At 48.4% G+C, this 144179-nt stretch overlaps 2 protein-coding genes and 1 long non-coding RNA gene across 3 annotated transcripts; 1 reads left to right on the plus strand and 2 right to left on the minus strand.

Annotated features, from left to right (window-relative positions):
- Positions 1 to 21844: 21844 nt before the first annotated feature.
- Positions 21845 to 116605, minus strand: LOC140417999 (uncharacterized). Its single transcript, XM_072501429.1, is given in 5 exon segments — positions 21845 to 23400; positions 23403 to 24279; positions 113375 to 113389; positions 113698 to 115260; positions 116137 to 116605. Coding segments are annotated over 4 exon segments (2313 nt in total). The 5' UTR covers positions 114949 to 115260; positions 116137 to 116605; the 3' UTR covers positions 21845 to 23230.
- Positions 57886 to 67812, minus strand: LOC140420273 (uncharacterized). The gene is made up of 2 exons (XR_011946257.1): positions 67601 to 67812; positions 57886 to 59432 (listed from the first exon to the last, which is right to left on the minus strand). It is a non-coding gene; the product is annotated as an uncharacterized lncRNA (long non-coding RNA).
- LOC140420269 (uncharacterized) lies at positions 67842 to 74183 on the plus strand. The gene is made up of 2 exons (XM_072504307.1): positions 67842 to 68069; positions 72897 to 74183. Exon 2 carries the CDS (start codon positions 73247 to 73249, stop codon positions 73943 to 73945), a length of 699 nt encoding a protein of 232 aa, XP_072360408.1. The 5' UTR covers positions 67842 to 68069; positions 72897 to 73246; the 3' UTR covers positions 73946 to 74183.
- Positions 116606 to 144179: the final 27574 nt, after the last annotated feature.

Genomic DNA, 144179 nt, shown 5'->3' on the forward strand with positions numbered 1-144179 from the left:
TCCAGGAGCTGGGAGTGGTGCCGATCATGCGTGCCACCCAGGCTGACACCGCACGGGTGGCGTCCGCGGTGGAGGCAATGGGTGCGATGGTGTCAGACATGGGGAACGGTTTGCGAGGCCTGGGGCCTTCCGTGCAGGCGGCGTCTGTGGCCCAGGAAATGGTTGCCCTCTCACAGGAGGCCATGAGCCAGTGCCAGCGCCAGATGGCAGAGGCGCTCAACGCCATTGCCCAGTCTCAGCAGGCCATGGCCCAGTCTCTGCAGGCCATGGCCCAGTCTCAGCAGGCCATGGCCCAGTCTCAGCAGGCCATGGCCCAGTCTCTGCAGGCCATCGCTGAGGGCATCGGCGCCAGTGGCCATGTGCGAGCCGGCGTCGTACTGTCACAGACAGGGTTTGCCAACCCCCTGGGCTCCATGGCTGCAAACCTGCAGACCCCTGTCGATACCAGCACGGGCCTCCAGGACTGGCAGCGCCAGATGTCGGGGGGGCGTCGGATGGCCAGTCCGTTCGCATCCCCCACCCATGTAGAGGCCTGGGGGCCATCGGGCACCCCGAGGGAGGAGGAGGTGGTGTGGTCCGTCCCGGCTCCCTCTGTAGGGGAGGTCCCGGTACACCGCAACACCTCGGACTCCCCCCCTTCCGTCCCAGGTGCATCGGGTGGGCAACGGGCAGGACAGGCTGGCAGCTCGCCATCCCAGTCGCCCGGGCCGCAGCCTGGCCCATCTAGGCCAGGACGCCCCAGGAAACGGCCGCCAAAGGGATCCAGTGTCAGAGGGCAGGAATCACAGGAGTCCACCTCCAGTTCTGCTGTACCGTCTGGGGAACCACGTAGACGTAGTCAAAGGGCCCGTAAGGCCAAACAATTAGACACTGAGTAAGTTGGCACGGGTGCAGGGCACAGATGAGTTTTAGGGGCTAGGGCACATGCATGAACTCCTTTGGTTATTAAAGTCAATGTTACACCTACCAAAGCTGCCTTTGTGCTCTGTCCAAAGTGTGCGGGTGTGTCATGTACGTTGAGCGCAAGTGTGTGTGTGAGGGGTGGTCTTGCCTCAGCCCCAGGTGAGTCTCCCCCCTTCCCCCTGGGCCGCCATCAACATCCCCCGGGCAGAGGACGGGACCGTGCGCTGCAGTGTCACAGCCGCATGCAGGGATGGTCCGGGTGGATGGTGGTACTGTGGCCATGGGTCAGACATAGTCCAATGATGTAGAGCCAGGAGGTCATCGCAGGGCGGGTTGTCATCATCCTCCATGGCCTGCGATAGACACGCGTCCACCCGCAACTGTGTGAGCCCGGCCCGTTGTGCCGCAGGTGGATCGGCAATGGGGGGGCGTGTTGTGCATGCGGGGGGTGGGTGGGGTTGGGGAGGGGGGTGAGGGTGCTGGGTGGGTGGATGGGTGGGGGGTGTGGGTGGTCGGCTGTTGCCATGGTGTGCGGTCTGTGGCCATACTACCCGATTCCCACGCCCATCTAGTCAGTGAAGCGGGCGTCTATCAGTCTGTCCCGTGCCCGCTGGGCCAGCTGGTAACGGTGGACAGCCACCCGCCTGTGTCTACCCCGTCTGCCCTGACCATTGCCCCCATCCCCCTCATCTGGGGAGGACTGCGCCTCTTCCTGCTGCTCCTCCACTCCGCCCTCCTCTGCCTGCGGCACATCGCCCCTCTGCTGGGCTATGTTGTGCAGGACGCAGCACACCACTATGATGCGGCCGACCCTATCTGACCGATACTGGAGGGCGCCCCCAGAGAGGTCCAGGCACCTGAAACGCATCTTCAGCACGCCAAAGCACCTCTCGATCACTCCCCTTGTCGCTACATGGGCATCATTGTAGCGGTTCTCCGCATCATTGCGTGGACTCCGTATAGGCGTCATCAGCCACAATCGCAATGGGTAGCCCTTGTCGCCCAGCAACCAGCCCCTCAGCCGGGGATGGTGTCCCTCGTACATGCTGGGGATGGATGACCGTGACAACACGAATGAGTCGTGTACACTGCCTGGGTGACGGGCGCAGACGTGCAGGATCATCATGCGGTGGTTGCAGACCACCTGTACGTTCATCGAATAGGTCCCCTTCCTATTAGTGAACACGGCCCTGTTATCTGCAGGTGGCCGCATGGCGACGTGCGTCCCATCGATCGCGCCCTGGACCATGGGGAACCCGGCCACGGCAGAGAAGCCCACGGCCCGGGCATCTTGGCTGGCCCGGTCCACGGGGAAGCGGATGTAGCGGTGCGCCATGGCATATAGGGCATCTGTCACTGCCCGGATGCACCGATGTCTGCGATATGACGGCCTGGTGGGGGGAGGGGAACGACGAGATGTCATCATTGCCCATATCCCCTCCTCCCCCCAGCCAGGTGGCATGGACCGCATGGGTCCAACTGTTGGACGCTGGCACCTGGCCAGGTGGACCAACTCACTTGCCCTCCCATCCCCCTCCTCGGCACAGACCCCCCCCTAACCCCCAACCTCCACCCCACACGGACCCCCCCCCAACCTCCACCCCAGCACGGACCCCCCCCCAACCTCCACCCCGGCATGGACCCCCCCCAACCTCCACCCCAGCACGGACCCCCCCCCAACCTCCACCCCGGCACGGACCCCCCCCCCAACCTCCACCCCAGCACGGACCCCCCCCCAACCTCCACCCCAGCACGGACCCCCCCGCCCAACCTCCACCCCAGCACGGACCCCCCCCCCCAACCTCCACCCCGGCACGGACCCCCCCCAACCTCCACCCCGGCACGGCACGGACCCCCCCCAACCTCCACCCCGGCACGGACCCCCCCCAACCTCCACCCCAGCACGGACCCCCCCCAACCTCCACCCCGGCACGGCACGGACCCCCCCAACCTCCACCCCGGCACGGCACGGACCCCCCCCCCAACCTCCACCCAGGCACGGACCCCCCCCCAACCTCCACCCCGGCACGGACCCCCCCCATCCTCCTCCCCGGCACGGACCCCCTCCCGGCACTCCCCCGGAGCCCAGCCTAATCTAACCACCCCCCCCCCCCCCCCGCCGCACACACACACACACAACCCGAGACACACCTCTCCTCACGCATTCAGACTGCGGCCACGCCATCGCTTGCCCAGAGCCAACCCCCCTGGCCGTCACTCACCTCCACGCTGGTCGGCGTGAGCCTGGAGCACCGGGTCACGCCGATGAAAAGGAGGTTTAATTCACGTCGACGTGAACGGTCATCACGTCGACGGGACTTCGGCCCATCCGGAAGGGAGAATATCGGCAGGCCGAAAATCGGCTGCCTTGCGCAGACCCGTGACATTCTCCGCGGCAGCGGCGCCATTAACGCCCCGCCGACCTTTCTCCCTTCGGAGACTTCGGCGGGGGCGGGATTCACGGCGGCCAACGGCCATTCTCCGACCCTCTGGGGGGTCGGAGAATGACGCCCCTAGTTTCTATGGAATATTCCTTGCTCTCATTCCCCAATACCTCATCTCCAATACCTATTCCCCATACCTAGTCTCCAGGGAGCGGACTCGGAGGGACGGAGTGTCGGAGCTGTGAGGACAAAAACCTTATCTCGGGGATTCACAGCCGAGTCTCCAGGGAGCGGACACGGAGGGGCAGGGTATCGGAGCAGTGACTGTAGGAAGAATGAGCTGGCTAACCACTGCACCCTGGTACAGGAGGCCATCCAAGTGGGGGGAGGAAGTGGTAGTTGTCGGTGATTCTATAATTAAGGGAAGTGATAACGTCCTTTGGAAGCAGGACCAAAAATCCCACATGGTATGTTGCCTGCCCGGTGCCAGGGTGAGGGGCATCTCGAACCGGCTTGAAAGGATATTGGAGAGGGAGGGGGAGGATCCAGTTGCTGTGGTCCACATTGGGACAAACAACATCGCCAAGACTCGGAAATAGGACCTGTTTGGGAATATCAGGAACGAGGAACAAAATTAAAGAACAGGTCCTCAAAGGATGTAATCTCTGGATTATTACACGAGTCACGTGCAAATTTGGCACAGGGATGAGAAAATTACGGAAGTAAACACATAGCTAAAGGAGTGGTGCGGGAAAGAGGGGTTCCAGGGGCACTTCCACCAGTATTGGGACAGGAGGGATCTGTACCGTTGGGACAGTCCCCACCTGAACCGATCTAGGACCAGTGTCCTCGTGGAAAGGATAAATAGGGAGGTCAGAAGGACTTTAAACTAATAAATGGAGGGGGAGGGGAAGGCCTCAGGGGAACTCAATACAGTTCCAAAAACAAGTAGCAGGACGGTCTGGACTGGGTACCAAATATACCGGTTATAAAGTTTACAGGAGGGGCGGAGAATATGGCAGAGGGAGTGGAGTAGCCTGATTAGAAATACTATCACCTCAATGGTGAGGATTGGAGTTGTTAATTGTCACGTGTACCGAGATACAGTGAAAAGTATTGTTCTGTGTACAGTTCAGACAGATCATTCCATACATGAGAACAATACATAGGGCAAACATAAATACACAAGGCGCCTTCTCCTCCTCCAAAATAGCCCCGTAAACCGCCAATACTACCCCTTCCCCAACCCCCCTGTCGTCAGCACCTCCTCCAGCAATGTGGAAGCTGGCTCTACTGGGAAACTCTGTATCTCCTTTCTGGCAAAGTCTCAAATCTGCATATATCTAAATATTTCCCCTTGCTCCAGCCCATACTTCGCTCCCAGCTCCTTCAATCCCGCAAAACGACCCCCAAGAAATAAATCTTTTAGTGTCCTAATTACTTTCCAATCCCATCTCCGAAAATTTCCAATCCCACTTCGCTGGCTCAAATCTATGGTTATCCTCTCCTTTCTTAAGGAGAAAGTCAACATAGCTTTATTACAGGAAACTCATCTGGATGACACTTTAAATTGAGGCGGGATTGGGAGGGGCAGGTTTTTTTCATCTTCTTTTCATCCAGTAGCAGGGATGTGGCAATCCTTATTAATAAAAATATCCGACTTCCGGGTGCGGCTATGCAGAGCTAGGTCGCATATTCGGCAGCTCCTGCTTGGAACGGACTTTTGGGCTCTTTTACAGGGCCCCCACGGCATTTGTTTGACATTTCCCGGTGTGGGAAGAAGGCGGCAATATTCCCCCGACAGTGTCCCCCAGGAAGGGTATGTCTCTTGGTTGCCAGACACACGCAGAAACAGTGAAAGATTTGGCTGCAACTACAGGATAAACAGGGCCTCTTCCAGCATGCAGGCGGGGGAAGGGCAAGCTTAAAGCTGCAAGCTGACCTGAGGGCCTGTATCAAAGGTGAATTCTAGCAGCAGAGGGAACAACTGTGAAAAGACCTCATCAAGGCCACTGAAGGGACTTCCGGTTGCGGTGATGCCTAGCTAGCCGCACGCTTCGGCGGCTCCAGCTCCGACGGACCTTCGGGCTCTTTTAAGAGCCTCAACGGGGAATTTTTCGACGACGCAACCCGGTGTGGGGCGTATGAGAAGGGAGTCCCCCCCAAACGAAGGAGGAAAAAACCGGCGGCGGCGGCTGCAGCGCGAGGAATCGTCGACCAAAGGGTCAGAAAGAGAGAAGTACAAGATGGCGGCGGAGAAAGCGCAGGCGACATGGGGGCCTGAGCATGAAATTGTGAGACGGTGCGTGGAGCTGCTGAAGAGGGAGGTGCTGACCCCGTTGCTACAGGCAATTGAGGGGCTCAAGGAGACATTAAAGACCCAGGAGACAGAGCTCCGTGTGGTGGAGCAGAAGGTGACAGATATTGAGGACGAGATCCTGGGCCTGGCGGTTAAGACACAGACGCACGAGGCACTTCATAAAAAGTGTACTGAAAGGATCGAAGCCCTAGAAAATGGAGCGCGAAGGAAGAACCTTCGGATACTGGGTCTCCCTGAGGGTGTGGAAGGAGTGGACTGTGGAGCGTACGCAAGTACGATGCTGAGCTCACTGATGGGTGCTGAGGCCCCTACGGGCCCCTTGGAGGTGGAGTGGGCAAATCGGATTCCGACGAGAAGACCAAAAGCGGGAGAACCACCCAGGGCGATAATCGTGCGATTTTACCGCCTTAAGGATAGAGAAGAGGTCCTGAGATGGGCTAAAAAGGTGCGGAGTAGCAGATGGGAGAATGCAGTGGTACGGGTATACCAGGATTGGAGTGCGGAGGTGGCGAGAAGGAGGGCGAGCTTCAACCGAGCCAAAGAGGTGTTGCATAAAAGGAAGGTGAAGTTCGGGATGCTGCAGCCGGCAAGACTATGGGTCACGTATCAGGAGAGACAGCATTATTTCGAGACGGCGGAGGAAGCATGGACCTTCATCAAAGAAGAGAAATTGGATCGGAACTGAGGGACTGATGCTGCAGGAAATGTTATTGTTAATGTTACGGTGGAAGTTAATTGAGAAGTAAACAGGGAAGGGGGGAGACATTGGGGAAATGTGGGCGCCGGTGAGGGGGGAAAGACGGGACATAGTTGGAGAATGGGGAAGGGGAGGGGGAGGGGAAAGGGAGCTGCGCCATAAGAGGCGGGTCAGGTAAAGGGATGTTCCCGCACCAGAAAGAATAAGGCGGGAAGACAGGCGCAAGGCGGATGGGAGTTCCCCACATGGGGGGGGTCGAGGAGTGAGCAGGAGTAGCCGGGGTCAGTTGAAGTCAGCTGACTTACGGAAGTAATATGGGGGGAGCAATCAAGCTAGAAAGAGATCTAGCGGGGAGGGGAGGAGGGAGGGAGAAGGGGGGGGGGGGGACAACTGGGTTGCTGCTGCGGAAATCCAAAAGGAAATGGCTAAAGAGTGGGTGGGCGGGGATGGTGTGCGACGCTGGGGGAGCGAGCGGGAGCGCGGAGGCGGGATATGGGACTGGCCTAGAGAAGGTAATGGCTAGTCGACACGGGAGGGGGGCAGGTAGCCCCCTAGTGAGGCTGATCACGTGGAACGTGAGAGGCCTGAACGGACCGATAAAAAGGGCCCGAGTGCTCGCGCATTTGAAAGGACTAAGGGCAGACGTGGTTATGCTCCAAGAGACGCACCTAAAGGTGGCGGACCAAGTTAGGCTAAGGAAAGGATGGGTGGGACAGGTGTTCCACTCAGGACTGGACGCAAAGAATAGAGGGGTGGCCATTTTGGTGGGGAAACAGGTCGCATTTGAAGCAAAGAACATCGTAGCAGATAGCGGAGGTAGATATGTAATGGTGAGTGGCAGGCTGGAGGGAATGGAGGTCGTGTTGGTTAACGTGTATGCCCCAAACTGGGACGATGCGGGATTTATGAGACGGATGCTGGGGCGTATACCGGACCTGGAGGTAGGAAACTTGATTTTAGGAGGGGACTTTAATACGGTGCTGGACCCGGGGCTAGATAGATCCAGCTCAAGGACCGGAAGAAGGCCGGCAGCGGCCAAGGTACTTAAGGGGTTTATGGACCAAATGGGGGGAGTGGATCCATGGCGATTTCTTAGACCTAGGGCTAGGGAGTATTCCTTCTTCTCCCATGTCCATAAAGTGTACTCCCGGATAGATTTTTTTGTTTTGGGAAGGTCGTTGATCTCTAGGGTGGAAGAAGCTGAGTACTCAGCCATAGCGGTTTCGGATCATGCCCCACATTGGGTGGACCTGGAATTAGGAGAGGAAAGGGAGCAGAGAACACTCTGGCGATTAGATGTGGGACTGATGGCGGATGAGGGAGTGTGTGCAAGAGTGCGGGGGTGTATTGAGAGATACCTGGAGGTCAATGACGACGGCGAGGTCCCTGTGGGAGTGGTATGGGAAGCACTAAAAGCGGTGGTCAGAGGAGAGCTGATCTCCATTGGGGCCCACAAAAGGAAAACAGAGGCCAAGGAAAGGGAAAGATTACTGGGGGAGATTTTAAGGGTGGATAGGGAATTTGCAGAGACCCCGGAGGAGGAATTGTACAGGGAGAGGAGACGACTCCAGACGGAATTTGACCTTCTGACCACCAGAAAGGCGGAGGTACTGTGGAGGAAGGCACAGGGGAGGAGGTATGAATATGGGGAAAAGGCGAGTCGCCTGTTGGCTCATCAATTGCGAAAGAGGGCAGCAGCGAGGGAAATAGGAGGAATTAGAGACGAAAGGGGAGACACGGTGCGAAGGGCAGGAAAGATAAATGAGGTGTTCAAGACCTTCTATGAGGAACTGTATAGGTCTCAACCCCCAGAGGGAGAGGAGGGGATGCGGCAGTTCCTGGACCAATTGAGGTTCCCGAAAGTGGAGGAGCGGGGGGTGGTAGGCCTGGGGGCACCGATTGGGGTGGACGAGGTTATTAAGGGACTGGGAAGCATGCAAGCAGGGAAGGCCCCAGGACCAGACGGGTTCCCGGTGGAGTATTACAGAAAATATGTGGACTTGTTGGCCCCGTTGATGGTGAGGACGTTCAATGAGGCCAGGAAAGGGGGGACTCTACCCCCGACGATGTCGGAGGCGACGATATCGTTAATTTTGAAGAGGGATAAAGATCCGTTGCAGTGCGGGTCCTATAGACCCATTTCATTGTTGAACGTGGACGCCAAATTGTTGGCAAAGGTACTGGCATCGAGGATAGAGGACTGTGTCCCGGGGGTGGTGCACGAAGACCAGACAGGGTTCGTAAAAGGGAGACAACTGAATGTTAACGTGCGACGACTATTAGGGGTGATAATGATGCCCCCAGTGGAGGGGGAGGCAGAGATAGTGGCGGCAATGGACGCAGAGAAGGCATTTGATAGGGTGGAGTGGGAGTATTTATGGGAAGTGTTAAGGAGGTTTGGGTTTGGGAACGGGTTTATTAGCTGGGTTAGACTTCTTTATGGGGCTCCAACGGCAAGCGTAGTTACAGGTCGACATAGATCGGAGTATTTCCGACTATATAGGGGAACAAGACAGGGATGCCCGCTGTCTCCATTGTTGTTCGCGTTGGCAATTGAACCTCTGGCCATGGCGTTGAGAGACTCCAGGAAATGGAGAGGGGTGATTAGAGGGGGAGAAGAACACCGAGTCTCGTTATATGCGGATGACCTATTGTTATACGTGTCGGACCCAGCGGGGGGAATGATAGAGGTTATGCGAATTTTGAGGGGGTTCGGGGATTTCTCGGGGTATAGGCTAAACATGGGGAAGAGTGAATTATTTGTGATACATCCAGGGGACCAGAGTAGAGAGATAGAAGGCTTGCCTCTAAGGAAAGTGGAAAGAAACTTCCGATACCTGGGGATTCAGATCGCTAGGAGCTGGGGAACCTTGCACAGACTTAATCTGACACGGTTGGTAGAACAAATGGAGGAGGACTTCAAGAGGTGGGACATGCAGCCTCTATCGCTGGCGGGCAGGGTGCAAGCAATTAAGATGATGGTCCTCCCGAGGTTCTTATTTGTATTTCAATGTCTCCCTATACTAATCACTAAGACCTTTTTTAATAAAATAGACAGGAGCATCACGAGCTTCGTGTGGGCAGGGAAAGTTCCGAGAGTAAGGAGGGGGTTCCTTCAGCGTAGTAGGGACAGAGGAGGATTGGCACTACCGAACTTGGGCGATTACTATTGGGCCGCCAATGTGGCAATGATACGTAAATGGATGATGGAGGGTGAGGGAGCGGCGTGGGAAAGACTGGAGAGAAAGTCCTGTAAAGGGACGAGTTTAGAGGCGCTGGTGACGGCGCCGCTACCGATCTCACCTAAAAAGTTTACCACGAACCCGGTGGTGGCGGCAACATTGAATATCTGGGGACAGTGGAGGCGACAGAGAGGGGTGCGGGGAGCCCTGGTGGGGTCCCCAATCAGGAACAACCATAGGTTCGCCCCAGGAAGAATGGATGGAGGATTTCAGAGCTGGTTCCAGTTGGGAATTAGGAGGGTGGGAGATTTATTTATAGATGGGACTTTTGCGAGCTTGGGAGCATTGGAGGAAAAGTATAAGTTGCCCCGGGGAAATTTCTTGAGATATATGCAGGTGAGGGCATTTACTAGACAACAGGTGAGGGAATTTCCATTGCTCCCGACACAGGGGATACAGGACAGGGTGCTTTCAGGGGTGTGGGTCGGAGAGGGCAAGGTGTCAGAGATTTACCGAGAGATGAGGGAAGAGGGGGAGGAGTCGGTGGGCGAACTAAAAGGAAAGTGGGAAGAAGAACTAGGGGAGGAGATAGAGGAGGGTATGTGGGCTGATGCCCTAAGCAGGGTAAATTCCTCTTCCTCATGCGCCAGGCTTAGCCTGATTCAATTTAAGGTGCTACATAGAGCACACATAACGGGAGCAAGATTGAGCAGGTTCTTTGGAGTGGAGGACAAATGTGGGAGGTGTGGCGGGAGCCCGGCAAACCACGCACATATGTTTTGGGCATGCCCGGCACTGGAAGGGTATTGGAAGGGAGTGACGGGAGTGATTTCGCGGGTGGTGAAGGCCCGGGTCAAACCAGGCTGGGGGTTAGCTCTATTTGGAGTTGCGGAAGAGTCGGGAGTGCAGGAGGCGAAAGAGGCCGACGTTGTGGCCTTTGCGTCCCTAGTAGCCCGGCGCAGGATCCTACTCATGTGGAAGGAGGCGAAACCCCCCGGACTGGAGGCCTGGGTAAATGATATGGCGGGGTTCATTAAACTGGAGCAGATAAAGTTTGCCCTGAGAGGATCGGCTCAAGGGTTCACCAGGCGGTGGCAGCCATTTCTCGACTACCTAGGGGAACGTTAGAGGGAAGACAGATGACCAGCAGCAGCAACCCAGGGGGAGGGGGGGTTTAGTTTAGGTCAAAGATAAAGGGGTTTTGTTACTTGTGTATTGTTTAAAATTTCTGTATTGTTATTGTTGCGTTTGCTTTGTAAGAGGGGAAAAATTGTTGTTTGGGAAAAAATTTTCAATAAAACATTTATAAAAAAAAAAAAAAAAAAAAAAAAAAATTAATAAAAATATCCCTTTTAAGATTGAAACCTGCACCAAGGACAAAGGAGGTAGATATGCGATCATTAGAGGTTCGGTGCATGGCGATATTGTTTCAATAATGAATGTTTATGGATCCCCGAATTACTCCCCGGAGTTCATTACTAAGGCCTTTGTGGATTTTGCAGAGTTAGCTTCAACTAACTCTTTTGTGGTTGGTGACTTCAACTGTCCCTTAAATCCGCTGGTAGATAAGCTCCCGGTTACCAAGACCCCGCCCCCCCCCCTGCCACAAGCCAGGGCATTGGCCTTTACTTGTGAGGAGGTGGGTTATGTGGATGTTTGGAGAACTTTGCACCTGAGGGGAGGAGATTTTACCTTCTTTCCAGCCCTAATCAATGTCATACTAGAATCAACAACATTTTTATGTCAAGGGCGATCCTACACCTGGTGTGCTCTTGCACCGTCGTGTCCATCGATTGTGGACCATCCCCCTGTTACTCTGGAATTCTACTTGTGGGTTCACCCCCAGGTCGAGAATGTGGAGGTTTGCTGCCTCTCTGATAAGAGATACTTCATTTACTAAGCATTGTAAGAACGAGTTTGAGTTCTTCCTTTGGGTTAACCCGACCCCTGGTATTCCCCCCTCCATTTCATGGGAGACATGTAAAGTTTATGCTCGGATGCTGAAGAACCAGCAATGTCTGGGGGTTTGTTTCACGAAGGCCGAGCAGAATTAAAAGGAGATCTCGAATAAGCTATTGCTGAAGGAGGTTAATGATTGATGCAGCAGGTCGAGAAAGTTTTGCGAGGCAGACGTTGTACTAGTTTGGGAATAAACCGAGCAAATACATGACCTGTTTGACAAAGAAAAAGGCCGACATTGGAACAATTCCCTCTGTGCGGCTTGGGGGGGGGGGGGGGGGGGAAGGGTTGTGAGGACAGAGGAGATAAACAGGGATCTGGGGAATTCTATGCAGGATTATAAAGTCTCTGAAGTCTGGTGAAGTGTTGCTGGATATGGAGCATTTATTCACTTCCCTGAAGCTTACGGAGGCCTCAGAAAGCCAGCCTGAGCCTCTTAATGCTCCCCTTTCTCGGGAAGCGGTCTCAAAGTCCATGAAGGAGCTCAGTTGGGTAAAGCACCAGGAGCGGATGGCTGTGGGTGTGAGTTTGATAGGGGGCTTGAGGATTTGTTGTTGGACCCATTGATGGGTATGTATTGTCACTCTTTTGACTCAGCCGATGCTGTCATCGACTCTTTGGGAGGCTACTATCTCTTTGATTCTGAAGGATCCAGAGGAGTGTGCCTCTTGTTGGCCAATATCTGTTTTGAATCTTGACTTCAAATTACGATCTAAAGTTTTGGCGCGAAGGCATCCTTCCAACAATTGTGCGGCGGCGGGGGGGAGCCTGGGTTTTCCAGTAACAATGTTGGACGGTTGCTGAATGTGATTCAGGCTTTTCAGAAATACACAGTGGGTGGGCTGGTGATCTCCTTCGATGCAGAGAAAGCTTTCGATCAAGTCGAATTATCTGGTGCATCCGATTCGAGGCTTCGGAATGGGTGAGGATTATATCGAGTGGATTCAATTGTTAGATTAAAGGTAAAGTCGCCAAGGTCCCAGATGACCATAGGCTGCTTTCCCCATTGAGAGGTATATCTGACTGGTAGTGATTTAACCTGAGGATCAACACAATTCAGGCACGATACAAGGTTGAGAAGCTGGTGCCTTCATGAATAACCTCAGCCGGGAATTGAAGCCTCCCTCTGCATCATGAACCAGCTGTCCAAACAACTTGAGCTAAACCGGCCCCTGTTATATTATAGGCTGGTCAGGGGCAGGACTCATGGATGGTTTATAGTTGTTGTGTCTTTAAGAGAGAGACAGACCTGGGCCAAGCTTTCCAGAGTCTACACCCTCCCTGGATTCACTTCCTTTCCCTTCAGTTGCTGCAAGTGACCAATTGAAGGTCAGAATGAGAAAATAAATGGAAAGGGGGACAAAAGAAAGTGTTTTACTCGCAGATGTTGGAGACAGTGTTGTGTTGGGTGTTCCGCTATACAGACGAACCAACACGGTTGCAGATGGTACAACTTTGTTTTATTACTATCAATAACAACATCTGTAAACTTATGACGGTGGTTCGTTCTTTACCCTTTAACCTGTGGACCCAGCCCTAACACTATCTTAAAGAGGCACTCAGCACATGGTGTATGTCTGAGTGGCTTGCTGTGAGCTCTGTGCCCTGAGCTGTCTCCTGCTGGAATGAGCGGGAACTGTGGTGTTCCCCGTTTTATAGTGCGTGCTCTTGCTTGTGATTGGCTGTGATGTTGCGTGTGTGTTGATTGGTCCGTTGATCTGTCCATCAGTGTGTATGTGTGTTTGCGCCATGATGTTTATCTGAATATCATGACATCCCTCCTTTTTTACAAGAATATGTGCCTATGTGGTAATAAATATAGATGTGTACTGAGTGCAGCTGAATGTGTGTGTGCAACATCTACAACATGTACATGAGGCTAAACTATATACATAGGAAGGTGTCAGGTGCAACATAGCAACGAGGTTGTACCATAAACAAAACAAGCGTAATCATCAAACATCAAAAACGAACACCTGTAACGACAAAAAGAGAAACATATTAACATTGTGGCATAATACGTCAGTGAGTTCAATGTTCAAACAGGCTCATAAGTCTAGCCTCGTAGGTGGTCGACAAATTCGGGTTGACCGCCTCAAGGGTGGGTCAGGATCCACCGGCTGAGGAATGGGCCTGGCCACAGGTGACAGAGGAATGGGCATGGTGGCAGGAAGTTCCACGAAGTCGACATCAGGAACAACAGGAGGGCGTGGCACCGGTGTATGATCACGTAGCGAACGCGGAAGCAGGCGAATGGAGCCATCAGGCATGTAAACCAGGAATGAGCAGGGAGCCACGCGGCAGAGAACTTCGGCACTTGCTGACCAGCCACCCTCTGGTAGGTGGATGCGGACGTTGTCTCCAGGCGCCAAGGCAGGAAGATCAGTTGCCCGAGTGTCATGTGCCACCTTCTGCTGAGCACGCTGCTGTCGCATCCTTTGCAGTACTGGAGCATGGTCGGGTGTAGGAACAAGAATGGATGGCACAGTGGTCCTGAGGGCACGACCCATCAACAGGTCTCTCTCTTAAAGACATTGACATCCTTTGGTTTATTTCCCAATGTTCACAATTAAACGGCTGGTTTCCCCAAGCGAGGGCTGATATTTAAGAGGACAGTAAATTAATATATGATGTCAAGTGTTGTTATATGGCATAAATTAGGTATATTGTTTATGACTCTGTAATAAAGTATGTTTATTATTATTTCCAGTGTAATATATACTGTGGCTGTGTTATATAGTTCCAGTCATGATGACACAGAACGAGTGCGTTCAGCAACTGGAGTCCATGCTGACTCTGTAGACAATCCAGTCAGTTCCATTCCCCCTTGATATCCCCAATCCACTGCAAGTTTATTTACTTAAAATACCAATTTCATATTAAAGTCGTAAATCCACTCCACTGCCATCACCCTTGTATAAAACGAATTCCAGGTTACGACCACTCAATATCTAAATAAATTCTTCCTTAGATTCTTCTGTTAACTCTAATCAGTAAATATGCTTATATGTATATGTTGAAGTGAGTTCCCAGTTGTTAGAGGTGAAAATATTCACACGCAGGCCTTTATGAATGAGTAAAGAAGCCGTTTATTATATCAGAGCTCTGGGAGAAAGATCTGAAAGCTCCCCAGCTTGGCAGCACTCTTTCTCACTTGAGCTAAGGTTCGCATTGGGTTAACATACAGATTCAAGGGGTGGAATTAGTTGCATTCTCATTAACATATCAATCAACTCTATTCACGTCACAATTCATTACATGCAGTCAATCAATTTTCTTGGCATCCCAGTTATCACATATATGGTTAAAGTGGGTGTTGTCTTACCCGCCCCTAACTTCATGCAAAAGTCACTCAAGACTCAACATAAAGATATCTGTCTGCAGCTGGAGACCTTGAGCTATTGTGTGAAGTTGTTATCAGTGGCTGTTAACATACTCCCTAGAAATACCCATGTCTAGTTCCCATGAAGTAGCCTACACAGCTTGCAACCCATTGTTCAGGAATGTGGCTAGTTTAGACATTTTGTGTCTTTAGTATTGCTATCTTAGCTAACAGCCATTTTGTGTCCCTTCTGATATTAGTAAACATTGTGTATACACTGGGCGCGATTCTCCGCTCCCGCGCCGGTTGGGAGAACCGCCTGGGTCGCCACATTTCCCGCGACGCCGGTCTGACGCCCTCCCGCAATTCTCCCAAGCGGCGAGAACGGCCCCGTCGAGTTCCGCGCGGCGCAGACCGGAGAATCGCCCGTGACACCCAAAATGGTGATTCTCCAGCACCCCTGCTATTCTCAGGCCCGGATGGGCCGAGCGGCATGCCCAAAACGACGGGTTACCCCTGGCGCCGTCCACACCTGGGGCAAAATTCTCCCGAAGCGGGGCGATGTCCGCCGACTGGCGCCCAAAACGGCGCCAATCAGACGGGCATCGCGCCACCCCAAAGGTGCGGAATGCTCAGCATCTTTGGGGGCCGAGCCCCAACATTGAGGGGCTAGGCTGACGCTGGAAGAATTTCCGCCCTGCCAGCTGGCGGAAACGGGCATTGTTGCCCCGCCAGCTGGCGCGGAAATGACATCTCGGCGCGGCGCATGCGCGGGAGCATCAGCGGCCGCTGACAGTTTCCCACGCATGCGCAGTGGAGGGAGTCTCTTCCGCCTCCGCCATGGTGGTGACCGTGGCTGAGGCGGAAGGGAAAGAGTGCCCCCACGGCACAGGCCCACCCGCGGATCGGTGGGCCCCGATCGCGGGCCAGGCCACCGTGGGGGCACCCCCTGGGGCCAGATCGCCCCGCGCCCTCCCCAGGACCCCGGAGCCCGCCCCCGCCGAATATCCGGTACAGGAGACTTCGGCAACCGGCGGGGGCGGGATTCACGGCAGCCCCCGGCGATGGGTCAGAGAATGACACCCCTGGTCACTGCCGGCAGGAACAGCGCGGGAACGTTGGGGGGGGGGGCGGCCTGCGGGGGGGCGAGGGGTATCCTGCACCCGGGGGGGGGGGGGGGCCTCAAATGGGGTCTGGCCCGCGATCGTCGGGCCGGACTCTCTGAAGGAGGACCTCCTTTCTTCCGCAGCCCCGCAAGATCCGTCTGACATCTTCTTGCAGGGCGGACTCAGCGAGGACGGCACCACGCATGCATGGGTTGGCGCCGGCCAACCCACGCATGCGCGGGTGACGCCAGTTATGCGGCACCGGCTGCGTCATGTATGCGGCGCCGCCTTTACGCGGCACCAAGGCCTGGCGCGTGTAAATGACGTGGCTCCGCTCCTAGCCCATTATCGGGCCCTGGATCGGTCGGGATAGGGGCAGTTTCGCGCAGTCGGGAACCTCGACTGCGTTCCCGACGCCGCAAACACTCTGCCTCCATTTCGGAGAATCGCGCCCAAGGACTATTCCTACAATATGCCTCTTCTGAACAGGCATCTAAGCCAATGAGTACCTTTTGTCTCAGCAGAACTATTCAAAAGTAATATCGGAGCAAAAATGTAGTTACAGAGCCAACTATAATTTATATCATAGTCCAGTATCAGAAAATGTCCCCCAACAATTCCTCCTTTTGGTCCTGGAAGAAGTTTACTGAATCCCAGATGATCACAATGATTCGATGAGGGCAGCAGGATGGGTTTTAATACGGCCTTTGGGGCATGTAACCTCCCTGATGTTCCATACGTACACCGTGCCTGTGATTCAAAGATCACCCCTCAAATGAACCCATGTATGTCACGTTTAATGCCTTGATATCAATCATGCCTGCCTCCCTGACTAACTCTGCTGTCTGTAATTAAAATATATTATTCATACTAGTTTGCAAGTTAGCTCATCTTACACTCCCACACTCTCTGCCACCAACTTTCACTCTGAAGTAGTTCCTCGTGTGTTTTTTTTTTCAAAGCATGGATTTTTTTCATTAACTGGTAGTAAAGCTTAACTGATTGACTGATCTTGAGTCTTCGTTCCCTCAGAGTTTCTGCAAGGTGTGGGACCATCTCTGGCTCTTTATAATCCTAACTCAAATAATCCTTGCTAGGCCGTAGCTAGGTGGACCTAAGGAGAACAAGTTATAGCGATAGGAGGTTATGGTGGTGGAGGCGCAATATTTTCCTTTCCCTCCGTAAGCTTAAAATGCATGGGGACAGGTGTAATCTCTAAGGCACAACCATGAGTTCTGATTAACCCACATTCGTCCAACTCTCCCTGTCCTACCGGGTCGGGGCACACTTTAATGTCCCCTTTCTGTTTACACCCCGTGAGGGAGGTCCCATATATTATTCCTGCGTATAGCAGAGGTCTCGGTGAAAAGTACCTGAGGGAGGTGTTAGCCCGTACTATTCCAGTGTTCTCCAGTTGGTTGAGAGGGAATGGCCCTGAGTCCGGTGTGATGATAGGGATCATCAGGACCATCTCTAGCCCCGTTATCTCGTCCATTTTGCAGTCGAGGATCGCTGAGTATACTCTGGTTACTCTCTTCAGAGTACAGTTGTCCAGCGTCCCTTGTCATTTGGCTAGCTTAGCCAGTTGAGGGCTGTCTATTCAAGCTGCCCCTGTCAGAGCCTTCCAGCTGTCTCTGTTTCTCGGTCGATTAGTTTATTAATTATTGTTGATTGTCTTAGTGTGTCCCCCAAACACTGTTGTCCTATTCAATTGTATATCCAGGCCATCTTCTCTCAAGCTGGGTAGACCTTTCTCTGGTTTCTCTAATATTCCTTTCCTTATTCCTTTAACTTGTTCCACCTTTGCATTTATCCCTTGTATGTCTAGTGACTTTACCATAGAAGTTTCTGTGTTAAGTCAAGTCACTGCATCATTGATTATGCCTCTTCTTACCCTGTGTAGGTTGTCATGCCCTCAAAATCTAGTGGCACCCGTATCATTGGCAGCCTGCTTCATAACAACCTTACTTAAAACACAATGCCTATTTATTTCATATTATAACCAATACCTGAACCTGCGAGAAGTACAGTGACAATTTGTATACGCATCGGCTGTCTTTCCCCGAGTGTACCTGCAGCCACGCATTAAAATAAGTTCTACCATTGTTTCAGTCTCTGGCTGCTGGGATCAATATTACGTCAATAAAATTATATAAAGCACCATAGTTCATATAGCTATGTTCATCCTGTGTCCGTTGTGAAATCAATGATTTCCTGCGCTCTTATCTGCTCGTAGTTGTTCTGAGATCTCAAGAGTCATCACGAGTCCCCACAACCTCCGCTGTCGTTCCAGCCTTTTTTGGATGTTTAATCTGAAAATTTAAAGGAAAAGTGTCCTGGCCATCACCAGGTGTTAGGTGTTGTCCGTATTAAGCTTGTTCCTGTATGGGCCGAACACGTCTGTTATCCAGGGGTTAGTAGTTCTCATATTTTACAATCTTTTCATATCTATTTTCCTCGTGGTTGCGCGCCTGTTTCTGTTGGGCTTGAACCCGACCCTGACGTGCTTGTGCCTGTTTAGTTAGCCAGTTTGCTATAACCCAACTATCTCAAATTCCTGAAGCTACTGCAAATCGTGTTCCACTTGCAGTTGCTTGTAAAGTAAAACACAAAAGATCCATTCTGCTTGGGAGAGAGTGGGTTAGCTAATCTGAATATATCTGACAATTCAAAACTTAAAATTTGTAAGTTCCAATTAAAAATACATAGTCAGCTGTTTTTTTAAATTGCTTTATCAGAGTTACAAAGCCAGAGCTGAGTGTGGACAGGGGCAAACCCTGAATCCAGCTCCTCGCCTGCTCCAAAAACCAATTCAAATTGAATCCAATTCATGGTCCCCGCAAGAGTGACATACCAAATCCAGGCATTAAAAAGCACGGGTCAATTCTCTGCTGGTTTGAAGAGGGGTGGAGTAAGAGTTCTCTGCCAGACGTCATTTTGTCACCACCCTTCTTTTGTTTAAACAAGAAACATGAACATGGACATATTTTGTTTACCCATCTGTCCTTTACACTTAATTCTGCAATCTCAGAATTAAAACATCTGCGTTGTGTCAGGGAAGTTTTAACGCTGGACTAATCCAACACCGGATTGGTCAAATGTATTTCAACTATCCTAACTTCCAATGAACACCATAAAACTAATATTTTCTTATTCTTACACACGTGATTTTATATCCTGATTAAAATTCTTTGTGTATCAAAATTACCCTTAAAATGTCAATGCTAACTTTTGAAAAGAAAAATTTGTTAATTACACTCAAACTATGATCTTTAAATCACAATGTCAGATGACTCACAAATACCACCACACTCACAAAGGAAACCTAGCACTTCAGTGCTTTAACCAAAATTAGTTCGGTAAAAATCCTTATGGTTCCTATTCTAAAGTTCCAAATTATAAACTCAAGGTTACTTCTCAGAAGATAAATCTTAGCAGAGATATATGAACATTCATAAACCAAACACACACATTATCACAGCTCGCAAATATCATAGTTAACTGTTAGCCCTTTCTCATGGCTACAGATTCTTGAAGAGACAGCAATTTCACAATCACTTAATTAAAATACTGAACAAGATCCTCCATTCTCCTACATCATAAAACTTTATCTATGTTATTCCATTTAAGTCAATGTCCACTAATTGATTTTATAGGCATTAGCTATTCTTAGAGACATATATGTTTTTACAGATCAACACCTTGCTGTTAAATTTTGTACGGAACCTAAGGGGGCGGAGAACTTGGAACGATGCCATTTGCGTCTTTTACGTGATCTAAAACTTTATTTATTCTGTCCTTTCATTTCACTCAAATTTCTTTCTTGTTCTGTAAACTGATTTCAATTTTCAATGTTCGCTATTTAACCAGTGTTTGAAAGAAATCTTACAAGTTTTTTAAAAACTCAAATGAATTGAATTACTGCTGAATTTATCTGGACGGCTTGAATGGCTTAATCTCAAACGGAAATCCCATCTTGCAAATTTGAAACGATCTGAAGTTCTTCTCGACAAGAGCCCATTTGTTAAGTTTCTAACCATAATCTTGTATTTACATTACTCCCCTTTTTTTGTTTTGGGAGGTGATTTGTCATTCTCAGATATTTCTGAACAAAAAGCTTATTGAGCTTTTCAGCCCCCCCCTTTTTTGTTTACTATGCCACAGTCTGTCTTATTGAAATCCACCCGGCTTCCACATTTTATCAATTGGGTTACAATGCTTCTGGATGAGCAAAAGGGACATTGTACCTTCCCTCTTCATTCCTCAATGACCACGAGGTCTGACCTTTTGGATTTAACTTCATTTTATTTAATTTATTTTCCCTTTTGACATGTCTAAACTTTAGTTAATTTAAAATGTCCATCCCCAGGGAGCCTGTTTCTTTCCCGTCTCCTTGAGCCATTCCAGGAATGCTGCATGATCTTTTGGGCTAATTGAGTTAGATTTCCCGAATTCTGTCTTATGCCAGCAACTGTGACTGTGGTGTCCTGATTTCCCGCAATGTTTACAGTTCCCTTTCTTTACCCTACAGTCCTTAGCCATAATTGTAACAGTTTCCTGTGATTCTTTTGCCGGTTTGTACAATCTGTACTGCCTCTATCTTTTCTCGCTTTATTTCTATGCTTAAAATGATTTGGTGTGAATGTGGGAGAGTGAGAGCTCAATTCCTTTAATTTCGCCTGTTTTTCTAACGGTGTGAAGGCTTTATATCTGTTGTTTACATTATTAGCGTAACGCTGCACGGGGACGCACTTCATTTCTGTCATTTGCTCTTCTAACTGGTGAACTAAGATGACTCCTGCCTTATTTTTTTTGCCGGATCTCGCTTTTGTTTATCCCACCAGTTTCTTTGTTCTACGGGGGCTGCATCGGGATCTCACCCATCTCTGATCATTGTTTTTTTGTATCAGAGTATTTTGCCTTGTGCCTCTCTTTTCCATGATGTGTTAACCGTGTCGTATCTATCAATCGCGTATCCGGTGTACTAGGCAACTGTGCTCAGAGGCTTTTACCTATCATGCACTCCCGTAGGGTGGCGGTCCTGGCTTGTCACGGTGTCACGGCAAATTCCGCGACCGCGAACACTCAACAGTCTGTGCGTCCCGGTTTCCCAAATAACTCTGGCCTTCATGTGAGAGGCCCAAATAAAATCTGACAAAATGCGAGCCATTCGAACCGTGGCATTACAAAATCGAATGGCACTTGACTATGTGTTAGCCGAAAAAGGTGGCACCTGCGCCCTGATTGGTGCGGAGTGTTGAACTTTCATTCCAGATAATTCAAAAGAAGTTAAAGATCTGGCAGCACACATTCAAGAAGTCAGAAAGCTTGACACACCCTCAGATATCTCTATCTGGGAGAAACATTGCGGGTGGTTGGGAGCCACAGGAATGTCCATAGTACAGGGAATATTTTTCTTTTGTGTAGCAGGATTCATCATCTACGTAACATTCCTGTTGATCAAATGCGTTAGCCAACTATTCATGAAATGCAGGGCCCCACCAATCAGAATGATTCACATTAATCCCACTGCACCACCAGTTAATGAAATGGAACTAAAATATCATTCTTGAACCATGACTAACCTATCAATTATTTGACTTAATTACTAGTGTATTGCTAAAAGATTAATACTGAATCAGCAGAATCAAATTCAATTAATTGATTACTTGTTATTGAATAATAATAATTTTTAAAGAATTTTTGCTGCAATGCTTGAAATGCAAAGCTTGCCCGCTCTATTGTTGAAGGCTGTTTTCAAACAAGGAAACCATCAAAGACAATATGAATGAGTTCCTCTTTGCGCTTTTCCTATCCTATCGTATTTCTCCTTCCTTTTGTTTTATTATGACACATCTCACTTAATCTTTCGATCTATCAAAGGGAGGACTGAAGGAAACCAGCTATTTCTGATAGGTAAAAGGATCACTGATTTAGCCATTTCGTTTTAAATACAACCCAGTTTAAAAACCATTTTAAATGGTTTCTCTACTAAACCACAGAGTTTAATCAGTTTCATTAAAATTAAAAAAAAACACATAGCTTACAGAGAAATCTGCAAAGCATACAGAATTCATTTGAAACATTTGCAGTCTAACTAGAAGCAAACGCATCATTTCTACTGAAGGTCAAAATGAGCACCATAGTTAACATGAATCTACCATTGTTCAAAATATGAATAGTATAACAGTCAGCAAATACCTGATAAGTGTTACATTCCCACACACAGAAAACACCCAAAGGTGCAACAGTCAGACCTATGTTACATATTGATGATTTACAACTAATCATCCAATCAAATATATTGGGAACTCACCCAAACCAATCAGCATGTGACAGGGGTAGGAACAGATGGACTCAGATTTATAACATTTTCCTTCAAGGTAGGGGGCCTGGCAGACATTTTCCATTCTAGAATCACTCTATACTATTTGCCCAGCTGTCTACTATCTTTATTTCGTATTTTCATATTTCTACTCTAACTCTAAGTCTGCGCAAGCTGTTTTGCTTTGAGCAAGAAAACATTATTGTATTTTGAAAGTTCAGATCGTTTGTAATGCACATCATAAAACATCTAATCGGGTGGGGGGGGGGGCTCTATAGTAGTTGCTTCATAGCTCCAGGGACCCAGGTTTGATTCCCGGCTTGGGTCACTGATTGTACCGAGTTTGCACTTGCCGTGACTGCGTAGATTTCCTCCGGGTGCTCCGGTTTCCTCCCACAGTCCAACGATGTGCAGGTCAGGTGGATTGGCTATGCTAAATTGCCCTTAGTGTCCAAAAAAGGTTGGATGGGGTTACTGGGATAGGATGAGGGTGTGGGTAGTAGGTAGGGTGCTCTTTCCAAGGGCCAGTGCAGACTCGATGGGCCGAATGGCCTCCTTCTGCAATGTAAATTCTATTAAAATAGCAATTGACACGTTTCTGTCCTATATTAGTTATAGTTCCCTTAAATGTCCACTAACTCCTGGGAAACCAGCCCTCGAATTATTAACATTAGGAAAGAGACCATCCTTTTAGCCAGACAAATAAATGTGTAAAGAGGGAGTGAAGGATGTCAGAATGGGCGACATGGTAACACCGTGATTAGCACTGTTGCTTCACAGCTCCAGGGTCCCAGGTATGATAGCCAGGCTTAGGTCACTGTCTGTGCGGAGTCTGCACGTTCTCCCTGTATCTGTGCGAGTTTCTCCGGATGCACCGGTTTTTTCCCACAGTCCAAAGATGTGCAGGTTGATAAATTGCCCCTAGTGTCCAAAAAGGTGAGGTGGGGTTATGGGGATAGGGTGGAGGTGTGGGTTTAAGTGGGGTGCCCTTTCCAAGGGTCGGTGCAGACTCGATGGGCCGAATGGCCTCCTTCAGCACTGTAAATTATATGAATGAACATGGTTGATCCTGGATGTGATTAACATCAACATCGACAGCTGAATCTGACCCCGTGTAATCATCTGTGAACTCTTTGGTGTGACTGCTGGTGGGATAACTGAGAGAATCCCTTCCCACACACAGTGCAGGTGAACGGTCTCTCCCCAGTGTGAACTCGTTGGTGCGTCTGCAGGATTGATAATCGAGTGAATCCCTTCCCACACACAGTGCAGGTGAATGGCCTCTCCCCAGTGTGAATGCGCTGGTGTTGCAGCAGGCGGGATGACTGAATGAAATTCTTCCCACACACAGAGCATCTGAACGGCTTCTCACCGGTGTGACGTCGCTGATGAATCAGCAGGTTAGATGACTGAGTGAATCTCTTCCCACATTGAGAGCAGGTGAATGGTCTCTCCCCAGTGTGAACTCGCTGGTGTGCCCGCAGATCGGGTGACTGAGTGAATCGCTTTCCACACTCAGTGCAGGTGAACGGCTTCTCCCCAGTGTGAACTCGCTGATGTCTCTGCAGATTGGGTAACTGAGTGAATCCCTTCCCACACACAGTGCAGGCGAACGGCCTCTCCCCAGTGTGAAGTCGCTGGTGTGTCTTCAGACTGAGTAACTGAATGAATTCCTTCCCACACTCAGTGCAGGCGAACGGCCTCTCCCCAGTGTGAAGTTGCTGGTGTCTCTGCAGATTGGGTAAGTGAGAGAATCTCTTCCCACACTGAGTGCAGGTAAATGGCTTCTCCCCAGTGTGAACTCGCTGGTGTGTCTGCAGATTGGGTAACTGAGTGAACCCCTTCCCACACTGAGAGCAGGTGAACGGCCTCTCCCCGGTGTGAACTCGCTGGTGTGTCCGCAGGTAGGATAACAGAGCGAATCCCTTCCCACACTGAGGGCAGGTGAATGGCCTCTCCCCAGTGTGACTGCGTCGATGAGCTTCCAGTGCAGATGGAGTCCTGAATCCCTTCCCACAGTCCCCACATTTCCAGAGTTTCTTCATGTTTTGGGTGTCCTCGTGTTTCTCCAGGTTTGACGATCAGTTGAAGCCTCGTCCACACACAGAAGTCGTGTATGTTCTCTCCCCGCTGTGAATGGTATGATGTTTTTTCTGGCTGTGTAACTGGTTAAAGCTCTTTCCAGTCAGTGGTCTTGAACACTCTCATTCGCTGTGTGTGTGTCTGGGTGCTTTTCCAGTCACACTGATGTTTAAAATCTTTTGAAGCCGTCAGAACAGAGAAACATTTTCTTTTCTAGATTTAACAGCTTATGATATTCTAGTCCCAGCGAATGGAGCGAGTCCACCAGATCTTGATGTGACGTTTGGTTTGAGATTTCAGTCTGTAGATTCTAACCTTCTGATATCCTATAAAAGATGTTAACAAAAGACATCACTGTCAATCCAGGACAGAAATTCAGAACAGACAATTCTAGTTTCTCTGGAACATTCTTTCCTCACTCGTTCCCCAAATGTTGTAATTCTCCATACCACACACTCTCCCTCTATTCTCACTCTGCTGTGTCTAATATTCATCCTCCCAATTCTCCTGAGGGGCTGATTCATGAGGGATCCAGGCTCACTGTTGAAGAAGTGAAAATCTTCATCCAAGCGTCTTTTGATTAGATAAAAGGGGGGGGGGGATCTAATAATAATCTTTATTAGTGTCACAAATTGGTTTACATTAACACTGCAATGGAGTTACTGTGAAAATCCCCTAGTCGCCACACTCCGGCGCCAGTTCGGGTACATTGAGGGAGAATTCAGAATGTCCAATTCACAAAACAAGTGTCTTTTGGGAATTATGGGAGGAAACCGAGACAACCAGAGGAAACCCAGGTCGACACTGGAAGAAAGTGCAGACTCCACAGTGACCCAAGCCAAGAATTGAACCCAGGTCCCTAGCACTGTGAAGCAACAGTGCTAACCACTGTGCTACCGTGCCACCCTGAGGAAGGATTTAATTTTGGTAGCGAGTGGTTAAGAATTTTCTGCCTACGATGGAGGTGGAAGTGGAGACGAATATTGATTTAAAAATAAAATTGGACCAGTATTTGAAGGAAATTAACTTGCAGGGGAACGGGGAAATAGCGGGGGGATGGAACTGACTGGTTTGTTGTACAGTCGATATGGACTCGAGTTACTGAATGGATTTCTTCTGTGCTGTAATGACTCCATGACTGGAAATATATAACATAGCTACAGTACTATATTATGCAACTAGAAATAATAAGAAATGTATTTTATTGCAGAACCATAAATAGTATATCTATTATGTACCATATAACACTAAACATATCTCTGGCCTATATTAATTTGCTGTCCCCTTAAATGTCAGCCATCTCCTGGGGAAACCAGACCTTTAATTGTGAACATTGGGAAAGAGACATTTTAGTCAGACAAATAAATGTGTCAAGCTGAGGGAGCAAAGGATGTCAATGGGAGCAAAGGGGCTGTTTAGCACAGGGCTAAATCGCTGGCTTTGAAAGCAGACCAAGGCAGGCCAGCAGCACGGTTCAATTCCTGTAACTGCCTCCCCGAACAGGCGTCGGAATGTGGCGACTAGGGGCTTTTCACAGTAACTTCATTTGAAGCCTACTTGTGACAATAAGCGATTTTCATTTCATTGCAATGTCTTTAAGAGAGAGAGACCTGGGCCAAGCTTTGCAGAGTCTGCACCCTCCCTGGATTCACTTCCTTTCCCTTCAGTTGCTGCAAGTGACCAACTGAAGGTGAGAATAAGAAAAGGGGGAAACATTGATTTCCTCCCAGATGTTTTGGAGGAGGAAGTTTTGGAGCTTTTGGTTTGTTAACAATTCGACAATGCAACAGGACAAAGCTGAATACAGAACAATCAGCAAGAAAACAAAGCCGCCATCGACCCCCCTCCCAGCGGTAGACCCCCATCGGTGGGAACGGACCCAACGTGCTTGTGGGAAAGTATGGGTGTGGAAGCAGTACATGCATGTCAGCAAGAGCAGGCGTGTGTGAAGGAGGATCTGAGTGAATGCTGCATGTGCCGGTCTGTGAGAGTGTGTGTGAGAGAATGAGCAGCACCGACCATCAGGAAAGGACACACCGACACCGAGAGAGACCCCTCCCCTCCCCGGAGGGGCACAGTTCAGCCCCAAAAGGCGGTTCCATTGCCCAAGAGACCAAGGCAGAGGACAGGGTAAACACACAAAGCACAATAGTCACGATGCAAAAACACATCAGCTGCACCAAAGACAAAAAGCTCCAAACAATCAATAAAACAAAGCCGCCAGCAGGCGAGCCCGCGCGTGCGCACTCCCCCGCGCCCCCCCCCCCCCCCCGCACATTCTTCCACATCCGCGGAAAGGCCCCAAACATATCTCCGGGTTCCAGTGCGCGGGCCCAGCGCGCAGACACGGGAAGGCCCAGATGCGCAGACACGGGAAGGCCCGGCGCGCGGACACGAGAGCCCCCACCCCCACCAATTATTCCCCCTCCCTCCACACCTGCCCCAGACAAGGTTTCCAGGCAACCGGCTCCGGCCAGAGCGAGAAGCCGCTCGGTGATCTCCCCCCTCGATCCAAGATTGCGCATGTCCAAGGAAGGGAGACTGCGCATGTGCGGGGTAGAGCCCACCCCCTAACCTTCAGGCTGAGGTATTGACCAATGGGTCGAATTTGAGGACCGGAAGTACTCTGGTCCACCAGCCAATCACAGCGCGTGTTTTTGTGAATGAAGATTGAGCTTTGCACGGACTGAAATCGACTCCTGTCTCCAATATCTGCGAGTAAAACACTTTATTTTCTCCCCCTTTCCATTTCTTTTCTCATTCTGACCTTCAATTGGTCACTTGCAGCAACTGAAGGGAAAGGAAGTGAATCCAGGGAGGGTGCAGACTCTGCAAAGCTTGGCCCAGGTCTCTCTCTCTTAAAGACATTTACATCCTTTGCTCCCTTAACTTGACACATTTATTCGTCTGGCTAAAAGGATGGTCTCTTTCCTAAGGTTCACAATTGAACGGCTGGTTTCTCCAGGCAATGGCTGACATTTAAGGAGACAGTAAATTAATACCGGACAGAGACATGTCTCGTGTTCTATGGTACAGATTAGATATGTTATTTATGGTTCTGTAATAAAGTACATTTATTATTATTTCTAGCCCTGTAATATTGTACTGTAGTTATGTTATATATTTCCAGTCATCTCTTCCCTCAGAGGGTTGTTAGTCTCTGGATTTATTTTCAACAGGGACCAGTGGGGTGTGGGGCTCATTGAACATATTCACGGATGAGTTGGACAGATTTTTAATAAGTTGTTATTTTTAAATAATTTTTTAAACAATGAATGCAACAGAGTAACAGAAAAAATGCTGCAAAATGGGCACAGAACGGAACAAGAGACATTGCCAACAAGCAACACATTGCAGAATTAATTTGGAACAGGGTATTTGAAGGACCAGAGCCTCGAGATGAAATGCCAGATCAATTGAACAACCAGTTAACAGGTTAAAATAGTGAGTGTGGAAAGAGAGTAAGATTATATAAAAACAGAGGATAACAATTCAGTTTGTAAAATATTACAAACAGACTAACAGCATATACAAATTAAAATGAATAACACAACATAGATGACATAGAACTCCTATAGCGCAGAAGGCCATTCACCCCTCAGGTCTGCAGTGAGCCTCAGAAAGAACACTTCACTGAAGCCCACTTCCCATCCTATCCTCATAACCCGGTGCATTGATCATGGTCAAGCCACCTAACCTAAACATCTTGGACACAAAGGGGCAATTTAGCGTGACCAATCCACTTTAGCTGCACATCTTTGGAAAGTGGGAGGAAACTGGAGCAACCGGAGGAAACCCACAAAGACACAAGGAGAATGTGCAAACTACACACAGACAGCCACCCAAGGCTGGAATTGAACCTGGGTCCCTGGCGCTGAGGTAGCAGCATTAACCACTGTGCCCTACTCCCGGCCTAAGTTAAATTGAATTCACTCATGGCAAGTCAGTCAAATTGGAGCGTATGTATTTGAGATAGGAGTCCCATACTTTACCCAATGCATCAGACTCGGAATGAATTATAGACATTAAATATTGCATGGAGATGCATTCCATAATCAGCCTATGCCAGTTTTGGATCGAGGGAGACCTGACTGGTCTGCTTCTGTATTGAGCCAGATGAATGTTGGGCCCATCCTAACCCAGTCCCTTATGAACCTAAGACGAGAGGCCAATTGATGAAGCCTGATTTTCGGGAGACCATCTCCTCCCTTCGCTCCTGGTGATTGGAGCTTAACAAACTTGAGGCAAGGTTTCTTTTTGTTCCAGGTAGAGTCATAGATGTTTACAGCTTGGAAACAGGCCCTTCGGCCCAGCTTGTCCATGCCGGCCAGTTTCTATCACTAAGCTAGCCCCACTTGCCAGCATTCGGCCCATATCCCTCTATACCCACCCTGCCCATGTAACTGTCTAACTGCTTTTTAAAGGACAAAATTGTACCCGCCTCTCCCACTGCCTCTGGCAGCCGTTCCAGATGCTCACCACCCTCTGTGTGAAGAAACTTCCCCACTGGTCTCTTTTGTATCTCTCTGCTCTCACCTTAAACCTATGCCCTCTAGTTCTAGACTCCTCTACCTTAGGGAAAAGATGTCGACTATATACCTTCTCTGTGCTCATTATTTTATTGACTTCTATAATATCACACCTAACCCTCCTACGCTCCAGGTAAAAAAGTCCCAGCCTATCCAGCTTCTCCTTATAACTTAGAACATCAAGTCCTGGCAGCAACCTCGTAAATCTCTTCTGCACTCTTTCTAGTTTAACAATATCCTTCCTATAATAGGCTGACCAGAACTGTTCCTCATCATCCAGATGAGTTTTCTGCACTAAGGTTATGTCGACTTTCTCCTTAAGAAAGGAGAGGATATTTTTCCTTCTGATAGGATGATGGATGCCCCGTACATTCCCTGGGAAAATTTGCAGATTAACTGCCGCCATTAGTTAGGCGACAGAGAGACAGGAACAGATTTTCACATCACAATCGGGTGTGCACCATTACCCCCTTCCTCCAATTCACTTTACACCAGAAGCACCAAAGTTTCCCCAAACTGCTCCTTTCCCGGATAAAAGCCCCGTCTGTACCAGAGTAGGATAAAGTCAACAACACATAAACCCTCCCATAATAACAAAAATACAAAAGAATCACCACCACAATAGATCCAAGGGGACATACCTCAATAAGACTGAGGATTGGAGGATTAACCCCACGGCCAGACTGTTATTACCCTCAGGATATCTTCTCCAAAATGAGGAAAAGAAAAGAAGGGCCAACAAGGGAATGGGGATCGAAGGTCCCTCCCGCATTTTAGACCCACCCATGAAGACCTGCATCCACCACCACCCACCCTTCGGCAATGGCACCACGCGGTTCTGCCATGATTAACGCTCGGATAATAGTTGAAAGACACGGCCCTAGATAAGATAATACGAGTTACTGTAACACTCAAGGAGAAGACATTTAATCGGCGCTCACAGAATAACAACTCCCTTCAATAGGATAAAAGATAATAAATTCAGACAACAACACCATAACAGGGAAAGAGTTCAGATTAGAGCCTGAGTTAGTCTGAGCTGCAAATCATCGCTCCAATCCTTGTCCTTCATGGATTGAACGCAGGCCAAGGCAGTAGTTGGATTATTGAAAGACTTGCCGGAGTTGTCGGATATAATTTTCAGGGTCACAGGATAAAGCGACATAATTCACTCCCACAGCCTTGAGTTCCCTTCAAACTTAATCAAAGCCTCGATGTTTCGTTTGTGTGGCTGCCGGAAAGTCCTGGAAGAAGGAAATCCTCACTCCCTCATGGAGCCAGGTCCCACCTCACCGTCCCCGTCTCCAGGATCTTCTGCCGATCTTTCAAGTTGTGGAAGTGAATGACTACAGTCCTGGGATGAAAAATATCCCTCGCCCTCAAAGACAGGATCTGATGGCCATTCTAATTTGAAACACCCAGTCTTCACATTCAGCTGGAGAAAACGTGGCAGCCGGTCCTCGAAGAACCTCACAGGAGCCTCACCCTCCACACCTTCTGGCTGGCCGACAACTAGATGTTCTTTCTCTGACCCTCGGTTCTCCAAGTCCTCCAGGAGTCCCCAGCATCACTCGGCTGGTTTTCCAAGGATTCAATTCTTAGCTTGCTGAGAAGGCATCTTGCTCAACGTTCAGGTGTCTCTCCTCTGGATCATTGAGTCCCTTCATGGTGTTTGCAGCTCGGCCTCATGAGCTGACAGATATTGAGTCAGCTCACTCAGCCTCTGGTCAATAACACGGAGAGCCGGTCCTCTTTCAACACCAAAGATGTGGCTGTCGGGATAATGGATACATTGGTGATCATCTTTCAAAATTCAATAGATTCTGGAATGGTTCCTGCAGGTTGGAAGGTGGGAAATGTATCCCCACTATTTAAGGAGAGAGAGAAAACGGGAACCACAGACCCAGTAGCCTGACATCAGTCGGAGGGAAAATGCTACAATCTATTATAAAGGATGTGATAACATACGAATTAGGAGCAGGAGTAGGCCACTCGGCCCCTCGAGCCTGCTCCACCATTCAATAAGTTCACGGCTGATCTGATTGAAACCTCAACTCCACATTCCTGAAACCCCCCGATAACCTTTCATCCCCTTGCTTATCAAGAATCTGTCCAGCTCTGCCATAAAAATATTCAAAGACTCTGCTTCCACTGCCTTTTGAGGAAGAGAGTTCCAAAGACTCACGACTCTCCGAGAAAAAAGTTCTCCTCTGCCTTAAATGGACAATGATGTGGAGATGCCGGCGTTGGACTGGGGTGAGCACAGTACGAAGTCTTACAACACCAGGTTAAAGTCCAACAGGTTTGTTTTGATGTCACTAGCTTTCGGAGCGCTGCTCCTTCCTCAGGTGAATGAAGAGGTATGTTCCAGAAACATAGATATAGACAAATTCAAAGATGCCAAACAATGCTTGGAATGCGACCATTAGCAGGTGATTAAATCTTTACAGATCCAGAGATGGGGGTAACCCCAGGTTAAAGAGATGTGAATTGTATCAAGCCAGGACAGTTGGGAGGATTTCGCAGGCCAGATGGTGGGGGATGAATGTAATGCGACATGAATCCCATGTCCCGGTTGAGGCCGCACTCATGTGTGCGGAACTTGGCTATAAGTTTCTGCTCGGCGATTCTGCGTTGTCGCGCGTCCTGAAGGCCGCCTTGGAGAACGCTTACCCGGAGATCAGAGACTGAATGCCCTTGACTGCTGAAGTGTTCCCCGACTGGAAGGGAACATTCCTGCCTGGTGATTGTTGCGCGATGTCCATTCATTCGTTGTTGCAGAGTCTGCATGGTCTCGCCAATGTACCGCGCTTTGGGACATCCTTTCCTGCAGCGTATGAGGTAGACAACGTTGGCCGGGTCGCACGAGTATGTACCGCGTACCTGGTGGGTGGTGTTCTCACGTGTAATAGTGGTATCCTTGTCGATGATCTGGCACGTCTTGCAGAGAATGCCATGGCAGGGTTGTGTGGTGTCGTGGTCACTGTTCTGAAGACTGGGTAGTTTGCTGCAAACAATGGTTTGTTTGAGGTTGCGCGGTTGTTTGAAGGCAAGTAGTGGTGGTGTGGGCATGACCTTGGCAAGATGTTCATCGTCATCAATGACGTGTTGAAGGCTGTGAAGAAGATGACGTAGTTTCTCCGCTCCGGGGAAGTACTGGATGACAAAGGGTATTCTGTCGGTTGTGTCCCATGTTTGTCTTCTGAGGAGGTCGGCGCGGTTTTTCGCTGTGGCGCGTTGGAACTGTTGATCGATGAGTCGAGTGCCATATTCCGTTCGTACGAGGGCATCTTTCAACGTCTGTAGATGTCTGTTACGCTCCTCCTCGTCTGAGCAGATCCTGTGTATACAGAGAGCTTGTCCATAGGGGATGGCTTCTTTAATGTGTTTAGGGTGGAAGCTGGAGAAGTGGAGCATCATGAGGTAAAGCAAAGTGCTGAGGTGACCGTCCTTGATGGAGACGAGTGTGTCCAAGAATGCAACTGATTTTGGAGAGTAGTCCATGGTGAGTCTGATGGTTGGATGGAACTTATTAATGTTATCGTGTAGTCGTTTCAGTGATTCTTCGCCGTGGGTCCAAAGGAAAAGAATGTCATCAATGTATCTGGTGTATAACGTCGGTTGAGGTCCTGTGCGGTGAGTAGGTCCTGTTCAAACTTGTGCATGAAGATGTTGGCGTATTGGGGTGCGAATTTGGTCCCCATGGCTGTTCCGTGCGTCTGGATGAAGAACTTATTGTCGAAGGTGAAGACGTTGTGATCCAGAATGAAGCGGATGAGTTGCAGAATTGCGTCTGGAGATTGGCAGTTGTCGGTGTTGAGTACTGAGGCTGTTGCAGCAATGCCGTCGTCATGGGGGATGCTGGTGTAGAGTGCCGAGACGTCCATTGTGACGGGGAATGTTCCTGGTTCAACTGGTCCATGGTTGCTGAGTTTCTGTAGGAAGTCCGTCGTGTCACGACAGAAGCTGGGCGTACCTTGTACGATGTGTTTCAAGATGCCCTCGATGTAGCCAAGAGAGTAAATGGACAAGTTATTACTTTTAAAGTGACCCCAAGATTCTCCCACAAAGGGAAATATCCTTTCCACATCCACCCTGTCAAAGCCCCTCAGGATCTTATACGGTTCAATCAAGTTACCTAAACTCCATCGGACACAAGCCCAGCCTGTCCAATCATTCCTCATAAGACCAGCCTCCAATTCCAGGTATGAGTCCAGTAAACCTTTTCTGAACTGCTTCCAACACATTTACATCATTCCTTAAATGAGAGCAATACTGCACACAAGTGCTCCAGATGTGGTCTCACCAATGTCCTGTATAACTGAAGCATAACCTCCCTACTTTTGTATTCAATTCCCCTCACAATAAACAATAACAGTCTATTAGCTTTCCTACTTACTTGCTGTGCCTGTATACTCACCTTTTGTGATTCATGCTCTTGGACACCCAGATCCCTCTGAATCTCAGAGCTCTGCAATCTCTCACCATTTCGATCATAAGCTTTTTAAATTCTTTCTACCAAGATGGACAATTTCACATTTTTCCCTTATTATACACCGTTTGGCAGATTTTTTTCCCACTCATTTAATCTATCTAAATCACTTTAGTCTCCTTATGCCCCCTTCACAATTTACTTTCCTACCTATCTTTGTACCATTGGAACATAGGAGCAGGAGTTGGCCATTCAGCCCATCGAGCCTGCTCCACCATTCAATACGATCATGGCTGATCATCCACTTCAATGCCTTTTCCCCCACACTATCTCCATATCCCTTGTGTTATTGGGATTTAGAAATCTGTCAGTCTCTGCTTTAAACACACTCAATGACTGAGCTCCCACAGTCCTCTGGGGCAGCCGTCAGAGATCATTTGTTTTCCAGCTTGGGGAGATGAGGTCATTGCTGGGTGCAACCGAGGAAGGCAGAAAGACATTTTTAAAATCTTTAAAGAGCAGTTTTTGGTGAAAGAATTGGAGAGATGGGTTGAAATCTGGGTCCATAATTCTCCCACAGTGAGACAGATTGAGAGCTGTATCTTTCTTTTCCTGTTGTTTAAGGGGAGATTGAGTAGTAATGTTTAAATGGGTAATTGTCAGCTGTTGTTTTGGGTGTGAAGTTAAAATGTTTAATATTGTAGCCACAATAAAGTTTTATTTTAAAAATAACCAAGCCCTATTCCTTCATGCAATCACTCCTGGACGAATCATTCATTCCGCACAGTCACACAAATAAACTGAAATATTGGGGTTTTGGTCCAGTATCTCAGCCACTGTTGGGGTCTGGTCTGGGATCGGAATAGTGACCGATGTAACAATTGGTTGGAGGCCCATTTCCCAGTCAGTCCTTCAGCGCCTTCCTGCCTCCCTATTACTGCGACACACTGTGACAGTTTCCCAACTTGAGACACAGGCCCCATTATTCTCAGCTAAATTGAGCCTCAGCTCCATCGCCTGACTGTCATTGACACGAGATATAGACAGAAAGGTTCCAGAGGAGCCAGTGGAAAGTCAAAACGTGTGGCTCTAAAACACCTCAACAATTGTCAGTCAAATTCATTTATTATTTATACTGGGTCTTTAGGTATTAGATTTAGGCACTGGAGGTAAAGGATTGGATTGGATTTGTTTATTGTCACGTGTACCGAGGTACAGTGAAAAGTATTTTTCTGTGAGCAGCTCAACAGATCATTAAGTACATGAAAATAAAAGAAAAGAAAATACATAATAGGGCAACAAGGTACACAATGTAACTACATAAACACCAGCATCGGGTGAAGCATACAGGGGTGCAGTGTTAATCAGATCAGTCCACAAGTGGGTAGTTTAGGAGTCTGGTAACAGCGGGGAAGAAGCTGGTTTTGAACTGTTCTTGCGTGCTCTCAAACTTTTGTATCTGCTGTCCGATGGAAGAGTGAGTACGGGTGGAGGGTTTTAAAGTATAACTTTTTCTTTCTAACTAGTGTCTGCCTTGGCTCAGTGGGCAGCACTATCACCTCTGAGTCAGACGTTTAATTCCCAGTTAGGGTCCTGTGGACAAAAGCCAGTTCCAACATTCCTCGTCCCAGCATTGAGGGAGTGCTGCCCTGTCACAACAGCTTTCTTTCAAATAAGATGTTAAACTGAGGCCCTGTCTACCCCTCTCAGGTGGGTGTAAAAGTTCCCACAGCCACTATTTTGAAGAAGAGCAGGGGAGTTAGCCCCGGTGTCCCGGTCAATATTTATCCCTCAGTCAACATCACTAAAAACAGATCATCTGCTCATTATCACATTGCTGTGTGTGGGATCTTGCTGTGTGTAAATTGTGTTTCCTACATTACAACAGTGACTGCACTTCAAAAGCACTTCTTTGGCTGTAAACCACTTTGGGACGTCCTGTGGGTGTGAAAGGCACAATAGAAATGCAAACTGAAGATTTCTGTTATCTGATCTTGTTATCTGGAATGTAATTGATGTCAGCCACCCCCAACTTACCATTTAATAAATTCACTTTGGTTCAGACAAGACTTTAACCAATTGAGGCACATTCAGAATCCTCTGGATAGTAAATTTTAAAAGTTTATTGAATGAAAAATATTTACTGAACAGCTTTAAGACATTGACTTTTACAACTTCGTGTGGGTGATCAGTCTGTAGAAGCGTAACCCTCTCTGGCTCCTTCTCTGACAGTAATTCTTGTGGAATTCAGCCTCGGGAGTCTGGCTCCTTCTTTTATAGTAATTTCCTTGGAATTCGACCTCGGGAATCTTCGGTACTTGGCCAGCAAGGAAGACCTTCAGAACCTCTACTTTTATCCCCAAAGTGACCATTAACTCACGTCAGAGTTGGGCCTGTTGTAACATGATCATTCGTCAATTTGGTCACTAGATTAATTTAATTGGATCCCCAATTACTGACACCACATTCTCTCATTAACTTAGACAGGAATAGAATAGAACTATTACATACTATCCCTTTATCTGATTCTATACAATCCCTTATTCATACAGTTTCAAATGTTGAGGCTAATCTGATCTTAAAGGCCTCTCTCACCAGAACATTTGTCTTTATTTCATATTCTTTACATACACAGCAGTTAAGCTTTGACATTATTACAGCAAATAAAACTTTGTCTTTCACTATAACCACTGATTCATGATGGCTTCATTACTTGCAATTCGATGAAGGCTCCCGAGGTATTAGTGCTACTGGCTGGTAGCTAATTAATACAGTAATCTAATTCATACACTTGGTTAATACAAGATACACTGGTTTAAAAAGACAGTTTGTGGAAGGCAATATCTTTCTTTTTTACTTATCTTGATCAGGTTGAATAATAAGCTTATTCTTGAGCCAGACTTGGGTAGAATATGATAGCCCGCTATTTATCAAAATATGATAAACGATTTCTGCTAGCTCTGCAGTTTAGAAACATTTGGGTTTGTACAATCTTAATTTATAAAAGAACAATTCAGCCATTGCAATATTATCGATTACATTGTTTCGTGAATTATAAATTATATTGAATAATCAACTGTTTGGTGACTGGCTTCTAATATGAAATCAATAAGTGATTAACAAAGAAATGTTACATAATCTGTGTAAGAAGCTAGATGTTATAGTTTAAAATGGCTTCCTTGACCTTGTTACTTATAACCATGAATATGGTGCAAAAGTGATGGAATTATAAAATTAAATGGATTTCCCAGTCCTACCTACAGTTTTGTACATTACAACAATGACTACATTTAGCACTACACTCATTATGCTTCACCCGATGTTTATGTATTTACATTGTGTATTAATTGTATGTCCTATGCTTTTCTTGTATGGAACAATCTGCCTGGACTGTACGCAAAACAGTACTTTTCACTGTACCTCAGTACACCTAACAATATATCTAAATCTAAAATCTAAATCTTTTGGAGGGGCTGTGATACTATACAAAAGGATTTAAAAAAAATATTTTCCTCAAACTTGGTGCCCTCATCAAAATGATTGATGAAGATTTAAATGTTGTTTTCCGATTAAGGGGCAATTTAGCGTAGCCGACTCCACACATCTTTGGGTAGACATGGGTAGAATGTGCAAACTCCACACGGACAGTGACCCAGGGCTGGGATTCGAACCCGGGTCCTCAGCGCCGTAGTCCCAGTGCTAACCACTGCGCCACCGTGCTGCCCCGATTGAGCTTTAAGTTTGAGTAAAATTTTGATTCTCTTCGAAATTCTCAATGAAAATCCAAACACACAATATCCTGATCACAGGCAAGTTGTTGTGATCAGGAGTGCTCAGAAAAGGGCGCAAGAAACAGATTCTACTATTTCTTTCAAAAGGGAATTGGGCTAGTCCTTGAAAAGAAAAGAACATTTCTTGACAATGAGATTAATTAATTGGCTCTTTCACAGATCTGGCATTAGCACGATCGGCCGAATGGTCTCCCTCTGTGTGACCTGAGCTTCGTGTGCTGTTAACATGGGTGGGAATAGTGGTAAAGGGACCTGGGTGTGAATGGACCCGGGCGTCCTGTCAATAAGTCACCGAAGGATAACCTGCAGGTGCAGCAAGTTATTAGGAAGGTTAATGGGATGTTGGCCTTTATCAGAAGAGGATTTGAGTACGGGAGGAGTGAAGACTTGCTTCAATAATATAGAACCTTGGTTAGACCACAGCTGGAGTACTGTGTGCAGTTGTACTCCCCTGACCTTAGGAAAGGTATTATTGCCACAGAGGGAGGGTAATGAAGATTCACCAGACTTGTTCTGAGCAAGATCGGACTGTCCTATGAAGAGAGATTGGGGAACCTGGGCCTCTTTTCTCCAGAATTTTGAAGAATGAGAGGGGATTTCATTGAAACTTACAAAACCCATAAAGAAATAGACAGGAATAGACAGGGTAGGTGCAGGTGAGATGCTTCCCCTGGTTGGGGAGTCTGGAACCAGGGGACCCAATTTCAAAATAAGGAGGAAGCCACTTAGGACCGGTCTCGGAGGTGACATACTCAGAGGGTTGTGAATCTTTGGAATTCTCTACCCCGGAGAGCTGTGGGAGCTGTCATTGAGTGTGTTTAAAGCAGAGACTGACAGATTTCTAAATACCAATAACACAAATGGATATGGGGATAGTGTGGGGGGAAAGGCATTGAAGTGGATGATCAGCCATGATCGTACTGAATATTGGAGCAGGCTCGATGGGCTGAATGGCCAACTCCTCCTCCTACGTTCCAATGATATAAAGATAGGTAGGAAAGTAAATTGTGAAGGGGACATAAGGAGGTTAAAAAGGTATATGTTAAACGAGTGGAATAAAATCTGCCAAATGGAGAATAACGTGGGAAAATGTTTTGTCCATGTTGGCCAGAAGAATAAAAAATCTTATTATCTAAATGGTGAGAGATTGCAGAGCTCTGAGACTCAGAGGGATCTGGGTGTCCAAGAGCATAAATCACAAAAGGCGAGTATACAGGTACAGCAAGTAATTAGGAAAGCTAATAGACTGTTATTGTTTATTGTGAGGGGAATTGAATACAAAAGTAGGGAGGTTATGCTTCAGTTATACAGGACACTGGTGAGACCACATCTGGAGCACTGTGTACAGTATTGCTCTCATTTAAGGAATGATGTAAATGTGTTGGAAGCAGTTCAGAGAAGGTTTATTGGACTCATACCTGGAATTGGAGTCTGGTCTTATGAGGAATGATTGGACAGGCTGGGCTTGTGTCCGATGGAGTTTAATTGAACCGTATAAGATCCTGAGGGGCCTTGTCAGGGTGGATGTGGAAAGAATGTTTCATTTTGTGGGAGAATCTAGAAATTGGAGTCACCCTAAAAGTAATAACTTGCCCACTTAAGGCAGAGGAGAACATTTTCTTTCCCGAGGGTCGCGAGTCTTTGGAACTCTCTTCCTCAAAGGGCAATGGAAACAGAGTCTGTGAATATTTTTAAGGCAGAGCTAGCTAGATTCTTGCCAAGAAGGTGAAAGGTTATCGGTGGGTCAGCGGGAATGTGGTTTTGAGGTTACAATCAGATGAGCTGAGAACTTACTGAATGGTGGAGCAGTCTCGAGCGGCCGAGTGGCCTACTCCTGCTCCTAATTTGTATGTTATTACATCCTTTATAATAGATTGTAGCATTTTCCATCCTGCTGATGTCAGGCTAATGGGTCTGTGGTTCCCCGTTTTCACTCTCCCTCCTTACATTGTGGGGTTACATTTACCACCTTCCAATCTGCAGGAACCATTCCAGAATCTATAGAATTGTGAAAGATGATCACCAATGTATCCACTATCTCTACAGCCGCCTCTTTCAACACTCTGGGATGTAGAGCAGCAGCTTTTGGGGATTTATTAACTTTCAACCACATTAATTTCTCCAGTACTGCTTTTTCACTAATACTAATCTCTTTCATTCCCTCGTGCTCACTGGTCCCTTGGTTCTCTCATGTTTTTAGGACAGTTTCTGTATCTTCCTCCGTGAAGACAGACACACATTGTTTAGTTTCTCTGCCATTTCCTTATTCCCCATTATAAACTCTCCTGTCTCTGCCTGGAATGGACCTACATTGGTCTTTGCTAATCTTTTCCTTTTCACATTCCTATTGGAGCTTTTCCAGTCGGTTTTTATGTTTCTCGCCAGTTTGCTCTCATTCTATTTCCTTTTGATCAGTTTATTGATCCTTCTTTGCTAAAACAAATTCTCAAACCTAAATTTACACTTATTTTGGCCACTTTATGAGCCTCTTCCTTTGATCTAATGGATTTTTAATATTTCTTGTACGCCACAGTTGCATCAATTTTCCTGTCTCAGATTCCCTGAGAGAGAAAGAGAAGAGAGAACGAAAGGCAGCCCTGGATGTAATTGAAGCAGGAACAATAAGAGCAGAATCCATCACGGTAATCAATTGTGAAACTTGTTGGTGTCTCAGCAGGGACGAGGAAACACAGAAACCCTTCCCACACTGAGAGCAGGTGAACGGCCTCTCCCCAGTGTGAACTCTCTGGTGTGTCTGCAGGCTGGACAACTGAGTGAATTCCTTCCCACACACAGAGCAGGTGAACGGCTTCTCCCCAGCATGAACAAACTTGTGTCTCCGCAGGTTGCATAAGTGAGTGAATCCCTTCCCACATGGAGAGCAGGTGAATGGTCTCTCCCCAGTGTGAACTCGCTGATGTATCCGCAGGTTGATTAACTGAGTGAATCCTTTCCCACACTGAGTGCAGGTGAACGGCCTCTCCCCAGTGTGAATTCGCTGATGTAAATTCAGATGAGATAACTGAGTGAATCCCTTCTCACAGTGAGAGCAGGTGAATGGTCTCTCCCCAGTGTGAATGCGTCGATGAATCTCCAGCGCAGATGGGGTTCTGCATACCTTCCCACAGTCCCCACATTTCCACTGTTTCTCCATATTTTGGGTCTCCTCGAGTCTCTCCAGGTTGGACTATCAGTTGAAGCTTTGACCACACACAGAACACGTGTACGGTCTCTCCCCGCTGTGAATGGTGTGATGTTTTTTCAGGCTGTGTAACTGGTTAAAGCTCTTTCCACAGTCAGTGCTCTGGAACACTCTCACTCGGGTGTGTGTCTCGGGGCTTTTCCAGTCACACTGGTGTTTAAAATCTTTTGAAGCCAACAAGTTGGGTAGACATGACTCCTTCTAGATAATGGCTGATGAATCGAATGACTGTCAGATCTAGACGTGATGTTTGAGATTTCTGTCTGTAAATCCTATCCTTTTAACAGCCTGTAAAAGGAGTTTACAAAAGACATCACTGTCAGTACAGGATAGAAATTCAGAACAGACAATTCTAGTTTCTCTGGAACATTCTTTTCTCTCTTGTTCCCCCAAAAGCTGTAATTCTCCATCCCACACACTCTCCCTCCATTCTCACTCTGCTGTATGTAATATTCACCCTCCCAATTCTCCTGATGGTGCTGATTCAGGCTGATTGACAGATCCGTGCTCACTGCTTCCTGTCCTGGACACGGAGATCATAACAAACAGGAGCTGCAGTCGGCCATTCAGCCCATCGAGCCTGCTCAACCATTCAATGGGATCATTGGCCGATCTACCTCAGCACCATTTCCCCACACTATCCCCCATATCCCTTGATATGTTCAATATTGAGAAACCTGTCAATCTCTGTCTTGAAAATACTTGATGACTGAGGCTCCACAATCCTCTGGGGTAGAGATTTCCAAAGCTTCACTACATTGTCTTTAAATTCATTGACGATCCCAGCCCTGTGTCACTGTCCATGTGGAGTCTGCACATTCTCCCGTGTCTGCGTGGGTCTCACCTCCACAACCTTAAATGATGTGCAGGGTCGGTGAATTGGCCATGCTAAATTGCCACTTATTTGGGGGAAAAGGAATTGGGTACTCTGAATTTTTTTTAAAAATAAATTAATTTACGGGATTTGGGTGTCACTGGTTAGGCCAGTATTTGTCGCCCATCCCTAGTTGCCCTTCAGATTGTGGTGGTGAGTGGCCTCCTTGCACACCCACTGTGCTGTTAGGGAGGGAGTTCCAGGATGTTGCCCCAGCGACAGTGAAGGAACGGCAATATATTTCCAAGTCGGTCTGGTGAGTGACTTGGAAGGGAACCTCCAGGTGGTGGGGTTCCCAGGTATCTGCTGCTCTTGTCCTTCTAGATGTAGTGGTCGCTTTGCTGAGCACCTTCGGTCTGTGCACATTCAGGACCCTGACCTTCCCGTTGCTTGCCATTTTATTTATTTATTTATTTATATAAATTTGGAGTACCCAATTCATTTTTTCCAATTAAAGGACAATTTTATCGTGCCAATCCTCCTACACTGCACATCTTTGGGTTGTAGGGGCAAACGCCAAGCAGACACGGAGAAAATGTGCATACTCCACGTGGACAGTGACCCAGAGCCGGGCTCGAATCTGGGACCTCGGCGCCGTAAGGCAGCAGTGATTAACCACTGTGCCACCGTGTTGTCCCTGCTTGCCATTTTAACACAAGACCCTGCTCCCATGCCTACACTTGGCTTGTTGCAATGTTGCAGTGACGCTCAACACAAACTGGAGGAACAGGATATCATCTTCCGGTTAGGAACGCTACAGCCTTTCGGTCTCAACATCAAATTCAACAACTTCAGATGATGAGCTCTACCCCACCTTAACCCCTTTGTTTTCTTTCTGTTTCATTTGAACTGTCTATTACCTTTTATTTATTTCTTGTCTTTCTTCATATATATATATATATATGCCCCTCACTCTTTCCCTCTATCTTATCCCCCCTTTCTTTACCTTTTGTCCTCTTTGCTTCCCCCTTCACCCCTTCTTCTCATTTTACCTCTCTCCCAACCATGCCCCCCACATCTACATCTGTCACAGCTTACCCTCTGACTTTAGTTTCTCTGCTGTTTGGTCTTTCACACCTTTTATTCTCTCTGGGGACTGCCATTATAATCTTTATTTTATTAATAACCTTTATTGTCACAAGTAGAATTACATTAACACTGCAATTAAGTTGCTGTGAAAAACCACTAGTCGCCACATTCCAGCACGTGTTCGGGTACACAGAGGGAGAATTCAGAATGTCCAAATTACCTAATAGCACATCTTTTGGGAATTTTGGGAAGGAACCGGAGCACCCGGAGACAATCCACACAGACACAGGGAGAACGTGCAGACTCCGCACACCGACCCAAGCCAGGAATTGAACCTGGGACCCTGGCGCTGTGAAACCACAGTGCTAACAACTGTGCTACTGTGCTGCCCATTAGCACTCTTTTTCCTTTGTTTCTGTGGTTCCGACTCATCTTTCTTTCCCTCGCCCGACAGTATAAATATCTCCCACTTTCTATCCTTTTTACCTTTGACAAAGGGTCACCTGGACTGGAAAATAGTCGCTCTTTTCTCTCCTTACAGATGCTGCCAGACTGGCTGAGATTTTCCAGCATTTTCTCTTCTGGAAATATATAATGTAGCTCTACAGTACTATATTACACAACTAGAAATAATAATAAATGTGCTTTATTACAGAACCAATAATATATCTAATCTGTACAATATAACACTACACATATTTCAATCCAACATTAATTTACTGTCCCCTTAAATGTCAGCCATCTCCTGGGGAAACCAGCCCTTTAATTGTGAACACCAGGAAAGCGACCATCAGGGGCAGCAAGGTAGCACAGTGGTCAGGCCAGTTGCTTCACAGCTCTAGGATCCCAGGTTCGATTCCCGGCTTGGTTCACTGTCTGTGCGGAGTCAGCACGTTCTCCCCGTGTCTGCGTGGGTTTCCTCCGGGTGCTCTGGTTTCCTCCGACAGTGCAAAGATGTGCAAGTTAGGTGGATTGGCCATGTTAAATTGCCCTTAGTGTCCAAAAAGTTTAGGTGAGGTTACTGGGTTACGGGGATGGGGTGGGCTTAAGTGGGGTGGTCTTTCCAAGTGTTGCGAAAATGTTTCTCTCTTTATTTGGCTCTGAATATGGCGGTCAATATGGTCACCTTTCTTAATTCTAATTACATTTTGCTCTAGAGTCGCCAGGTATCTTTCGATACCGCCACAAGGTTCAAACCGAATACTGATCAAAGGCTCGATACACCAGTTAGTTAGTTCAAAGTCAAATGCTTATTCATTTACACACACAGTTAAATATACTCATGCACAAATACTACAGACTAAACTATCACTACTGCTAAAGCCTATACTTAGCTTCGGGCGCCCACTCAGTCAGAGGAACAATGGCCGTTGTTCGGTTCTGAGGCTGCTGGGGTCGAAGTGGTGAAGGAGAACAGCTAAGGTCGTCTGACTGGTAGCGTGCGTTGACCTTGGACTTACTTGTTCTGGTGCAGCTGTTGGGCAGGTCTCTCCTCGGTGAGAGCTGGAGCCAAGAGAACAATTCTCTCTTGGGGGCTCCTTCTTATACCTAAAGGGGCTTCGCGCTCTTTTGGCTGGGCCTTGAACTTGGCCCCAATCAATTGGGCCGTTTCTTGATCATTCATATTGATCTCGTCCAATAAAAGAGTGGGTGCCCTGATGGCTGGGCGTGTCCTAGGTGGCCGTTGGCCTGCTTTATTCTGGTCTCCTCTAGTGCCGGGGTGTCTGCCTTAGTATCGGTTACTCAAATGTTCCTCTTTTGTTCCCGGAGATGGGCCATTAGTATGCTAATGGGCCTACAGTTTCGGTCTTGTCTGGGAGCTGCGGCTCCAATCAACAGACAAACCCTGAACCTGCTTGTTTTCTCAGTATTGTCCATTTTCCCTGCAATCTTTGCAAAGTGTCCATTTTGTAATCGGGAAGTGGCCATCCCAGATGGCTACACAAGGGCCGGTGCAGACTCAATGGGCCAATTGGCCTCCTTCTGCACTGTAAATTCTATGAATCCTTTTAGCCAGACAAATAAATGTGTCAAGCTGAGGGAGCAAAGGATGTCAATGTCTTTAAGTGGGCCTACAGTTTCGGTCTTGTCTGGGAGCTGCGGCTCCAATCAACAGACAACCCCTGAACCTGCTTGTTTTCTCAGTATTGTCCATTTTCCCTGCAATCTTTGCAAAGTGTCTTTAAGAGACACTTAAATGTCTCTCTTAAATGTCTTTAAGAGAGAGAGACCTGGGCCAAGATTTCCAGAGTCTGCACCCTCCCTGGATTCACTTCCTTTCCCTTCAGTTGTTGCAGTGACCAATGGAAGGTCAGAATGAGAAAAGAAATGAAAAGGGGGAGAAAAGAAAGTATTTTACTCATAGATGTTGGAGACATGAGGAAGCTTCAGTCTGTGTGAAGCTCAAACTTCATTAACACAACATCCGCGGTTTGATTGTCTGGAGGACCAGAATCCTTCCGGTCCTCCAAGTCTTCCCATTGGTTGCTGGCTGAAAGAAATAAGCAACGATGTCACGTGGTCATGGATGCCCTTTTGACGTCAATGGGAATAACCGTCACTGCGCATGTGCATATTTTCCCCTCCTTTGGACATGCGCAGTTCCTGTCCCCCCCCCCCCCCCCCCCCCCACTCGTACCCCGGTGGATAGAGCGGTTTCCCCGGCGCGGGGGACTATGGGAGATTCTGTTGCCAGTACCCATCCGGAGCCCAGTCTCCAAACCCCTGGGACTGGGATAAAAGTGGGGGTTGGGGGCAGTGACCCCATTCCAGTCAAAGTACATGTCACTGGGTTCGATTGTGACGTCCCCCTTAGAAAACAGTTTGTTAACTTCAGACACCTGGGTGACATATTGGGGAGGGCAATAGCTGAGAGAGAAACTGAACCCGAGAGTCAGCACCTTCAGGGGAGGAGAATTGGGGAAAAGCAGGAGGAGGATAGTGGGATGAATTAGTGTTACAATCAACAGGGAGGGAGTGTGTGGAGGCAGAGACAGAGAGCAGTATTTTCTGTCACATGATCATGAGCTTGGACAATGTTATCAAATCATTTGTGAAACCTGGATTTACAATGTCCCTGTGAAACACCTTGGGCTATTTAATTACATTAAATGTGCTGTATAAATGCAGATTAATCTGCTCTTGAAGGCTGTCACTTGAGCTCCTCCACTGCCCAGAACACCAAGTCCCCGATCATGAACAGTCTGATTAACCAGCTTATTCACACAGATCAGACCAGCCCAGCCCACCCATTCTCAGTGAATCTGCTTTCCTCAGGCTCCCTTGTAACGCTATCCCTGCTCTCACTGCGCTGAGCTCAAGTGCCAACAAAGCATTTTTGTCTTCAGATTTTTACTGTGAGAGGTTAAACCTATCAGGAGATGATGAATAGGCCAGATCACTGCTCTCTTCAAAATACAAGGCTGAGGGACTAATGGAGGGCTGTAAATTATGAAAGATTTTGATACACATGGAGAATGTTTTCACTTGTAAGGCTCCGAGCAAAACTAGAGGCTATCAATGTGAGATAATCTCATCAGGAATTCAGGAGAAACTTCTTCCCCAGAGAGTGGTGGGAATGTGGAACTCGCTACCACAGGGATTGGTGGAGGTGAATAACATCGATATATTTATGAGGAAGCTGGATGAACACAAGGGAGAAATGAGCAGACGGATACACTGATCGAGTCAGATGGGAAAGCATGAGAGGGGGATCAAGTGAAGTCTAAACACTGGCATGGATTGGTTGGGCTGTTTCTATGTTGTATATTCAATGTAATTTAGCCTGGTATTGCCTTTAACTCTCACATAGTCGATTCCGGGTTAAAGAGAAACAGTTTCACTCCCAGAAAAACATTTCAGCTCGTTGTTTCCAGCTATTGTCCAATCAGTGCCTCTTGTCAGCCACGTGTCCGTGTGAGGAGTCAACTACAAAGATCTCATGTAATTTGTACCAATATATCTTTCAAGAGCAAATTGTTTTTTCAAATAGACTGGATTATATAAATGTATTAGGTTTTAATCAATTCTTTAAAGTGCTTGATTATCAGACAGTCTTATTCAAATCTGAGAGTTTGTTTATACAAGACAAAGTAGGCACATGATCAGCACCCCATTCACCATCTCCACCATTGATACACAGAGGCAACAGTGTGTAGCATCTACAAGTGGCACAGCAGCACAGTGGTTAGCACCATTGCTGACATGACCAGGGACCGAGGTTTGATTCACGGCTTGGGTCATTGTCTGTGAGTAGTCTGCACATTCTCGTTGTGTCTGCGTGGGTTTTCTCCGGGTGCTCTGGTTTCTTCCCACAAATCCTGAAAAATGTGCTGTTAGGTGAATTGGACATTCCGAATTCTCCCTCAGTGTACCGAACAGGCGCCGGTGGGTGGCAACAAGGGGATTTTCACAGTAACTTCATTGCAGTGTTAATGTAAGCCTACTTGTGACAATAATAATAAGATTATCATAATAAAGAATATTATTACAATCTCCCAACATTTCTTTTCCAAGGGGCCTCTGTGGAGTTGAGGTTTCAATCAGATCAGCCGGGAACTTATTGCATGGTGGGGCAGGCTCGAGGGGCCGAGTGGCCTACTCCTGTTCCTAATTTGTGTTTTGTCACATCCTTCATAATAGATTGTAGCATTTTCCCTCCTACTGATGTCAGGCTAATGGGTCTGTGGTTCCCCGTTTTCTCTCTCCCTCCTTTAATAGTGGGGTTACATTTACCACCTTCCAATCTGCAGGAACCATTCCAGAATCTATAGAATTTTGAAAGATGATCACCAATGTATCCACTATCTCTACAGCCGCCTCTTTCAACACTCTGGGATGTAGAGCATCAGCTTTTGGGGATTTATTCACTTTCAACCACGTTAATTTCTCCAGTGCTATTTTTTCACTAATACTAATCTCCTTCAGTTCCTCGTGCTCACTAGTCCCTTGGTTCTCTGGTGTTTTTAGGACAATTTCTGTATCTTCCTCCGTGAAGACAGACACACATTGTTTAGTTTCTCTGCCATTTCCTTATTCCCCATTATAAACTCTCCTGTCTATGCCTGGAATGGACCCACATTGGTCTTTGCTAATCTTTTCCTTTTCACATTCCTATAGGAGCTTTTCCAGTTCTCCCCAATTTGCTCTCATATTCTATTTTTGCTTTATCAGTTTCTTGGTCCTCCTTTGCTGAATTCTAAAACAAGTTCCCAATCCTCAGGCTCATATTGTCTCCTCCATTGATCTAATGGAATCGTTAACTTTTCTTGTTAGCCACGATAGCTTCATTTTTGCTTCTCAAAGGAATCTATATTTTATGTAAATAAAATGTGAGTGGTTGCCTGTCTATTGTCTATCGTCATACAAAGAACAACAAAGAACAAAGGACAGTACAGCACAGGAACAGGCCCTTCGGCCCACCAAGCCTGCTTGGATCATAATGCCTGTCTAAACTAAAACTTTTTATTATAATAAAGAATATTATTACCATCTCCCAACATTTATTTTCTAAAGGGCTTCTGTGGAGTTGAGGTTTCAGGGTCTGTATCCATCTATTCCCATTCTATTCGTCAAGATGCCTCTTAAACGTCACTATCGTACCTGCTTCCACCACCTCCTCCGGCAGCGAGTTCCAGGCACTCACCACCCTCGGTGTAAAAAACGTCCCTCGCACATCTCCTCTAAACTTTGCCCCTTGCACCTTAAACTAGGTCACCTGGTAATTGACTTTTCCAACCTGGCAAAAAGCTTCTGACTATCTACTCTCTCCATGCCGCTCATAATTTTGTGAACATTTATCAGGTCGTCCCTCAACCTCTGTCGCTTGAGAGAAAACAATCTGAATTTATCCAGCCTCTCCTCATAGCTAATACCCTCCAGGCCAGGCAACATCCTGGTAAACCTCCTCTGTACTCTCTCCAAAGCCTCCACATCCTTTTGGTAATGTGGTGACCAGAATTGTCAGCAATATTCCACGTGTGGCCTGACTAAGGTTCTGTAAAGCTGCAGCATGACTTGCCAATTTTTATACTCAATGCCCCGACCAATGAAGACAAGCATGCCGTCTGCCGCCTTAGCTCCTTATCCACCTGCGTTGCCACTTTCAGTGATATGTTTATTGCAATTTCCCAATCTACCACAGACAACTTGCCCCTCAGACCATGAAAGTTACTTTCTGCGAGAAACACACAGATAAATTAGGCAAAAGAACCATGTAACCACTATCGTCCATCTTCATGGCAACATGGCTGCTTTGGGAACTAAATATCTTCCAACGTGCAAACACCTTTTCATTCTGTGCCCCTCGTCAAACTTGGAACCAGGTAATCGCAACGAGGCTCAAAAATGGTCAGCCCACCGGAGGCAGAGGTGTTCGACTGGCCAGTCCAGCAGAAAGAAACCCTCCAATCATCACCATTCACCAGATGTCAGAATGAACAAAATGCAGTCCTGGATGTCAGTGAGAGCAGAAACAATACAACGGAGCAAACATCTGTAATTTGTGAACTTGTTGGAGTAACAACAGGTGCGATGAATCACAAAACCTCTCCCCACATTGAGAGCAGATGAATGGTCTCTCCCCAGAATTAACTCGCTACTGTCTCCATCGTTGCGACGGATCATTGAATGTCTCCCCTGCTCAGAGCAGGTGAATGGCTTCTTCCAGGTGTGAACGCGCTAGTGTTCCTGCAGGGTGTATGGCTATCTGAATCCCTTCTCACACTGAGAGCAGGTGAACGGTCTCTCCCCAGTGTGAACTCGCTGGTGTGCCAGCAGGTTCGATGAAGTAGTGAATCCCTTCTCACACTGAAAGCAGGTGAACGGCCGCTCCCCAGTGTGAACTCGCTGGTGTCTCTGCAGGTCGGATGATTGAGTGAATCCCTTCTCACACTGAGAGCAGGTGAACGGTCTCTCCCCAGTGTGAACTCGCTGGTGTGCCAGCAGGTTCGATGAAGTAGTGAATCCCTTCTCACACTGAGAGCACGTGAACGGCCTCTCCCCACTATGAACTCGCTGATGTATCCGCAGGTTGGATAACTGAGTGAATCCCTTTTCACACTGAGAGCAAGTGAACGGCCTCTCCCCAGTGTGAACTCGCCGGTGTCTCCGCAGGCCCGACGAAGTAGTGAATCCCTTCTCACACTGAGAGCAGGTGAACGGCCTCTCCCCAGTGTGAACTCGCTGATGTATCCGCAGGGTGGATAAATCACCAAATCCCTTCCCACACTGAGAGCAGGTGAACGGCCTCTCGCCAGTGTGAACTTGCTGGTGTGTCCGCAGGGCGGATAACTGATTGAATCCCTTCTCACACTGAGAGCAGGTGAACGGCCTCTCCCCAGTGTGACTGCGCTGATGAGCTTCCAGTGCAGATGGAACCCGGAATCCCATCCCACAGTCCCCACATTTCCACCGTTTATCCATGTTTTGGTTCTCCTCGTGTCTCTCTAGGTTTGTCGATCAGTTGAAGCCTCGTCCACACACAGAACACGTGAAACGTCTCTCCCACTGTGAATGGTGTGATGTTTTTTCAGGCTGCGTAACTGCTTAAAGTTCTTTCCACAGTCAGTGCTCTGGAACACTCTCACTCGGGTGTGTCTCTCTCGGTGCTTTTCCAGTCAGAATGATGTTTTGAAGCCGACAGAAAAGGCATTTCTCCTTCTAGATACAAAGTCCGGTGATATTCCGTTCCAAGGAATTGAGAGACTCAGTCAGATTGAGACGTGACGTTTGAGATTTCTGTCTGTAATTCCTCCTCTTCTCATATCCTGTAAAAACAATTTATAAAAGTTACTTTTCTTCTCCTCATTTTGGAGAAGGTATCCTGAGGGTAACGACAGTCTGGCCGTGGGGTTAATCCTCCGGGTCCTCAGTCTTATTGAGGAATGTCCCCTTGGGTCTATTGTGGTGGTGATTCTTTTGTATTTGTGTTATTATGGGAGGGTTTATGTGTTGTTGACTTTATCCTACTCTGGGACAGACGGGGCTTTTATCTGGGAAAGGAGCAGTTTGGGGAGACTTTGTTGCCTCTGGTGTAAAGTGAGTTGGAGGAGGGGGTAATGGCGCACGCCCGATTGTGGTGTGAAAATCTGTTCCTGTCTCTCTGTCGCCTAACTAATGGCGGCAGTTAATCTGCAAATTTTCTCAGGGAATGTACAGGGCATCCATCACCCCATCAGAAGGAAAAAGATCCTCTCCTTTCTTAAGGAGAAAGTCGACATAGCTTTATTACAGGAAAATGACAGATTAACTTACTTACCTTGCAGGTCAGCTGTTGAGTTCGGGAGTGAGAGCTGGGACCTTAGAATCAGCGCGGGAATTTGAAAAAGCGCGGGAGCTGCGAGGCAGAGGGGACCGTTTAAAAGGTCGCTGCCTGTGGTGAGGTAAGTACAGATTAACTTACTTACCTTGCAGGTCAGCTGTTTAGTTCGGGAGTGAGAGCTGGGACCTTAGAATCAGCGCGGGAATTTGAAAAAGCGCGGGAGCTGCGAGGCAGAGGGGACCGTTTAAAAGGTCGCTGCCTGTGGTGAGGTAAGTACTGATTAACAACTTACTTACTTTGCAGGCCAAGTCGATTTCAGCAGGAGCGGAGCAGGCTAGTCCATTTCAGCGGGGGCAGTGCGGAAGTGATTTCTGGGAGGTAAGTTTCTCCTTTAAATTTTTTTTTTAAAATTCTAGTGTTTAAGGTGGGAACAGGAAGTCGACTCGTGGACTTCTGGGAAGACCCTCACCAATAAATTCTGGTGAGGGTACCAATAAACCAGCCCTTAAGATGCAACTGAGGCCCTGTTTGCACCTCTCGGGTGGATGGAAAAGTTCCCACAGTCACTATTTTGAAGAAGAGCAGGGGAGTTATCCCCGGTGACCCGGTCAATATTTATCCCTCAATCAACATCACTAAAAATACATCATCTGCTCATTATCACATTGCTGTGTGTGGGAACTTGCTGTGTGTAAATTGGCTGCTGAATTTCCTACATTAAAACATTGACTACACTTCAGAAATATTTCATTGGCTGTAAAGTACTTTCGGACGCCCTCTGGTTGTGAAAGGTGCTATAGAAAGGCAAGTTTTTAAATTGAAGATTTCTGTTATCTCATCTTGTTATCTGGAATTTAATTGATTTCAGCCATCCCCAACTTAGCATTTAATAAATTCACTGGTTCAGACAAGATTTTAACCAATTAAGACAAAGGCAGATTTTTCTGGACAGTAAATTTACTGAATAACCTCAAGACATTGACTTTTACAACTTCATGCGGGTGATCAGTCTGTCGAAGTGTAACCCTCTCCGACTCCTTCTTTGACAGTAATTCTTGTGGAATTCAGCCTCGGGAGTCTGGCTCCTTCTTTGACAGTAATTTCCTTGGAACTCGGCCTCGGGAATCTGCAGTACTTGGCCAGCAAGGAAGAAGTTTGAAACCTCTACTTTTATCCCCAAAGTGACCATTATCTCACGTCAGAGTTGTGCCTGTTGTAACATAACAATTTGTCAATTTGGTCACTAGATTCATTAATTGGATCCCCAATTACTGACACCACCTTCTCTCATTATCTCAGACAGGAATACAATAGAACTGTTTCATACTATCCCTTTATCTGATTCTATACAATCCCTTATTCATAGTTTCAAATGTTGAGGCTAATCAGAACTTAAAGGTCTCTCTTGCCAGTACATTTATCCTCATTGCACTTTCTTTATGCACAGCAATTAAGCTTTTACACTTTTACAGCAAATGAAAATCAGGGCACGATCTAACAGCCATGATGCGCAAGGCGCAAATCCAAGTGCGGCAGTTAGATCGCAGGAAAGTCGGAAATCGGGCACCGCACCAAGCACCAATCGGTTTCCGATCTAACCGGCCTATTCCCATTGGCGAGATCTGGATACAATTAAGGCCAATCTCCATCCCATTAACGGGAAGGTCCCCCTATCTAAAGGCCTCCCTTGATTTAAGCCAGTCGGTCAAATGGACGCCAATTAGTATTGGCCCACACAGACATGGGCCAGGCGTCACGGTACCTGAGGGGTTCCCAGGCCATTGAAGGCCCCTGAGTGGTTAGGGCAGGGTGGCCTCCCGGCCCAGCCCCTGGAACGTGTGCACCTTGACACCGCAAACCTGGGTATTTCACACTCTGCCCACTCACTAAGATCATTCATAAAGACTGAGTCTTGATTTTGTGCAACATCCATGTCTTTCTCTCCATTTCAAATCCTCTGTGAAAATCCAAACACAGTGGGCGCGATTCTCCACTCCCACGCCGGTTGGGAGAATCGCCTGGGCCGCCGAAATTTCCGGGGACGCCGGTCTGACGCCCTCCCGCGATTCTCCCAAGCGGCGGGAACGGGCCGGTCGAGGTTCGCGGGCCACAGGCCGGAGAATCGCCGGAGATACCCAAAATGGCGATTCTCCGGCACCCCCACTATTCTGAGGCCCGGATGGGCCGAGCGGCCAGGCCAAAACGGCGGGTTCCCCCCAGCGCCGTCCACACCTGGTCGCTACAGTCGTGGGCGGTGCGTGAACGCTGGGGGGGGCGAGGGGGGATCCTGCACCGGGCTTCACCTTGAATGAGGGGTGGCCCGCGATCGGTGCCCACCGATCGTCGGGCCGTCCTCTCTGAAGGAGGACCTCCTTCCTTCCGCTGCCCCGCAAGATCCGTCCCCCATCTTCTTGCGGGGCGGATTTGGACAGGACGGCAACCATGCATGCGCGGGTTGGCGCCGTTATGTCCGTTATGCGGCGCCGCTTTTACGCGGGCGACAAGGCCTGGCGCGGGTAGATGACGTGGCCCCGATACTGGCCCATTGTCAGGGCCTGAATCGGTCGGGACCGGGGCCGATCCGCGCCGTCGTGAACCTCGATGGCGTTCACGACGGCGCGGCCACTTCGGCGTGGGGGTGGAGAATCCCGCCCAGTGTATCGTGAAATTATTAGATTTAAAACAGAACGAGTTGTTGGGAGTCACTGCCTGACAATGAAATGAAAATCGCTTATTGTCACAAGTAGGCTTCAATGAAGTTACTGTGAAAAGCCCCTAGTCGCCACATTCCGGCGCCTGTTCGGGGAGGCTGGTACGGGAATTGAACCGTGCTGGCTGGCCTGCATTGGTCTGCTTTCAAAGCCAGCGATTTAGCCCTGTGCTAAACAGCCCCTTGCACAATGGTGCAGGAAGTAAATTCAACAGCAACTTTCAAAAGGAAACTGGACAGATTCTGTAGGAAAAGAAACTTGCAGAGCGATGGGACTAATTAGATAGTTCACTCAAAGAGCTAGCATGGGAATGATGGGCAGGATGGCCTCTTTCTGTGCTCACTGAAACTCGTTTACATTTGAAGAAAGTGGGAAATACCTGGAAGCCACTTCCTACGATGCGGGTAGAAGCAGAGATGATGGAATGTTTCCCAAAGAAAATTGGATGGGCTTTTAAGGGAAATAAACTGACAGTGATACAGGGATAGAACAGGGCAATGGTTTGATCTGCAGAGATGTACTGGTTTAGCACAAGGCTAAATCGCTGGCTTTGAAAGCAGACCAAGGCAGGCCAGCAGCATGGTTTAATTACCGTACCAGCCTCCCCGAACAGGTGCCGGAATGTGGCGACTAGGGGCTTTTCACAGTAACTTCATTTGAAGCCTACTTGTACAATAAGCGATTTTCATTTTTCATTTCATTACAAGTTGTGAATCTTTGGAATTTTCTACCCCATAGGGCTGTGGATGCTCAGTCATTGAGTGTTTATCAAGCAGAGACTGACAGATTTCTAAATACCAATAACACAAAGGGATATGGGGATAGTGTGGGGGAAAAGGCATTGAAGTGGATGATCAGCCATGATCGTACTGAATATTGGAGCAGGCTCGACGGGCTGAATGGCCAACTCCTGCTCCTATGTTCCAATGATACAAAGATAGGTAGGAAAGCAAATTGTGAAGAGGACATAAGGAGGTTAAAAAGGTATATGTTAAATGAGTGGAATAAGATGAATAATGTGGGAAAATGTGTAATTGTCCATGTTGGCCTGAAGAATAATAAAGCTTATTATCTAAATGGTGAGAGGTTGCTGAGCTCTGAGATTCAGAGGGATCTGGGTGTCCAAGAGCATGAATCACAAAAGGCGAGTATACAGGTACAGCAAGTAATTAGGAAAGCTAATAGAATGTTATTGTTTATTGTGAGGGGAATTGAATACAAAAGTAGGGAGGTTATGCTTCAGTTATACAGGACATTGGTGAGACCACATCTGGAGCACTGTGTACAGTATTGCTCTCATTTAAGAAATGATGTAAATGTGTTGGAAGCAGTTCAGAGAAGGTTTACTGGACTCATACCTGGAATTGGAGGCTGGTCTTATGAGGAATGATTGGACACGATGGGCTTGTGTCCGATGGAGTTTAGGTGTCGTGATTGAACTGTATAAGATCCTGAGGGGCCTTGACAGAGTGGATGTGAAAGGATGTTTCCTCTTGTGGGAGAATCTAGAAATTGGAGTCAATTTAAAAGTAATAACTTGCCCATTTAAGGCAGAGGACAACTTTTTTCTCAGAGGGTTGGGAGTCTTTGGAACTCTCTTCCTCAAAGGGCAGTGGAAGCAGAGTCTTTGAATATTGTGAAGGCAGAGCTGGATAGATTCTTGAAAAGCAAGGGGGTGAAAGTTTATCAGGGGTAGGTGGAAATAAGACCACACTAAGACCATAAGGAATAGGAGTTGGCCATTCGGCCCTTCCAGCCTGCACCTTTCAATAGAATCATGGCTGAAACCAACATTCCTCACGTGCCCTTTACCCGTAATCCTCGGTTCACTGACTGATCAAGAATCTCTCTCATCCGGGAAGCAGGGTGGCACAGTGTTTAGCATTGCTGCCTCACGGCGCGGAGGTCCCAGGTTCGATCCCGGCTCTGGGTCACTGTACGTGTGGGGTTTGCACATTCTCCCTGAGTCTGTGTGGGTTTCGCCCCCACAACCCAATAGATGTGCAGGGTAGGTGGATTGGCCACGCTAAATTGCCCCTTAATTGGAAAAAATGAATTGGGAACCCTAAATTTACATTTATAAACAAGAATCTATCTCAGCCTTAATATCTTCAGATTTTCTGAATGTGCTGTTATTACTTCCTAATAATTTATTCCAACATTTTTTTCAACAATAAATGTTAGGCTAATCGTCCAATATTGTCTCATTTTTTGCCTCCCTCCCATTCTGAATCGGGGGTTGTCACATTGGCAGTTTTCCAATCCTCTGGTACCTCTCCAGAATCCAAGGATTTTGGGAAAATTACAATCAATGCACCCACTATCTCTGCAGACATTTCTTTTCGGATCCTAGGATGCAGCCATCCAGGGGACTTATCTTGTCCCCATTAGTTTGTCCAAGACAACTTCTCCAGTGATGGTATTTAATTACTTCCTCCGTATTCTTTAGTATTAAAGGGATATTCGAAGTATCTTGGTGCAAAATATCTGTTTAATTCCTCTGCTATTTCCTTGTTCCCATAACTGACACCGCAGCATGGAGGCACAGTGGTTAGCACGGTTGCTTCACAGCTCCAGGGACCTGGGTTCAATTCCCGGCTTGGGTCACTGTCTGTGCGGAGTCTGCCCGTTCTCCCCAAAACTGCGTGGTTTCCTCCGGTTCCCTCCCACAAGTCCCAAAAGACTTTGTAAGGTGAATTGGGCATTCTGAATTCTCCCTCTGTGTACCCGAACAGGCCGGAGTGTGGCGACTAGCGGATATTCACAGTAACTTCATTGCAGTGATATTGTAAGCTTACTTGTGACAATAATAAAGATTATAATAATAAAGAATATTATTACTATCTCCCCAGATTTATTTTCTAAGGAGCCTCTGTGGAGTTGAGGATTCAATCAGATCAGCCGTGAACGTATTGAATGGTGGAGCAGTCTCGAGGGGCCGAGTGGCCTACTCCTGCTCCTAATTCATATGTTATCACATCCTTTATAATTGATTGTAGCATTTTTCCTCCTACTGATGTCAGGCTAATGGGTCTGTGGTTCCCGTTTTCTCTCTCCCTCCTTAAATATTGGGGTTACATTTACCACTTTCCAATCTGCAGGAACCATTCCAGAATCTATATAATAGTGAAAGGTGATCACCAATGTATCCACTATCTCTACAGCTGCCTCTTTCAACACTCTGGGATGTAGAGCAGCAGCTCTTGGGGATTTATTAACTTTCAACCACATTAATTTCTCCAGTGCTGCTTTTTCACTAATACTAATCTCTTGCAGTTCCTCGTGCTCACTGGTCCCTTGGTTCTCTCGTGTTTTTGGGACAATTTCTGTATCTTCCTCTGTGAAGACAGACACACATTGTTTAGTTTCTCTGCCATTTCCTCATTCCCCATTATAAACTCTCCTGTCTCTGCATGGAATGGACCCACATTGGTCTTTGCGAATCTTTTCCTTTTCACATTCCTATAGGAGCTTTTCCAGTTCTCCCCAGTTTGCTCTCATATTCTATTTCTCTTTATTAGTTTCTTGGTCCTTTGCTGAATTCTAAAACAAGTTCCCAATCCTCAGGCTCACTACAAAACTGTCTCCTCCATTGATCTAATGGAATCTTTAACTTTTCTTGTTAGCCACGATAGCTTCACTTTTGCTGTTTAATTTTTGCTTCTTAAAGGAATCTATATTTTATGTAAATAAAATGCTAGTGGTTGCCTGTCTGTCTATTGTCTGTCTTCATACATAGAACAACAAAGAACAAAGGACAGTACAGGAACAGGCCCTTCGGCCCACCAAGCCTGCTTGGATCATGATGTCTGTCTAAACTAAAACCTTCTGTGCTTCCAGGGTCTGTATCCGTCTCTTCCCATCCTATTCATGGATTCGCCAAGATGCCTCTTAAACGTCACTATCGTACCTGCTTCCACCACCTCCTCCGGCAGCGAGTTCCAGGCACTCACCACCCTCTGTGTAAAAAAACCTTCCCTCGCACATCTCCTCTGAACTTTGCCCTCGCACCTTAAACCTATGTCACCTGGTAATTGACTTTTCCAACCTGGGAAAAAGCTTCTGACTATCCACACCACTCAGAATTTTCTATACTTTTATCAGGTCTTCCCTCAACCTCCGTCGCTCGAGTGAAAACAATCATAATTTATCCAACCTCTCCTCATAGCTAATACCCTCCAGGCCAGACAACATCCTGGTAAACCTCCTCTGTGCTCTCTCCAAAGCCTCCACATCCTTTTGGTAATGTGGTGACCAGAATTGGAGGCAATATTCCACGTGTGGCCTAACTAAGGTTCTGTACAGCTGCAGCATGACTTGCCAATTTTTATACTCAATGCCCCGCCCAATGAAGACAAGCATGCCGTCTGCATTCTTAGCTCCTTATCCACCTGCGTTGCCACTTTCAGTGATATGTTTATTGTAATTTCCCAATCTACCACAGACAACTTGTCCCTCATACCATGACAGTTTCCTTCTGCGAGAAACACCCAGATAAATTAGGCAAAAGAACCCTGTAACCACCATAGCCCATCTTCATGGCAACATGGCTGCTTTGGGAACAAAATATTTCCAACGTGCAAACACCTTTTCATTCTGTGCTCCTCGTCAAACTTGGAACCAGGTAATCGCAACGAAGCTCAAAAATGGTCAGCCCACCGGAGGCAGAGGTGTTAGACCGGCCAGTCCAGCAGAAAGAAACCCTCCAATCATCACCATTCACCAGATGTCAGAATGAACAAAATGCAGTCCTGGATGTCAGTGAGAGCAGAAACAATAACGGAGCCAACATCTGTAATTTATTGTGAACTTGTTGGAGTCACAACAGGTGTGATGAATCACAAAACCCCTCCCCACATTGAGAGCAGATGAATGGTCTCTCCCCAGCATTAACTCTCTAGTGTCTCCGTAGTTGGGATGGATCATTGAATGTCTCCCCTGCTCAGAGCAGGTGAATGGCTTCTTCCAGGTGTGGACTCGCTAGTGTTCCTGCAGGATGTATGGATATCTGAATCCCTTCTCTCACTAAGAGCAGGTTAACGCCTTCTCCCCAGTGTGTACTCGCTGGTGTGACTGCAGGTGCGATAACTGAGTGAATCGCTTCCCACACTGAGAACAGGTTAACGCCTTCTCCCCTGTGTGAACTCGCTGGTGTCTCTGCAGGTGGGATAACCGAGTAAATCCCTTTGCACATTGATGGCAGGTGAACGGCCTCTCCTCATTGTGAACTCGCAGGTGTGTCAGCAGGTCCGATGATTGAGTGAATCCCTTTTCACACTGAAAGCAGGTGAACGGCCTCTCCCCAGTGTGAACTCGCTGATGTCTCCGCAGGGTGGATGAATCTCCAAATCCCTTCTCACATTGAGAGCAGGTGAACAGTCTCTCCCCAATGTGAACTCGCTGGTGTGTCAGCAGGCTGGATAACCGAGTAAATCCCTTTTCACATTGATGGCAGGTGAACGGCCTCTCCTCAGTGTGAACTCGCTGGTGTGTCAGCAGGTCTGATGATTGAGTGAATCCCTTCTCACACTGAGAGGAGATGAATGGCCTCTCCCCAGTGTGAAGTCGCTGGTGAATCTGCAGGCTCGATGAAGTAGTGAATCCTTTTTCACATTGATGGCAGGTGAACGGCCTCTCCTCAGTGTGAACTTGCTGATGTCTCCGCAGGTCCGATGATTGAGTGAATCCCTTCTCACACTGAAAGCAGGTGAACGGCCTGTCCCCAGTGTGAACTCGCTGGTGTCTCCGCAGGGTGGATGAATCTCCAAATCCCTTCTCACACTGAGAGCAGATGAATGGCCTCTCCTCAGTGTGAACTTGCTGGTGTCTCTGCAGGGCGAATAACCGAATGAATCCCTTCTCACACACAGAGCAGGTGAACGGCCTCTCCCCAGTGTGACTGCGCCGATGAACTTCCAGCTGAGATGGAACCCTGAATCCCTTCCCACAATCGACACATTTCCACCGTTTCTCTAGGGTGGGGGTCTCCTCGTGTCTCTCCAGGTTTGTCGATCAGTTGAAGCCTCGTCCACACACAGAACACGTGTAACGTCTCTCCCGCTGTAAATGGTGCAATGTGTTTTCAGGCTGTGTAACTGGTTAAAGCTCTTTCCACAGTCAGTGCTCTGGAACACTCTCACTCGGGCGTGTGTGTCTCTGTGCTTTTCCAGTCACACTGATGTTTTGAAGCCGACAGAAAAGATAAACATTTCTCCTTCTCGATTCAAAGTCCGGTGATATTCAGTTCCAAGGAATTGAGAGACTCAGTCAGATTGAGACGTGACGTTTGAGATTTCAGTCTGTAATTCCTCCTCTTCTAATATCCTGTAAAAACAATTTACAAAAGTTACTTTTCTTCTCCTCATTTTGGAGAAGGTATCCTGAGGGTAACGACAGTCTGGCCGTGGGGTTAATCCTCCGGGTCCTCAGTCTTATTGAGAAATGTCTCCTTGGATCTATTGTGGTCGTGATTCTTTTGTATTTTTGTTATTATGGGAGGGTTTATGTGTTGTTGACTTTATCCTACTCTGGTACAGACGGGGCTTTTATCTGTGAAAGGAGCAGTTTGAGAAGACTTTGGTAAAGTGAGTTGGAGGAGGGGGTAATGGCGCACGCCCGATTGTGGTGTGAAAATCTGTTCCTGTTCTCTCTGTCGCCTAACTAATGGCGGCAGTTAATCTGCAAATTTTCTCAGGGAATGTACGGGGCATCCATCACCCTATCAGAAGGAAAAAGATCCTCTCATTTCATTAGGAGAAAGTCGATATTGTTTTATTACTGGAAATCCATCTGGATTATGAGGAACACTTTAAATTGAGGTGGGATTGGATGGAGCAGTTTTTTTCACCTCTTTTTCATCCAGTAACAGACTTGTGGCAATGCTTATTATACACTATCCAAGCAGTCAGGGTAACTCTGCCGATTACAATGTGCATGTCAATTTCCTTTATGCCGGTCCCCCCATCTCCCGTCCCTCCCCTCCGACCCCTTCACTCGTCGTTTCTGGGTTCTTTCCTGGGCCCTTCACTGTACAATGGGAGTGCTGTTATTTACAAGTGGACGGTGCCCTCTCTTCCCCCCCATTGATGGGCCTCCCCCCTTCCACCCCGCGCACTCCCTGTCCTGTTTTAAACCTTCCCTTGGGGGTTCCTCTTCTTGTGTTTTTGTTCTCGGCTCTCTGGTCTCTGTGTCAGTTGGTTTCTGGCCTCTCCCTCCTTTTCCCAGTAGCCTCACCCCCCCCATCCCTTTTCCTGCCTGCTCCCTGTGATCCCGTTGGCTCCCGTACACCCACCTCCCTCCCCAGTGTTCCATTGGCCGCTGGCTTCAAACAGGTCCTGGAACAAGTTGGTGATTGGCCTCCACACTTTGTGGGAACCATCCTCTGACCCTCGGACGGTGAGCTTGATCTTCTCCAGGTGGAGAAATTCTGATAGGTCTGCCAGCCAGTCTGAGCTGTGGGTGGTGCTGCTGATCGCCAGCCGAGCAGGATTCTCCAGCAGCCGATTAGAGAAGCAAAGGCAAGGGCGTCCACCCTCTTCCCCATGAATAGTTCTGTCTGGTCCGATACCCCGAAGACTGCCATTTGTGGGCACGGCTCCACCCTCATAACCATGGACATTGCATCTAAATAGGCTGTGCAGAATTCGACTAGCCTGGGGCATACCCAGATACCCAGAACATGTGGGCATGGTTTGCCGGGCCCCGCTGGCACCATTCACATTTGTCCTCCATCTCCGAGAAGAACCTGCTCATTCGGGTTCTTGTCAGGTGCGCTCTGTGCACAACATTCAGCTGCATGAAGCTTAGCCTTGCGGAGGAGAAGGTGTTGTTGGTCCCGTTCAGTGCTTCGCTCCAGAGTCCCCACCCTATTTCCGTCCCTCGCTCTTCCTCCCATTTTTCCTGGGTTTGGTCAAGTAAGGAGCGTATCCTTATTAAGAGTTGTCCGTACAGGTCCCCACAGTTTCCCTTCCCCAGACTGTCTGCGTCCAGTAACCCCTCTTGCATTGTACTTCTCAGGGTTTCTGGGTGTGCTGGTGTCTCCTTGCAGAGAAAGTTTTTGATCTGGAGCTCATCCCTGTTTGGTAGGTCCAGTCTCTCCGCCAGCTCCTCTAAGGTCGCTAGTCTATTTCCCGTGTAAAAGTCCCTAACCATCAGTGTTCCCCCATCCTGTCTCCACCTCTTGAAGGTGGTGTGGAGAATGGCTGGTACAAACCGATGGTTGCTGCAGATGGGGGCCATGATGGACACATCGGTCAGACTGAAATGCTGCCACATCTGGTTCCAGGTTCTCAGGGTGGCTGCCACCACTGGACTGGTGCTGGCGGGGATGGGAGTGTTGCCGTGGCGAGGGCCCGGAGGATCATTCCTGTATGTGAGGACTCGTCCATCATCAACCATTCCATGTCAGGGTCCTTTACCCATCTCCCCACTCTTTCGGCCGTGGCTGCCCAGTGATAGTATTGCAAGTTCGGGAGGGGGAGGCCTCCCATGTTTCTTCTCCATTGTAGTACTGTTTTAGGGATTTTGGAATTCTTGCCCCTCCGCACAAACACCATAATCACCTTATCTATTGAATGGAAAAAGGCCTTGGGGATGTAGATCGGTAAGGATCGAAACAGGAAGAGGAACCTGGGCAGTACGTTCACCTTGATCATCTGCATCCTCCCCGCCAGGGAAAGCAGGAATCCATCCCATCTCTGTGGGTCGTTTTTGACTTCCTCCGCCAGACTGGTCAGCTTCCACTTGTGGATCCGTGTCCACTCGTGGGAAACCTGGATCTCCAGGTAGCGGGATTTGTTTTGGGCTATTTTAACTGGGAGGCCCTCCAGCTCTGCCCCTCCCCCTCACCGGGAAATCTTTGTTTTTGCCCAGGTTGAGTTTGTAGCCCAAGAAGATTCCGAACTCTCTCCGGGGAGGAGGGGGGTCTCGGAGGTGTACAGTCCCCTGTCGAAGGCCTCAAATGCTTGGTTGACCTTTTTTGGTTGGGTTACAGGACGGCTATGGTTGGGCGGCACGGTAGCACAGTGGTCAGCATTTTTGCTTCACAGCGCCAGGGTCCCAGGTTCGATTCCCGGTTTGGGTCACTGTCTGTGTGGAGTCTGCACGTTCTCGCATGTCTGCGCGGGTTTCCTCCCACAAGTCCCGAAAGGCATACTGTTAGTTAATTTGGACATTCTGAATTCTCCCTCCGTGTACCCGAAGTGTGGCGACTAGGGGATTTTCACAGTAACTTCATTGCAGTGTTAATGTAAGTCTACATGTGACAATAATAAAGATTATTATACCAGTCTGCCTCTGTTATCCTTTACCTGGGCTATTTCCCTCGTGGCTGCCTTCTTTCTCAGCTGGTGATCCAGCAGGCGGCTAGCCCTCTCTGTGCTCATAAAAGGTCCCCCGTGCCTGGCGGAGTTGGTCACTGCCTTCCTGGTGGGGAGCAGGTCAAAGTTCTTTTGCAGCTTCTTCCTCTCCAGCAGAAGCTCTATGGTCAGGGCCTCGGAGTATCGTCTGTCAACCTCCAGAATGGAGTCGATCAGTTGCTGCCTAACCGCTCTCTCTCCCCTGTCTCTACGAGCCTTTTGGTGATTATTTCTCCCCGAATCACAGCCTTCAGTGCCTCCCAGAATGTGGAAGGTGAGACTTCCCCGTTCTGGTTGTTAGTGATGTACTTGCCGATGGCCGGTGATGTTTTCTGGCAGGAGACCTTGTCGGCCAAGAGGGTCGTGTCCAATCTCCATGTGGGGCATTGGGCTTGGCCCGTCTCCAACCTCACATCCATGTAATGTGGAGCGTGGTCTGAGATTACAATCATGGATTATTCCGCTCTGACTATTTCTGGAAGCACCGATTTCCCCACAACAAAGAAGCCGATGTGAGTGTAGACCTTGTGTACTGGTGAGAAGAACGGGAATTCCTTCTCATCCGGGTGTAAGAATTACCAGGGATCCACTGCCCCCGTCTGCTCCATGAACCGCCAGGGGTCCACTGCCCCCGTCTGCTCCATGAACCGCCAGGGATCCACTGCCCCGTCTGCTCCATGAACCGCCAGGGATCCACTGCCCCGTCTGCTCCATGAACCGCCAGGGATCCACTGCCCCCATCTGCTCCATGAACCGCCAGGGATCCACTGCCCCCATCTGCTCCATGAACCGCCAGGGATCCACTGCCCCGTCTGCTCCATGAACCGCCAGGGATCCACTGCCCCGTCTGCTCCATGAACCGCCAGGGATCCACTGCCCCCGCCTACTCCATGAACCGCCAGGGATCCACTGCCCCGTCTGCTCCATGAACCGCCAGGGATCCACTGCCCCATGAACGTTCCGAGTTCCCTCGCCATGCCTGTCATTTTCCCTGTTCTGGGATTGATCTGTCAGTCAATGGATCCTGTGAACAGTTGTGAAGTTCCCCCTCTCATGATCAGACCGTATCCCCTCTCTTCCATCTCCCCCCCCCCCCCACCCCACCGTATCCCCCCTCTTCTATTCTCCCACCCACCCCACCGTATTCCCCCCTATCTGCCCCCCCCCACCCCACTGTATCCCCCCTCTATCTGCTCCCCCCCCTCCCAGATGCTCTCTTCCCAGTGGGAGATGTGCCGCAGTCCCGCTCTCTCCCGTACTTCCCGGCACTAGCTTTCCCGCTGGTGTGTGCCCCCCCCCCCAGGATCGATCTGACCCCCTCCTACGCCCGCTCTGCTTGTGCCCCTGCTGTCTCCTCCTCACCATCTCCTGCGCTCTGCTGCCCTCGCCTCCTCCCTCCTATGAGCTGGCTCCCCTGTTCATTGCGAGGTGACGCAGTCGGAGTGACCTGTGAGCCCTGTCGATCTCTGGCGGTTTGGGGAAGCTGTCCCTCCCAATCAGGTTGCCCAGCGTTTGGGCCACGTATTCGATTGGGTCCCTGCCCTCAATCCCCTCTGGCAGACCCACTATCTGAATGTTCTGTCTCCTTGACCGATTCTACTGGTCCTCGATCTTTTCCAGCTCTCGAACTGTGCTCCCCTGGGCTTCCAGTTTCCTCCACATGCCATTGAGCATCTTCTGCATGGCGGCTAGCACCTCCGCCAGCTTGACCGTCACCCTTATCTCAGCCTTAATGTCATCCTTCATTGCGTTAAGTTCCTTGGTTAGGAACATCCTCCATCCATCGCCTGGTCGGGGGGAGGGGGGGGGGGGCTTGTTTTCTGGGTCGCCGGTCTCCCTCTCTCGGGAAGACTGGAGACCCCTCGCCTCGTGGGGCCGCCGACCCGCTTGCTCGCCGCTCCTGTCCCTTGCTGCAGTTTCTGTGACCCTGCAGCCTTTCGAGCTGTTGCTTTCTGGCATTTTGTTGTCCGCACTATTGTTGAGGGTGAGGGGATGTTTAAGTCTGATTTTGCGGCTAAATTCGGCCGACACTGCCTATTTTTCTGTTGTATGGAGGAGAGCCACCTGATGTGTGACTACTCAGCATATCCCCGTCACAAGTTCCCTTTCTTTTGAATGTTGACTTGAAACTGCGATCTTATGTTTTGGCGATAAGGCTGGAGGACATCCTTCCGACAATCATGCGGGAGGACCAGACTGGGTTTATACGGGGAAGATTTTCCAGTAACAATGTTGGAAGGTTGCCGAATGTGATTCAGACTTTTCAGAAATATGCATTGGATGGGCTGGTGATCTCCTTCGATGCAGAGAAAGCTTTTGCTCGAGTTGAGTGGAATTATCTGGTGTATCCGCTGCGAGGCTTCGGGTTGGGTGAGGATTATATTGAGTGGATTCAATTGTTATATCACAGACTGGTAGCAGCGGTGTTCACCAATGGTTTAAGGGTGTCGAAGTTTCAGCTTCAGAGAGGAACTAGACAGGGCTGCCCTCTGTCCCCCTTGCTGTTTGCGTTGGTCACTGAGCCCTTGCCAGAGGCTATTAGATCGGATCCTCTGATATCGGGCCTGGAGGGTGGGGTGAGGCAGCACAAATCACTGTGTGTGCAGAGGACGGGCTGCAGTTTGTGTTGAACCCCAGTGTTTCAGTCCTGGAGTAGTGGATAGATTTTAAAAAAGTATTTTCATTCAGATTTTAACATTTACAACACATAACATTACAAAGTAAAACCAACACAAAACCCCTAAACCCACCCCAACTCCCGAACCAACCTCTCCACCTCACTCCCTTCCCTCCCCGCTAGCAGTTGACGATAACCAGCTCCTTGAAATGATAGAACATAGAATCCCTACAGTGCAGAAGGAGGCCATTCGGCCCATCGAGTCTGCACCAGCTCTTTGAAAGAGCACCCCATGTCTCCACCCTATCCCTGTAACCTGTTAACCCCACCTACCCTTTAATGTAAGCCGACAAAGGCTCCATCTCCCTGCCCCTACCCCACGCCTACTCTGCGATCGCCGCCCAATAACAGTATAACAGGTTCAGCAGGGCCAAGCCCCCTGATTGTTGCCCTCTCTGATTCACCGTCTTCCTAATCCTTGCCAACTTATCTGCCCATACAAACGATTAAACCAACCAATCCACCCCCATAAAGAACAATTTCAGCAAAAAGACCATTAGGCACGGAGATAAAAATAAAAACCACAGCAAAATGTTCATCTTAAACAGCTGTACCCGATTGTGGATAGATGTAGTGACTTCTCTGGTGAGAAGATGAATTTTACTGAGTCAGAGGCCATGCTGGTGGGAGGAGGGGGGTGTTGAAGGGTAAGCCTCCTCCTCTTGCTAAGTTCCCTTTCAGATGCCCCCCCTTGGGATTTAAATGTCTGGGAATGTCGATGTCCCCCTCTTTCAGACAGCTATAAGGGACTAATTTTCCACAGCTGATAGTGACTATTAGGTGGGACCTTGCCCAGTGGTCGGCTCTTCCGATTTCATGGTGAGGGAAGATCGCCTTCATTAAAATGAATGTGTTGTCCAGACTGTTTTACCCTCTGCAGAAGTGGCCTATACTGCTGTCGACCAGAGTCATTAAGGAAATTAATGAAATGATTAGTACATTTATCTGGAACAAAAATAAACTTCACCTCAAGTTTGTTAAGCTCCAATCACCAGGAGCTAAGGGAGGTTTGTGTCTCCCAAATATCAGGCTTTATCAATTGGCCTCTCATCTTAGGTTCATCCGGAATTTGGTTAGGATAGACCCAAGATTCATCAGGCTCGATATGGAAGCAGACCAGCCAGTTATCCCTCTATCCAAAACTGGCATAGACTGATTACGGAATGTATCCCATTGCAATTTTTAATGTCTGTACTTCATTCTAAGTCTGATGCATCTGTTAAATTATGAGACCCCTATCTCAAATACATGTGCTCCAATTTGACTGGCTTGCTCCTCCAGGGCTTTCAATTCAACTGAGCCCAGAGTAGGGCACAGTGAGGCACAGTGGTTAGCACTAGGTTTGATTCCTTGAGTAGCTGTCAGCGTGGAGATGCACATTCTTCCTATGTCTGCATGGGTGCTCTGGTTTCCTCTCACAGTCCAAAGATGTGCAGTTAAGTGGCTTGGTCATGCTAAATTGCCCCTTAGTGTCTAAAGGTGTTAGGTTAGGTGGGTTGACGATGATCAATGCACTAGATTATGGGAATATTGTGGGGTGTATGCCTCAGGGAGTGCTTTTTCTGAGGGTCAGTGCAGACTTGAAGAAGAACCTTCTGCACTATCGAGATTCTGTGTCATCTATGTTATTTTAATTTGACTATGCTGTTAGTCTGTTTTGTAATATTTTGGGGTATGCGCCCTGCATTGTTATTCTTCTGTTTTTATATAATCTTACCCTCTTTCCCCACTCACTATGTTAACCTGTTAACTGGTTGTTCAATGAATCCGGCATTTCATATAGCAGCTCTGGTCCCTAAAATATCCTGCTACAAATTAATTTTGCAATGTGTTGCTTGTATTTATGCGGCAGTATCAGTTGTGCTACACTATCCCCATTTTCCATCAATATTTCTGTTCGTCTGTTGCATTCATTATTTTAAAAATGGTTTAAAAATATATATATATATAAAAAATCTGTCCAACTCATCCTTGAATATATTCAGTGACTCCGACTCCACTGGTCCCTGTGAGAGAGAAGTCCAGAGACTAACAACCCTCTGAGGGAAGAGATGACTGGAAATATATAAATAGCGACAGTACAATATAACACAACCAGAAATAACAATAAATGTATTTTATTACAGAACCATAAATAATATATCTAATCTGTACCATTTAAAAGTACCAGACATATCTCTGTCTGATATTAATTTACTGTCTCTTAAATGTCAGCCATCTCCAGGGGAAATCAGCCCTTTAATTGTGAACATTGGGAAAGAAATCACCCTTTTATCCAGACAAATAAATGTGTCAAGCTGAGGGAGCAAAGGATGTCAATGTGTTTAAGAGAGAAAGAGAGAGAGACCTGGGCCAAGCTTTGCAGAGTCTGCACCCTCCCTGGATTCACTTCCTTTCCCTTCAGTTGCTGCAAGTGACGCATTGAAGGTGAGAATGAGAAAAGAAAATGTTTTACTCACAGATGTTGGCGACAGGAAAGGTTTTTCCTTCACTTCCGCTGTGACATCACAATGGCGCCCTTCCTGAATCAACCAATAGGAATTACTCTATTCCACGTTATCGTCATCGGGTTCCAGTGCGCAGGCCCGGCGCTCCCCGCCCCCACCCGTTGCTTCGCCCACCCCCTGAACAAGGGAGAAAAAAACCGACAACAGAACCTCCTCGAAACAAGGTTTCCAGGCAACCGGCTGACGGCCAGAGCAAGATGTCAATCGGTGATCGCCTCCTGCCCACGACTGCGCATGTCCAAGGGAGGGGGAACTGCGCATGTGCGAAGGATAGCCCGCCTCCTGACCTTTTTCCTGAGCTATTGACCAATGGAAAGAAAGAGTTGGAGGACCGGAAGGACTCTTGTCCTCCAGCTAATCAGCGCGGGCTTTGTGTAACTGCTGGATTGAACTTCACAAGTTCTTCCTGTCTCCAACATCTGTGAGTAAAACACTTTCTTTTCTCGTTCTCACCTTCAATTGGTGACTTGCAGCAACTGAAGGGAAAGGAAGTGAATCCAGGGAGGGTGCAGACTCTGCAAAGCTTGGCCCAGGTCTCTCTCTCTCTCTTAAAGACATTGACATCTTTTGCTCCCTCAGCTTCACACATTTATTTGTCTGGCTGAAAGGATGGTCACAAGGAACAGAAATAATGCTCCACACCCGCCAACACATCACCAGACTGCTCAGACTTGTATAATCCTGCATAGAATTCCCGAAATTCTTGTTTATTTCCTCCGTCTTCATGGCCCTTTTCCTTCCACCAAGCCACACAGAGAAAATCGCTCCAAAGTTGGCCTTTGTATTTGCTCAAGAACTTCACACGTCTGGAGGGGGAAATACCAGGGGCCAAGTTAAAGAAAAGGAAGAACTCAAACTCTTCCTTAAAATGTGTAGTAAATGAAGTACCTCTTGTCAGGAAGGCACCAAACCTCCACTTTCTCGAGTAAAAGTTCCAGTGGGGGTGGGGGGTGGAGGGTGGTGTGGGGGTAGTGAGGGGTGGGGGTGGGGGGGATGTGAAAATGAAAATATTCCCTGTGGTGCAGGAGAACACCGTAGAATCGTCCTCGGCACAAAAAAGTCATTGATTCTAGTACGGCATTGCTGTGGGACTGGAAAGAAGGTTAAATCTCCACCACTCGGGTGCAAAGTCCTCCAAACATCCACATAACCCACCTCCTCACAAGCTGAGGCCAACACCCTAGCTTGAAGTGAGGGGAGGGGGAGGGGTGGGGGGGTTGGTTACTGGGAGCTTATCTACCAGAGGATTTAAGTGGCAGTTGAAGTCGCCAAATGTGAGTTGAAGCCACCTCTGCAAAATTCACAAAAGCCTTCGTAATTAATTCCGGGAGCAATTTGGGGTCCATAAACATTCATTATTGAAACAACATCTCCATGCATCGAACCTCGAATGGTCACATATCTACGTTCTTTATCCTCCGTGCAGGTTTCAACTTTGAAAAGGATATTTTTATTAATAAAGATTGCCACATCCCTGCTACTTGATGAAAAAAGAGGCCAAAAAAAACCTGCCTCACCCAATTCCGCCTCAATTTAAAGTACTCCTCATCACAGAATCCCTACAGTGCAGAAGGAGGCCATTCGGCCCATCAATTCTGAACCTGCCTTTGAAAGAGCACTCTACTTAAGCCCATGCCTCCAGTCTATCCGAATCACCTAGTATTCCTACCCAATCTTTTTCAACACAAAGGGGCAATTTAGCATGGCCAATCCACCTAATCTGCACATCTTTTGGACTGTGGGAGGAAACCGGAGATCCCAGAGGAAACCCACAATGACACTGGGAGAATGTGCAAACTCCACACAGCCAGTCACCTGAGTCCGGAATTGAACCTGGGTCCTTGGAGCTGTGAGGCAGCAGTGCTAGCCACCGTGTCGACCCCAATTGAGTTTAATCTAGATGCGTTTCGTGGAATAAAGCTATGTTGACTTTCTCCTTAAGAAAGGAGGCAATCATTTTCCTTCTGATAGGGTGATGGATGCCCCGTACAATCCCTGAGAAAATTTGCAGATTAACTGCCGCCATTAGTTTGGCAACAGAGAGAACAGGAACAGACTTTCACGCCACAATCGGGCGTGCTCCATTACCCCCCTCTCCAACCCACTTTACACCACAGGCACCAAAGTCTCCCCAAACTGCTCCTTTCACAGCCCCGTCTGTACCAGAGTAGGATAAAGTCAACAACACATAAACCCTCCCATAATAACAAAATACAAAAGAATCACCACCACAGTAGATCCAAGGGGATATTCCTCAATAAGACTGAGGACCCTGAGGATTAACCCCACAGCCAAACTGTTGTTACCCTCAGGATACCTTCTCCAAATTGAGGAGAAGAAAATAAGGCCCAACAAGGAAATGGGGATCGAATGTCCTTCCCGCATTTTAGACCCACCCATGAAAACCTGCATCCACCACCACCCACCCTTTGGCAATGGCGCCACTCGGTTCTGCCATGATTAACGCTCGGATAATAGAAGAAAGATGATGGATAATAAGCACACGGCACATCTACCATAACTGAGATAAGATAATACGAGTCCCTGGAACACTCGAGGAGAAGAAGACATTCAATCGGCGCTCACAGAATAACAACTCCCTTCAACAGGATAAAAGATAACAAATTCAGACAACAACACCATGATAGGGAAAGAGTTTAGATTAGAGCCTGAGTTAGCCTGAGCTGCAAATCATCCTCACCCTGAAAAGTGTGAGGTTGTCCATTTTGGAAGGACAAATATGAATGCGGAATACAGGGTTAACGGTAGAGTTCTTGGCATTGTGGAGGAGCAGAGAGACCTTGGGGTCTATGTTCATACATCTTTGAAAGTTGCCACTCAAGTGGATAGAGCTGTGAAGAAGGCCTATGGTGTGCTCGCGTTCATTAACAGAGGGATTGAATTTAAGAGCCATGAGGTAATGATGCAGCTGTACAAAACCTTGGTAAGGCCACATTTGGAGTACTGTGTACAGTTCTGGTCGCCTCATTTTAGGAAGGATGTGGAAGCTCTGGAAAAGGTGCAAAGAAGATTTACCAGGATGTTGCCTGGAATGGAGAGTAGGTCTTACGAGGAAAGGTTGAGGGTGCTAGGCCTTTTCTCATTAGAGCGGAGAAGGATGAGGGGCGACTTGATAGAGGTTTATAAGATGATCAGGGGAATAGATAGAGTAGACAGTCAGAGACTTTTTCCCCAGGTGGAACACACCATTACAAGGGGACATAAATTTAAGGTGAAAGGTGGAAGATATAGGAGGGATATCAGAGGTAGGTTCTTTACCCAGAGAGTAGTGGGGGCATGGAATGCACTGCCTGTGGAAGTAGTTGAGTCGGAAACATTAGGGACCTTCAAGCAGCTGTTGGATAGGTACATGGATTACGGGAAAATGATATAGTGTAGATTTATTTGTTCTTAAGGGCAGCACGGTAGCATTGTGGATAGCACAATTGCTTCACAGATCCATGGTCCCAGGTTCGATTCCAGCTTGGGTCATTGTCTGTGCGGAGTCTGCACGTCCTCCCCGTGTCTGCGTGGGTTTCCTCCGGGTGCTCCGGTTTCCTCCCACAGTCCAAAGATGTGCGGGTTAGGTGAATTGGCCAATGATAAATTGCCCTTAATGTCCAAATTGCCCTTGGTGGTGGGTGGAGGTGTTGAGTTTGGGTAGGGTGCTCTTTCCAAGAGCTGGTGCAGACTCAAGGGGCCGAATGGCCTCCTTCTGCACTGTAAATTCAATGATAATCTATGATTAATCTAGGACAAAGGTTCGGCACAACATCGTGGGCCGAAGGGCCTGTTCTGTGCTGTATTTTCTATGTTCTATGTTCTATCGCTCCAAATCCTTGCCATTCTGGATTTAATGAAGGCCAAGGCAGTAGTCGGATTATTGAAAGACTTGACGGAGTTGTCGGATACAATTTTCAGTGTCACAGGATAAAGCGACATAATTCACTCCCGCAGCCTTGAGTTCCCTTCAAACTTCATCGAAGCCTCGATTCTTCGTTTGTGTGGCTGCCGAAAAGTCCTGGAAGAAGGAAATCCTCACTCCCTCATGGAGCCAGGTCCCACCTCACCTTACCCGTCTCCAGGACCTTCTGGTTATCTTTCAAGTTGTGGAAGTGAATGATTACAGGCCTGGGATGAAAACTATCCCTCAGCCTCAAAGACAGGATCCGATGCCCATTCTCATTGGAATCGCCCAGGCTTCACATCCAACTTGAGAAACGTGGCAGCCGGTCCTCGAAGAACCTAACGTGAGCCTCACCCTCCACACCTTCTGGCAGGCCGACGACTCGGATGTTATTTCGCTGACCCTGGGTTCTCCACGTTCCGGGACTACTGCCACTGGCCAGTTTTCCAAGGATTGAATTCTTGCCTCCGTCGAGGAGGCACCTTGCTCAACTTTTAGGATTCTTTCCTCGGGATCATCGAGCCTCTTCATGGTGTTTTGAAGCTCGGCCTCATGAGCTCACAGATATTGAGTCAGCACACTCAGCCTCTGGTCAGTAACACGGCTGATAGTAATAATAATAATCTTTATTGTCACAAGTAGGCTTACATTAACACTGTAATGACATTACTGTGAAAATCCCCTAGTCGCCACACTCCGGCACCTGTTCGGGTACACAGAGGGCAGAATTCAGAATGTCCAAATTACCAAACAGCACGTCTTTCGTGATTTGCTGGAGTAAACCGGAGCACCCAGAGGAAACCCACGCTGACACAGGGAGAACATGCAGACTCCGCACAGACAGTGACCCAAGCCGGGAATCGAACCCGGATCCTTGGCACTGTGAAGCAACAGTGCTAACCACTGTGCTACATTGCCTCAGTCATCAAGTATTTTCAGGAACAACATTGATACGTTTTTAGATATTGAAGATATCGAGGGATATGGGGATTAGTGTGGGAAAATGGTGCTGATTAGATCGGCCAATGAGCTCATTGAATGGTTGCGCAGGTTTGATGGGCCGAATAGCCGACTGCAGCTTGTATTTGTTATGGCCTCTGTGTCCAGGACAGGAAGCAGTGAGCATGGATCTGTCAATCAGCCTGAATCAGCACCTTCAGGAGAATTGGGAGGGTGAATATTAGATACAGCAGAGTGAGAATGGAGGGAGAGTGTGTGGGATGGAGATTTACAGCTTTTGAGGAATGAGAGAGGAAAGAATGTTCTCTAGGAACAAGAATTGTCTGTTCTGAATTTCTATCCTGTACTGACAGTGATGTCTTTTGTAAATTGCTTTTACAGGATATTAGAAGAGGAGGAATTACAGACAGAAATCACAAATATCACGTCTCAATCTGACTGAGTCTCTCAATTCCTTGGAACTGAATATCACCAGACTTAGAATCTAGAAGGAGAAATGTTTGTCTTTTCTGTCGGCTTCAAAAGATTTTAACCATCAGTGTGACTGGAAAAGCACCGAGACACACACACCCGAGTGAGAGTGTTCCAGAGCTCCGACTGTGGAAAGAGCTTTAACCAGTTACACAGCCTGAAAAAACATCACACCATTCACAGCGGGGAGAGACCGTACACTGTGTGGACGAGGCTTCAACTGAGAGTCAAACGTGGAGAAACACGAGGACACCCAAAACATGGAGAAACCGTGGAAATGTGGGGACTGTGGGAAGGGATTCAGGACTCCATCTGCACTGGAATCTCATCGACGCGTTCACACTGGGGAGAAGCCATTCACCTGCTCTCAGTGTGAGAAGGGATTCACTCAATTATCCCACCTGCGAAGACATCGACGCATTCACAGTGGGGAGAGGCCGTTCACCTGCTCTCAGTGTGGGAAGGGATTCACTCGGTTATCCTGCCTGCGGCCACACCAGCGAGTTCACACTGGGGAGAGGCCGTTCACCTGCTCTCAGTGTGAGAAGGGATTCACTACTTCATCGAGCCTGCTGATACATCAGCGAATTCACACTGGGGTGAGGCCATTCACCTGCTCTCAGTGTGAGAAGGGATTCACTATTTCATCGAGGCTGCTGACACACCAGCGAGTTCACACCGGGGAGAGGCCGTTCACCTGCTCTCAGTGTGAGAAAGGATTCACTACTTCACCGAGCCTGCGGAAACACCAGCGAGTTCACACTGGGGAGAGACCGTTCACCTGCTCTCAGTGTGAGAAGGGATTCACTACTTCATCGAGGCTGCTGACACACCAGCGAGTTCACACCGGGGAGAGGCCGTTCACCTGCTCTCAGTGTGAGAAGGGATTCACTACTTCATCGAGCCTGCAGAGACACCAGCGAGTTCACACAGTGCAGAAGGCATTAACCTGCTCTTAGTGAGAGAAGGGATTCAGATATCCATACACCCTGCGGGAACCCTCGCGAGTTCACACCTGGAAACTGCTCTGAGCAGGGGAGACATTCGATGATCCTTCCCAACTCCGGAGACACTAGCGAGTTAATGCTGGGGAGAGACCATTCATCTGCTCTCAATGTGGGGAGGAGGGGATTGTGATTCATCACACCTGTTGTGCCTCGGACAAGTTCACAATAAATTACAGATGTTGGCTCCGTTGTTATGGTTTCTGCTCTCACTGACATCCAGGACTGCATTTTGTTCATTCTGACATCTGGTGAATGGTGATGATTGGAGGGTTTCTTTCTGCTGGACTGGCCGGTCTAACACCGCTGCCTCCGGTGGGCTGACCATTTTTGAGGCTAGTTGCGATTACCTGGTTCCAGGTTGGCGAGGAGCACAGAATGAAAAGGTGTTTGCACATTGTAAGATATTTAGTTCCCAAAGCTGCCACGTTGCCATTAAGATGAGCTATGGTGGTTACATGGGGCGGGATTCTCCGACCCCCCCGCCGGGTCGGAGAATCGCGGTACCGGAGATTCGGCGGGGGCGGGAATTGTGCCGCGCCGGTTGGCGGGCCCCTCCCGGCGATTCTCCGGCCCACGATGGGCTGATGTCCCGCTGCTGTAATGCTGGTCCTGCCGGCGTGAATTAAACCACCTCCCTTACCGGCGGGATCAGGCGGCGCGAGCGGGCTCCGGGGTCCTGGGGGGAGGCGTGGGGGGTTCTGGCCCGGGGGTTGCCCCCATGGTGGCCTGGCCCGAGATCGGGGCCCACCAATCTGTGGGCGGGCCTGTGCTGTGGGGGCACTCTTTCCCCTCCGCGTCGGCCATAGCCTCCGCAATGGCCGACAGGGAGGTGAACCCCCTCCCCCCCCCCCCCCCACGCATGCGCGGAGATGACGTCAGCTGCCGCTCCCGCGCATACGCCAAAGGCCTTCCACGCCAGCCGGCGGGACGGCAACTACTCTGGCGCGGGCCTGGCCCCTAAAGGTGCGGAGGAAGCACCTTTGGGGCGGCCCGACGCCGGAGTGGTTCACGCCACTCCATCCCGCCGGGACCCCCCGCCCCGCCGGGTAGGGAAGAGTCCCGCCCATGGTTCTTTTGTCTAATTTATCTGGGTGTTTCTCGCAGAAGCAAACTGTCATGGTATGAGGGGCAAGTTGTCTGTGATAGATTGGAAAATTACAATAAATATATCACTGAAAGTGGCAACGCAGGTGGATAAGGAGCTAAGAAGGCAGACGGCATGCTTGTCTTCATTGGCCGGGGCATTGAGTATAAAAATTGGCAAGTCATGCTGCAGCTGTACAGAACCTTAGTTAGGCCACACGTGGAATATTGCCTCCAATTCTGGTCACCACATTACCAAAAGGATATGGAGGCTTTGGAGAGAGTACAGAGGAGGTTTACCAGGATGTTGCCTGGCCTGGAGGGTATTAGCTGTCAGGAGAGGTTGGATAAACTCGGATTGTTTTCAGTAGAGTAGTTTTCAGAGGTTAAGGAACGACCTGATAAAAGTTTACAAAATTATGAGTGGCATGGACAGAGTGGATAGTCAGAAGCTTTTTCCCAGGTTGGAAAAGTCAATTACCAGGTGCCAGAGGTTTAGGTGTGAGGGGCAAAGTTTCGAGGAGATGTGTGAGGGAAGTTTTTTTACACAGAGGGTGGTGAGTGCCTGGAACTCGCTGCTGGAGGAGGTGGTGGAAGCAGGTACGATAGTGACGTTTAAGAGACATCTTGACGAATACATGAATAGGATGGGAATAGACGGATACAGACCCTGGAAGCACAGAAGGTTTTATTTTAGACAGACATTATGATCCGAGCAGGCTTGGTGGGCCGAAGGGCCTGTTCCTGTGCTGTACTGTCCTTTGTTCTTTGTTGTTCTTTGTATGACGATAGACAATAGACAGGCAACTACTCACATTTTATTTACATAGTGAAGCTGTCGTGGCTAACAAGAAATGTTAAAGATTCTAGTAGATCAATGGACGAGACTCATAAAGAGGCCCAAATAGAAGTGAGCCTGAGGATTGGGAACTTGTTTTAGAATTCAGCAAAGAGGACCAAGAACATTACATTAACACTGATAAAGAGAAAATAGAATATGAGAGCAAACTGGGGAGAACTGGAAAAGCTCCTATAGGAATGTGAAAAGAAAAAGATTAGCAAAGACCAATGTGGGTCCATTCCAGGCAGAGACAGGAGAGTTTATAATGGGGAATAAGGAAATGGCAGAGAAACTAAACAATGTGTGTCTGTCTTCACGGAGGAAGATACAGAAATTGTCCCAAAAACACGAGAGAACCAAGGGGACTACTGAGCACGAGGAACTGAAAGAGATTAGTATTAGTGAAAAAGCAGTACTGGAGAGAATAATGGGATTGAAAGTTAATAAATCCCCAAAAGCTGATGCTCCACATCCCAGAGTGTTGAAAGAAGTGGCTGTAGAGATAGAGGATACATTGGTGATCATCTTTCAAAATTCTATAAATTCTGGAATGGTTCCTGCAGGTTGGAAGGTGGTAAATGTAACCCCAATATTTAAGGAGGGAGAGAGAAAACGGGGAACCACAGACCCATTAGCCTGACATCAGTAGGAGGGAAAATGCTACAATCTATTATAAAGGATGTGATAACATACAAATTAGGAACAGGAGTAGGCCACTCGGCCCCTCGAGCCTGCTCCACCATTCAATAAGTTCCCGGCTGATCTGATTGTAACCTCAACTCCACAGAGGCCCCTTAGAAAATCAATCTTGGGAGAGCCTCATAATACTTTTTATTCATAGAATTTACAGTACAGAAGGAGGCCATTCGGCCCATCGAGTCTGCACCGCTCTTTGAAAGAGCACCCTAACCACGCCCACATCTCCACCCTATCCCCATAAGGGCAATTTTGAACACTAAGGGCAATTTAGCATGGCCAATCCCCTTACAAAGAGCACCCTACTCAAGCCTACGTACCTATCCTGTCCCCGTAACCCAGTAACCCCCACTTAACCTTTTTGAACAGTAAGGGCAATTTAGCATGGCCAATCCACCTAACCCGCACATCTTTGGACTGTGGGAGGAACCCGGAGCACCCGGAGGAAACCCACGCACACACGGGGAGAACGTGCAGACTCCGCACAGACAGTGAACCAAGCCAGGAATCGAACTTGGGACCCAAGCTGTGAAGCAATTGTGCTATCCACAATGCTACCGTGCTGCCCTTAATCTTTATTATTTTCACAAGTAGGCTTACATTAACACTGCAATGAAGTTACTGTGAAAATCCGCTAGTTGCCACACTCCGGCACCTGTTCAGGTACACAGAGGGAGAATTCAGAATGTCCAATTCACCTAGCATGCACGTCTTTTGGGACTTGTGGGAGGAAACCGGAGCACCCGGAGGAAACCCACACAGACATGGAGAGAACGTGCAGACACCGCACAGACAGTGACCCAAGCCGGGAATTGAACCCAGGTCCCTGGAGCTGTGAAGCAACAGTACTAACCACTGTGCCTCCATGCCGCTGTGTCAGTTATGGGGAACAAGGAAATGGCAGAGGAGTTTTTTTTTAAAATGTTTTTATTCTCCATTTTCACATTTTCCTTCAAAATTTACACCCCACCCACAGACAGTAAATGGTAACAAATACAAAATCAATCCCCTTAACAATAACAACGATCCCATCCTCCCACCACCCCAAACAACAGCCCACCTGTCAATACATGCATCCAATAAAACAAACCCTCCCACGGTGGAAACAAAAAACAAAGGAGAAAAAGAAAAAGGAGTCCGTGACCGCCCATGGTCACCATTAACCTATCCCCCCTATACTCAACGCCATCCAACCTCTGAAAGAGTACCGTACATAATACCCAAGAGGTGTAAACACCCCCCTCCAACTCCTCCCATCCACTGCCTCCTGTAAAACTCCTCCCCCCAACCTCGGTTCCTTCCCCCCAACTTTCCTCCCCGGCTAGACCACTCGGACCCTGTTCTGCCAGGCTCCGATGGCCGCAGCCCCTCCCCCCACCTCACTCCCGTTCACTGGCCGGCTTAAACAGGCCAGCTTGGAGGCCCCCGCCCGGGTCCCTTTCCCACTTGCCCGGCCCTAGGGAAGCCCAGAAATCCCCTTTTAGCACACAAACCCCGCATATCCACCTACACCCAAAAGAGCCCTCATTTTGAATGAAAGTCCCATCACTTCCCTTGTCCAAATATATACAACATTGGGTTCTTTAGCCCCTACACCTGCGCACAGTGAAACAAAAAAGGAGAAAATACAGTCATGAGGTCACATCGGCACATGGCCATTTCTCAGTTCTGCCACAGTCCTTCTGCCTTCGCAAACTCCTCCGCTGCTTCCGCCGTTCCAAAATAAAAGTCCTTGAGCTTGTAAGTCACCCTCAGCTTCGCTGGATTATACAATGCTGCACTGCACCTAATGTACAGTGCCCTCTTCACCCGGTTGAAGGCAGCCCGCCTCCCCGCCAGCTCCACCGTAAAGTCCTGGTATACACGTATACCAGCTCCAGCCCACTGCACCACCCGCTTCTGCTTGGCCCAGCTCAGGACCTTCTTCTTCACCCTGTACCTACGGAAGCACAGAGTCACTGCCCTTGGCGGCTCACTCGCCTTTGGTATAGGCCTCCACGACTGATGAGCCTGATCCAGTTCATATCGGGAGGGATCCTCCCCCTCCCCCAATAGTTTCGCCAGCATCGCGGCAAAATACTCAGTCGGCCTCGGTCCTTCAACTCCTTCGGGGAGCCCCACAATCCTCAAATTCTTTCGCCTGGATCTGTTTTCCAGGTCTTCCATTTTTCCTCGCAGATCCTTGTTAATGTACATCACCTTCCGCATCTCCTTCCCCATCGAGGTAAGTTGATCACCGTGCTGCAATAATGTCTCCTCCACTTCCTTCAGCGCCTCTCCTTGCCCCCACACCTCCACTACTGCGCTCGCCACCGCCATCGTCACTGGGGAAATCAACTCCTCCACCAGCACACTCATCACCTCCCTCATCTTCCTCATTGTCTCAATGTATTTTGTAAACTGCCTTTCGAATTCCACAGCCATCACCTTAGTTATTTATTCAGCCGTAAGCAATGCGGCCTCCCCTGGTGCTCCAGCCTCCATTTTCCTTGGTGACACTTCCACTTCCCGACCTTCAGCTGTTTTTTTTAACGGCCGAATTGTTTGCTCACCCTCGACATTTTTCTTCACTGTGCCTCCCCTGTGCCTTCGCCCTGCTTTTGCCGCCTCCGTGGACTCTGGCACCGGGCTTAAAGCCACGAAAATGCCGTTCCCGAACGGGAGCCCTCCATTGTACGGCTGCCTCCCGCCCGCCGTCACCAGAAGCCCAGCATGGCAAAGGAGTTAAACAGATATTTTGCATCAGCTTTTATGGTGGAAGATAAATCGAATATCCCATTAATACTAAAGAATACGGAGGGAGCAATTAAATACCATCACTTGAGAAGTTGTATTGGACAAACTAATGGGGATAAGATAAGTCCCCTGGATGACTGCAGCCTAGGATCCTAAAAGAAATGTCTACAGAGATAGTGGATGCATTGATTGTAATTTTCCAAAAATCTTTGGATTCTGGAGAAGTACCAGACGATTGGAAAACTGCCAATGTGACAACCCCCGCTGATTCAGAATGGGAGGGAGGAAAACAACGAGATACTATAGGACGATTAGCCTAACATTTATTATTGAAAAAAATGTTGGAATCAATTATTAGGCAATAATAGCAGCACATTGAGAAAATCATAATCTAATCAAGCAGAGTCAGCATGGCTTTGTGAAAGGGAACCGTGTCTGACTAATTTATCAGAGTGTTTCGAGGAAGTCTCAAGCAGAGTGGATAGAGGGGGACCAGTAGATGTGTTGTATTTAAACTTCCAGAAGGCCTTTGACAAGGTACCTCCCAAAACATTAAGTCATGAGATAGGAACCCATGGAGTTGGAGGTTGTATATTGACATGGATAGAGAATTGGCTAATGAGCAGGAAACGGCAAGTGGGGATAAGGGGTTCTTTTTCAGGTTAGTGACCTGTAACCAGTGGGGTTCCACAGGGATCAGTCCTGGGATCGCAACTGTGTACAATTTATATTAATGACTTGGGGGAAGGAAGTGAACGTACTGTGCCCAAATTTGCAAACAACAGAAAAATAGGTGGAAAGGCAAGTTGCGAGGGGGATATAAACAGTTTGCAAAGAGATATTGAGAGGTTGAGCAAGTGGACAAAAAGTTGCCACATGGAGCATAATGTGGGAAAACGTGAAGTTCATTTTGGAAGGGAGAACAAAAGAACAGTATTATTTAAATGGAGAAAAACTGCAGAAAGCTGCAACACAAAGGGACTTGGGGGGAACTTGTGCACGAAACACAGACAGGTGCTGCAGGTAATCATAGAATCATAGAATTTACAGTGCAGAAGGAGGCCATTCGGCCCATCGAGTCTGCACCGGCTCTTGGAAAGAGCACCCTACCCAAGGTCAACACCTCCACCCAATCCCCATAACCCAGTAACCCTACCCAACACTAAGGGCAATTTTGGACACTAAGGGCAATTTATCATGGCCAATCCACCTAACCTGCACATCTTTGGACTGTGGGATGAAACCGGAGGACCCGGAGGAAACCCACGCACACACGGGGAGGATGTGCAGACTTCGCACAGACAGTGACCCAAGCCAGAATCGAACCTGGGACCCTGGAGCTGTGAAGCAATTGTGCTATCCACAATGCTACCGTGCTGCCCACAAATCAGGAAGGCTAATGGAATGTTGGCCCTGATTCCAAGGGGGTTGGAGTATAAGAGTCGGGAAGTCTTGCTGCAGCTGTACAAGGTGCTGGTGAGACCACATCTGGAGAACTGAGAGCAGTTTTGATCCCCTTATGTCAGGAAATATATTATTTCATTGGTGGAGGTTTAGAGAAGGTTCAGTAGGATGATGCCAGGTATGGAGGTGTCTAAGGAGCAAAGGTTAAACAGGTTGGGACTCTACTCATTGGGATTTAGAACAATGGGAGGTGATCTCATTGAAACATACAGGATTCTTAAGGAGCTTCACAGGGTAAATGCTGAGAGGATGTTTCCCTTCATGGGAGAATCTAGGACCAGAGGGCAGAGTCCCAGAATAAAAAGGAGCCAAATTAAGACTGAGATGAGGAGGAAATTCTTCTGAGAGTCTTTGGAACAGTGAGAGTTGAGGGGACAGAGTCCTTGTGTATATTTAAGGCTGAGATAGATTTTTGATCAGTGAGGGAACGGAGGATGACACGGAAAGGGCAGGAAGGTGAACGTGTGAAATGGCAGATCAGCTGTGATCCTATGGAAAGATGGATCAGGCTGGAAGGGCCAAATGGCTTACTCCTGTTCCTATTCCGTATGGTCTTATTCCCGCCTACCCTCCCGATAACCTTTCACCCCCATTCTTTTCAAGAATCTATCCAGCCTGCCTTCAAAATATTCAAAGTCTCTGCTTCCACTGTCCTTTGAGGAAGAGAGTTCTAAAGACTCAAAACCCTCTGCCTTAAATGGGCAAGTTATTACTTTTAAAATGACTCCAATTTCTAGATCCTCCCACAAGAGGAAACATCCTTTCCATATCCACCCTGTCGAGGCCCCTCAGGATCTTATACAGTTCAATCAAGTCACCTAAACTCCATCGGATACAAGCCCAGCCTGTCCAGTCATTCCTCATAAGACCAGCCTCCAATTCCAGGTATGAGTCCAGTAAACCTTCTCTGAACTGCTTCCAACACATTGACACCATACCTTAAATGAAAGCAATGCTGTACACAGTGCTCCAGATGTGGTCTCACCAATGTCCTGTACAACTGAAGCATAACCTCCCTACTTTTGTATTCAATTCCCTCACAATAAACAATAACATTCTATTAGCTTTCCTAATTACTTGCTGTATCTGCTACTCGCCTTTTGTGATTCATGCTCTTGGACACCCAGATCTCATGTTCTCCATTTGACAGATCTTATTCCACTCATTTAACATTTACCTTTTTAACCTCCTTATGTCTTCTTCACAATTTACTTTCCTGCTTATCTTTGTATCATTGGAACATAGGAACAGGAGTTGGCCATTCAGCCCATCGAGCCTGCTCCACCATTCAATATGATCATGGCAGATCATCCACTTCAATGTCTTTTTCCCCCACACTATCCCCATATCCCTTTGTGTTATTGGTACTTTGACTGAGCTCCCACAGCCCTCTGAGGTAGAGAATTCCAAAGATTTACAACTTGTAGATCTCTGTAGATCAAGCCCCGTTCTATCCCCGTATCCCTGTCAGTTTATTTCCCTCAAAAGCCCATCCAATTTCCCTTTGGCAACATCCCAACATCTCTGCTTCTACCCGCGTCGTAGGAAGTGGCTTCCAGGTATTTCCCAATTTCTTCAAATGCAAACGAGTCTCAGAGAGCACAGAAAGAGGCCATCCCACCCATCATTCCCATGCTAGCTCTTTGAGTGAACTATCTAATTAGTCCCATCGCCCGGCAAGTTTCTTTTCCCACAGAATCTGTCCAATTCCCTTTTGAAAGTTACAGTTGAATTTACTTCCTGCACCTTTGTCAGGCAGTGAATCCCAACAGCTCGTTCGGTTTTAAATCTAATAATTTCACGATACGCTGTGTTTAGATTTACACGGGGGATTTGAAATGGAGAGAAGGACATGGTTGTTACACAAAATCAAGACTCAGTCTTTATGTGTGATTTTCAGGAATGGGCAAGAAATACCCAGGTTTGCGTGCCAAGGACGCGGGAACCCTTTCGGTACCGTGACTCCTGGTCCATGTCTGTGTGGGCCAATACTAATCGGCGTCCATGTGACCACTCACTGGGGAGGTGCTTAAATCAAGCGAGGCCTTTAGATAAGGGGTCCTTCCCATTAATGGGATGGAGATTGGCCTTAATTGTATCCAGATTCACCAATGGGAATAGGCTGGTTAGATCGGAAACCGATTGGCGCTTGGTGCCCAGTTTCGGACTCTCCTGTGATCTAACTCGCGCACTTGGATTCGCGCCTTGCGCATCGTGGCCATTAGATCGTGCCCTGATTCTTACTTGCTGTAAAAATGTCAAAGGTTAATTGCTGTGTATAAAGAAAGTGCAATGAGGATAAATGTACTGGCAAGAGAGACCTTCAAACTCTGATTAGCCTCAACATTTGAAACTGTCTGAATAAGGGATTGTATAGAATCAGATAAAGGGATAGTATGAAACAGTTCTATTGTATTCCTGTCTGAGATAATGAGAGAAGGTGTCAGTAATTGGGGATCCAAATAAATTAATCTAGTGACCAAATTGACCAATGGCCATGTTACAACAGGCCCAACTCTGACTTGAGGTAATGGTCACTTTGGGGATAAAAGTAGAGGTTACGAAGGTCTTCCTTGCTGGCCAAGTACTGAAGACACCCAAGGCCAAGTTCCAAGGAAATTACTGTCAAAGAAGGAGCCAGACTCCCGAGGCTGAATTCCACAAGAATTACTGTCAAAGAAGGAGCCAGAGAGGGTTACGCTTCTACAGACTGATCACCCACATGAAGTTGTAAAAGTCAATGTCTTGAAGTTATTCAGTAAACCTTTTTCATTTAATAAACTTATTTTAAAATTTACTATCCAGAGAATTCTGCCTTTGTCTTAATTGGTTAAAGTCTTGTCTGAACCAAAGTGAATTTATTAAATGGTAAGTTGGGGGTGGCTCAAATCAATTGAGTTCCAGATAACAACATCAGATAACATAAACCTTCAATTTAAAAACTTGCATTCCTAGAGCACCTTTCACAACCACAGGACGTCCCAAAGTGCTTTACAGCCAATGAAGTACTTTTGGAGTGTAGTCACTGTTTTAATGTCGGAAACGCGGCAGCCAATTTACACACAGCAAGATCCCACACACAGCAAGGTGATAATGAGCAGATGATCTGTTTTTAGTGATGTTGATTGAGGGTTAAATATTGACCAGGACACCGGGGATAACTCCCCTGCTCTTCTTCAAAATAGTGACTGTGGGAACTTTTACATCCACCTGAGAGGGGCAGACGGGGCCTCAGTTTAACACCTTATTTGAAAGAAGGCAGTTCTGACAGTGTAGCAATCCCTCAGTGCTGGGACGAGGAATGTTGGATGTGATTTTTGTCCTCAGGTTCCTGGACTGGGATTTGAACCCACAACCTTCTGACTGCGAGGTGAGAGAGCTGCCCACTGAGTCACAGGTCACGCTACATACAATACAAAGTTAGAAAGGAAAGTTACCCTTTAAAACCCCCACCCTTTGCCTCCAGTGCCTAAATCTAATAATAAAAACCCCAGTATCAATAACATGTTTGACTGACAAAGGTTGAAGCGTTGATTTCGAGACACAAGTTTTAACTTCCCATTTGAGCCTCAGGCACTTTTCTGTGTCTATTGCTCATGTCAATGACAGGCAGGAGACAGAGCTGTGGGCTGAATTGGATTGGATTGGATTTGTTTATTGTCACGTGTACCGAGGTACAGTGAAAAGTTCATTAAGATCATTAAGTACATGGGAAGAAAAGGGAATAAAAGAAAATACATAATAGGGCAACACAAGGTATACAATGTAACTACATAAGCACCGGCATCGGATGAAGCATACAGGGTGTAGTGTTAATGAGGTCAGTCCATAAGAGGGTCATTTAGGCATCTGGTAACAGCGGGAAAGAAGCTGTTTTTGAGTCTGTTCGTGCGTGTTCTCAGACTTCTGTATCTCCTGCACAATTTAGCTAAGAATAACGGGGCCTGCGCACCAGTTGGGAAACTGCCATGGGTGTCGCACTAATAGAGACAGGAAGGTGCTGGAGGACTGACTGGGAAATGGTCCTCCAACCGATTGTTCGATCGGTCACTCAGAGCTAAAGAGAAACCGTCTCTTTAAATACATATACAGGGAAGAGGCTGCAATGAAATCTGTCCCTTTTAACCTGCACAAAAGCAGGAGGCTCAGATTCACAGGCTGCAGGAGGAGGCCATTCAGCCCATCGTGTCCCTGCTATCTCTTTGAAAGGTTTCTCTGATTCATCCAACTGCTCTGCTCTTTCCCGACAGCCCTGCAAATTCTTCCCTTTCAAGTATTTACTCTTTGGAAACAATTGAATCTGCTTTCAGACAGATCAGAACAACTCACTGTGTCAAAAAATAAAATAAAATCTCATCTCTCCCTCTGGCTCCTTTGCCAATTACCTCAGAGGGACTCACTTTCTGTTAAAGAGCCTGTCAACCCCTCCCACCCACTTTCCTTAAAGTCCATCAATCTAATGAAAAGTTCAGAAAAATCAAATATTTTTACTGATGAAAGTTTATTAATGAAACAGAACATGGTTAAGAAAACAGAAAATGATTTAAGGATCAAAGACAACCAGAGTAAAAGGATGTTCACAATATTCTGGATACAAATAGTTTCTCTTGAAACCATCTGTAGCCTGTTCCCTGCCCTCTTTTAAAAAAAAAAAATCTTTTTATTGGCATTTTCAATATTGTATACATTGCCTTTCGTTGTCATTTATTGTACAGTCACAAAGGTTTCTTCTTAGGTTTCTCTATTTGCAGTCTGTCGCCGTCTGGCTCAGCATACAATCCTCCTTATCCACCCCCGCCCCCCAGATCCCCTCTTCCCCCGCCCCCCACACCCAGCTCCTCTCTCTTTCCTCCCCCCATTCTTCACTGCTGCCTCCCATTCTTTCTTGCTGGGTTTTGCTCCCTCACCTTGCACCCCACCCCACCCCACCCTGGCCCTCCCTCGCTTTTCTCTTTCTGTCTTGTCCTGGCTATTTATCCCTGGCTATTGGCTGTTTATTTATTCATGTGTTGGCCACAAACAGGTCTCGGAACAGTTGGGACCAGTGGGCAGCACGGTAGCATTGTGGATAGCACAATTGCTTCACAGCTCCAGGGTCCCAGGTTCGATTCCGGCTTGGGTCACTGTCTGTGCGGAGTCTGCACATCCTCCCCGTGTGTGCGTGGGTTTTCTCCGGGTGCTCCGGTTTCCTCCCACAGTCCAAAGATGTGCAGGTTAGGTGGATTGGCCATGATAAATTGCCCTTAGTGTCCAGAATTGCCCTTAGTGTTGGGTGGGGTTACTGGATTATGGTGGAGGTGTTGACCTTGGGTAGGGTGCACTTTCCAAGAGCCGGTGCAGACTCGATGGGCCGAATGGCCTCCTTCTGCACTGTAAATTCTATGTAAAGGGTGAATGGCTCCCATGTTTTGTGGACGCCCTCTTCCAACCCACGGATGGTGAATTTGATTTTATCCCTTTGGAGAAATTCCGATAGGTCGGACAGCCAGTCTGCAGCTTTGGGTGGTGCTGCTGACCGCCAGCCGAACAGGATTCTATGGCGGGCGATCAGGGAGGCAAAGGCAAGGCCGTCCACCCTCCGCCGCATGAAGAAATCTGGCTGGTCTGATACTCCGAAGACCACCACTTTCGGGCATGGCTCCACCCTCATCCCCACCACTTTGGACATTGCCTCGAAGTAGGCTATCCAGTACCCAACAAGTCTGGGGCAAGACCAGAACATGTGGGTGTGGTTGGTAGGACCTCCTTGGCACCGATCAAATCTATCCTCCACCTCTGGGAAGAACCTGCTCATTCAGGTTCTGGTCAAGTGGGCTCTATGTACCACTTTTAGCTGCGTTACGTTGAGCCTCGCGCATGTGGAGAGAGAGTTGACCCTGTGCAGTGCTTCGCTCCAGAATCCCCACCCTATTTAACACCCCCCCCACCCCCCCCTTTTTAAACCCCCCCATCCCATTTCCTCCTTGTATCAAGTTCGGTGTTGGTCCTCTCTGGCAGTCGTTCGTGCATGTCACTACAGTTCCCTCTGCCTCAGATGTCTGCATCCAGTAACTCTTCTAATCGTGGTTCCCTGCCCTCTTTGTGGAATACCTCCGCTCAGTCCACAAGCATGACCCTGACCTTACGCTTGCTGCCATTAGAATTCACCACCTTGCTCTCAGGCTAACATTTCTGTCCTCGGCCTGCTACAATGTTCCAGAGAAGCCCAACACAAGCTGGACGAACAGCCCCTCACCTTCCCATGAGGCACTTTGCAGCCTTCTGGACTCAATATTGAGTTCAACAACTTCACACCCTGAACTCTCTCCTCCATTTTAATTTGATTTTTTGCCGAGTGCCAGTCTGCACCTTGTTTTCATGTTATTTTGCTTCCAGCCAGAGCTGTCCTTTATTCTGCCATTCCTCTAGACCAATACTTTGTTTCTTTACCACAACCATTACCTCTCCCTTTGCATTTTGTTTCAGGACATTTTTGTCATTTAATCTCGCCCACCCTCTAACCAATCCCTGACTTTCCCTTTTGTTCTACCTGACCCTCCCCCTTTCTCACCAGCATTAAACCCATCACATTTCTCCCTCTCTTTAGTTCTGAAGTCGAGTTACATTGGACATGAAACGTTAACTCTGGGTGTGATCTACCAGCTGTACTTTGGGTTCTGGTCAAGGGGGCTCTATGTACCACTTTTAGCTGCGTTAGGTTGAGCCTCGCGCATGTGGAGGTAGAGTTGACCCTGTGCAGTGCTTCGCTTCAGAATCCCCACCCTATTTAAAACCCAGAACAGGAACGCCGTGCGGCCAGTAGATGCTGGGAGAGGCTTCCCCCAGGCTTCCCGACAGGCGATATGCCTCATGAGATCTAACTGGATCTCGCAAGGCGTCGCGATCAGGATCTCGCCCACAATGGGCGGGATCGAGCCTCGCACACTTATCTGGGTTTAAAACCCAGGATCTATCAGCTCCCAGCATCGACCGGCGTCACCAGGGAAACCCCAGCCAGGCGCTGTTCAGTACTGGTCCACACAGACATGGAAGGCCTGAAAATGGAGGACCTCACAGCAGGGGTCCTCACTTCGGAGGGTGTAGGATAACACCAAGTGTGTGGGGAGTCTCGGTGCTCGTGGGTGGGGGTGTGGGGACTTTCAAGCACAGATCGGGGCATCTCTTCTTTTTTTCTTAAATAAATTTAAAGTATCCAAATCAATTTTGTTTTCCAATTAAGGGGCAATTTAGCGTGGCCAATCCACCTACCTTGCACATCCTTGGGTTGTGGGGTGAGACTCCTGTAGACACGTGGAGAATGTGCAAACTACACGGCCAGTGACCCGGGACAGGGATCGAACCAGGGTCCTGAGCAGCTTGAGGCAGCAGTGCTAACCATTGCACCACTTACTCAGGGCCACCCTTTCCAAACGGTGGGCCGAGCTGTGCGAAGCCGGTCTGACCGGCGAGTTCAGCTCCCCAGTGATGAAGATAATTCTCAGTGTGGGCCTGACCAGGGAGAAATTCCCCAGGGCCCAAAAAAGTGACTAAATGTGGTTAAATAGCGGCGGAGAACTCGCCGACAGAGTCGGGGAGAAACCCACAACAAACCAGCCACAAATAACACTTTGGATCTTTTCCATGAGATCACGCCCTCTCCTCTTTCCACAGATGCTGCCAGACCTGCTGCATTTTTCCAGTTCTTTCTGTATTTATGTTATATCTGTCTGTCGTAGGAGGAAAACGCTATTTACTATCCAGGATAAAATAAATGTCCTTCATCAGCTTTTGTGGATCATTTCAGTGGAAATGTGCTCTCCCAGGCTCAAAGATCATCAACCCACTGGGAGTAAAGTTGTGAGACCGGCCAGTCCAGCAGAAAGAAACTCTCCGACCCTCCCACTTCACCAAGTGTCAGAATGAACATGGTTCAGTCCTGGATGTGATTAACAGCAGAACGTGTGGCAGAATCTAACTCCTCCAATGAATCATAGAATCATAGCATCAGATAGTGACCCAAGCCGGGAATCAAACCTGAGACCCAGGAGCTGTGAAGCAACTGTGCTAACCACTCTGCTACTGTGCTGCCCGGTTCACAGTGACTTGTGAACTTGCTGGTGTCTCAGCAGACTGGATAACTGGGTGAATCCCTTCCCACACTGAGGGCAGGTGAATGGTCTGTCCCCAGTGTGAACTCGCTGGTATGTCCGCAGGCTGAATAACTGAGTGAATCTCTTCCCACAATGAGAGCAGGTGAATGGCCTCTCCCCGGTGTGAACTCGCTGGTGTACCCGCAGTGTGGATGACGTTCTAAACCTCTTTGTGCAGTGAGAGCAGCTGAACAGTCTCTCCTCAGTGTGAATGCGCTGGTGAATCATCAGATCTGCAGCACTTTTAAACCCACTCCCACAGTCAGAGCATTTAAAGGGTCTCTCATTGGTGTGGGTGACATGGTGTCTCTGCCGGCTGGATGACTGAGTTAGTCTCTTCCCACACACGGTGCAGGTGAATGGTTTCTCACCGGTATGAACTCACTGATGTCTCAGCAGGCTAGATGACTGAGTGAATCCCCTCCCACACACAGAGCAGGTGAACGGCCTCTTCTCGGAGTGAACTCTCTGGTGTGTCAGCAGGTTGGTTAATTGAGTGAATCCCTTCCTACACACACTGCAGGCGAACGGCCTCTCCCCTGAGTGAACTCGCTGGTGTGTCAGCAGTTAGGATAAATGACTGAATCCCTTCCCACACACACAGCAGGTGAACGGTCTCTCCCCAGTGTAAATATGTCGATGTGTTTCCAGCACCAATGGGGAGCAGAATCCCTTCCCACAGTCCCCACATTTCCACGGTTTCTTCATGGTGGTTCTCCAGGTTCGATGATCAGCTGAGTTATCCACATTGAACATGAGTACGGTTTCGCCCCACTGTGAATGGTGCAATGTTTTTTCAGGCTGTGTAACTGTTTAAAGCTGTTTCCACACTCTCACTCAGATACCTTGGTCTTGGTAGTTGTTTCTGGTCAGACGGATGTTTAAAGCCTTTTGAAGACAGAACAGTAAAAACATTTTTCCTTCTCGATTGAAAGGCCGCTGATAATCATGTCCTGATGAATCAAGTGACTGTACGTCTTCATCTGAGATTTAATTTGAGATTTCTGTCCGCAAATCATCACTGTCTGATGTCCTGTAAAATGAGTTTACAAACATCATCACTACAGGACATAAATAAAGAACAGATCATTCTAGTTTTGATGGGATATTTTTTCCTCTCTTGTTCCCCAAAAGCTGTAAATCTCCATCCCACACACTCTCCCTCCATTCTCACTCTGCTGTATCTAATATTCACCCTTCCAATTCTCCGGAAGGTGCTGATTCAGGTTGAAAGGCAAGTCCACGTTTGCCACTTCCTGTCCTGAAAACAGGGACCGGAAAGTCTTTCTGCAGCTGCTAGCCATATATATGTCCATATTACTGGACTAAATATTTGGGTAATGTACAGAACTGTATTGTTTGATTACAGATTTAGAGATGTGGAGGGTGGGGTTGATCCAAGCAGGAACTTCATTTTGGAGGCAGTGCCCTCAAGCCTCCGCCTCTGAAGTTGGTGGTAGCAGTGATTAAAAAATAAAAACCATTTTGAGTAGCCAATTCTATTTTTCAATTCAGGGGCAAATTAGCGTGGCCAATTTACCTACCCTGCACATTTTTTTGGGTGTGGGGGTGAGACACACACACAAATGGGGAGAATGTGCAAACTCCATACGGACAATGATCCGGGTCCTTGGCGCCGTGAAGCAGCAGTGCTAACCACTATGCCACTGTGCTGCCCTGATGGTAGCAGAGATGATTAACAATTTCAAAAGGAATTTGGATGAAGGAAATAAACTTTCTGGGAACAGAGATATTGAGGGGAAATGGGACTAATTGTATCGGTCTACAGAGTCGGAATGGACAAGTTACTGAATGGACCTGTTCTGTGCCATAATGACTCTGGGAGGGGATCCTCCTTTTCGCCTTCAGCGCACTCACGCCCACGGATTACCCAATGGCGTGGGGGTGCCCACAACAGGAAACCCCATTGGCCGTCTGCCGGGACGGAGCATCCCGCTGCCAGCGGGGGTGCACCACACCAGAAAATGGGTGTAGCGGAACAGAGAATTCAGATTCTATGTCTGGAAATATATAACATAGCTACAGTACTATATTACAATACTAGAAATATTAATAAATATACTTTATTCCAGAATCCAAAAAGAATCTGTACCATAACAACACGAGACATATCTCTGTCCGACATTAATTTACTATCCCCTTAAATGTCAACTATCTCTTGGGGAAAGCAGCCCTTTAATTGTGAACATTGGGAAAGAGACCATCCTTTTAGCCAGACAAATAAATGTGTCAAGCTGAGGGAGCAAAGGATGTCAATGTCTTTGAGAGAGAGAGACCTGGGCCAAGCTTTGCAGATCCTGCACCCTCCCTGGATTCACTTCCTTTCCCTTCAGTTGCTGCAAGTGACCAATTGAAGGTGAGAATGAGAAAAGAAATGGAAAGGGGGAGAAAAGAAAGTGTTTTACTCACAGATGTTTGATACAGGAGGAGATTTCAGTCTGTGTGAAGGTCAACATTTCAGTCGGAAGTCAGAGGGCGGGTTCTTTCTGCACATGCGCAGTTTCCCTTTCCTTTGAACATGCGCAGTACAAGGTCATCGGCCCGCGCAGCCGATAGAACGGTTTCCTGGGCGCGGCGGATTGTGGGAGCGCCGGGCGCCATTACTCATTCAGAGCCCAGTCTCCAAACGACTGGGATGGAACCGGGGGGGGGGGGGGGGGGGTGGGCGCGCGCACAGTAACATGTGGGTAGTCCCCTCACCCCCCTTCCAGAATCCCCCCATCCATTTCCTCTTGCAAACACCTCACGCAGTATCGATCCACTCCCCCCACCATTCACACTTCCCAGGTCCATTGAAACCTGTTTGACCAGGCTCCCATCACACTCCCGTTCACTAATCACCCTACATTTCCTCGTGTGGTAATCTCTGCCAGAGCCCCTCCTCCTCACCACCCACTCCTCAGTAACCCAGCCCCACGTGCCCAAAACCCACCTCCCTGAAACCAAGAAACAATACAGAACCGCACCCATAAGGAAAAAAACAACCCCCCCATTCAAGAGTCAGAAACAAAGCCCCAATCAAATAGAAAACCCTCAATAACAGAACACAATCCCCGTCCCACCAACCAAGCCCAAATCCCAACTCTCATCTCAGTCCTTCAGCCTTAACGAATGCCTCTACCACCTCCACCACCTGAAAATAAAAGTCCTTTGAGTTATGAGTGACTCTCAGCTTTGCTAGGTTGACCACTCCAAATCTCACTCTGCTGCCGTACAATGCCCCCTTCACCCGTCCAAAGGCCACCCCCTTCTTGTCAACTACTCCGTCAGATCTTGGTATCTGCATCTACCAACACCTTCCCACTTCATATCAGCTAACTAATGGCATTCTGCTCTTTTACTGCTCTGGTGGGGAATGCCACCCAAGGCTGCACTTAGCATGATATTGGGATGCCATTTCTAAATGGTGTCCCGAGCTCTTGACTCCCTGACTCGACTCCCAGACCCCCCAGTGTCCCAACTCACCTATAGGGGGGTCCTCGGGCCTCCCCATACCACTGCACATGGGCAGTGCACTCCCGGGCTTGGTCCCCGGTGCAAGCAAAATGCCAGCCTGATACCACTGTCTGCGTGGTACCCTGGCAATACCCCTGCCAGCCTGACAGTGTGACCTGGGAAGTCCAGGGTGCCAGGCTGGCACCTGGGTGGCACTGCCAGGGTGCCTACATGGCATTGCGAAGGGTGCCTATTCAAAACCTTCTCCTTCACGTGGTAGCTGTGGAAGCAGACTATAACCGCCCTTGGTGGCTCATTCACTCCAGACTTTGGCCTGAGTGACCAATGTGACCAGTCCCACTCGGAGCGGAGGGTACTTCCCCCTCCCCCATCAACTCAGCAAAAATTGTTGCAAAGTACTCGGTCGGCCTCAGGCCCCCCTCCCCCCCTCAGGCAGGCCCTCTATTCTCACACATTGCCTCCTTGACCAGTTCTGCAGGTCCCCTATCTTAGCTCTGAGCCTATTGTTGACCTCCGTCACCCTCCACAGCTCCTCGCCCATCGAGGTAAACTGGTCACTGTGTTGTGACAGTGTCTCCTCCACCCTCTTCAACTTCTGTCCTTGCTCCCACACTTCGACCGACGTCTTCATCTCTGCCGCCTTTACCAGGGCAATCGCCTCCTTCACCCACTCTAAAGTGAAGCTGTCATCCCCCTCCGAAGCACCTCTAAATGCTTGGCAAACAGCCTTTCAAACTCCACTGTAGCGATAAGACCCTGTTTGTGCTAAAATGACTGATTGCAGGCATGATGGGAAAGTCTTGGTCAAATTGAAATGAGGCCTGGTACCTTTTGACTGGTGACGTATTTAGAGTCTGCAATGCATTGATGGAAAAGATTTTGAAATGCCGAGCAGAACCTGAGTTGACCTACCTTTAACTACAATGTCTGACGAATGGGTCTATAGTTAGAAGAAAGATGTAATTCAACAGTTCGAAGTAGAGTAAATTTGACCTGTCTGGGACACGGTTCAGAAGGAGAATAAGAACCAAGCATCGAAGATTCCGTTTCAGCGACAATGGAGGATCAACCGGGACAAATGGGTGAGGCTCAGAGAATAGAACAGACCTCTGAGAAGAATGTGGCCAATTCAGTTCAAAGGGGTAATATCTCCTTATGTCTGAAGCTCTGACATCACCTCGGTCAGAGTTTCCCCGGTGAGGGGAGCGGCCCCACCCGATGACCCAGCCCCCGCCATCTTCCTTCCTGCAGGACTCACAGCAGCACTCGCTGGCGGACCTTCGCTCACCCCCTTCTTTCCAACACCTTTCCTCTGGGACTTAGTCAGCCTCCTTATGACTTCCCTCAACAACTCATCTAAAAGCTGTCCCAAAACTGGGCATAAACATCCTAAAATCAGAGGCTCTCGCAGGAGCCACCTAACGAGTGACATCCACCGACATGTCATCGGAAGTCCCCAGAATGAACAATATCAATATGACACCAGCATCTCCATATTAACAACAGGCCATTCATCTGCTGTCTGTGGACAGAGGTTCTCTCAGTCAGGCAGCCTGCTGGCACTGGGGAGAGGACATTGAAAAATGTTCCAGGTGTGGGAAGGAATTCAGCCAATCCTCCAGCCTGTTGACACACCAGCGAGTTCAAACTGGGGAGCTGCTGTTTACATGTTCTCTGTGCAGATAGAGAGTCACTCACTCATCCCACTTCCTGACACACCAGCGACTTCATGCAGGGGTTGGGCTCTGCTGAGGGAAATATTCACTCTATCTGAGCCCCTCAGAATTACACACAACTCAATTCAATCTCCCCTCAGCCTCCTCTGTTCCAACGAGAACAACCCCGAGCCTCTCCAATCTTTCCTCATAGTTAAAATTCTCCATCCTGGGTAACATCATCATAAATCCCCTCTGCAGCCTCTCTCGTGTGATCACATCCTTCCTGTAATGTGGTGACCAGAACTGTCCACAGTGCTCCGTCTGTGGTCTAATTGGTGTTTTAAACAGTTCCAGCACAATCTCCCTGTTCTTATATTCTCGGCCATCGGCTACCAAAGGAAACTTTCCCACCTGCCTTCCTAAGCACTTATAACAGAGACTGAGAGGCAGCTGAGAGAGAGAGGAACACCAGAGACTGTGAGAGGCTAGAGAGAGAGAGAGGAGAGAGAGAGAGACAGTCTAGTCAGTAACAAAAATAAGTAATGAAATTGAGTTCCGACACGATATGCATGAACTGACACCACTTTATTGACAGATGGACAAGGTAGTCATTGCACTTGAATTAATATGATTCACTTTTGGAATTGAATGAATTAAGGGTCAGATTAACCACATCATAATTACCCAGTATCAGATAGGTCTGTTTAATACAGAACAGGGTTAAACCCAGTGTCCAATATTACAGGTCTCTGTGGCTGTTGGACGCCTGGTTCCACTGAGCAGCTGACAAGTCCACAGCTTCAGTGAACTCATGTACCCAGGGTCTGTTTCTGAACCCTCATCACAACATATTACCTGGTTAGTTATTATGGGAGGAAGCCCTGAGGCGAGTCAATGCATCCTCGTCCTGTGCCAGGCTCAGCATAATACAATTCAAGGTGGTCCATAGAGCGCACAGAATGGGGGAGCGGATGAGCAGATTCTTTGAGGGGGTGGAAGATAGGTGTGGGCAATGTGCGGGCGGACCTGTGAACCATATTTATTTGTTCTGGGCATGCCCGAGGCTGAGAGGTTTCTGTCAGGGGTTTGCTGACCTCATGTCAGAAGTATTAAAGGCGAAGGTGGTTCTGAGTCCAGAGGTGGCGATCTTTGATGTGTCAGAAGATCCGGGAGCCCAGGGGGTGGGAGAGGCCGATGTTCTGGCCTTTACCTCTGGTGGCCCAGAGACGGATCCTACTAGGATGGAGGGACTCGGAACCCCCGAGGTCGGGGTTATGGGTTAGTGACATGACGGGGTTTCTCAAACTTGAGAAAATCAAGTTCGCCTTGAGGGGATCGCTACAGGGGTTTGTCATTCATTGACTTCTTCAAGAAAAATTAAGCTGTCAGCAGGGGTGGGGGGGGGGGGGCATGGGGGTTTGAGTAAGGTTAGGAAGACCAGTGGAAAGGGGGGGCTGGGGAAGGAGGTCCTGTTTGTAAGCCATGTTGGCTGGGGTTTGTTACTGGATGGGTGTGTTGTTTATCTTGTTTTGTTCCTTTTGATACCTGATGGTTAAAATTGTTGCAATTATAAATGCCTTAATAAAATATTTTCGAAAAAAGAGAAACAAATGTTCTTCTTTCTACTGATTCCAGCTCCTACAAGAGGTCACAGCATCTCCAGCCCTCAGCTCAATAGAGAGACAGCCAGTTGTCTGAGGCTTAAATGAGAAGTTGAAACTTGTGGCTCTAAACCAACTGTGCAAGATCTCTGTAAAGATCAGTAATTAAAAAAAATAAACTGTAAACCCAGTGAACAAATTAAAGAGTCATAAGACAAAAACTTCAAGTTTTATGACTTTTCCTGCAACATACAAACTAGAAACAACAATGCCTAAACACTATTAAAAATGGAATGTATCCCGTAAATTATAAATAGAATGTTGCCCTTTTACTTTTAACACAATCAAAAATCACACTCCATGGTAACGTCGCTGAAGTTGTCACTCAATTCTCCTGGAACCAGTCCAATGTGACTCTTCATTCCTGTGTTTACTTCTATTCTATTCCTTTGCCTGACTTGCAATCCTTAACCCCAGAAGTGTCTTTTGCAGTGTTGGTTCTCCTGATGATATTCAGGTCTGGATATAATAATAATAATCTTTATTGTCACAAGTAGGCTTACATTAACACTGCAATGAAGTTACCGTGAAAAGCCCCTGGTCGCCACATTCTGGCGCCTGTTCAGGTACACAGAGGGAGAATTCAGAATGTCCAAATTACCTAACAGCACACCTTTCGGGACTTGTGGGAGGAAACTGGGGCACCCGGAGGAAACCCATGGAGACACGAGGAAAACGTGCAGACTCCGCACAGATAGTGACCCAAGCCAGGAATTGAACCTGGCACCTTGGCACTGTAAAGCAACTGTGCTAACCACTGTGATACCATGCCGCCCATAACCAAATGACTCTTCCAAATCCTGAAGTCTTTTTTTCTGCAAATCATCGTCTAATATCATGTAAAATGTATTCACAAATGGAAAATAAGAACAGACAATTCTAGTTCCTATGAAACATTCTTTCCTCTCTCATTCCTCAAAAGCTGTAAATCGCCATCCAACACACTCTTTCTCCATTCTCACTATGCTGTATATAATATTTATCCTCCCAATTCTCTAAAGGTGCTGATTCAGTCCGATTGACAGATCCATGCTCACTGCTTCCCGTCCTGCACAGAGGCCTGAAATTCTCCATGCCGACTGCCAGACAGAAATATGTCTATATTACTGAACTCAAAATGTGTGCAACATACAAACTGGATTCACTTCCTTTCTCTTCAGCTGCTGCAAGTCACCAACTCCCCCCAATGAGAAAAGAAATGGAAAGATAAAGTAGACTTGGAGCAGCTGCTGCCTCTTGTGGGGCATTCTAGAACGAGAAGAGGGAGCAAATTCAAAACAGTTGAGGAGAAGCTTCTTCCTGCAAGGGCTGTGAATCTGTGGAATTCACGATCCCAGAGTGCGGTGGAGCTGGGACAGTGAGTAAATTTAGGGAGAAGTTAGACAGATTTTTAATTGGGTTGAAGAGTCACGGTGAAATCTCAGGACGGTAGAGATAAGGCCAGGATGAGATCGCCCATCATCGAATGGCAGAGCAGACTCGATGGGCCAAATGGCCTAATTCTGCTCCTGTATCTTATGAACTTATTAAGAAGTCTTACAACACCAGGTTAAAGTCCAACAGGTTTGTTTCAAACACTAGCTTTCGGAGCACTGCTCCTTTCTCAGGTGAAGGAGCAGTGCTCCGAAAGCTAGTGTTTGTGATTGAAACAAACCTGTTGGACTTTAACCTGGTGTTGTAAGACTTCTTACTGTACTCACCCCAGTCCAACGCCGGCATCTCCACATTATGACCTTATGAAAGGGGGAGACACTGATTTGCTGCCAGATGTTGCCCAGAGGACGAAGTTTCCGTCTGAAACTCTGTCCAACCTCCACATTGTGACATCACAACGGAGCTCGTCCTCCAAATCAGCCAAAAGGAATAATTCCGCTCCGCAGTGACGTCATTGCGTTTGAGTGCACACGCCCAGCGCTCAGACACGGGAGCCCCGCCCCCACCCTTTGTTCCCCCCTCCCCCAACACATCCTTGAGACGGTTTCCATCCAACCGACTGACAGCTCCAGCTATCGATGATTCCCTCTCCCCTGGCCCGGGACTGCGCATGTCTGAGCGACAGGGGCAGCTGCGCATGTGCACGTGAGCTCACATCCGCAGACCTGACTGCTGAGTTGTGACCAATGGGAAGATTGGAGGACCGGAAGGACACTGCTCCTCCGCTAATCAGAGCTCCCCCATTGTCTCATTCCGGAAGCTGGACATGGAGGTTTTTGCCGAGCAAAGCTGTTGTTCCTGCACGCCTGAATGAGCTTGAGCTGCACACAGACTCCTGTCTCCAACATCTGTGAGTAAAACACTTTCTTTTCTCCACCATTTCTTTTCTTATTCTGACCTTCAATTGGTCACTTACAGCGACTGAAGGGAAAGGAAGTGAATCCAGGGAGGGTGCAGACTCTGGAAAGCTTGGCCCAGGTCTCTCTCTCTCTCTCTTAAAGACATTGACATCCTTTGCTCCCTCAGCTTGACACATTTATTTGTCTGGCTAAAAGGATGGTCTCTTTCCTAATGTTCACAATTAACAAGTTCACAAGGAAACCGGAGCACCCGGAGGAAACCCACGCAGACACGAGGAGAACGTGCAGAGTCCGCACAGACAGTGACCCAAGCCAGGAATAGAACCTGCCGCTGTAAAGCAACAGTTGAAGGGTCACGGAGAAATCTCAGGAAGCTAGAGATAAGGCCAGGATAAAGGGTTGCTTTCCCCAGGAGATGGCTGACATTTAAGGGGACAGTAAGCAGGACATATGTAACCCAGCCAATTACTTTCCTATCAGTCTATTTCCATCATCAGCAAACTGATGGTAGGAGTCATCAACAGTGCAATCAAATAGCACTTTACTGAGCAATAACCTGATCACAGACGCTCAGTTTGGATTCCGCCAGGGTCACTCAGCCCCTGATCTCATTACAGCCTTGGTTCAAACACGGATGAAAGAGCTGAATGTCAGAGGTGAGGTGAGAGTGACTGTCCTTGACATCAAGGCAGCATTCGACCGAGTATGGCATCAAGGAGCCCCAGCTAAACTGGAGTCAATGGGAATCAGGGGGGAAACTCCGCTGGTTGGAGTCATACCTGGCACAAAGGAAGATGGTTGGGGTGATTGGAAGTCAATCATCTCTGCTCCAGGGCATCACTGCAGGGGTTCCTCAGGGCAATTTCCTCAGCCCAACCAACTTCACCTGCTTCATTACTAACCACCCTTCTATCAAAAGGTGAAAAGTGGTGATGTGCAGTCATCGACAAACAATGTGCAGCACCATTCGTGCCTCCTCAGATATTGAAGCAGTCCATGTCCAAATTCAGTAAGACCTGGACAATATCCAGACTTGGGCTGAAGTGGCAAGTTACATTTGCGCTACACAACTGCCAGGCAATGACCATCTCCTACAAGAGAGGATGTAACCAGTGCCCCTTGACATTCAGTGGCATTTCCATCGCTGAATCCTCCACAACCAACGTCCTGGGGGTTACCATTGACTAGAAACTGAACTGGACCAGCCATATTAATACGGGGCTAGGTCAAAGACTAGGAATCCTATGGCGAGTAACGCACCTCCTGACCTCCCAAAGCCTGTCCATCATCTACAAGGCACAAGTCAGGAGTGTAATGGAATACTCTCTGCTTTCCTGGATGAGTGCAGCTCCAACAATGCTCAACACAATTCAGGACAAAGCAGTCTGCTTGATTGCTCCACCTTCCACAAGCATACAAACCTTCCAACACTGATGAACAGTGGCAGCCGTGTGTACCATCTACAAGGTGCACTGCAGTAACTCACCAAGGTTTCATACACAGCACCTTCCAAACCCATGACCACTACCATCTAAAAGAACAAGAGCAGCAGATACCTGGGAACCCCACCACCTGGAGGTTCCCCTCCAAGTCACTCACCACCCTGAATTGGAAATATATTGCCGTTCCTCCACTGTTGCTGGGACATCATCCTGGAACACCTTCCGTAACAGCACAGGGATGTACCTATACCTCAAGGACTGCAGCGGCTCACTACTACCTTCTGAAGGGCAACTATGGATGGGCAATGAATGCTGGCCGAAGCAGCGAATCCAACATCCCGCAAATGATTTTTTTAGAAATGTAATATCGGGCAGAGATATGTTGTTATATGGAATGTATTAGATATATTATTGATGGTTCTGTAATAAAATATGTCTTATTCTAGTTTTGTAATATAGTACTGTGCCTACAATATATATTTCCAGTCATACAGTCATTGCAGCACTGACCGAATCCATTTGGTAACACAAGTCAATGCTGACTCTCTGTACAGTAATCCATTCAGCCCCATTCCCCCTCGGTATCCCTGTTCCCCTGAAAACCTATTTTCCGCAAGTGCCCATCCTATTTTATTTTGAATTATTGATCATCTTGATCAATTATTGATTATGGGCAGCACAGTAGCATAGCGGTTAGCACAATTGCTTCACAGCTCCAGGGTCCCAGGTTCGATTCCCGGCTTGGGTCACTGTCTGTGCGGAGTCTGCACGTTCTCCCCGTGTATGCGTGGGTTTCCTCCGGGTGCTCCGGTTTCCTCCCACAGTCCAAAGATGTGCAGGTTAGGTGGATTGGCCATGCTAAATTGCCCTTAGTGTCTAAAAAATTGCCCTTAGTGTTGGGTGGGGTTACTGGGTTATGGGGATAGGGTGGAGATGTGGGCTTGGGTAGGGTGCTCTTTCCAAGAGCCGATGCAGACTCGATGGGCTAATGGCCTCCCTCTGCACTGTAAATTCTATGTTCTATCTAGACTTCCACAACCCTTGTGGGCAGAGGGTTTTTGGTCATGAGCACTGCATGACTAAATAAAATTCTTCCTCAGATTCACCCCATCTCTAATCCGTAAATATAGTTAGATGGAGAGTCTCTACTCTTGTGCAGGTTGTAGTGAGTTTAGATTTGTTGAACAGCATCAATCAGCACCTTCATGAGAATTGGGAGGGTGAATATTAGATACAGGAGAGTGAGAATGGAGGGAGAGTGTGTGAGATTGAGATATAGAGTATTTGAGGGAAAGAGAGAGGAAAAAATGTTCGATAGAAACTAGAATTGTTTGTTCTGACTTTCTATCCTGTACTGACAATGATGATTTTTGTAAAATCTTTTTGCAGGAAGTTCGAACGAGAGGAGTTTTGGGCCGATATCTCAAACTAAACATCACGTCAAGAACTGACTGAGTCACTCAATTCTTGGGAACTGAATATCATCGGCTTTTGAATCCAGAACGAGAAATGTTTGTCTACTCTGTCTGCTTCAAGAGATTTTAAACATCAGTGTGTCTGGAAAAGCACTGAGACACACACACGCGCACACACACACGCACACCCGTGTGAGACTGTTACAGAGCACTGACTGTGGAAAGAGCTTTAACCAGTTACACAACCTGAAAAAACACCACACCATTCATATCAGGGAGTGACTGTACACGTGTTCTGTGTGTGCACGAGGCTTCAACTGATCGTCCAACACGGTGAGAAGCAAGATCTCCCGGACCATGGAGAAACCATGGAAATGTGAAGACTGTGGGAAGGGATTCAAAGGCCCGTACGAGCTGGAAAGGCATCAACGCAGTCACGCTGGAGAGAGGCCGTTCACCTGCTCTGTGTGTGGGAAAGGATTCACAGCCCCATGCAAGCTGGAAAGGCATCAACGCAGTCACAATGGAGAGAAGCCTTTCACCTGCTCTCAGTGTGAAAAGGGATTTACTGACATAGGCAACTTGCGGAGACACGAACGAGTTCACACTGGGGAGAGGCCGTTCACCTGCTCTGACTGTGGGAAGGGCTTCACTCGGTTATCCCACCTGCAGAGACACCAGAGAGTTCACACCGGGGAGAGGCCATTCACCTGCACTGTGTGTGATATGGGATTCACTCAATTATCCAACCTGCTGAACCACAATGTCACTCACACCAAGAGCAGGCCCTTTAAATGCTCTGACTGCAGGAGGGGTTTCAAAAGCTCTCAGCTACTGATGTCCCACCAGCGCGATCACACTGAGGAGAGACCGTTCAGCTGCTCTCACTGCACCAAGAGGTTTAGAACCTCATCCAACCTGATGAAACACGAGCGAGGTCACACCGGGGAGAGCACGTTCACTCAATCATCACTTGCTGAGCCACAATGTCACTCACACCAATGAGAGACCCTTTAAATGCTCCGACTGTGGGAGTGGGTTTAAAAGCTCTCAGGTACTGATGTCCCACCAGCGCATTCACACTGAGGAGAAACTGTTCAGATGCTCTCACTGCACAAAGTGGTTTCAAACATCATCCACATTGCGGAGACACCAGCAAGTTCACACTGGAAAGAAGCCATTCACCTGCTCTCACTGCGGGGAGGGATTCACTACATCGTCCAACACGCTGAGACACCAAAGGGTTCTCAAGTGGTGTTGGGTTGGATTCTGCTGTTATTCCTGCTGTTAATCACATCCAGGACTGAACCTGGAGTGGGTGGAGGGGTTTGCCTCCTCGTCAACTCCTGCTGCTCGGACGTGGCGACCCTAGGGAGCTACTGCTGCCTGGACCTGGAATACCCGACTGTGAAGTACCGTCCATACTACCTTCCATGGAGTTCACTTCTGCCATCATCACAGCGGTCTACATCCCACCCCAGGCGGAAGTGAAGACGCCACTTGATGAATTGTACACCGCTATAAATAACAATGAAGCAGAATACCCGGCGGCCTTGTTCATCGTGGCCGGGGACTTTAACCAGGCCAACCTCAAGAGTGTACTGCCAAAATTCCACCAACACATCCCCTGTCCCAACAGGGACCCCAACATCCTTGACCACTGCTACACAAACATCAAGGGCGCCTGATGATCCATCCCCTAATCGCACTTCGGAAAATCGGACCACAATACGGTGCTCCTTCTCCCCGCATACAAGCAGAATCTTAACGGGAGAATCCGGTTAAGAAGGTCAATGCAACGGAAGAGCTCCTACGCGACTGCTTGGAGTCAGTGGACTGGACCATATTCAAGAACAAGGGCAGCACGGTAGCACAAGTGGATAGCACTGTGGCTTCACAGCGCCAGGGTCCCAGGTTCGATTCCCTGCTGGGTCACTGTCTGTGCGGAGTCTGCACGTTCTCCCTGTTTCTGCGTGGGTTTCCTCCAGGTGCTCCGGTTTCCTCCCACAGTCCAAAGACGTGCAGGTTAGGTGGATTGGCCATGTTAAATTGCCTTAAGTGACCAAAAAAGGTTAGAAGGGGTTATTGGGTTACAGCGATAGGGTGGAAGTGAGGGCTTAAGTGGGAAGGTGTTGACTCGATGGGCCGAATGGCCTCCTTCTGCACTATGTTAACTCAGCAGCCAACCTAAATGAGTATGCCAGCACCATCACAGAGTTCATCAGTAAATGTGTAGAAGATTGCGTGCAAAAGAAGGTAGTATGTACATTACCCAACCAGAATCCATGGTTTCATTGGGAGATTCACTCCCGACTGAAGGTGTTCAAGGCAGGCAACCCTGACATTTTCAAGAAATCTGTATATGACCTCCGCAAAGCCATCACGGACTCCCAAGTGACGATACCAAACTAATCTGGAGTCGCAGAGTAACGACAGGGACTCTCGTCGGTTGTGGCAGGGCTTAAACAACATAATGGGCTACAAAGCAAAGCCGAGTAGAATCTTCAGCAACAGCGCACCCCTTCCCGACAAACTCAATGCATTTGATGCTTGTTTCGAGCAGGAAACCAACAAACCGTTGTCAACTGTCCCAACAGCCTTAGACACACCCATACCCACCGTCACAGCCTCCGAAGTCAGATCGGCCTTCTTGAAAGTGAACCCTCGGAAAGCGACAGGTCCTGACGGGGTCCCAGGTCGTGCACCCAGATCCTGCACGGACCAACTGGCAGGTGTGTTTGCGGACATCCTCAACCTCTCCCTCCTCTGTTCCAAGGTTCCCATCTGCTTCAAGAAGACCACCATCATAGTAGTGCCAAAGAAGAATCAGGCAACGTGCCTCAATGACTATCATCCAGTGGCCTTGACATCGATCATTATGAATTGCTTCGAGATGTTGGACACATCTACTCCATACTCGCAGCATTCCTTGATCCACTGCAATTCGCATACCGCCACAACCGGTCCGCAGCAGAAGCCATCTCCCTGACCCTATACTCGCCCCTGGAGCATCTCGACAACAAGGACTCCTACGTCAGACTCCTATTCATTGACTACAGCTCCGCCTTCAACACCATAATCCCAGCCAAGCTCATATCAAAACTCCAAAACTTTGGACTAGGCTCCTCCCTCTGCAACTGCATCCTCGACCTTCTGACCCATAGACCACAATCAGTAAAGATAAATAACAACACCTCCTCCACAATGGTTCTCAATTCAGGAGCCCCACAAGGCTGCACTCCCTATACACACACACGACTGCATGGCAAAATTTGGCTCCAAATCCATCCACATGTTTGCTGATAACACGACCGTAGTGGTTGGGATCTCGAACATTTCCACGATAATCCTCAATACCGGGGCCCACAAAGCTGTGTACTTAGCCCCCTACTGCACTCGTTATACACATGACTGTGTGGCAAAATCTGCTCCTGCTCTATCTACAAGTTTGCTGATGACACGACGTAATGGGTCAGATATCAAACAACGATGAGACAGAGTCCAGGAGGGAGATAGAGAACCTAGTGGCATGGTGTAATGACAACAATCTCTCCCTAAATGTCAGCAAAACTAAGAAGCTGGTCATTGACTTCAGGAAGTGAAGTATCGTACACACCCCTGTCTGCATTAATGGGGCTGAGGTGGAGATGGTTAGCAGCTTCAAATTCCGAATTCCGAGGTGTGCACATCACCAGCATTCTGTCCTGGTCCACCCACATCAACGCTATGACCAGGAAACATATACTTCCTCAGGAAACTAATGAAATTCAGCATGCCCACATTGATTGCCACATGGGCGGCACGGTAACACAGTGGTTAGCATTGTTGCTTCACAGCGCCAGTGTCCCAGGTTTGATTCCCGTTTGGGTCATTGTCTGTGTGGGATATGCATGTTCTCCCCGTGTCTGCGTGGGTTTCCTCTGGGTGCTCCGTTTTCCTCCCACAAGTCCCAAAGGACGTGCTTGTTAGATGAATTGGACATTCTGAATTCTCCCTCCGTGAACCCGAACAGGCGCCAGAGTGTGGCGACTATGGATTTTCACAGTAACTTCATTGCAGTGTTAATGTAAGCCTAATTGTGATAATTATAAAGATTATTAGCATTGACTTTTACCAATGTTTACAGGAGCACCATAGAAAACATCTTATCTGGCTGCATCACAGCTTGTGTTATGGGCCAGAAAACTCCAAAGTAGATCATGGAGTTCACCTGACCTACAATTGTTTATTGATTTTGGTTCCGATGAGCACAAGGGCTGCCTTTCAGGTGTTATTCAACAGAGGCCTCAAGCACTTTTAATCAAAACAAGCTTTATTCTACGAATTTAGTTAACATTTTTATAAACACACACAGTAAGCATTTTTATAAATTACAAACATAAATACCCCACACAGCTACAGTAATCTATGTATAACCCTGAATAAATTCCCCCCTTTAACTGTTCCAATTTAATAACACGATCCCATAAACCAGTACCTCCTTTTCAAAGGTGTGGCCCAGCACACAGCACTCAAGACCTGGTATGGATGCTCTTGTTTCCTTTCCAAAACAACAGGTTTGAATTCCTTCCAGAAAGCAATTATTTCTTTTCAAGTTATCAAGCAGTCTGGAAACCGCTTTTAAAATGAAGGTAGAGAGACAGGCCAAAATACTCCTCTTTCTGAGTACAGTAGCCAAAAATGTGAAAACGAAAGCAAAAAACTCAGAGCCACAAAACAGCCCCAAACCAAAGCAGAAGTAAAACCAACTCCCAGAGCCACAGCCCAGCTCCACCCACACAATGACATCACTGAAGCCATGTGATAAGACAAAAACATTTCTTAAAGGGACACTCCCATGACACTTGGTATGGCAACATGCTCAGCCCAAGACTGTAAGAAACTACAGAGAGTTGTGAACACAGCCCAGTCCCTCACACGAACCCGCCTCCCAACCATTGACTCTGTCTACACCTCCCGCTGCTTTGGGAAAGTGGGCAGCAAAATCAAAGACCCTTTCACCGAGGTTATTCTCTTTTCCAATCTCTTCCATTGGGCAGGTGATACAAAAGTTTGAGAACTCGCAATAACAGATTCAAAACAGCTTCTTTCCGCTGTTACCAGACTCCTGAATGACCCGTATACTTCACCCGATGTCTATGTATTTAAATTGTGTATTTATCATATGTTCCATGTTTTTTCATGTATAAAATGATCTGTCTGTATTGTACACCGAACAATACGTTTCACTGTACCTCGGTGCATGTGAATAAATTTAATCAAATCAAACTTTGTTCATTCTGACACTTGGTGAAGTGGGAGGGTCGGAGGGTTTCTTTCTGCTGGATTGGCCAGTGTCACGACTTTGCTTCCAGTGGGCTGATGCTCTTTGAGCCTGGGGGAGAGCACATTTCCACTGGAATGATCCACAAAGGCTGAAGTACATTTATTTTATCCTGGATAGTAAATAGTGTTATTCCCCCACTACAGGTGGATCTAAAAGAAACCAGATGGGCTTTTACAACTATCGACAATGCTTTCATGGTCATCGATGACTTTTAATTCCAGATTTATAATTAATTTAAATTTCACCATCTGCCGAACCTGGATCCCTATTGCATTACCCTGGGTCTCTGGATTACTGGTCTGGCTATTGTTTTCCGAGATGTGTTTTGTGAGAGATGAAGTCACTGTAGCCAATAAGTGAGCTGTTTTCGAGTTGTTTCCTTGACGTCCTTTACTTTCTCACTAACTTACAGACAAAACAGCTGCAACTGTACTGTGTATAAACGTGTGTTATTGTAACTACTCCCAGAGATGCTTCGGTTCGCTGAAGCATTCCCTGCATGTTTGTAATAAAGATTCCCAAACTTCAACCAACTCTGGACTCCGAGTGACATTTGTCCCACAACAACCTGGTGTCAGGAACAGGATCCACTGACGGCTCTGATTAAAGGAAAGTCCCCGTGGACAGCAGATACCGGGGTGAGTATTGTTTGTTTTATACCACTCGTGTTTAGTTCAGTCTGACTGACCACTGGGGACTCCTCAAAACCTCAGGGAGCTGTTTCTGGTCTGTTTCTTTGACATTCATTCAATGTAATTTCAATAACTGGAACATTTCAGGCAGGGAATTGTCGGTTTTATACCAAGGATATGTTTGGGGGCGATACTGAAGTCCCCGTGAGCGAGAGGGTTTTGTAGCTGCCAAAATATGAGGGGATAAAGCCGTACGGGAGGTGAAACAGAAAGAGTTAGGCAGTTGGACAGAGTTTGGCGTGTGTTCAGAGGTCCCAGATAGGGGTCAGCCAGCATCATCACATCGATGGATGTGCACAGACAAGGTCCAACCGGATGGCACTTATAAGGCCCAAGGTGAGGTTAGTGGCGCGGGGATTTGAACAAGCTTTGCGAGATAAAGAGGTCAGAGTGGACTCGCCCACAGCGGGAAAGGTCATTTTGAAATTACTTTGGCCCTTTTCGTGACATTTTCCCGGAACTTTCAGTCAAGAAACATAAAAGCTGCATTTGCGCTGGGGGATCACCTCCAGAGGGTCAGTGTTTCTGCAACCTCCTAAGGTGCCAGATGTATGGAAGACTTTGGAAGTTCAATAAGTTTGTCTCTGTTTTGAACGATGTTTTGAACAATGTTTCAGAGTGTATGGCACTTCTCAGTTAGATCAGTTTTGTTCAAGTCGGGTTGTCTCTACCTGAAGGCAGAAGCTGCCGTGCTTTATTGGTACCATGGCAGGAAACTCTTGGGCATCTTTATGATGCATGTTGATGACTGCCTATGTGGTGGTACTAGTGAGTTCCAAACCAATGTTACTGACAGGATCAGAACAACATTTAAGGTTGGAGTCAGGCTTCTGGGACCTTTAAATAAATTGGATTGGAAATCGGGCAGTGTGGGTCTGACGTGACTTTACATCAACAATCTCACGGAGACAGTATGAACCCTGTCACAGTCAATGGGGCCGGGGCCTCACAGAAAGATGAAGATGTTTCCAAAGCTGGGACTGAGCTGCTGCAAAGTTGAATTGACGAATGGGGCCCACAGGCAAGGCCGGATACAAGTTTTGATGTCTTCGAGCTGAGTTCTGTAATGAAACGTCCAGAGGTCGAGGATATTTAACGGGCGAACAAAACATTAAAAAATACAAGATGAAGAAATGTGCATTGAAATTTCCATCTTTGGGTGAGCTGCAAAATATAAAATGGATTTTTTTAGTGATGCCTCACTCGGATGAGCCTGACTCAGTGTCTGTACACTGAGTGATGTTTAAAAATCTCTTTCAGCAGAAGAACAGACAAACATTTCTCATTCTAAATTCAAAGGTCGATGATATTCAGCTCCCATGAATCGAGTGACTCTGTCACATCTTGATGTGATGTTTGGTGTGAAATTTCTGTCTATAACTCCTCCCCTTCTAATATCTTGTAAAAGGAGTTTACAAAAGCCATCACTGTTAGTGCAGGATACCCAAACGGAATGTGAAATTCGATCCTATTGTAAGATCTGGGTTTGGCTCCAATCTCAATTGTAACACTCAAATTACACGTCAGACTGTGTTGTGAAACTTACCTGCAGTTCCTGACTAGTTGCAGACCATTCCGGGTACAAGAATGTTGTCACAGAATTTATTAAGTTAATTGTAATAAGTACAAAATCACAATAATTAACAAAAGCAGTGGATCAGTCCGTTCACTCTGGATCACCAACTCTCAGCTTCCAGGTGACTGTGGAGCTGTCTCTTGTTCTGTTGACTGAAGTCTATCCTCTTTCTTCATGTTGTGTTGGGCACTGAGCTCCAGAGAATTGTAGCTCATTAACCCTTTCTAGTACCTACCTCTACGCATGGCTGGTAATATCCTGTGGTTCTGATTGGCCCAAGCAGCCCATGATCAGTCCCTGATTGGTTAAATGGGATACGATCAATGTCTGATTGGTCTCTGAAGGATATCGGTCACCTTGCTGATGTGTGATGTTACTTTCTCATTGTGGTGTCACTTCCTCATGATTAACATTTGTCAGGCTCATCGTCCTGATACCATAGCACCACTGAATCTCTAGAGTGCAGAAAGAGGCCATTCAGCCCATCAAGTCTGCACCGGCCCTCTGAAAGAGCACCTTATCGAGGCCCACTCCCCCACCCTATCCCCATAACCCCACCTAACCTGCACATCTTTGGACTGTTGGAGGAAACTGGAGCACCCAGAAGAAACCCACACAGATACAGGGACAACGTGCAAACTCCACACAGACAGTGACGCAAGGCCAGAATTGAACCCAGGTCCCTGGTGCTGTGAAGAGGTTGTGCTAGCCATTGTGCCACTGTGCTGAGATGATACATCTTCAGGTGTCATGTGTAACTTAGTGATTGCCAATGACTGAAGCAAGTTACTTAAATACAAATAACTGAAAGTGCACAAGATACACAAACTTAAACTAATACAGCAATTCCTACTGAACACAAAATAAATTTGTAACGGTGATCGGTGTGCTACAGTTCGAGCAGCAAGATACACGTTACAAAATATCATTTTCTGTTCATAAATTACATGTTCACAAGAAATAAAAGTCACAGAAACGACATAACTACAACACCATTACAGGAACTGATAAAACCACAATAATGCAGAAAATCTGTTGTACAATTTGAAGGAAAGTGACTCTTTTGCAATAAGTTAAAAAGCAAATACAATTTAAGACAGCATTTCTCTAGCATCAACACGTAGTAGTAATAATCACTTATTGTCACAAGTAGGCTTCAATGAAGTTACTGTGAAAAGCCCCGAGTCGCCACATTCCGGCGCCTGTTCGGGGAGGCCGTTACGGGAATTGAACCCGCGCTGCTGGTCTTGTTCTGCATTACAAGCCAGCTGTTCAGTCAAATCCTGCAATAACAGAGATTCTCATTCATCATTAGTCTTGTGGTAAAACCATAAAATTAAACCTACTTTGGCCGAAGACAATATGGCACAAGTCACTTGTCAAGGACGAGTGCACCTGAATACAGAGACTCAGAGTGAGATACCGTATTGAGTGAATTGATTCATACACTTTGATTCTGTGATAACTGAACATAACTAAAACCGAACTATTAAAATGAATAAACATTGATTTACATAATAATCTTTATTGTCACAAGTAGGCTTGCATTAACACTGCAATGAAGTTACTGTGAAAAGCCCCTAGTCGCCATATTCCACCGCCTATTCAGGTACACAGAGGGAGAATTCAGAATGTCCAAATTACCTAACAGCACGTCTTTCAGGACTTGTGGGAGGAAACCGGAGCACCCGGACGAAACCCACGCAGATACGGGGAAAATGTGCATTATTATGATCACTGTTACATAGATGCTCCATCACCACGTATTTATTTATTAAGCCTGTCTCACTGCACATGGAGGTCTCGGATAGACTGCTCACTGGTTGGCTCCAGAAGGAACTGCTCCAAGAAATTCTCCCCAAAAATCTTTATTAACCGATGTTCCAGGCTATCTCTGCCTATCTGACTCTCCCAATCTATATTCGATTAAAGTCACCCATGAATATTGTGGTACATTAATTACAAGCCTTATTTAATACTTCCTGTACACTCTACCTACAATGTAACTACTGTTAGGAGGCCCATTAACTACTCACATGAGACCTTGTAACTTATTATTTCTTATCTCGAGCAAAGCTGATTCCACACCCTGAACTGTCAGGCGAAGTTGATCTCAGTACTGAACTAATGTAGTCCTTAATGAACAGGAGCAATCCCATCATCTTTTCCGAGCTTCATGCATTCCAATATGTCAAATACCCTTCAACATTTAGATTCCAGCCTTGGTCACCTTTCAAACAAATCTCTGTAATGTCTATCAGGACACACATTTATCTCTATCCGTGCTGACAATTCTTTTTTTATAATTTAGAGTACCCAATTCATTTTTTCCAATTAAGGGGCAATTTAGCGTGGCCAATCCACCTACCCTGCACATCTTTGGGTTGTGAGGGTGAAACCCACGCAAACATGGGGAGAATGTGCAAACTCCACATGACAGTGACCCAGAGCCAGGATCAAACCTGGGTCCCCGGCGCCGTGAGGCAGCACTGCTAACCACTGCACCACCGTGCTGCCCCATCTGCGCTGACAATTCATCCAATCTCTGTCAAATGCTGCGTGCATTTTCAATCCATTTTCAGGGGTTCAATAATCCAATAGGGATTTCAAGTGAAACCTCTTCATCCAGCGAGTTGTGAGAATGTGAAACTCGCTACCACAGTGAGTGGTTGAGGTGAACAGCATGAATGCTGCATGAACAGCTGTATCTTGACAAGGGAGAAAGGAAGAGAAGGATATGCTGCTGGGGGGAGATGAAGAGGGGTGGGTGGAGGCTCACGTGGAGCATAAATACTGACAGAGACCAATTGAGCTGACTGGCCTGGCCCTGTGCTGTAGACTCAATGGAACAGAGACAAATGTATTTATTTTAGATCCACTTGATAAAACTTTTTTCTTGGGATGGAGGCATCACTGGCTGGGTCAGCATTTGTTACCCATTCATAATTGCCCTTGAACTGAGTGGCTTGCTAGGTCATTACAGTGGGGGACAGTTAAGAGTCAACCACATCTGTGTGTCTCTGGAGTCACATGTGGGCCGTGTAAGGATGGCAGATTTCCTTCACTAAAGGACATTTGTAAACAGATGGGTTTTACAACAATCAACAATGATTTCATGGTCATCATTAGACTTTTAATTCCAAATTTTTATTGAATTCAAATTTCACCATCTGTCCTGGTGGGATTCGAACCCCAGAATAATACCTGGGTCTTTGGATTACTAGTCCAGCGGCAATACCACTAGGCCACTGGCCCCCCCATACAATCCAGGATAAAATAAATGCAAAGTCATGAGACTGTCCAGAATGTACCTGTTGTATAGAACCTTGGTCAGACCGCAGCTGGAGGACTGTGTGCAGTTTTACTGCCCTTGTCGCCAGAGGCAAAGGGCAACAAAGGTTCACCAGACTTGTTCCGGGGATGGCAAAACTGCCCTTTGAGGAGAGATTGGGGAAATCTGACCTGTGTTCTCTAGAGTTTCAAATAATGAGAAGTGACCTCAATGAAACCTACAAAATCCATAAAGGAATAGACAGGGTGGGTACAGGTGAGGTGTTTCCCCTGGTTGGAGAGTCTGGAACGAGGGGACACAATTTCAAAATAAGGGGGAAGCCATTTAGGACGGGTCTTGGAGGAGACATTTCTTTACTCAGAGGGTTGTGAATCTTTGGAATTCTCTATCCCAGAGGGCTGTGGGAGCTCAGTCACTGAGTGTGTTTAAAGCAGAGACTGACAGATATCTAAATACCAATAACACAAAGGGATATGGGGATAGTGTGGGGGGAAAGGCATTGAAGTGGTTGATCGGCCACGATCGTATTGAATGGTGGAGCAGGCTCGACGGGCTGAATGGCCAAGTCCTGCTCCAATGTTGCAAAGGTAGGTAGGTAAGTAAATTGTGAAGAGGACACAAGGAGATTACGAAGGGATATAGATAGGTTACGTGAGTGGGAGAAGATATGGGAAATGGAGAACAACGTGGGAAAATGTGAAATTTTCAATGTTGGCAGAAAGAATAAAAAAGCTTTTTATCGAAATGGTGAGAGATTGCAGAGCTTTGAGATTCAGAGGGATCTGGGTGTCCAAGAGCATGAATCATAAAAGGTGAGTATACAGGTACAGCAAGTAATTAGGAAAGCTAATAGAATGTTATTGTTTATTGTGGGGGAATTGAATACAAAAGTAGGTTATGCTTTTGTTAGCATGAATGAATCCAAAAGAATCCCTCGACATTCAGGTCTGCTTCAAACATCAAACAGTTTATTGTTGTAACGCCGGCGGGGAGTAAGCCTCTGGGCAAAGGCAGATACCTCTCCACTGAACAAAGGGAATCATCATCATTTATACAATTTCAAATAGTTAGTCAGCCCAACTCAGCCGGACACGATCCAATCACAATGATTGTAGGTTGCACACATTGACTGGTAGATCCAATGAAAGTGGTTACTGGGCAGCAGGGAACTGCGTGATCAGCTCATGGACAGCTAGGGGGTTACTCATGAACTCATGATGCCTTCCAGACCACCTCATCGACCGTCCTTGGGTCTTGAGTATACATAACTCCCTTATCTTAACCCTGTTACTGGCTGGTACCATTGTCAGAATTCCGTAAGAGCATCCCCCTTTGTGAGAGAGAGAGAGCTGACTGGTGGTGATTTAATCTGAGGGTCACCACACCTCAGACGAGGGGCAATGCTGAGGAGGCAGGGCCTTCATGGATGACCTCAGCTGGTACGGAGTAGAACCCACGCTGTTGGTGTCGCTCAGTATCACAAACCAGCCTTCCAGCCAACTGAGCTAACCAATCCCCTGAAATATTAGTTATTGCCTGTCTCCCATCACACCATTTAATGTTGTTTCTCAGTCCATGTCAGACAACCTGCCCCCATACCTTGATCATTGTCTTCTGTGAGAAACACAGGGATAAATTAAACAAAAGAACCATGTAATCTCCATGGCCCATCTCCATGGCAAGGTGGCATGCTTTAGGGGGATCCAAACAGAAATGGGAAGGAAACAGCTCCAATTTCCAAACCAACTTTCAATCTGTGATCCTTGTGAAATGCGAAACCAGGTATTCGCAACAAGGCTCAAAGAGCAACAGCCCACTGGAGTCAAAGTCGGAGACCGGCCAGTCCAGCAGAGGAAACTCTTCAACCATCCCCATTGACCAACTGTCAGAATTAACAAAATGTTGTCCAATCACTTGTGACCTTGTTTGTGTCTCAGCAGCTGCGATGAATCACTGAATCCCTTCCCACATTCAGAGCAGGTGAACAAACTCTCCCCAGTGTGAACTCGCTGATGTGCCTGCAGATGGGATAACTGAGTGAATCCCTTCCCACATGGAGAGCAGGTGAATGGCCTCTCCCCAGTGTGAACTCGCTGGTGTCTCTGTATGTTGGATAACCGAGTGAATCCCTTCCCACACTGAGAGCAGGTGAATGGCTTCTCCCCAGTGTGAACGCGACGGTGTGCCCGCAGGTTGGATAACAAAGTGAATCTATTCCCACACTGAGAACAGGTGAATGGTCTCTCCCCAGTGTGAACTTGCTGGTGTGTCTGCAGGCTGGACATATGAGTGAATGTCTTCCCACACTGAGAGCAGGTGAATGGCTTCTCCCCAGTGTGAACGCGCTGGTGTGTCTGCAGGTGGGATAACCGAGTGAATCTCTTCCCACACTGGGAGCAGGTGAACGGCCTCTCCCCAGTGTGAACTCGCTGGTGTGTCTGCAGGTTGTCTAACCGAGTGAATCCCTTCCCACACTGAGAGCAGGTGAATGATCTCTCCCCAGTGTGAACTCGCTGGTGTATCTGCAGGCTGATCAACTGAGTGAATGCCTTCCCACACTGAGAGCAGGCGAACGGCTTCTCCCCAGTGTGAACTCGCTGGTGAATCTGCAGGTGGGATAACTGAGTGAATCCCTTCCCACACGGAGAGCAGGTAAACAACCGCTCCCCAGTGTGAACTCGCTGGTGTATCTGCAGGTTGGATGAGGAAATGAATCCCTTCCCACACTGAGAGCAGGTAAACGGCCTCTCCCCAGTGTGAACTCGCTGGTGTATCTGCAGGTTGGATGAGGAAATGAATCCCTTCCCACACTGAGAGCAGGTGAACGGCCACTCGCCGGTATGAACTCGCTCGTGTATCTGCAGGCTGATCAACTGAATGAATCCCTCCCCACACTGAGAGCAGGTGAATGGCCTCTCTCCAGTGTGAACTCGCTGGTGTGTCCGCAGACTGGATAACTGACTGAATCCTTTATCACACTGAGCGCAGGTGAACGGCTTCTCCCCGGTGTGAACTCGCTGGTGTGTCTGCAGGTCAGAATACTGAGTGAATCCCTTCTCACACTGAGAGCAGGTGAATGGCCTCTCCCCAGTGTGAATGCGTCGATGAATCTCCAGCGCAGATGGGACTCTGAATCCCTTCCCACAGTCCCCACATTTCCATCGTTTCTCCATATTTTGGGTCTCCTCGTGTCTCTCCAGACAATCAGTTGACGCCTTGTTCACACACAGAACACGTGTACGGTCTCTCCTCACTGTGAATGGTGTGATGTTTTTTCAGGCTGTGTATCTGGTTAAAGCTCTTTCCACAGTCAGTGCTCTGGAACACTCTCACTCGGGTGTGTGTGTCTTGGTGCTTTTCCAGTCATATTGATGTTTAAAATCTTCTCAAGTTGACAGACGAGGCAAACATTTCTCCTTCTAGATTCAAAGTCTAGAGACGTTTAGTTTGAGATATCTGTCTGTAATTCCTACTTTTCTAATATCCTGTAAAAACAATTTACAAAAGACATCAGTGTCAGTACAGGACAGAAATTCAGAACGGACGGGGACTTTGGTTGCGACATGTCGGGAGCGGCCGCATATGAGGCAGCTCTCATCCGGGGACTTTGTTTTCCATCTTTTTCACTCTGTATTTGAGGGGGTTTGGGGATATTTCAAATTCGTCAATGGGATAAAGCTCCCATACTGTGGCAATGTCCAAGAACCAAGTTTGAAGAAGCCAGCGGGCAAAGAATCGAATCTGTTTCAGATTCTTTTCCAGGCTCATTGGAAACAAAATGGCGGCACCCCCTGCCGAAGCGAAAGTTATAGTGTCTTCAGTTGAGATGCTCATGGGCATCTTAGCAACAGCCGACTATCACCGAGGATCTCCCTCTATCAATCGAGGAGCCCCCAGCTCCTATTCGATTGATATTGGCAAAAATGGACGAAACGGTAAAGGGTTGCAGGGCACGGGGCAGCTCTTTCGATGAAGTGTGGAGTGAGACTGTACAGGGTCAACACAACCTCCTCGTGTGTTAGGTGGAGCTTGACTCAATTGAAGGTGGTGCACAGGGCACATCTGACTAGGACTAGGTTGTGTGGTTATGTTCTCGGGGATGACAGACAGGTGAGCTTGGTGTTCTCGGGTCCGGCGAATCATAAAAGGTACCATCTTTTTAACCAGACAAATAAATGTCAAGCTGAGGGAGCAAAGGATGTCAATGTTTTTAAGAGAGAGAGAGAGACCTGGGCCAAGCTTTGCAGAGTCTGCACCCTCCCTGGATTCACTTCCTTTCCCTTCAGTTGCTGCAAGTGACCAATTAAAATCAGAATGAGAAAATAAATGGAAAGGGGGAGAAAATAAAGTATTTTACTCACAGATGTTGGAGACAGGAGGAAGTATCAGTCTGGGTAAAGCTCAATATTCAGTCACACAAAGCCCGTGCTCAGAATGGCAGGAGAGCCAAAGTCCTTCCGGTGGCCCACTCTTTCCATTGGTCAGCATTTCAGCGGGAAGTCAGTGGGTGGGCTCTTCTCTGCACATGCGCATTACTGGTTGACGCATGCGGCATTGTCGGTGTTTGGAGCATGCGCATTCGGATTAATGGGCCTGTTCGTTTTGGAGAGCCCGAGCGAAGTGGGTGGGAGGATTTGGAAATACTCTGTGGAGCCGCAAAACCCTGATGAATAGTTGTCAGCTCCCTGATTCTGGTTCAGGAAATTCTTTCCCAGGACCAGGCTCAAGTTAATGCCCAAAATATTTGTTCAGTGAGTGGAGGATGGGGAGGGGAAAACAATCAGGTTAGACCCCGCCCCTCATTCACTCTGACTGGCTGAAGGACCGAGCGGCTGTCTCCGTCCTCCAGCCCCGCCCCTCATTATTTCTTGATTGGCTGGAGGACCGAGCGGCTCTCTGAGTCCTCCAGTCCCGCACCTCATTAACTCTGACTGGCTGGAGGGCCAAGCGGCTGTCTCAGTCCTCCAGGCCCGCCCCTCATTGTCTCTGATTGGCTGGAGGACCAGTCGGCTCTCTGTCATCCAGACCCGCCTCTCATTCACTCTAATTGGCTGGAGGACCAGGCGGCTTTCAGTCCTCCAGCTCCGATCCGTTACCTGGAGACTGGGCAGCGCATTCCCAACGTAAGATATTCAAATTCCGGCTCCAAAATCACACCCTGGCGAGTAGGCCGTGAATCCCCAAGGAAAGGTTTTTTCATTGAGCTCCGAAAATCCGGACCTCTCAGTCCACTCCCTGGAAACTAGGCCGTGAATCCCCCAGGAAAGGTCTTTATACTGACTGCTCCGAGACTCTGCCCCTCCAAGTCCGCTCCCTGAAGACAGGGAGAAAGAGGCGTTAGAGACTCGGTATTGGGGAATGAGAGAGGAAAGAATGTTCTCCAGGAACTAGAATTGTCTGTTCTGAATTTCTATCCTGTGCTGACAGTGATGTCTTTTGTAAACTCCTTTTACAGGATATGAGAAGAGGAGGAATTACAGACAGAAATCTCAAACGTAACGTCTCGATCTGACAGTCACCAGATTCCTTGGGAATCTGACTATCATCAGCCTTTGAACCTAGAAGGGAAGAAGAACTGTTTGCCTAATCTGACAGCCTCAAAAGGATTTTAAACAACATTGTGACTGGAAAAGCCCTGAGACACCCCCCCCCCCTGGCATGAATCAACATTGTGCCATTCACAGCGGGGAGTGACACGTGTGAAGGAGACTTCCAACTAATTTTCTGACCTGGAGAGACACAAAACATGGAGAAACGTGGATATGTGGGGACTGTGGGAAGGGATTCAATGCACCATCTCAACTTGAGATTCATCGACGCATTCACACCGGGGAGAGACCGTTCACCTGTGATCAGTGTCGGGAGGGATTCACTGTGTTATCCCGCCTACAGACACACCAGCGAGTTCACACTGGGGAGAGGCCGTTCAACTGCTCAGGGTGGGAAGAGATTCACTCAGTTATCCCATCGACAGACACACCAGCGAGTTCACACTGGGCATAAGCCATTCAACTGTTCAGTGTGGGAAGTGATTCGCTCTGTTATCTCACCTGCGGAGACATCAGCAAGTTCACACTGGGGAGAGGCTGTTCACCAGCTCTCAGTGTGGAAATAAATTCTCTGAGTTATCCAGCCTGCAGACACACCAGTGAGTTCACACTGGGGAGAGGCCTGAGAAAGATGGAAAACAAAGTCCCCGGATGAGAGCTGCCTCACATGGGGCCGCTCCCGACATGTCGCTACCGAAGTCCCCGTCTGTTCTTAATTTCTGCTGTACTGACACTGATGTCTTTTGTTAATTGTTTTTACAAGATATTAGAAAAGGAGGAATTACAGACAGATATCTCAAACTAAACGTCTCGATCAGACTGGGTCACTCAATTCATCAGGGCCTGAACGTCATCGGACTTTGAATCTAGAAGGAGAAATGTTTGCCTCGTCTGTCAGCTTGAGAAGATTTTGAACATCAGTATGACTGGAAAAGCACCAAGCCACACACACCCGACTGAGAGTGTTCCAGAGCACTGACTGTGGAAAGAGCTTTAACCAGTTACACAGCCTGAAAAAAACATCACACCATTCACAGCGGGGAGAGACCGTACACGTGTTCTGTGTGTGAACAAGGCGTCAACTGATTGTCTGCCCTGGAGAGACACGAGGAGACCCAGAATATGGAGAAACGATGGAAATGTGGGGACTGGGAAGGGATTCAGAGTCCCATCTGCGCTGGAGATTCATCGACGCATTCACACTGGGGAGAGGCCATTCACCTGCTCTCAGTGTGAGAAGGGATTCACTCAGTATTCTGACCTGCAGACACACCAGCGAGTTCACACCGGGGAGAGGCCGTTCACCTGCTCTCAGTGTGAGAAAGGATTCAGTCAGTTATCCAGTCTGCGGACACACCAGCGAGTTCACACTGGAGAGAGACCATTCACCTGCTCTCAGTGTGGGGAGGGATTCATTCAGTTGATCAGCCTGCAGATACACGAGCGAGTTCATAGCGGCAAGTGGCCGTTCACCTGCTCTCAGTGTGGGAAGGGATTCATTTCCTCATCCAACCTGCAGATACACCAGCGAGTTCACACTGGGGAGAGGCCGTTCACCTGCTCTCAGTGTGGGAAGGGATTCATTCAGTTGATCAGCCTGCAGATACACGAGCGAGTTCATAGCGGCAAGTGGCCGTTCACCTGCTCTCAGTGTGGGAAGGGATTCATTTCCTCATCCAACCTGCAGATACACCAGCGAGTTCACACTGGGGAGAGGCCGTTCACCTGCTCTCAGTGTGGGAAGGGAGTCACTCAGTTATCCCACCTGCAGTCCCCACATATCCACGGTTTCTCTCACCTGTGGAGACATCAGCGAATTCACACTGGGGAGAGGCTGTTCACCTGCTCTCAGTGTGGAAATAAATTCTCTGAGTTATCCAGCCTGCAGACACACCAGCGAGTTCACACTGGGGAGAGGCCGTTCACCTGCTCTCCGTGTGAGAAGGCCATCACCACGTTATCCAACCTGCGGAAACACCAACGAGTTCACACCAGGGAGAATTAACTCAGTTAGCTGGATGGCTGGTTTGTGATGCAAAGCGACTCCAACATCAGGGGGTTCAGCTCCCGTACCGGCTGAGGTTATCCATGAAGGCCCCACCTTTTCAACATTGCCCCTTGCCTGAGGTGTGGTGACCGTCAGATTCAATCACCACCAGTCAGCTCTCTCTCTCTCAAGAGGGCAAAGCAGACTCTGGTCCTCTGGGACTTTGGCGACTCTTATTTCACACAAATACAACAAACATAGATTCCTTTAAGGAGCAAAAATCCAACAGGAAAGGTGATGCAACCGTGGCTGCAAGAAATGTTAAAGATTCCATTAGATCAATGGAGGAGACTCATAAAGTGGCCAAAATAGTCGTAAGCCTGAGGATTGAGAACTTGTTTGAGAATTCAGCAAAGGAGGATCAAGAAACTGATAAAGAGAAAATAGAATATGAGAGCGATAAACATAAAAAATGACTGGAAAAGCTCCTATAGGAATGTGAAAAGGAAAAGATTAGCAAAGACCAATGTGGGTCCATTCCAGGCAGAGACAGGAGTGTTTTTTTTTAAATTTAGAGTACCCAATTCATTCTTTCCAATTAAGGAGCAATGTAGAGTGGCCAATTCACCTACCCTGGACTTCCGGTGGCGGCTATGGAGGGAGACTTCCGGTGGCGGCTATGAAGGAGTAAGTTGCACATTTGGTGGCTCCCGCTCTGGTTGGACTTTCGGACCTTTCCCCTGGACTTTTTTCTGGTTTTAAACGGTAAATTCAAAGGCTGAATCAATTGGGCACTGTTTCCACGTATTCGTGTATGGAGCAAAGAACCAGAAGTGCACGAAAAGGCAGAAATAAAAAGTTAGCCAAGAGCTGTGTTGAAGCTGCAGCAGGAGACAGCATGGCCGAGGACCGGACGCCTGGGGTGGTGGCGCTGCGACCATCGGAGCAGTTGATGCAGGTCATCCAGGATGGTTTCGGGGTGTAAGCTCAATATGGGGAAGAGCAAGATGTTTGTGGTCCAGGCGAGAGATCAGGAGAGACGACTGCGGGATCTGCCATTCAGAGTGGTAGGGGACAGTTTCAGGTACCTAGGTATCCGAGTGGCGATGGATTTGCGACTAAATAGAATTTGGCCCGACTGGAGGATCAGATGAAGGAGGGATCCGGAAATGGGATGCGCTCCCGTTGTCTCTGGCGGGCAGAGATTAAACGGTAAAAATGACGGTCCTCCCAAGATTCCTATTCATTTTTCAATGTCTCCCCATCTTCATCCCGCAGTCCTTTTTTCAGCGGGTCAATAAAGTTATTGTGGGCTGTGTGTGGGGGGGGGCAAGTCCTCGCGGGTGAAGAGGGCAATGCTTGAGTGGAGTCAGGGGGATCGTGAGCTGGCGCTGCCGAATTTCAGCAGTTATTACTGGGCGGCTAACATAGCCATGGTGAGGAGGTGACTGGTGGGGGGGAAGCCGGCGTGGGTGCGCATGGAGACGGCTTCTTGGAAGGGCACAAGTCTGGGGGCGTTGGTAACAGCGCCTCTACCATTCCCGCCAGCGCGGTACTCCACCAGTCCGAGTGGTGGTGGCGGCCTGAGAGTCTGGGGGGAGGGGAGGAGACATGTGGAAGCAGAGGGGGCATCGGTGTGGTCCCCAATCTGCAATAATCACTGCTTTGCCCTGGGGAGGATGGACGGGGGGGGTTCCGAATTTGGCGGAGAGCGGGGATCGAGAGGATGGGCGACATGTTTATAGAGGGGAGTTTTCCGAGTATGAGGGCGCTGGAGGAGAAGTTTGCATTGGCGGGGGGAAATGAATTTCGATATCTGCAGGTGCGGGACTTTTTGCAGAAGCAGGTACCAACCTTCCCACTCCTGCCGCTAAGGGGGATTCAGGATAGGGTGGTTTCTAGAGGATGGATAGGAGAGGGAAGCGCCTCGGACATATATAAAGAGCTTATGGGATTGGAGGAGACGCAGACTGAGGAGCCGAAGCAAAAGTGGGAGGAGGAGCTGGGGGGAGAGTTAGAGGAGAGCCTTTGGGCGGACACGCTGAGTAGGGTCAACGCGACCGCAACATGTGCCAGGCTCAGCCGGATCCAATTCAAGGCCGTTCACCGGCCCACATGACAGTGGCTCGGATGAGCAGATTCTTTGGGGTGGAGGACAGGTGTGCGAAATGCGCGGGGGGCCAGTGAACCATGTCCACATGTTCTGGGCATGTCCAAGGCTGAGGGGATTTTGGCAGGGGTTTGCCGACGTCATGTCCAAGGTATTAAATACGAGGGTGGCAATGAGTCCAGAGGTGGCGATTTTCAGGTTGTCGCAGGATCCGGGAATCCAGGAGGAGAAAGAGGCGGATGTTCTGGCCTTTGCTTCCCTGGTAGCCCGGAGGCGGATATTACTGGCATGGAGAGACTCAAAGCCCCTGAAATCGGAGACTTGGCTTTCGGACATGGCTGGCTTCCTCTGCCTGGAGAAAATTAAGTTTGCCATGAGAGTCTCTGTTAGGGTTCACCCGGAGGTGGCAACCGTCCGTTGACTTCGCGGAGAATTAATCATCAGCAGAAGGGGGGGAGGAGGGGGTTAGGCTCGCGTAGATTAGGGGGGTAAGTAATTGTAGGACCTGTGGGAGAGGGAGGTGGTATTTGCACTAGGTTAATATTTTCCTTGTTATGTACATTGTTATTTTGTTGCTGTTACAATGCCAAAGAAATACCTCAATAAAATGTTTCTTTAAAAAAACGGGGTGAGGGGGGGCGGGGAGGCCCCGGGGTGGCACCAAGTTGAGGTGGGGGGGGAGATTTCTGGGGGGGGGTGGGGGGTGGTGTAAGGATGTTGTGGCTGTTCGCTGTTGCCATGGTTATTTTGTGTTTTTCTTCTTTGTTAAGTATATATTTGAAAATGCCTCCAATAAAATATTTAAACAAAAAGAATCCCGCCGCCGGCGAATGGCGCGCCGCCGAGAACCACGCAGCTGGGGAGCCGCAGAACCCCACGCCCTATCTCTCTCGGTACATCCAGACCATCTAACTCTCCCTATCTCTGTTACCAATTCCAATCTCTGCAACGATCCCCATCAATCTCACATTTTCCTCCCACTAGAACCCTCCAGTTCTCTTTACGATCCACTAAACCTTCGCCCCTTCTGATCTGAGTTTGTCATTCAGAGGCTACATCCTATATCCTCCAGCTCCTACAACCCTTCCTATCTCTGTGACCTCCTCCAATCCCAAAACTATCCCTATTTCTCCAACCTCATTAAGAGGTATAACCCTGTTTATCGTTGTAATATTCTTCAGTTCCTACATCCCCTCCACCCTCCATAACACCCGTTAGCTCAACTCTTAGATAGCACATCAAATTACAGCAATCTCCTCCAGATGCTGCAACCCTAAAGCCCCTGCAACCCTACCTTATCCCTAAAACCACTTTAACCCCCTCCAACCTCTCTTTTTTCTGTTAAATCCTCGATGCCCCCACAATGCACACAGAGCTGTAATCTTCCCCAGCCTCTAAAAATACTCACTATTGCTGTATCCCCTCAATTGCTCCCTTGTCTGATAATCCCAATAGCCATAAAACTCTCTCCATCCCAGTTACTGTGTTGAGACTCTTAATACCACCCCATGCCTGTTACCTTCTCTCAACTGTACAATTCTCCCTGTCTCTGTCACATCCTCCAGCCCCTACAACTCTCTCTATCTCTGTAGCTTCCTCCCATCCCTACACCGCTTCCTATCTTTGAAACCTCCTATTGATTTTACACCCCACCTGAACTTTCATACTTCATACAGTCCCAACAACCTTCCCTATCTCTATAATAGTTCCCTCCCCTACAGTAAAGTAAGTCGCAATAGTTGCAGATGACCATAGGCTGCTTTCCCCTTTGAGGGGGAGAGCTAACTTGTGGTGATTTAACCTAACCGTCATGCATTACCCTACATCCCCCACAGCCCTCCCTCTGCCCCGGCACCCTTCTGTCCATATAAGTTTCCCTCTCTGTGTAAAAATTATTTTAGCCCCGAAGACCCTCTCTATCTCTGTAACATTGTCTACCCCTACAACACTCCTGAATTCTGCAACCACCTTCAGCACCTGTGACCCTCCCTATCTCTGTAACCTCTGCTGTTCTCCTGCTGTGTTCTTCTCCTTTGTAGTTAATATAAACTCCGTATCCTTAAATCTGTCTCATCCGGTTCTGGTAACTTACCGATTTTGAGTAAATTCAGCCTATCAAATACCTCACTGTCAACGTTTAACCCATCAGTGTCTCGACTGCCTCCTTTTTCACTCTGGCTTGGAAACCAAGTTCTTTTTTAAAATAAATTTAGAGTAGCCAATTATTTTTTACAATTAAGGGCCAATTTAGCATGGCCAATCCAACTACCCTGCACATCTTTTTTTGGGTTGTGGGGGTGGGACCCACACAGTCACTGCGAGAATGTGCAAACTCCACACGGACAGTGACCCGGGGCCGGGATCGAACCAGGGTCCTCGGTGCCGTGAGTCAGCAATGCCTTGGACACCAAGTTCTGTGGTAAAGGCAGATACCCGTTCGGTACCAGTCTCCCTCCCTTCATGTCCCAATCCCCTTTCAGTTCCACATTCAGCTCCAAGCTCCTTTTACAGCTTTGGGAGCAAAAATAGTGAAGCAGATTATTATTTGAATGGGTGTAAATTGTGAGAGGTGGGTACTCAGCGAGAACTTGGTGTCCTCGTGCATCAGTCGCTGAAAGTAAGCGCACAGGTACAGAAGGCAGTAAAGAAGGCAAATAGTATGTTGGCCTTCATAGCGAGAGGATTTAATTATTGGAATCGAGATGTTTTACTGCAATTGTATAGGGCATTGCTGAGGCCACACCTGGAATATTGTGCGCAGTTTTGGTATCCTTATTGGATTGGATTTGTTTATTGTCACGTGTACCGAGGTACAGTGAAAAGTATTTTTCTGCGAGCAGCTCAACAGATCATTAAGTACATGAGAAGAAAAGGGAATAAAAGAAAATACATAATAGGGCAACACAACATATACAATGTAACTACATAAGCACTGGCATCGGATGAAGCATACAGGGTGTAGTGTTAATGAAATCAGTCCATAAGAGGGTCATTTAGGAGTCTGGTGACAGTGGGGAAGAAGCTGTTTTTGAGTCTGTTCGTGCGTGTTCTCAGACTTCTGTATCTCCTGCCCGATGGAAGAAGTTGGAAGAGTGAGTAAGCCAAGTGGGAGGGATCTTTGATTATACTGCCCGCATTCCCCAGGCAGCGGGAAATGTAGATGGAGTCAATGGATGGGAGGCAGGTTTGTGTGATGGACTGGGCGGTATTCACGACTCTCTGAAGTTTCTTGCGGTCCTGGGCCGAGCAGTTGCCATACCAGGCTGTGATGCAGCCTGAAAGAATGCTTTCTATGGTGCATCTGTAAAAGTTGGTAAGAGTCAATGTGGACATGCCGAATTTCCTTAGTTTCCTGAGGAAGTATAGGCGCTGTTGTGCTTTCTTGGTGGTAGCGTCGACGTGGGTGGACCAGGACAGATTGTGAACCCCTAGGAATTTGAAACTGCTAACCATCTCCACCTTGGCCCCGTTGATGCTGACAGGGGTGTGTACAGTACTTTGTTTCCTGAAGTCAATTACCAGCTCTTTAGTTTTGCTGGCATTGAGGGAGAGATTGTTGTCGCTACACCACTCCACTAGGTTCTCTATCTTCCTCCTGTATTCGGACTCATCGTTATTCGAGATCCGGCCCACTATGGTTGTATCGTCAGCAAACTTGTAGATGGAGTTGGAACCAAGTTTTGCCACGCAGTCGTGTGTGTACAGGGAGTAGAGTAGGGGGCTAAGTACGCAGCCTTGCGGGGTGCCAATGTTGAGGACTATTGTGGAGGAGGTGTTGTTGTTCATTCTTACTGATTGTGGTCTGTTGGTCAGAAAATCGCGGATCCAGTTGCAGAGTGGGGAGCCAAGCCCTAGGTTTTGGAGCTTTGATATGAGCTTGGCTGGGATTATGGTGTTGAAGGCTGAGCTGTAGTCAATAAATAGGAGTCTAATGTAGGAGTCCTTGTTTTCGAGATGCTCTAGGGATGAGTGTAGGGCCAGGGAAATGGTGTCTGATGTGGACCGGTTGCAGCGGTATGCGGATTGCAGTGGATCAAGGCGTTCTGGGAGTATGGAGGTGATGCGCTTCATGATCAACCTCTGGAAGCACTTCATTACGACTGAAGTCAGGGCCACTGGTCGGTAGTCATTGAGGCACGTTGCCTGGTTCTTCTTTGGTACCGGTATGATGGTGGTCTGAGGAAAGATGTTCTTGCTGTGGAGAGATTGCAGCGAAGATTTACCAGGCCGATTCCAGGGATGGCGGGACTGTCATATGAGGAGAGACTAAATCGGTTAGGATTAAATTCATTGGTGTTTAAAAGAGTGAGAGAGGAGCCCATAGAAATTGCAAAATTCTAACAGGATTAGACAGGGTAGATTCAGAAAGAATGTTCTCAATGGTGGGCGAGTCCAGAACTAGGGGTCCTAGTTTGAGGATAAGGGGTAAACCTTTTAGGACTGAGGTGAGGAGAAATGTCTTCACCCAGACAGTGGTGAATCTGTGGAATTCGCTAACACAAAAAGTAGTTGAGGCCAAAAGGTAGTTGTGTAATTTCGAGAGGAATTAGATATCGCTCTTGGGACTAAAGGGATAAAGGGATATGGGGAAGGCGGGATCAGAGTATTGAACTTGATGATCAGCCATGATCATAATAAATGGTGGAGCAGACTCGAAGGGCTGAATGGCCTCCTCCTGCTTCTATTTTCTATGTTACCACCCTGTCACTTTTTAGATGCCAATTGAAGTCTTTTGTGTTGATTTGCATGCTCACTGGCAGTCTCCACCCACAGTATTTTGGCCTCGGAGAAGGCAGTGCTGTGAACAGAATGTTCTCTGAGACCGAGGCAGTGGGTGGTGCGGTCACAGCGGCTCAGGCCCCAAACAGTAGTGACTGAGGCCGAGGCTGTGAGTGGCTCAGTAATGGGATGGGGGGATGGGAGCAGTGCAGTCACAGAGGCCGTGGCCCTGAGCCGAGTGGTGACTGAGGCCGAGGCTGTGAGTGGCTCAGTAATGGGATGGGGGGATGGGAGCAGTGCAGTCACAGAGGTCGTGGCCCTGAGCCGAGTGGTGACTGAGGCCGAGGCTGTGAGTGGCTCAGTAATGGGATGGGGGGATGGGAGCAGTGCAGCCACAGAGGTCGTGGCCCTGAGCCGAGTGGTGACAGAGGCTGAGGCCGTGAGCGGCTCAGTGGTGGGATGGGGGGATGGGAGTAGTGGAGCCACAGAGGCCGTGGCCCTGAGCCGAGTGGTGACGGAGGCTGATGCAATGAGCAGAGCATTCATAAAGTCGGAGTCTGTGAGCGGTGTGAACAAAGAACAAAGAAAAGTACAGCACAGGAACAGGCCCTTCGGCCCTCCAAGCCTGTGCCGACTGTGCTGCCCGTCTAAACTAAAATCTTCTGCACTTCCGGGGTCCGTAGCCCTCTATTCCCATCCTATTCATGTATTTGTCAAGATGCCCCTTAAACGTCACTACCGTCCCTGCTTCCACCACCTCCTCCGGTAGCGAGTTCCAGGCATCCACTACCCTCTGTGTAAAAAAACTTGCCTCGTACATCTCCTCTAAACCTTGCCCCTCGCAACTTAAACCTATGCCCCCTAGTAATTGACCCCTCTACCCTGGGACAAAGAGTGGTGACAGTGGGTGAGACTTTGAGCAGAGCGGGCACTGAAACAGAGGCCATGAGGGAGCAGACACTGAGCAGGCTGTGAGCAGAGTTCTGTCAACAGGGCCCGAGGCCTTCAGTCTTTCTCCCACACTCTCACTCTCTCTCCTTCTCTTTCTCATTTTTCTCTCTCTGTGAGTGTGTGATTGGAGCTGGAAGAAACATTCACATCGATCATCACAACACAAGGAGGCGTGTAGGGTTAAATCTGTAAACATTGAATTTAATATAAACACCTCTAATGCAAGCTAGATCAATTAATTAATTAAAAACAAAAATGTAAACCTAATTAAAAAGCAAACTTAATTAAATACATAACATTAAAATTTCTATTTTACACATTGTATATCTATGAACAAAGGCAAATTATATCAGTAAACATTTTTAGTTTGTCTACATACAACTACATTTGTATGAAGAAATTGGATTAAACACAAGTTGAATTTGAGCAAATAATCTGTTTCAGTGGAGCGTTTATCCACGCTGCTGGTCTCCCGCTCGCTGTCTCACTGCTCCGTTATCCTCCTCGCTGATCGAGCGATCGCTGCTCTCACCGCTCCGTTATCCTCCTCACTGATCTAGCGATCGCTGCTCTCACCGCTCCGTTAGCCTCCTCACTGATCCAGCGATCGCTGCTCTCACTGCTCCGTTATCCTCCTCGCTGAGCGACCCTGCAGCTACCCTGACCACCCTGGGGTCTCTGATGACCCGCGAGACCCCCTGGGTGCCATTCTGCCTGGTCCACCCCAGGGTGGCACTGCCAGGGGGCAAGGGGGCCTTGCCCATAATATGAGGGCGGAGGGAGGGTTTGAAGGGAGGGGGAGTACAGGGCAGGTAAGTAGGGGCCTACGGGAAGTTGGGAGTGGGTGATGGGTGGGGGTCCTGAAAGGGAGACGATGCTCTTCAAAATGGCGGCCTGATCTCTGAGTTCAGCTCCCCAGTGCCAACAGAAATTCTGGGCCTAATCGTCCGGCCTCATTACACCTGTGCTCAAGCGTAACAAGGCCGAGAGATAGCGGGAAAGGCCAAAAACGGTAACCCCGCCAGGTGCCAAACAGTTTGCGATGCAACCGGCCTGCTCCCGTCGGTGAATTCGGAATCCTGCCGTAGCGTGGCAGAAACCAACTATCACCGATTTAAGGCCCATTTCCATACAATTAACGAGAGCCACCTGTCATCCAACGGCCTCCTGTCATTTCCCGGCCTCCCCAGCAAGTGGTCACGCCGTCGTCCATTGATACTCCTTTTTCAAAACGTGAACCTGGCGGAAGGGTTTCCGTGGGGAGCCGAGAAGGGGAGCAGCAATCTTTGTGCACAGGAAAGAGACCGGGGGGCTGGTCTTGCCACCCCAGTGCTCGGCGGGGTGTGGGGACCCTCCGCAGGGGTGGGCCATGATGGGAGGGTAGAGGGGAAACTGGGGGGGACAATCCCTTGAGGCACCACCATGCCAACCCTTGAATCCCAATCCCATGTGTCAAGTGATTGACACATGCCAAGTGGGGCCATGTAGCATGTGGGAGTCATTGCCTCGCATTCCAATCAAACCTTGATGCCTGGAGACTGTGGGGGTCAACACCACACACGCAGCAGCCAACATCCGAACACCCAGGGGCTGGGACACAGCTCCCGGGAGATGATCACGGCCGGAGGGTGGGTTGGTGCCAGGGGGAGGGGGGATTGTCTGGAGAGACAGGCAAAGTGTCCGGGGGTCAGCCCGCATTGCGGAGGAAAGTGACAGAGGCATCAAAATGTTTGTGCAGAGAGTTGTTTAATGTGCTGCACAATATCCCATTTCCGAGAGAGCCCCCTCCCCCCCCAACCCTCCCGACCCCCGACCCCACTCCCTCATCACCCTCTACCTGGCCCCTCCCCCCTACCCCAGTGCCCTCTGATCCTCAACATGCCTGGCCCTCCGAGCTCTACCTCGGCGAATCAACTGGCGAGCCGTCATTCGGGGCGGAAAGCACTCTCGGAAATGGGATATTGTGCAGCACATTAAACAACTCTCTACACAAACATTTTGATGCCTCTGTCACTTTCCTCCGAAATGCGGGCTGACCCCCGGACACTTTGCCTGTCTCTCCAGACAAACCCCCCTCCCCCTGGCACCAACCCACCCTCCGGCCGTGATCATCTCCCGGGAGCTGTGACCCAGCCCCTGGGTGTTCGGATGTTGGCTGCTGCGTGTGTGGTGTTGACCCCCACACAGTCTCCAGGCATCAAGGTTCGATTGGAATACGAGGCAATGACTCCCACATGCTACATGGCCGCCTACCCACGTGAACCCACTTGGCATGTGTCAAGTGCTCACTTAACCACAATTGCCAGTTCCCTATTATTGACAGCCTTCAGCCACACAGCCAGAGGCCTCACCAGTCGGTGGGGGTTATGGGTGATCAGTGGGGCAGCCGGACAGGGACAGGGGCTGCCCCCGGCATGTGGTTGGGATCTAAGGGTTGGCATGGTGGTGCCGTGAGTGATTGCACCCCTCGTGCCCCCTCCCATGGCGTCCCCCACCCCCCGCCGAGCACTGGGGTGGTAAGGCAAGCACCCCCGGTCACTTTGCCTTGGCACAAAGATTGCTACTCCCCTCCTCGGCTCCCAACAAAAGCCCTCCGTCGGGCTCCCATTTTTAAAAAGGAGTACCAATCGGACCAGCGTGACCACTTGCCGGTGAATGACAGGAGGCCGTTGGATGACAGGTGGCTCTCGTTAATTGTGTGGAAATGGGCCTGAAGTGGTGATAATTGGTTCCTGCCACACTCCGGCGAGATTCTAAATCCACCTACGGGGGCAGGCCCTGCATCACAAACTGTTTGGTGCCTGGCGTGGTTCCCCTTTTTCGCCTCACCCGCTATTCACCGGCAACGTTACGCTTAAGCGAGAGCATAACGAGGCCGGAATATCGTGCCCCAAGTTAATTTGTGGCAGGTTTTTCAGGGAATTTCCCTCCGGCTCTGCCAGCGAGTTCCCCACTGCTATTCAATGACACTTAGCCACTTTTTCGTGCACTGGGGAGTTTCTCACCGGTTTAGCCCACACTTAGGGCCACGAATGCCACGGGCGGGCCAGGTACAATGGAAAAGTCCATTGTCCTCAGGCGGGATGCTCCAGTCGCCGGGCGGACGTAGCCAGAGAGTCCTGCCCTTCGAGGTTGGGATTCTCCATTGCAAGGATTCTCCGTTCCGCCGGAAGCGCTCCTGCACCCGGGCAGTTCCTGACGGCGTGGGGTTGCCCACACTGGGAAATCCCGTTGGCTGGCTGGCAGACGGAGAATCCTGTGCAGAATGTTTTTAGCACTGGGGAGCTGAACTCCGAGATCGGGCTGCCATTTTAAAGAGGTGCCCTGAACTCCAAGAGAGCTGGAGGTTCCCCACACCCCCACTCATTGGCAATGTCAACCCCACACACATGGACAATACCCCAAACCCCCCAAGTGAAAACACCCCACTCTGTGGTGCTGGGGGTCTCCCCTGCTCAGGCCCCCCCCAAGCCCCCTTACAACATCCCTTCCCTTCCGTGACCCCACCCATCAGCCCCTATGTACCTGCCCTGCACTCCTCCACCCTTCAAACCGCCCTCCACCCTCATTTCATGGGCATGGCCCCTCGCCCCCTGACCCTTGGCAGTGCCACTCTCACACTCGGGTACCCTTGAACGGTTTCTGGAGGGTGGCAGTGCCAAGGTGCCCACGTTCCAGGGGAGGGCCAGGGATTCACCTGCATTTAGCTGACCTCTCAGGGGTCTCCGGTGGCCCCCCCCCAGGGGCCACTCCGCCTGGTCCACGTTTGTGTGGACCAGCACTGATCGTCACCGGCTGCAGCAAATTAGACATGTGGGCAAGACTGGGGAGAAACTCGCCAAAGCCAAAACAACACAACCTATTACTATTCTCAATGTTCAATATTTTTCTACAAATGCACTGAAACAATAATATTAAAAGTTAAAATTCACTTTCCTGTTGGGCATTTCCCCGTTCCAGTCTGGGCCTCTGACGAGTTTAATTCTTCGGTCCTCTTCCCAGCCGCCTGCGGATCCTCTCTTCAACTTCGACCTTCCACCTTCTGACGCAAACTGCCGAGCGTTCAACGATGTTCCTGGTGTCTGAAGCGACTTGACTTTTTTTCAGTCCTTTCTTCACTTGAGCTGATTTGTCAGCCAACCAAGACTGCATTCTCTCAACAGAATGTGTCAGTAATGGTCTCCGAGTAGACTGCTCACTCTTAGTGTCATTCGGGAACTGCAAGCGTAAACGTCCGGTGAAATTGTAGGTCTCTGAGTCCAATAGTGATTCCAGGTCGATGTTGTCGTCCATTCCTCTCGCTGTGGTATTGTCCATTATGGCTCCCTCAATGTTGCTCAGCAGTGAGTCATTCTCACCGCTGCTCGGGAATTGCACGAATAAAAATCCGGTGTACCTGAAGCTCCCAGTGTCCGACGAGGATTCTAGATCGATACTGTCCATTTCTTCATCACCTATGAAATTTGCAACAGCTCCAGCTGGGGTATTGTCCACAGTGGCTCCCTCAGTGTTGCTGAGCTGTGAGGCCTGGTCTTCTGGATGATGATCAATGGCAACAGAGGAGACCTCACCGGCAGATCTGTCTTCCACATCACTACTGCCATTGACGCTATTTTCCTGCAGTTCAATGTGGCATTCAATGTCATCAAGATGAACAGCTGGAGTAAGAGATTCAACCATTGGTTCAGGTGCGCTGCTTGTCCACTCGATCATTTTACAGTCTCTCACACCTTCGCTGATCTCCAGGGAAACTCCCAGATCCTGCTGGTCATTCTGGCCGCTCGGTACCAGGATCACCCTCCTCCACAACAGCTGACCTTTGATCTCTGACACGAGGGCCTGGAGGCTCAGCTCCTCTTCTGGCTGTTCGGTTCCAACTTCGATCTCCTCTGCAGACACAACAGCAGCTGAGGTATTTTGACTGTTGACACGTTGTGCCTGACCTCCACCGGGTATAATTTCTTCAATTTCTGCAGGATTCACTTCATCAATCTTTGCGATAGAAACGGAACAAACTGCTCCGTGTATCTTACCATTTGCCCAACAATATATAATCCACGTAGTCACGATCATTGTTCTGAGTGCTTGGATATAATGTTCACTCTTAGCAATAGTTTTCTGTATGAGCAGTTGGCTCAATGGTAAAGATTCTGTCAACAGTGAGTTAAGCTGGGTAACTCTGGAAACAGGTTATGCGGGATGACGTAAACAAACATGGTGGGTACAGTGACAACACGGAACTCTGTCACAATAGCATCATACCCGACAGTGTGATGTCACAGGGACCACAATTCCCCAATTTAGAGAATCAAGTCAGGAAGCAAAGAACAAGGGGCAGAATTCTCTGTTTGAGAGGCTAAGTGTAGACACCAGGACTGAATGGGAGGTGTTCCCCGGTCCTGATGGGGGCGTGACTGCCGGAGCCATTTAGGACATGCTAATGTGGCAGCATTCGCACCACGTGGCACTAGTGCAATTCCAAAGCAGGCCCCGAGATTCACGGATACAGAGCTCGAGCTTTTACTGGATGCCATGGAGGAGAGGTAGGGCACGCTGTTTCCCCAGGTGGGAAGGAGGTTGTCACCCACAGTATGAGGCAGGAGAAGTTGGCCCACAACAGATGGGAGAATTCCCAGACAGGCGGTGGGGTGCCGGATATCAGAGTCCTCACCTCCTACGAGGAACAGGCCCTGGAGGTCGCCGGGGCTGCTGTGGACAGATCTGTCATCGACGTTGAGGTCGCCGCAGAGATCCCCGTTCCACCGGCCCTCACCCAGATGACCTGTCACACGTGAATTGTTAATGCCATACAGCCTGACCCATCCCTCCCACTGACCACATATGTCCATTCTCCTGCAGGCTCCTCATCTGACGGTGCCGGCCCATCCAGGGTGGTTTCCCCCCCCCCCCCAACCCGGGTGTATCGAGACCAATGACCCTCACAATTAGATGACCACTTTGCAGTGGATTGAGCAAAGCCTCACCTTGATGGTTCAACACCGCACTGAAATATATCCAATCACATCCCAGTATTGACTAGCAAGGAAGTGCAACCGGGTCCGATGATGAAAATGGAGTAATGGCCTGTGGCAGTGTGACTGTTCTCAGTGTGGCTCCCACTTCTGAACACTTGTGCCCCTCCCTCTGTCAAATCTGGACAAGCTGCCTCCTGTCCTAATGACCAAGTCTCTCTAACACACTGCTGCTGCCTCACAGAGCCAAGGACCCGGGTTCGATCCTGGCCCCGGGTCACTACCTGTGTGGGGTTTGCACATTCTCCCCGTGTCAGTGTGGGTCTCATCCCCACAACTAAAAGCTGTGCAGGGCAGGTGGATCGGCCGCGCTCAGTTGCCTCTTTATTGGATGTTTTTTAATGTCTCTCTAACATTCTCCAACCCCTGATTCTATCCTCAGCTTTTGCAACCCTCCCCATAACTGTAACTTGATACAGAGCCAACGATCCTCAACAACTGCGTCAGCTTCTTCAGCCGTTATTACACTCCCTGGGCGGAATTCTCCATAGCTGACACCAACGTTGGGATCGGCTATAGGGTGGAGAATGGCTTCATAGCCGGAGTCGCGACAGGCGCCGGTTTGATGCCGGTTCACGATGCTCTGCCCCCTCCAAATTGGCGTCATTGGGATGCGTGGCACACACAGTCGCAAGGCCGTTGCCATATCATCAGCCGGCCCACCCGCGATGATCCGTCTCCGATGGGCCCAGTTCCAAACGGCACGGGCCACGTGTGGTCCCAGCGGTCGTGAACCTGGTGTGCCGGCTGCGAACAGTGTCCTGCGCCGCCACATTGGGCCAGGATCCGTGCCGCTGGCCGGGGGCGTCTGCTAGGGCTGGAGGGAGTGGTGGGGGGTGGCCAGGGGGTGGGCTGTGGGGTTGAGGTGGGTGGGTATGCAGTCCAGCACGGCCGGCGGCATGTTTTCCAGCACACCCGGTGCAGCTTGTCAGCCCTGCGCATGGGCGGCCCGGGACCCGGCCATTCTCCAGCCGGTTTCTGCACGATCCATGGGTGCTCCACGTGACGCTGGTGCTAGCCTCTCCCCGGGACCGGAATCGTTGAGGGGTTCGTGCCAATTTTCCCATCGTCAAAAATCCGCAGATCCTCCGTTGGCACCGGCACTTAGCCTCAGGAATGGAGAACTCCGCCCCCTATCTCTATTACCACCTCCAGACCATCGATCTCTGTTCCCAACTCCAACCACTACAACCCTCCCAATCAATTAACATTTTCACCCCTTGATCCCTCCATTTCTCTTTAAGATTCTCCAAACCTACGGCCCTTCTGATCTGCGTTTGTCATTCAGAGGCTACAACCTATATCCTCCAACTCCTACAACCCTTCCTAGCTCTGTAAAATCCGTCAATCCCTATAACTGTCTCTATTTCTGTAATCTCATTCAGAGACTAGAACGCTCTCTATCTTTGTAATATTCTGCACCTCCTACAACCGGTACAACATCTGCAATACTGTAAGAACACCCCCAGTTGTTTTAAGCTCTTCCTGCTTTGTGTATTCTCTTGTAGCTCTCCTCTGAGATAGCACATCCTATCTCAGCAATCTCCTTCAGATCCTATAACCCTACAGTCCCGACAACCCTACCTACCTCTGTAATCTTCTCCAGCCCCTCCAACCTTCCCTACCTCCCGTAAAATCGTCTAATTCCCCACAATGCACACAGTGCTGTAATCTTCCCCAGCCTCTAAAAATACTCACTATTGTTGTATCTCCTCAATTGCTTTCAAATGCTCCCCTTTGTCTGAAATCCCCAACAGCCATAAACCCCTCTCCATCCCAGTAACTGTCTTCGGTCTCTTAATACCGCCCAATGTCTGTAACCTTCTTGTCAAGCGCCCAGTATTTCATCCTTTATACTCCGTGCATGGTTTGGGTCCTGTTAGGCGGCCTTAAGGGCTCACGGAGTTGGGGGCAAGATGGTTAGAGGATTGGTTAGAATAGTAATCAGAAACTGGGCATATGGAGAGCATTTCCAAGTTGGCAGACAGGAAACGTTCCGTACCACAAGAATCTGCTGGGTCTCGGCTATTTACATTTATATTATTACTTAGAAAAAGAGACAGAGTAACGTATGTGTGATAAACCTCACGAGGACCACGGGGGATCGCTGATTGATCTCCCCATGGGATTTGTAGAATACAAGTTCCCGTGGTGAGTGGGCGGAGGCTGGCCCCACTGGGGTTCGTTCAGATCTTTAAATGTAGCCCCCAGAACCAGACCGACAGTTGCCAATAGTCCAGGGCTGGGATGTTTGTTTTGTGCTGTGATAGCGGTTTTATTTTCAGTTTAAAATAAACCCGTTTGGCCTTTCACTCCACTCATCCTGTAATTATTACAATGTGCAAGTTTTCTGATGATACAAAGCTCAGTGGAAAGGTAAGCTGTGGGTGGGTATGGAAACTGCAAAGAGACATGGACAGGTAAATGGAGTGGGCAACAAGATAGCAGATGGAGTATCATTTAGGAAAGTGTGAAGTTATTTACTTTGGTTGTCAGAAAAGAACAGTAATATATTTGTGAAGAGATGAGAAATTTGTATGTTTTGATGTTCATTGGGACTGGGGAATGCTGGGACAAGGAACACAGAAAGTTAGCGTGAAAATACAGCAAACAATTCGAAAGGTAAATGGCATGTTGGCCTTTGTTGCAAGGGAATTGGAGTTCAGGAATAAAGATGTGCAGGACTTTTATAGATAACATCTGGAGTACTGGGTGCAGTATTAGATTGCACATTTAAGAAAGTGTGTATTTGCATTGGAGACCATAATCATCCAATCACATCGTTGATACAACACAGAAGACGGCTATTTGGCCCATCATGTCAGTACTATCTCTCAGAATGGACATTTCAATTAATGCCATTCTCCTGCCTTCTCCCCATAACTTGGCAAATTGCTGCTTTTCAAATAACAATCCTTTTGATTGCATCGTTTGAACCTGCATCACCACATTCTCAGACAATGCATTTTAGACCTACTCTCTGCGGGGGAAAAGATGTTCTCATTATACTTGAATCTTGTAAAACTGTGAACCCTGTGCTATCTAAGTGAATTTTACTTCGATTCACTGAGGGTGGTGTGAATCTTATGGATTTTCTCATTATACTTAGCTCACCAACAAAGTGTCAGTAAATTGGTCCTTGTGATGCGGGTCTGAGTGTGTATTGGGCCTATATTGGGCAGATGATACTAAGCTAAGGAGAATAGTGAATTGTGAGGATGACGCTGAGCGACTTCAGAGGGACATTGATAAGTTGGCCAAATGGGCAGACACCTGGCAGTAGAACTTCAATGCAGTAAAATGTGAGGTACTGCATTTTGGTTGAAGAAACATGGGGAGACAATATAAGCTCAATGGTACAACTTTGAGGGGAGTGCAGGAGCAGAGGGACCTTGGGGTTAGAACATAGAACATAGGAAAATACAGCACAGAACAGGCCCTTCGGCCCACGATATTGTGCTGAACTTCTGTCCTAGGTTAAGAACAAATTAATCTACATCCCCTCATTCTACCGTAATCCATGTACCTATCCAGCAGCCGTTTGAAGGTCCCTAAAGTTTCCGACTCAACTACTTCCACAGGCAATGCATTCCATGCCCCCACTACTCTCTGGGTCAAGAACCTACCTCTGACATCCCCCCTATATCTTCCACCATTCAGCTTAAATTTATGTCCCCTTGTAATGGTTTGTTCCACCTGGGGAAAAAGTCTCTGACTGTTGACTCTGTCTATTCCCCTGATCATAGAATCATAGAATCATAGAAGTTTACAGCATGGAAACAGGCCCTTCGGCCCAACCAGTCCATGCCGCCCAGTTTTTACCATTAAGCTAGTCCCAGTTGCCCGCACTTGGCCCATAACCCTCTATACCCATCTTACCCATGTAACTATCTAAATGTTTTTTAAAAGACACAATTGTACCCGCCTCTACTACTACCTCTGGCAGCCCATTCCAGACACTCACTACCCTCTGAGTGAAGAAATTGCCCCTCTGGGCCCTTCTGAATCTCTCCCCTCTCACCTTAAACCTATGCCCTCTAGTTTTAGACTCCCCTACCTTTGGGAAAAGATGTTGACTATCTACCTTATCTATGCCCCTCATTATTTTATAGACCTCTATAAGATCACCCCTAAGCCTCCTACGCTCCAAGGAAAAAGTCCCAGTCTATCCAGCCTCTCCTTATAACTCAAACCATCAAGTCCCGGCAACATCCTAGTAAATCTTTTCAGCACTCTTTCCAGTTTAATAATATCCTTCCTATAATAGGGTGACCAGAACTGCACACAGTATTCCAAGTGTGGCCGTACCAATGTCTTGTACAACTTCAACAAGACGTCCCAACTCCTGTATTCAATGTTCTGACCAATGAAACCAAGCATGCCGAATGCCTTCTTCACCACCCTGTCCACCTGCGACTCCACCTTCAAGGAGCTATGAACCTGTACTCCTAGATCTCTTTGTTCTATAACTCTCCCCAACGCCATACCATTAACTGAGTAGGTCCTGGCCTGATTCGATCTGCCAAAATGCATCACCTCACATTTATCTAAATTAAACTCCATAATTCTTATAAACCTCTATCAAGTCGTCCCTCATCTTTCTCCGTTCTAATGAGAAAAGGCCTAACACCCTCAACCTTTCCTCGTAACACCTACTCTCCATTCCAGGCAACATCCTGGTAAATCTCCTTTGCACCTTTTCCAAAGCTTCCACATCCTTCCTAAAATGAGGTGACCAGAACTGCACACAGTACTCCAAATGTGGCCTTACCAACGTTTTGTACAGCTGCATCATCATCTCACGGCTTTTAAATTCAATCCCTCTGCTAATGAACACTAGCACATCATAGGCCTTCTTCACAGCTCTATCCACTTGAGTGGCAACTTTCAAAGATCTATGACCATAGACCCCAAGATCTCTCTGCTCCTCCGCATTGCCAAGAACCCTACCATTAACCCTGTATTCCGCATTCATATTTGTCCTTCCAAAATGGACAACCTCACACTTTTCAGGGTTAAACTCCATCTGCCACTTCTCAGCCCAGCTCTGCATCTTATCTATGTCTCTTTGCAGCCGACAACAGCCCTCCTCACTATCCACAACTCCACCAATTTTCGTATCGTCTGCAAATTTACTGACCCACCCTTCAACTCCCTCATCCAAGTCATTAATGAAAATCACAAACAGCAGAGGACCCAAAACTGATCCCTGCGGTACGCCACTGGTAACTGGGCTCCAGGCTGAATATTTGCCATCCACCACCACTCTCTGACTTCTATCAGTTAACCAGTTTGTTATCCAACTGGCCAAATTTCCCACTATCCCATGCCTCCTTACTTTCTGCATAAGCCTCCCATGGGGAACCTTATCAAATGCCTTATAAAATCCACGTACACTACATCCACTGCTTTATCTTCATCCACGTTCTTGGTCACCTTCTCAAATAATTCAATAAGACTTGTGAGGCAAGACCTACCCCTCACAAATCCGTGCTGACTATCCCTAATGAAGCAGTGTCCAGATGCTCAGAAATCCTATCCCTCCATACCCTTTCCATTACTTTGCCTACCGCCGAAGTACGACTAACTGGCCTGTAATTCCCAGGGTTATCCCTATTCCCTTTTTTGAACAGGGGCACGACATTCGCCACTCTCCAATTCCCTGGTACCGCCCCTGTTGACAGTGAGGACGAAAAGATCATTGCCAACGGCTCTGCAATTTCATCTCTTGCTTCCCATAGAATCCTTGGATATATCCCGTCAGGCCCGGGGGACTTGTCTATCCTCAAGTTTTTCAAAATGCCCAACACAACTTCCTTCCTAACAAGTATCTCCTCTCCAACAATATGGCCCCTCTCATTTGTAAATACTGAAGAAAAGTACTCGTTCAAGACCTCTCCTATCTCTTCAGACTCCATACACAATCTCCCGCTACTGTCCTTGATCGGACCTCCCCTCGCTCTAGTCATTCTCATATTTCTCACATATGTGTAAAAGGCCTTGGGGTTTTCCTTGATCCTACCCACCAAAGATTTTTCATGCCCTCTCTTAGCTCTCCTAATCCCTTTCTTCAGTTCTCTCCTGGCTATCTTGTATCCTTCCAGCGCCCTGTCTGAACCTTGTTTCCTTAGCCTTACATAAGTATCCTTCTTCCTCTTAACAAGACATTCAACCTCTCTTGTCAACCATGGTTCCCTCACTCGACTATCTCTTCCCTGCCTGACAGGGACATACATATCAAGGACACGTAGTATCTGTTCCTTGAACAAGTTCCACATTTCAATTGTGTGCTTCCCTGACAGCCCATGTTCCCAACTTATGCACTTCAGTTCTTGTTTGACAGCATCGTATTTACCCTTCCCACAATTGTAAACCTTGCCCTGTTGCACACACCTATCCCTCTCCATTATTAAAGTGAAAGTCACAGAATTGTGGCTACTATCGCCAAAATGCTCCCCCACTAACAAATCTATCACTTGCCCTGGTTCATTACAAAGTACCAAATCCAATATGGCCTCTCCTCTGGTCGGACAATCTACATACTGTGTGAGAAAAGCTTCCTGGACACACTGCATAATCACCACCCCATCCAAACTATTTGATCTAAAGAGTTTCCACTCAATTTTTTGGAAGTTGAAGTCACCCATGACTACTACCCTGTGACTTCTGCATCTTTCCAAAATCTGTTTCCCAATCTGTTCCTCCACATCTCTGCTGCTATTGGGGGGCTATAGAAAACTCCCAACAAGGTGACTGCTCCTTTCCTATTTCTGACTTCAACCCATACTACCTCAGTAGGCAGATCCTCCTCCAACTGCCTTTCTGCAGCTGTTATACTATCTCTAATTAACAATGCCATCCCCCTAATCTTATTGAAACATCTATAACCAGGAACCTCCAACAACCATATCTGCCCCTCTTCTATCCAGGTTTCCGTGATGGCCACCACATCGTAGTCCCAAGTACCGATCCATGCCTTAAGTTCACCCACCTTATTCCTGATGCTCCTTGCATTGAAGTATACACACTTCGACCCATCTCCGTGCCTGCAAGTACTCTCCTTTGTCAGTGTTACCTTCCCCACTGCCTCACTGCATGCTTTGGCGTCCTGAACATCGGCTACCTTAGTTGCTGGACTACAAATCCGGTTCCCATTCCCCTGCCAAATTAGTTTAAACCCTCCTGAAGAGTACTAGAAAACCTCCATCCCAGGATATTGGTGCCCCTCTGGTTCAGATGCAACCCGTCCTGCTTGTACAGGTCCCACCTTCCCCAGAATGTACTCCAATTATCCAAATACCTGAAGCCCTCCCTCTTACACCATTCCTGCAGCCACGTGTTCAACTGCACTCTCTCCCTATTCCTAGCCTCGCTATCACGTGGCACCGGCAACAAACCAGAGATGACAACTCTGTCTGTCCTGGCTTTTAACTTCCAGCCTAACTCCCTAAACTTGTTTGTTACATCCACACCCCTTTTCCTACCTTCGTCGTTGGTACCAATGTGCACCACGACTTCTGGCTGCTCCCCCTCCCCCTTAAGGATCCTGAAGGCACGATCCGAGACGTCATGGACCCTGGCACCCGGGAGGCAACAAACCATCCGAGAGTCTCTCCCGTGCCCACAGAACCACCTGTCTGTACCTCTAACTATTGAGTCCCCTATAACTACTGCTCTCCTAATATCTCCCCTTCCCTTCTGAGCCCCAGAACCGGACCTCGTGCCAGAGACCCGGTCACTGCAGCCAACCCCTGCTAGGTAATACCCCCCAACTGTATCCAAAGCGGTATACTTATTGTTGAGAGGAACGACCACAGGGGATCCCTGCACTGACTGCTTCCTCCTCTTCCCACCTCGAACTGTTACCCAGCTACCTTTGTTCTCAGGTGTAACTATGTCCCTGTTGCTTCTATCTATCATCCCCTCAGCTTCCCGAATGACCCTCAGTTCATCCAGCTCCTGCTCCAGTTCCCTAACACTGGTCTGTGAGGAGCTGGAGATGGCTGCACTTCCCGCAGGTGAAGTCAGCAAGGACAGCGGTCGTCTCCCTTACCTCGAACATTCTGCAGGAGGAACATTCCACTGCCCTCGCTGCCATCACCTCTACTTAGTCTCCCAGTAAAAATGAAAGAAAAAATAGCTTACCTGCTCACAGCACTGAGTCTTTTTTTTTAGGTTAGAGGAGGCGGGAGGGTGGGAGACACTACACGTGTAGTGTCTCTGGTTTCCTCACCTTTCAAATTTATTGGGTAATACAACCTTCCCAGGTCTCCCCACGGCCGACTTCCGGTTTCCTGCTCCGAAAAAGTAAGTTAAAAATCAAAAACACAGCTTAGCTTCCAGCTCTCCCCTCCAAAAATCGCTCCCCTCTCTGCCCGCTCTGCTGGAAGAATGAGCTTCCAGCTCATTCAAGTCCATAATTCTCTGAAGGTGGCAAGGCAGGTTGAAACAGGTGTTAAGAAGGCTTATAGCTGGTGCGGCGCATGGGCTAGAGGCGGGCCCAAGAAAGGGAATGGCTGACCAGCGGGGGGCCTTTGCCCCTTTGTGGGGGGGGGCCCTTTGCCCCCCAACTAGGCTGGTCACCTGGAATGTCCAGGGGCTAAATGGGCCGGTAAAGAGGGCACGTGTGTTTGCGCACCTGAGGAGACTGAAGGTGGACGTGGTGATGCTGCAGGAGACACATCTTAAAGTAGTGGATCAGGTCAGGTTGAGGAAAGGTTGGGTTATCAGGTTTTCCACTCGGGGCTGGATTCAAAGACAAGAGGGGCTGCGATTCTGATTAACAAGCGGGTGGCATTTGAGGTGGGGAGGATAGTCTCGGATGTGGGAGGCCGATATATCATGGTTAGTGGCAAGCTGCACGGGATGAAGGTAGTGCTGGTCAACGTATACGCGCCACATTGGGACGATGGGGATTTTATAAAGAGGGTGCTGGGGAAGATTCCAGACCTGGAATCGCACAGGCTGATTATGGGTGGGGATTTCAACACGGTTATTGATCCAGGCCTGGATCGGTCATGCCCGAGAACGGGCAAGGTGCCAGCAATGGCAAAGGAGCTGAAAGGGTTCATGGAGCAGATGGGGGGTGGGGGGGATCCATGGAGATTTAGGCAGCCAAGGGCCAAGGAATTTTCTTTTTTCTCCCACGTACACAGGGTGTACTCCCGAATAGATTTCTTTGTTGTGGGCAGGGCTCTGATGGCGGGGGTGGTGGACACAGTTTATTCGGCGATTACGATCTCAGACCATGCTCCGCACTGGATAGACAGGTCACTATGGATAGCAAGCAGCACCCGCAATGGAGGTTGGATGTGGGGCTGTTGGTGTGCGAGAGGTTGAGGAAGTGCATGCTGAACTACCTGCAGGTAAACGACACGGGGGAGGTCTCAGCAGCGGTGGTCTGGGAAGCGCTGAAGGCAGTGGTGAGCTGATCTCGATCCGGGCTCACAGGGACAGGACGGATAGGGCAGAAACGGACCGACTGGTAAAAGAGATTCTGCGAGTGGATAGGAGGCATGCGGAGGCTCCAGAGGCAGGGCTGTTAAGGGAACGCCGGAGGCTGCAGGCGGAATTTGGTTTGTTCACCACAGGAAGGGCAGTGGAGCAGCTCAGAAAGGCGAAGGGGGTGATTTACAAGCATAGGAAGGCCAGTAGGATGCTTGCACAGCAGCTCAGAAAGAGAGAGGCAGCTAGGGAAATAGGGAAAGTTGTTGACGGGGATGGGAACTCGGGGACTCGGCAGGAGTGAGCAAGACCTTTTGTGACTTTTATAGTAGGTTGTATAGGTCGGAACCCCCTGCGGGGCCGGATGGGATGAGGCACTTTTTGGATGGGTTGACTTCCCCGAAGGTGGATGGGGAGCTGGTAGAAGGGCTGGGGGCCCCGATCAGGCTGGAGGAGATAGTGGAGTGTTTGAAGGGCATGCAGTCGGGTAAGGCCCCGGGACCGGATGGGTACCCAATCGAGTTCTATAAAAAGTTCTCCAGAATATTGGGGTCTGTACTGTTGAAGGTCTTTAATGAGGCCAAGGAAAGAGGGGTTTTACCCCAGACAATGTCACAGGCCATGATCTCGCTCATTCTGAAAAGGGACAAAGACCGGAGCTGTGTGATTCTTACAGGCCAATAGCCTTGCTGAACGTGGATGCCAAACTTCTGGCCTCTAGGATTGAGGACTGTGTACCGGACGTTATAGGGGAGGACCAGACAGGGATCGTTAAGGGTAGGCAGCTGGGGGCCAAAGTATGAAGGTTGCTAAACGTGATCATGATGCCCCTGGAAGGTAGGGAAGTTGAAGTGGTGGTTGCGATGGACGCGGAAAAAGCCTTCGACCGGGTCGAGTGGGATTACTTATGGGAGGTGCTGGAGCGGTTCGGGTTTGGAAGGGGCTTTGTTGACTGGGTTAGATTGCTGTACCAGGCTCCGGTAGCTCGTGTATGGACAAACAGGACGACTTCAGAATATTTCAGGCTACACCGGGGGAAGAGACCGGGATGTCCCCTCTCCCCACTGCTGTTTGCGCTGCCGATAGAGCCGCTGGCAATTGCTCTGAGGGCCTCAAGGGGCTGGAAGGGGTTGTTCCGGGGTGGGTGGAGCACAGAGCCTCGCTGTATGCGGATGACCTACTGATGTATGTCTCAGACCCAATGGAGGGGATGGGGGAAATTATGGGAATCTTAGGGGAATTCGGCCGGTTTTCGGGGTACAAGCTAATATGGGAAAGAGCGAGTTGTTTGTGGTTCAGGCGAGAGGTCAGGTGAGGCGACTGGGGGAACTGCCGTTTAGAGTGGTAGGGGACAGTTTTAGGTACTTGGGTATTCAGGTGGTGAGGGATTGGGACAGGCTACACAAATTGAACCTGGCCCGGTGGGTGGACCAGATGAAGGAGGATTTCCGAAGATGGGACACGCTCCCGTTGTCTCTGGTGGTCGGTCAAAATGATGGTCCTCCCGAAGTTCCTTTTCGTTTTCCAGTGCCTCCCCATCTTCATCCCGCGGTCCTTTTTTAAGTGGATCAATATGATTATGGTGGGCTTTGTGTGGGGGTGGCAAGCCGCC

The sequence above is a fragment of the Scyliorhinus torazame genome, chromosome 5 (genome assembly GCF_047496885.1).
Source record: "Scyliorhinus torazame isolate Kashiwa2021f chromosome 5, sScyTor2.1, whole genome shotgun sequence".
Lineage (NCBI taxonomy): Eukaryota > Metazoa > Chordata > Chondrichthyes > Carcharhiniformes > Scyliorhinidae > Scyliorhinus > Scyliorhinus torazame.

What these genes read in the sequence shown, in the direction of transcription:
- LOC140420269 (XM_072504307.1), top strand. Translation starts at nt 73,247, where the DNA reads ATGGAGAAACCGTGGAAATGTGGGGACTGTGGGAAGGGATTCAGGACT.